Here is a 144,179-nt window from a genome sequence, read left to right as displayed (position 1 = left end):
TGGTGCTTCCGCCGCAGAAACCCTGGCGGAAAACCGACTCATTATACCACCGGCGGTCTTCAGTGGACTGCCGGGTCGGAGATGCTGATCTCAGGTCTGGCTGCCCAACTTCCCTAGCAGAACAGGCGGGAATGTGGCGGTTTGGCAGAGGCCAAACCACCACACTCATAATAAGGTAGTCTTCACTGCCAGCCTGTTAGCTGTGAGACCGCCACTGGGGCGCTGGCAGTCCTCAGACCACCAGGGTCATAATGAGGGCCTAAGTGTTTTCTTTCATGTGTGTAAGTGTGACTACAGTGGTATTGCATGAGCTTTGCATGTCTCCTAGATAAGCCTTGGCTGCTCATCCACAGCTACCTCCAGATAGCCTGGCTTCTAGACACTGACTACAGTACACTAATAAGGGATACCGGGACCTGGTATAGGTACCCACCACACACCAAGCCAGCCTCCTACAGCCTCAAAGGGCTTTGCAGGATTAGCGTCAAATTGTTTTACACTAATGCTGCAAAGCTCCAAACTAGCGTCAAAAAGTTGACGTTAATCCTGCAAAGCTCCAAACTAGCATCATAAATTTTGACGCTAGTTCCCTAACTACCACCATGGTGTGCCATATCTTAGATACAGTGCACACATGATGGCGTTAGGCTGGTGCTAAGGGGTGTAAGAAAAGTGTCATGCCATTCTCAATATGGGCCACTACTGACTCATAATTTCAGGATTTACTCTCATCTCTGTTGACATGTGTGTAGTTTTGGGCAACACACATTATAGCATTGTTAAAATTATACAAAATGTATCAGAAGTAGAACATGTAGCAGTCTCTTCATGACTAAAATAGATGATCTCAATACATTCACACGACTTGCAAATATCAACAAGGAGTGCTGCATTTACCCAAGCCAACTCACAGTGTACCAGTGCCATTCGAATCTAAAAATGTTACCTCTATGACATTGCAATTAAACGTTTTATATTCTACCGTTCACACAATGCAGTAGATTAACCTGAATGTGTTGTTTTAGCAGTCTACATGATATTTGCATTTTCGAATGTCAAATTATGCTCGTTCAGATAGACATATGTACAGATCATGTTGAGTAGGTACATAACTGCTTGAGCTGCAATTTAAATTTTTTTAAAATAACTTACCTTTCTATCAAATTATATGCTTCATGTGTCCTTTCCAACATAAACATATGAAGCACTCAATTAAAGAAGTAATTTTTTTTATTAAAAACACGGCACACTACAAAAAAAACTAAAACTTAAACTACTCTACTTATTCTAATATAAAATCTACTCTAAATCATAAAACTATGTATCTATGGCTAACACAGCAATACCTATCTATGCCTAACACAATATATCAATGATTCTAACTACTTGTCTGAATCATGGATTCATTATTTATTTTCCTGATCGTTCACATTATTAAGAGTAATTCTGTTTCAGTGGATGCATTTTCCGATGATGGTGGATCATCAACATTTAAACAGAATATGTGATAGTGCTCTGATGACATTTGGTGAGGAGACTTTGAAGTAATGATGGGCATCATCAACAAAGACATGGTAATATGGGTAAGATTTACTCAAAAGTGGCGCAACACAGTGATGTGCCAAAATTTGCAGCACTGCGCTGCATCACTTTAGAGACCCATGTGTTTTGCCCTGCACCAGTGTTAAATATAGCTGCCAGTGCCAACTCCATAGGGCAAGGGTGTCTGCGTTGATGGGATTGATTGTTTATGTACAGGAAGGTGTCCCTTCTTGCACATAAACAATTTACAATGGTGATTAACAGTCAGGTTAATATGCTGCATTGTTTGAACGGTAGGGTAGAAAACATTTCACAACAATGTCATAAGGGTAGCTTTTTTAGATTGGAATGCATAATGTATTACATGTAGAAGTAGCAAATCGCAATTTTTGAATGATTGTTTATGTGCAGCGACACCTTCCTGCACATAACCAATAATTCATGGCCTTTTTCTCTTTCTATGTGAAGCACACATGGAAAGAGTAAAAACAAGGAGGAGTAAAAGTATTCCTCCTTGTTGTGCCATGCTAATGCCACCCCTGGGGTGACGTTAGTTTTTAGTGCTGCCACAGATTTACGTCTTCTTGTAAATTTGGGGCAGCATCAAAAGCAATAGGTGTTGCAGTGGAACACCCTCAGCAACACCCATTAAATGCCTCTCTGACACAGAAAACTGTGTCGGAGGTGTTCATATTTACAAGGTGGCATTAAGCCACAAAAAGTGACTTAGTACCTGTGAGAAATCTGGGCTGATTGCAGAAGCCCCCTCACTTTTTGCCCCCATTTTCCACTTTGTGTTGGTGTTTTCGAGACTATGATTGTGCCCTGGGTACTGCTAACCAACTTACCTATAAGTCCCTAGTATATGGTATGGCATGTAGGTCTAGGGACCTCAGCATAGGTGGTGCACCCATAGGTGCACTGCTTAGGTGCCCAGTATAATTTTAAAGGCAGGCCTGCCCTGCTGGCTGCTTTCAAACTAAAGCCACATGCAAATTTGACTTAGAAATAAAAAGTACTTCTTAAATGACCTTATTTTTACACACAAGTCACCCCTAAGGTGTGCCCTAGGTGCTCCCAGGGTTGGGTGCAGTATAAATATGTTTTTTAAGCCCTGGTGAGGAAAAATAGCCACATTCGGTTTTCCTTCATTGTAGTGAATAGGCTGCATAGGCTAAAATGGGGAGACTTTATGTAAAGGAGCTGGACCTTTCACGTTTGCTATCAAACTCAATGTTATTATAAATACAACAACTTGCCACTGTTGAATTCAATATAACGTACACCCAGAAAGAGTTTTAGAACTCTTCCTAAAAGTTACCAGTTTCAGCACTGTAGTGCCCTTCTCTGATTGGTCAGCCTCTGGAAGCTTGGCCAGGCTGCCTTGATGAGGCATGAAGTGGCCTGGGCTGAACACAAAAGAAGTGCCTGGGGGAAGAGATCTGCTTCAGCATATGGTGAAACAGACTGGGGGGAGAGCAGTCAAACTGGTCTTCAAAGGAGCAAAAGACATTTGGAGCAGCTCAGGACATCCCCCATTTGCTGGAAAACCAGACAACCAGGTGCCCACTCAATTAGATTAGGATAGGGCAGGAAAGGGGTGTGTTGAGGATTTTTAGCTTAGCTTAGCCAGACCTAACCTCCAAAATTCAGTTTCTGCCATTTTGGAAGGTATGTTGCTACCTGGGATTAATTTTTGTCATACTTCCCAGGAAGTGGTCATCCTAAAGGGTGGTGGGCTGCATGTGATTTGACAGTCACCTCCCTCTGCTTTTCACCCCATGAGCAAGGATACATTTGAAAGAGCCACACTCACACCTAAGATCCCTATAAGAAACAACAACATAAGAAGAAGGACTGCCCTGCTGGACCCCTGACCTGCACCTGGACACTGCACTCTGAAGACTGCACCAACTGTACACTTGGGCTTCACCACACAAAGTACTTTGCCTGGCTTCATTTGGTTCAAGAAGGGACTCCTTGCTTTGTACAGATGAACAATAGCTAATCAGAGTCCTCTGCAGCAAATCCTGAAGTGCCCAGTGGCCAGTTTTGGATTTGGACCAGGTGCATTCTGGGAGTTGGAGTCCTAACCCTCAAGGAGCAACTAAGATCTTCTGGAACCTTGGGGTGAGTTGTGGACTCCTTGAGGACCTTATAAGACCTTTTGGAAGAAGATTCAGAAGTTTGGGGATGTTTGGAGAACTTTTTGAAAAAAGCTCCATAAAGGGACCGATTCACCTCAACCGGGAGCCGGCCTGACTTGCAGGTTTGACCAGATAAAAAGCTACGGAGCACCAGACTTCCAGGATTTCACCTGGGGCTCCTGGAAAGGTTATCTGACAAACTTGCTTCAAAATCGGCCTGCGGTAGAGGTTCGACTCCTGTTGGAAGGAAAAAGCTCCAAAAAAGTGACAAAGTCCTAAACATAAAAAGTTGACAGGGACTTCCCGCCCAGAGTATCTGAGGAGGGCTCGAGGGATGTTGGATTAAGATTCATCTTTGGCCCGGACGAGGATTTCCATCCTGAAAAATCGTCTAAGTCTGAAGGTAGAATTCTTCACCAAGGTCTCCTGCGATGCGAGGGAGGTCGGATACTAGTGACTTCGTCTCGCTGAAGAAAATCTTAATGAAAAAGACGAAGCCCGAAAGTAAACTTTTGATCGAAGCCTCCCCCTTGCTGTAGATGAGCAGGGCTCTATCGCAGTCAACCTCCAACTTGACTTTGCCGTTGTTTTGTACCACCAGATGACCAGATTGGCACTTTTAGTTTCTATGCGCTAGCTTTGCCGTTGTTTTGTACCACCAGATGACCAGATTGGCACTTTTAGTTTCTATGCGCTAGAAAACATGAATTCCTTAAAAATTCATATCTCTGGTACCCCTTCTCCAATTCGAATCATTTTGGTGTCATTTTAAGGATAACAATATACTCTATTTTTAAAAATTGGTGTTGGATTTTTTATTGTGTTTTGTGTTTTACTTATTTACTGTTTGGTGATTTTTAAATGCTTTACACACCTGTCTCCTAAGTTAAGCCTTGGTGTGCCAGGCTACCAACGGTTGAGCGGGGATTAATTTATTGAGACCTGACTGGACCTAGTCGGGTTTACTGGCCTATTTCTAAGTGTATGTACTTACCTGCCCTTACAATAATCCACTTTCTAACAGCACCACCTTGTAAATGTGGCACACTGCACAGCGCCACCGGAGCATCACAAAAAGAGACGCTCCGGTGGTGCTAGGGGCTTGCAAATCTGACCCCCTTTGTTTGGGTGGTTCATTGTGGGGCTCCTTTGGCTGCATCAAGCACTGGAGCTCTCACAGAAGGATCAGCATGTTCTGAAGGGATCAGAAACCACAGTCTGTCACAAGCCACTATTTAGCCACTTACACTAGCAGGTATCTAAAAATCCACTCAAGAATAGAAAATCATTCAAGGTTATCCTGTTCAAAGATTATGGCCCATATTTATACTTTTTTAGTGCCGCATTTGCGTCATTTTTTGACGCAAAATCGGCGCAAACTTACAAAATACAATTGTATTTTGTAAGTTTGCGCTGATTTTGCGTCAAAAAACGACGCAAATGCGGCACTAAAAAAGTATAAATATGGGTCTACATTCGGTTTGTTTATTCTGAAATCTTGCTTTGTGCCATTACCCCAGATTTAGTTCAGTTTTAGAATTGTGATTTTTTTTGTATTGTTCCGACAGTAACTCCAATTACTTGTTACCACAAACTAGGTAAAATATGTTATTGAGTATGACTTTTCTGAGGGGTATTTTATCCCTCAGTTTTTCTATGTTTTCTTTGAAAATGAAAAGCTGGTGTAGGAGACGTGAACCAATGAGGCCACAACGTATTTATAGGATGCCCTGTAGCATATTAGTTATCAAGCTGTCAGGGCAGATTTCCCCCATAGGTAGGATGGGAATTAGCTTGGGGAAAGGGCGAGTGCTGGAGGTGAAATAAAAGAATGCGTGAATAGAAAAGTGGGTTAGCATTTAAAAGGTAAATCAGTAGAAATGACAGCCATATTTTTCTGATGGCCAAGTACTATGCCGGTGTACTAGGAATTGTAACCATTGATGTGTAAGTCCCAAATGTGCATTCTAAACAGGCATATGTAAAAAGTTAAGGTAGTGCATTTTAAATGCTGACAAAGAGACAAAAGTGCTGTAAAATAATTGGACATATTTTCCAAGCTTGGACTATGGTCCGCATCTTTTTGCCAACTAACAAATCTCTTGTATAAAAGGTGTGGAAATATTGATACTTCAGCCACATAAAATCAAGGTGCATATTTATGACAAGCGGTGCTGCACCTAGTGCAGCGCCACTTTTCTTGCGCCTCTTAGCTCCCCCTTAAGCCACCATGTATGCGCATATTTAATAAATGGCGCACCATGGTGGTAGTTAGGGAACTAGTGTCAGAATTGTTTATGCTATTTCAGCGCTTTGCAGGATTAGCATAAAAAATGTTGACGGTAATCCTGCCCAGCACCCAGGGGCCCATTGAAACCAATGGGAGCCTCCTTTTAACGGCTGCTCTCAGCAGGCATTAAAAATCCCTGAAAAAATGACACAAAGAAATCTCTTAGAGTTCTTTGTGCCATTTTTTCGGCCCGCCAATGGAGGAATGCCCCCTTTGCATACATTTTGCCTGGAGCAGGCATAATGTACGCCAAGAGTTACAAAGAGGTGCAATGCACAAATATGGTGCAGCGATTTTGGCCTCGTTGGGCCACTTTAACCAAAAAAAGATTCTAATGTGGCACAAGTAGGCACTAGGGGCTTTTAAATATGCCCCCAATTATTTTGGACCCATGTGGCCATTGGGTGCCGTTAAAATAAAAATTGGATTCAATTCAGATTAATCTATACTCTATTCAAAATCCCAATAAGGACTGTTCTGAAATATATGAAGATGTGTGGGCCAAGCTGATATTTGTTATTGTGACCATGGATGATTGAGTCCATCAAATAGCTGCAAAAAGATGCCAATAAAACACAATGACACTTACAGAGGTGCTAGGACTGAAGGACTATAATCTCCTTGCCCAACTCTCTACCCTTGGTTGGAACTTGGCAATACTCACATTAATTGAAAAAAGCTCACATGTCTTTTCTCTGTTCAATCTCAATACTACAGATTAAAATGTTGTTAGGAAAATATTGGTGGAGGTCTCTGAGGAGACTTTTCATCTAATTGTAGCCTCTAGCCATGCTCTGCTCACTTTGAATCTTACCATATCAAAGATCCCAAACAAATGTCCAACAATAATATTTTGGCCCCTTTGCTCATGGATGATTTCTTTTGTGGAGCAGAAAAAGGTAATGAGTTTTGCACATTAACTCTTGTGAGAAAATCCCTCTTGTTGCATGATCACCTCATTTCTTGCTGACTGCTGTTGTTTTTTTACTTAGCACACTGAGGCGTTGCTATCCAATCCTCAGTGTATGTGCTTTGACCCCTAAATCATGGTAAAATTGCTGATTTCCCAATCAGAATACTTACCTTACCTTTAAGGCCAAAGTATATTGTGCAGGAAAAAAATCAATAGCATGTGAAGTTAAATATCAATGTGGACTTCAGCACATGTTGTAGCATATGCTGTGCCATCCGGTAGCCTGACAAGTAGGCTGACAAGCAACAAAAACATGACTTCACACCTGTATGTGTAGCCTGACTGCTGTAGCTTTCAAACACGCAAACAAAAGTGTCAAACACACAAACAATAGTGTCAACCCATTTTGACAGGAAAGTATCCTACTTTTAAACATTAACTAAATCATAAGATAACCCTAAATAGGCCTTGTAGTCCACATGGTAGGTTCCCTATTACTTAAAACTGGTATATGCGATAACCTAGTGCTGGCATGTACCTACAGTGAGTAGCCGCCAAAGGCTATTTTCACAGTGCCAGATGGTATCTGCTTCTATGAGGAAAACTATAGATCAGATAAAATAATATTTTCTGCTATCTTTGGTTTGGGACCAGTTACTGGAATGACTCAACAATATTTTCAATAATTATTAAAACCTAATACACATCTGAAGCAAGACTTTTAATACGCATTTAGAAATAGTGACTTTGAAAAAGTTACATTTTGTCTACCTGAACATCCAGTGGGCTAATTAGCATTAGCAGCCCAGCAGCTAAGCTATATTAATGCTTTCCCTTATTGATGAAATGGCTTAAATCTTATGGCATGAAGACCTAAGAGAGAGGTTTATTACTCCTTTCTGCTCAGTGAGGGAAGTTAGGGAGGGTTCAAGAGCTTCATTAACTTGATGTCCTAGGCTGAAGCTTGCCCTTCATAGAGTTAATAATAAAAAGAGACGTATTTCTCCTCTGGGCCATCTATAGCCAGCTTGGCATCTTACTATTTGGAGGATGGGCTTGTACCAGAAACAGTTTGGTGCAGTGGAAGAGAATGAGATTGCCTATTTACATAAATACAACCGTGGCTCATATACAAGCAGCCCCCAGAGGAAGAAGGATACTGTCATAATGGAATTTCCTTAAACGTATTCACTGGGAAACAGATTGCATAAGCCAAATAAGATGTTTTGAAATGTGTGAAGGGCTGCCCCTGGTACAACTTTCTCACTGTCTAGGGAGTATCTAGGGATCACTCCTAACCAATTGCTAGAAAAGTGTCAAGTGAATTGTACTCCTGGGCAGACCTCAGCTGTAGCTACAGAGTTACCGAACAATATTTAAGTGGCAAGCTGACTGGTAGCATATGGACATGGATTAGACCTTGCTGATGGCCTCTGCTGGAAAATGTACTGGCTCCTAATTGCTGAATCGTAAGTCCTGAGATCCTTCAAAGTGGTCAAGAGATGCTGATTTAGAGATTTTGAACAGCTGGGACTTAAAAAATCATCATCAAGATGACATTGTCTGATACAGATTCAATTTTTGCCCCACTGGAAGATTGTGAGCTCTAAAAAAATGCCTGCTTTAGAGATTAGCAGAAGAATACTGCCTGCTTTAGAGATTAGCAGAAGAATACTCCATCACAAATGTGATGGATTTCCTATACACCGACCCTTGACCCTAGGGTAGGTCGCTTCCCCTGCCGCTGCAGCTCCACCTGCCCAGGCTCCTGACACCTCCCAGCAAAACCAGCTAAACCGTAAGTACCCCCCCCCACCCAGCCCCTCGCCCAGCCCCGCGCTACTCACCTCTCTTTCCCTGAACTTCTGTCTTCTGCCTTCTGCTCTCTCCTCCATCCTTTCTCCGCACCTATGCTGTCCATTTCCCATCGCCTTCTGCTCCTCCTTCTGGTAGCCATCTTCCTCCGCTCTCTGCTCCTCTTCTGCAGCCCACTTGCTGCGTGTTCTGCTCTTCCTCTGTGCCCCGCTTCTCTTCCTCACCGCGTTCTCTTCCTGCTTTGCTCTTCATCTGTGTTCTTCATTTCTCCTCTTCCTCACCGCGTTCCTTGCTCTTCATCTGTGTTCTTCATTTCTCCTCTTCCTCACCACGTTCCTTGCTCTTCATCTGTGTTCTTAATTTCTCCTCTTCCTCACGCGTTCTCTTCCAGCTTTGCTCTTCATCTGTGTTCTTCTCCTCCTCTGCACCCCGTCCTGCGTGTTCTTTCTTCTTCTGTGTTCTTCTGTGTTCTTCTCCTCCTCTGCACCCCGTCCTGCGTGTTCTTTCTTCTTCTGTGTTCTTCTGTGTTCTTCTCCTCCTCTGCACCCCGTCCTGCGTGTTCTTTTCTTCTTCTGTACTCTTCGCTGCGTGCTCCTTTTCTTCTTCTGTAGCCTTCTCCTCATCTTCTGGACTCTTCCCTCCTCTGCTGCTCTGGTCTTCTTCTTGACTCTTCTCTCCTCCTCTTCTGTGGACCCTCCTCTTCTTCTTGACTCTTCTCTCCTCCTCTTCTGTGGACTCTCCTCTTCTTCTTGACTCTTCTCTCCTCCTCTTCTTTGGACTCTCCTCTTCTTCTTGACTCTTTTCTCCTCCTCTTCTGTGGACTCTCCTCTTCCTACTGACTCTTCTCTCCTTCCTCATCTACTCCTCTCTTCTTTTCTTCCTGACTCCTCTCCTCCTCTGTAATCCCCCCTTCCCTATCCCTTTTCTCCCTTCCCCTTTACCTGACCCCCCCGCCCTCTGCTCTCCCGCAGCCACCTCCCGCTCGGCCCCCGCCCCCGCTCCCATTTGTCGCCTGCCTCCCGCCCCCAGCTGACCCCTCTCCCCCCCCCTCTTATGGTGGCCGCTGCGCTGCAGAGTCAGCGACCCTTGACCCTAGGGTAGGTTGCTTCCCCTGCCGCTGCAGCTCCACCTGCCCAGGCTCCTGACACCTCCCAGCAAGACCAGCTAAACCGTAAGTACACCCCCCCGCCCAGCCCCTCGCCCAGCCCCGCGCTACTCACCTCTCTTTCCCTGAACTTCTATCTTCTGCCTTCTGCTCTCTCCTCCATCCTTTCTCCGCACCTCTGCTGTCCATTTCCCATCGCCTTCTGTTCCTCCTTCTGGTAGCCATCTTCCTCCGCTCTCTGCTCCTCTTCTGCAGCCCACTTGCTGCGTGTTCTGCTCTTCCTCAGTGCCCCGCTCCTCTTCCTCACCGCGTTCTCTTCCTGCTTTGCTCCTCATCTGTGTTCTTAATTTCTCCTCTTCCTCACCGCGTTCCTTGCTCTTCATCTGTGTTCTTCATTTCTCCTCTTCCTCACCGCGTTCCTTGCTCTCCATCTGTGTTCTTCATTTCTCCTCTTCCTCACTGCGTTCTCTTCCTGCTTTGCTCTTCATCTGTGTTCTTCTCCTCCTCTGTACCCCGTCCTGCGTGTTCTTTCTTCTTCTGTGTTCTTCTGTGTTCTTCTCATCCTCTGCACCCCGTCCTGCATGTTCTTTCTTCTTCTGTGTTCTTCTGTGTTATTCACCTCCTCTGCACCCCGTCCTGCGTGTTCTTTTCTTCTTCTGTACTCTTCGCTGCGTGCTCCTTTTCTTCTTCTCTAGCCTTCTTCTCATCTTCTGGACTCTTCCCTCCTCTGCTGCTCTGGTCTCTCCTCTTCTTCTTGACTCTTCTCTCCTCCTCTTCTGTGGACTCTCCTCTTCTTCTTGACTCTTCTCTCCTCCTCTTCTGTGGACTCTCCTCTTCTTTTTCACTCTTCTCTCCTCCTCTTCTTTGGACTCTCCTCTTCTTCTTGACTCTTCTCTCCTCCTCTTCTGTGGACTCTCCTCTTCCTCCTGACTCTTCTCTCCTTCCTCATCTACTCCTCTCTTCTTTTCTTCCTGACTCCTCTCCTCCTCTGTAATCCCCCCTTCCCTATCCTTTTTCTCCCTTCCCCTCTACCTGACCCCCCCGCACTCTGCTCTCCCGCCGCCACCTCCCGCTCGGCCCCGCCCCCCCTGCTCCAATTCGCCGCCCCCCCTCCCGCCTCCCGCTCCCAGCTGACCCCTCCTCCCCACCTCCTCCCTCTTATGGCAGCCACTGCACGGCCGTGCCGCTGGCGCGCCAAAGGCGCACCAAAGGCAAGCCCGTCTGCGCCCGTCCACGTCTCGACTGCACCCAGCGCCACGACCCCTGGCCCCCAGCACTCCCAAACCCCGCAGCACCGCTACGACCCCACATCCCTCCACGCTCTCAACCCGGGACGTTCCAGAACCTGCTTCCAAGCCAACCCTAAACGCACCCATGGACCCTTCGCATGCCTCACTTGCAAACGCACCATCCACCGCGACTGCACCCCGCACGCCAGCCCACGCGCCAATAACCACCTCAAATGCATCCTCATCAACGCACGCTCTGTCCACAAGCACGCCATTGAACTATGGGATCTCCTGGACTCAACCGCAACGGACGTCGCCTTCATCACTGAGACCTGGATGAACACCTCCTCGGCCCCTGACATCGCCATAGCCATCCCCGACGGCTACAAGATCACCAGGAGAGACCGCACCAACCAAGTCGGTGGAGGAATCGCCATCGTTTTCAAGGACTCCATCAACATCACCACCTCCACCGAAGACACCCCCTTCGCCGCCGAACACATGCACTTCCAGATCCACACCGACCCCAGGACCACCCTCAGAGGAACTCTCATCTACAGACCCCCTGGACCACACGCCCTCTTCAGCGAATCCATCGCTGACTTCATCTCCCCGCACGCCCTTGCCTCGCAGGACTACATCCTCCTCGGTGACCTCAACTTCCACCTGGAGCAGAACAACGACCACAACACCACCACCCTGCTCGACAACCTCGCCAACCTCGGTCTCAAGCAACTGGTGAACATCCCCACCCACATCGACGGACACAAGCTCGACCCCATCTTCTCCGCCAGCAACCACGTATCCTTCAGCCACTCCTCCTTAATACAATGGACCGACCACAGATGTGTCCACTTCACCTTCAGACGCAAGACTCTCCACCTCCGCACTCAAGCCATCCCACGCAGACATTGGAACAAAATCCCAACGGAACAGCTTCTCTCCACTCTCAGCGACAACCAATCCACCTTCTCCACCGACCCCAACGACGCAGCCCTCAGCCTCACTCATTGGATCACCAACTGCGCGGACAACCTCGCACCCCTCAGACGCCTCCCAAGACAGACCAGCACCAGGAAACCTCAATGGTTCACAGACACCCTCAAGGAATAAAAGAAAAACTGCCGTACCCTCGAGAAAGCCTGGCGCAAGGACCACGCCGCAGAAAACATGTCTGCTCTCAAAAACGCCACCCGCGAACACCATCAGCTGATCTGCCCCACCAAAAGAACTTCCTTCACAGACAGACTGGACAAGAACACTCACAACAGCAAAGAACTCTTCAACATCGTCAAAGAGCTCTCCAATCCTAATGCCAACTCCAACTCCATAACGCCATCACAAGACCTCTGCAACTCCCTCGCTACCTTCTTCCATCGTAAGATCACCGACCTACACGACAGCTTCGGACACCAGACCCAGCCAACCACCACAGAACCAACAACCCCAGCCATCACCCTCAACGCCTGGACTCACATCAGCGCGGAGGAGACCAAAGCTACCATGAACTCCATCCACTCCGGTGCCCCCTCGGACCCCTGCCCACACTTCATCTTCAACAAAGCCAACGACATCATCGCCCCGCATCTCCAGACCATCATCAACAGCTCGTTTGCTTCCCCGAGAGCTGGAAACATGCGGAAGTCAACGCCCTACTGAAGAAACCTACGGCGGACCCCAGTGACCTGAAAAACGTCCGCCCCATCTCGCTCTCCCCTTCCCTGCCAAAGTAATCGAGAAGATCATCAACAAGCAACTGACCAACTTCCTTGAAGACAACAACCTACTCGACCCCTCTCAGTCCGGATTCCGAGCCAACCACAGCACACAAACAGCCCTCATCTCAGTCACAGACGACATCAGAACTCTGATGGACAACGGAGAAACAGTCGCCCTCATCCTCCTCGACCTCTCGGCTGCCTTCGACACCGTCTGCCACCGAACCCTAACATCCTGCCTGCACTCCACCGGTATCCAAGGACTGGCCCTGGACTGGATCACCTCTGTCCTCTCCAACCGCTCCCAAAGAGTCTACCTCCCTCCATTCCCCTCAGACCCCACCGAGATCATCTGCGGCGTCCCACAAGGCTCCTCGCTCAGCCTGACTCTCTTTAATGTCTACATGAGCCCCCTCGCCGACATCATACGCAAACACAACATCATCATCACCTCCTACGCCGACGACACTCAGCTGATACTTTACCTCACCAAGGACCCCACTGGCGCCAAGACCAACCTGCAAGATGGTATGAAAGACATCGCAGAATGGTTGAAACTCAGCCGTCTGAAATTGAACTCAGAAAAAACGGAAGTCCTCATCCTTGGAAACACCCCGTCCGCCTGGGACGACTCTTGGTGGCCCACGGCCCTAGGCACCGCACCAACCCCCTCAGACCACGCACGCAACCTCGGATTCATCCTGGACCCGCTTCTCACCATGACCAAACAAGTCAACGCCGTATCAACTTTCTGCTTCCTCACTCTCCGCATGCTCCGTAAGATCTTCTGCTGGATCCCCGCCGACACCAGAAAAACTGTGACCCACGCCCTCGTCACAAGCCGCCTGGACTACGGAAACACCCTATACGCAGGAACCACCGCTAAACTCCAGAAACGTCTGCAGCGAATACAAAACACCTCCGCCCGCCTCGTCCTCGACATACCCCGCAACAGCCACATCTCCGCCCACCTGAGACACCTGCACTGGCTTCCCATCTACAAAAGGATCACCTTCCGGCTCCTCACCCACGCACACAAAGCCCTCCACAACAAGGGACCCGAATACCTCAACCGCCGCCTCAGTTTCTACACGCCCACCCGTCAACTTCGCTCCGCCAACCTCGCACTCGCCGCCGTCCCTCGCATCCACCGCACCACAGCAGGTGGGAAATCGTTCTCCTACCTGGCAGCCAAGATATGGAACTCCCTCCCCGCCAACCTCAGGACCACCCAGGACCACCCTGCATTCCGGAGGCAGCTCAAAACCTGGCTCTTCGAGCAGCAGTAACCCCCTCCCCCTAGCGCCTTGAGACCCTCACGGGTGAGTAGCGCGCTTTATAAATGTTTTTTGATTTGATTTGATTTGATACACATTTGTTACAAGTGCCATAGGACCTTGGGCAGAATATACCATTCCGCTAGCAGAATTTGTGGCTTTTGGACAAGAGTAATGCGTAGTTCAGGAAAAGTACTTTCAATCACAACATAGTAGAATTCTTTCTCACATGAAACTCTAGAACAATAGGTTGCAAGCACGAGTGAGATCTGGCATCCCATTGCCTGATTTCTGGTTGTTAGGAGGACACCAGTGAGATTTTCTAAGACAGGTGGTTACATGCAGTCGTGACCATTCACAGTCAGAAGGCTAATGCTCGAGTACAAAATCTACTTGAGCGGCAGCAAAATCGACTCAAGTAGCAGCACCCGCTGCTGCACCACATGCTGATATTCACAGAGAGCAGCACAATGTGCATATTACCACCCATTGGTGTAACTCCGCGGAATTCAACTGAGCCAAATTCCACAAGTTACACCCACACCTAGATGCTGTTCACTGATACTCTGCCAAGCTCTAAATCAGGTATTAAGTCTAAAGGTGTAAATCTTAACCGGGCAAAGGTGCAAAAAATTGCACTTCAGCAGCTGTGAAATTTGAATTTATTGACTCAAACCAACAGCTTCCATGGTACCTCACCCAACTGCTATCTGGCCTCTGAGGTGGCGTTGGGTTTTGGCGCTGTCTCAGGTTTACTAAAACTCTTAAATCTGTGAAGGGGCCATATTTATAAGGTGGCATTAAGCCACAAAAAGTGGCTTAACACCACCTTGTAAATACAGCGCAGAGCATTGAGCCACCAGAGTCTCACTAAATATGCTCATAAATATGCCCCTAAGGGCCTGATTTAGATATTGGCGGATAAGTTGGTGGATAGGTTACTTCATCACAACAAATATCCTGTCTGCCCAAAATCTAACTCCCTTTATGTCCTATGGGATTTAGATTTAGTCGTACAGGATATTTGTCCCAGTTGAGATGGAGTAACCTCTCCGCCAATATCTAAATCAGTCCTCAATGTAGCATTTTTGACCCCGACAATGCGCTTGGGGCATCCAACATCCTCTCTACAGCGGCGTCAGCCTGATCAATTGCCAACATTGACTTTAGATTTTCTTGACAGCTTCTGCTCTGAAAAATATTTAAAATATCATATCTCTAGTTCCTCTCATTGGAGTTCAATAATTTTGGTGTCATTTCTATTATCAAATGTTTCACTATTTAAAAAACAATGTTAGGGGGTTGTTATTGTGCTTTGTTTTGACTATTTAATTGTTTTGGTACTTCTAAATACTTTACAAAGTTTTCTTTCAGTTAAATCCACCTGCTCTGTGGAATAGCGAACATGGGCTGAGCCCAGGTTTACTGACTGAACTTATATATTGCACCTGATAAGACTTTGAACTTGCTACTTGGGAAGCGCTCACGTCCTTTACAATTAATAACCCATTTTCCTACAAATTATGTGGGATAACAGAAAAACCACAAAGTGGGATTTTACTGTTCATTATTGGTTTTGTCAATAGAAGACAGGCAGGGCAGTAGAAATGCACAGTCAATTGAGACAGGCAGAGATGAGACAACATTTTCTAGTTCAGGTTAGGGATCCAGGCTAGAAAATGATGTGACCAGAATTACTGATCCTTCAGGCTCAGAGAACATAAATGCATTTAAAACAGAGCTCAACAGTTTCAAGTGTACCATTAGATTTAGTGAAGGTTCAAAGATGGATCGGTTTCTGCAGCACTTGCATGGGATGCCTATGATTAAGTGATAAATTATGAGCTTCAAGATCAGGCTGAAAGTATTTGTTCTACAACTCTGGAAAATACTTAGGTAGTTAATCAGCAATATTAACATCTATACAGATCACAGATTAGTAGAGAGTCAAATACTTTAGAAAGAAAACATTTTAGATCAGATTTCAATGCTGATGTCATCATCTTTGCAAATATCCAATGTAATTGCATTATCTACAATGGAAAAAAATCATTTCCAGCTGTTCAAAATGCCCCCTTAGGCAAGGCCACCAGATCTGATGCTCTTTAGTGTAAAAAGTAATTCCACTAGCACTAATAGTAATTTCTTTCTTCTGTGATGCTTTTTCTAGAACTTCCCAACATATGTTCATAGGGTTGCAGTCAGGACGTCTATAAGATGCAATCAACAATGCTTATGATATGTGTTCATTCTTCAGACTCATTTTATATCACACAGGACACTCCTCAAGGTTGCTAACTTAAGTTTGTTTGTATTTTCTTTATATTTTTGACCTTTTTTTTAACCCTACTTAAGGTGGTTTCCTGTAAAAGTTTCCCATGGGGACATCAAAGGATTGGTATACATGGACAATGCCCTGATTTCCACTTCCAGCCCCTTCAAAGCTGTAATCATTATAGAATCAGTTGCCCCTGAATTCTGGAAATTTCTGCTACAAAAAGAAAAAGAAAAATTAAGTTTGAAACACCCGGTTTGCTTATGAAGAATTATGATTAATTAAAAAATCTCAATTTCTAGGAAATAGAAATATCTGCCCCTGTCTGTACTGGATTTTTCAAAGTTATTTAAGATGGTGGTTTTCTTGGCCAAAATTCAGCACTCCTGCTGAGACACATGTGTCTATATTATCTTTGCTGTGGGGCCACTGAAATTTACTGCACATTCTTCAGCTGCCCTTAGTGAGAAGAGATTTGGCACTCCTAAATTTCTAATTCTATTACTCACTAGCTCTGTGGAAGCAACATAAGATTCCAATTCCTTAGATATGCTCAGATATATACTAATCTGGTATTACTTGAAATCATACTGACTCTAAAGGATCTGCCATGGTCATCTCTAATTTATTGTTTGTGCACTTTTAATGTTTGCAACTATGCAAATAATTTAATTCTTAGGGCTAATAGCTGCAGCCACATCTCTATTTGGTAATCATCTCGACTTTACGTACTACCACTATTCACACATTTCGACTTGAGACCATGTTTTTCTTCTCATATTGAAAATCAGGTGGCATTTTACAGACCATTGGATTGTCTGGCTTCTGATATTGAGCAAGATAGTTTTACTAAATTACTTACACAGAGCTGCCTAATTTCAGCCACTTCTACATTTCTAATACAGCCTTGGTGCTTTTAGTTGGACTTTTGTGTAACCCTGGAGATGATGATTTCAAAGTAGAATCTGAATCCAAATCAATATACCAGGTGTCCCTGTTGTTAGTGGCAGTCTGTTGACCTTATTCAAAAGCTCCCTTCATGTCCTACTCTCAAAGCATTCTGTGAGGCCGTACTTAGTAGACTATCCTTTGGAATAGAGACCCACACGGACTATGATCTCGAAGTAATAATGCAGGAGGCTACCTCCGATCACTCACAGTGATATTTTCTTGCACTATTGAACAGTCATCTGCAATGCATTCACCAGTGGTGTGGTGCCAGCTCATGGAGTTGCATCAATGGGTTTAGGAAGAGATAGGCATTGTAAAAGGAATATCATCAATTTAAGCTTGGTTGGAGATAGGTTAATAAGGAATGTTTTATAACATGGGAAATGAAATAAGAGAGATGACTGATTTGCATTCAGATTGACTACATTTGAGCTTAAAAGATAACTGGATGCACATTTGTCCAATTGATAACAGATTTTATATTTGATTAGTATGCAAATTTAAGACAAAATCATTGTATAGCTATGAATATATTGCTCAATGAAATAATCAACCAGAAGGGTCCTTGATTACACGTGATTCTATTATTTTTAATGATATGCACATGGACTTTCAGAAACCCAGCAACAGCTAACAGTCGCCCCATGAGGCATTTAGAAGGAACATAATTTCATAGACATTCCATTTTATTGTGACATCTGCTTCTATTGACAACATCTGGGTGCTGTGTGCCATCACATAGGGATTTCAGGCCTCGATAAAAGATAAATGAATCTCAATATAGAATTGGTAGCGCAGCTTGGCGATCTGAAGGGATTCATCCCCGTGTGACCTGTCAGTGATGAAAAGGGCTCTCAACTCAATGAAGCAATGTGCTACACAAGTGCACTGTGAAGAGGCATCACCAGTGCCCCTCTGTCTCCCTTCGCCTACAGTCTCACACTCTAATGTTTTCTAATTTTGTCATTTTAATAATTCCTCTACATCTTGACAGTTTTCAGTCCAAATACTATTGTTCTTTCTCTGCATGCAACATGCCTTATAACTTCTACTAATAAATGTGACCTACAAGTATGAAATTGCCTCATTGTTTTCTCAAAGGTAAGTGATATATTTATCACTTTGTGATGCTTGATTATCTGTAATTTGTCTTTTAAGTGTTCTGCAGATTATATTTTTGTAAAGTTTTGTGGTAACCATATGAGAAATATAGATTTGGAAGAGTGAATGGATGAATAAAACCACAATAGATAATTATGTGTTATATTAATAAATCTGTTACTAAGAACTGTATCAAGAAAGTCACAGTACCCAGACAACAGAGTTTGTCCCATAATCCTATAACCTTCACTATGACTCACTAAGAGAAATTGTTTTATCAAACTCTGAAAGAAAACACACAAACCTGGCCCCACCAGGACACAATCTATGCCCTCGGCTTGTGCACAGCACTGTTCATCATCATCAGGTGTAGTAAGTCAGTGGCTTCCTTAATTGGCATAGGCATCTTTACAGTTTTATTTTCTTGCATTTGAAGTAGGAAAATGCGCATCTTGAGTAATATGAATGTTAAAGATAAAGTACTCTAAACATTAGGGACTAGATATATCAAGGGATTGCATTGCCCATGTGTCATGCAGTGTGTCGCAAGGGCAACACAATCTCTAAGTCAGATTTGCCAAACAATGCAGACCACTTTCTGTGGGTCTGTGTTGCTTTGTAAATGTAGGGTAACACAAGGGAGCACAACTCACTGCCCTGTGAATGCCATAACCTCATAAAGTTCACAGGGCTATTGCATCATTCGAAAAACCTAGATCAACATGGAGTAAGCTGTTTATTTTGAATTCAGAGAGCGCAGCCTCACATCTAGGAAAATATGTCAGCACCAATGACTTGCAGTTCTTAACAAAATTGGGTTAGTTTCATTATGTGAAAGACCTTGAATGGCCAGTTTAAAAGTAAGTTTAAGAATCTGGTTGGGTATAGACATCCTTACTTTACTCTGGTTTATGCATTGCAAGACGGGGTTTTCATTTCTGCCCAGGTCCACAGACAAATGTATCTTGAAACTTGTATACAGAAGAGTGAAGGGTCTTTAGGTTGTAGTTTTGCTATACCGATTGTTCCAAAAAGTTAGACAACCTAAACCTTCTTGTCAAGCTCACTGCATTACATACCTAAAGCAGAAAGTACAGAGGGCTATACTATATATAGTTTATCTGAACAGGCCATCTGGTATGAATTCTGGACTGGGAACTGTTTTGTTTGTGGCAGTTATAAAGTGCTTAATTTGTGGGCACTCCGAATTCGAAAGCTACCAAGTCTTGATTCCATCTCATGCATCCTTCATCCACCACAGACATATCCTGCCTTTTTATCTCAATCAGGGATACTATTACATTATTGCTTTCTTCCTTTGTCACAGTTTTTCTTACTTTCTTTCCTTTTTTGTGTTTTTCTCTCTCTTGTTCTTGGTCAAAGTCTATTGAGGAAAAATACTGCTGGCCCTCCAAAATGAATGCCATTGGGCCCCATCTGCAATGACCTGCACAAATTAAGCATTGAAGTTATCACTTTGAAAGATTTCCAGGTTCCCCCAGGTTCCCACACTGGGTTGAAATAGTCTCAACCCAAATGGATGTGGACCTCTCCACCAAGCACTGTTCTCCACTTGTAATAATTATTGTTCTCCCATTGTAGGAACTATTGGCGCTATTGGTTTAATGTTAATTGGAGTCCTTATTACTTCCAGATTACAGCCCAAACATAGACTTGTCCTGGACAGCTCTGTTTTTTACAGCTATTAAAACCTTTTAGGTGCCTGAATTCTGTGTCATACCAGGAAACGTTTTACAGCACATGCTAGCCGTCAAGTGTTTCAGGAAGACAAAAACTTCTACAAAGTCATCAAAAGTTCTGGTGCATTAGCACTAGTCCAAGTCCTTTAGACTGGTTCAAGAACAGTAAATATGGACTTAGAATTAAGCTCTACAACCGCATTCTTTGACTTTTAGCTCTCCAATTGTGATCACTTCAGTATTAAATTTATTGACTGAATCTAAATAGCTGTCTCTTAGTTGAAAAGGATTGTGGTGTCAACACTGGCAGAATATCATTGTTTTAGCCAAAGGGCAGATCCCCGGGTCTATTTTTCCGCAGCAGTCTCTTAATTGTGCCAGGACAAAATCTATCTGATACCATTTTTCATCTGGACGAATGTAGGAGCTGCGGGTAAGTCTGAAAATAGCACACCATTACTTGTGTCACTATATACTTTATTATGTAGTCCTTTTGTTTTACTATGAGTTTCCTCACCTCACCCACCAACTCCATGTTAACCATATTATGTTTACTTTCCCATTTCCATCTCCTACCTTAGTAATTGTATATATTTCATTTTGAAGCCTAAAAGTGCATTCACAGTATTGGTAAATATTATTATTCTTCACTTTACTTTTTATGGTACAGTTTGCCATTGTCAGTTAGTTTGGGTGTCAGGGTTTCTAATGTGGCTAAATGCTACACACTGGCTATGGCATTGCAGCATTATACCTGAGAAAATGCTGAGGTACCTAGAATGGAAAATGGGAATAGATAGAATTCCATTTTCCAAAATCTAATTGGTGGTTGTGATGTTAGTGTTTTGATTTAGGAATTTATCGAGCTCAAGGTCACCCAAAGGTATCAAGGTACCATGGTGCTGATATTCAAAAGATGAAAAGGACATGTACTGGGAGAGCTATGCATTTAAGCCAAAGCCTTCCTAAATAGCCACGTTTTCAATGAGCACTTAAAATTAGCTAAAGATGACAGTGAATGAATGAGCAAAGGAAGAGTTCCATACTATGGGGGCCAGAACTGAGAAATTGCATCCATCCCTCCTGGATTTAGAGAACAGAGAAACAACCAACAGATAGACATTAGGTAAATGCAGAGCCCTCTTAGGGGTGTATCTGTTTAAATGTTTAGCAAGAAAATCCAGTACTAAACCATGGCTAGACTTGAATACTAGGCAACACACTTTAAACTGAATACATTGGGCAACTGGGAGCCAATGAAGTTGCTTTAATAACAAGTGAGTGTGTGTGTGTCCTTAAGGGAGCCTTATACATCATCCTTTCTGCCACACTCTGGAGCAACTGAAGATGCCTTAAGTCACCTTCAGGCAAATCTTAGTAGATGCTGTTGAGATAATCTAATCGGCCCCAAATAGCCACTGTCATCATTGTTTTCATGACATCAACACAAAGATAAAGTGAGTTTCTTTAACATACAAAGCAGGAAAACTCCTTTACCGGCCACACTGTTAATCTGTGGTTTCAGTGACAGATGGTGGTCTACTAAAATGCCCAAATGTTTTACTGGCCCTTTTTTTATAGGAAGAGGAGCAAATTCAGTGGTCATTAAGGGTTTGATGAGGCTATGGGATTCCCATTGCAGTCCTCCAATTCAGTCCAGCCGTATATAAAATGTATCAACTCCTGGAACAAAACATGAGACCTATAATGGTACTCCAAGCAGAGGAGAATCTGGGAGTCATCAGCCAAATTGAATATCTGATGTCTTCTGCTGACTAGCCCCTTAATCAGAGGTTACAGATAGATGTTTAACAGATTGAGGCAAAAAGGCAGAACTTTTAGGGACTCCACAATCCACATTTACTTCAGCCGCTTTGAAAGGAGGTAGGCGAACCGCTTGTGTTCTACCTTCTAGGAAACAGCTGATCTATTTATTTGTTGTTCTCCTTTCACATGCTTTAGAAGATGCCCATGATCTCCCATGTCAAAAGCAGCAGATAGATCAAACAGTATCAGGGCCATAGTTCAGCCTGCATCCAGTTCCATTTTCAAATCATTAATGGCCAATGCAAGAACAATCTCAGTGTTGTGCTTTGGCCTGAACTAAGCTTGTTTGCGGATCTAGAAATGTTAATGTGTGAAGATGATTAAATATCTCCTTTGCAGCACATATTGTCAGCAATTTAATACAAAATGGAGTAATGAAATAGAACTATAGTTCTTTAACATAGTCAGATCATTATTTAATTTTTTTAATACGGGGACTGCAACCACAGTTTTAAAAGTTATCGGAACCATACCTATCTGAAGTGAGGTGTTAAGCAATTCACTGAGAGGCTTTATATAGTAGGAGCTAAAGATTTCATCACTCTTGGAGGAATGGTGTCATTAGGGGAACCTGATTTAATTTTGTCCAGGAGCCTTAAAAGTGTATAGTCTCTCAGCAGGGTAAAATCTTCATGAGTAGACTCTGCTTCTGCCACGTCATCTAGTTCTAGCCACTCCATTGTAGCGCAGTGATTTATTGATTAACTAATCAAACATATCTTATCCACAAAGAAATCATTACATGTATTACAGTTGTCGTGATTGGCCACTACTGATTGGCTAACTCTATCAGAAGATGATAGGCGACCTAAAAAAAGTTCTCTGATGATTCCATGCATCACTAATCCTATCAGAATATTAGAAATGCTTGGTTCGAACAAACAGTTTTTTATAATTAATCAGTGCTGTCTTAAAATTTACCTTGAGTTCCAGGTTATAACTATTTCACCATTTCCATTCAAGGTGGGTCAATTCTAATTTCACCATTCTGAGCTGCTGGGAAAACCAAGGTGTGGAGCGCCTGTTCCCTAATTCATATTTATTTACTGGAGATGCCTAAGATATCCCAACCTTATCTAGCTAGAGATGAAAGCGCTGCACTGCTTTATTCATATCATTATTAGGGTTATGTCTAGAGGCCTTGATGTTAAAAGCATTTGTTTCTGTACCTTGCACCACATTGCAGACAGTTCTCCTGTGGGCAAAGGTGATGTGTGCTTATTTTTTCTCAACTTTGGGCACAATTATATTACAGGAGACTAATATGCTTGTGTAATACCTTCTCTAATACTGATAGAATGGCACACAAATAGCAAGAGTGCTGTGTCGAGAGGAAGTTCCTTCTCCTCTGCCACCTGCCACTTCTCCTGCACATCCACCTGTGTGCACTGCCCAGCTACCACCTCCCACTCACCACCTGACACACATGACCATACACCCCACACCATCTCCCACACAACTCTTTGTCCTCTGTGACCTGCGTCTTCCTGAACATCTCCTCGATCATCAGACATACCATTGAAGTCTAGAACATTACCAGATGCACTCTGTCAGTCAACCTGGAACATATACTCCTCTGCCTCTGTACCCCAAAGATCATTTTTCAGTCCTCTGCTGTTCACCTCCTACATGGCACCACTTGCCAACATCATCTGATCCTATAGAATGATCAGCATTCCTTATGCTCACAACACTCACTGCATCATTCACCTCCCCTACAAAACATCCAACACTTGAACCAACTTTACCTCATGCGTGTCCAGAGCTGCAAGCTGGATGAAGATCAACTGCCTGAAAACTCATCAGAGACAAAACAGAAATGGTACTATCCTGCAAGAACCATTCTCTATACGGTTATCTACCTGGTGAACACAAGACTCAAACCAACATGCTGCTCCATTAATTAAGTCAAGAACCTGGGCATAGTGATAGACATTCAACTCTTGATAGCCAGCCAAGTTAACACGGCCACCTCATCCTGCTTCTACACTATCAAGCTCCACAGAAAAACTTCACATGTCTCCCAATCAACACAGGAAAACTAACATTCAGACCATCTTCACCAGCAAACTGGACTACAGCAATGCCTGATTGACCAGGAGAATTTAGGTTATAGAACACACAGAGGTCAGTCTCATATTCAGGCTTCCACCTCTCCACATATTACTTCGCAACTTATAAAGCTCCATTGGCTCTCCGACTGCAAACATGCATACTTTAAGCTCCACCGCTATGCGTACAAAACCTTGCACAAACTATGCCCTTTTTACTTCAATGGTTGCATCAATTTGTTATTAGCCACTGTCCTGCTTGTCACATTTTTCCACATCTAAGAGCAAGAACTAGCAACAGCAACTTCATGTAACTCTCACTCAAAGACAACCTGCCTCTGCACATCAGAGCCACCTCTTTAGTCCTTGATTTCCACAAGAAGCTGAGACCTGGTTCTTTACTTACATCTCAGTCTTGACCAGCTCAGTCTCCTTTTTTCTACCAACTAGATAACCTCTTGGTTGAGATGTAACCTATAAAAAAAGACATAACATAACATAACATAAGAACATAACATAACATAGTATATCATAGGATGACATGACAAGAAATGATATGACATAACATGAAATAACATAAGAATGAGAAGGCCCCTCTTCTATGATGGTGGGGCATGCAGCAAAGAGCTAAACAGCATGCACGGGTGTTCTTTGCCTATGCAAACATAAATAACTTTACTAAGCTCTACCCTTGACTAACATCTGGAAATGAATGTGACAATGGCTGTGACTCATTTACTTTGGAGTAGCATTTTTTTAGGATGGGCGTGACTCATGTAATCTGCTGTAGCATAATTATGCAAAATTACAGCAAAATTACACAAGATTACACAGAATTACATGAGGAATGTGACCCTGCATTGAGATATATAGTATTTCTACTCCATCTTAGATAAAAGTAGGAAAAGCATTGTACTTTGGAGGGGTCAGATTTATTTTTTCACTACTCTCCAACCTAGGAAACAGTAAGGACATTTTTGGACTTTGACAGTAGGGAAACGTTAGACTTTCAGGGACGATCAGATTTACTTTTTCCACTCCAACCAATTCAAATTTGGAGACATTTGTGCACTTTGTAGGCGTCATATTTACTACTCTCACTCCAACCTCAGTAATATGTTAGACTGAACTTTGGAAGGGTGTGAGTTCCTTTTTATACTCTAATCTAAGCAACAGTTGAGAAAGCGCTGGAGTTTGGAGAGAGCAGATTTAATATTTCCACTATAAGCCAAGCAACAGTTCTGTAATCAATGGACTTTGGAGGTATTAAATTTACTATTACAACTTCACCCTAAGCAATGGTAAGGAAAGCATTTAATTTTCGAGAAGTCATATTTATTATTCTCACTCCAAAATAAGCAACAGTAAAGGATTTGTTGGAAAAATGCATAATAGTTATAATAAAGTATACTATAAAATCACAAAACAAAATATAAAAAAAATAATTTAGAAATGTGTAAAATAGCAAATGAAAAACTACACCAATTTCTACAAACAAGCAGAAATTCTTAAATATGTTGTACTCAAATACATTTAAAGATGTACATATTGAAATAAATAACCAAATACAACCACATAATCATTATTTGCCTACTATAAACTCTAAAACACTTTTTAGTAAAATCACATGTCACCTACTCTCTTACAAAATAAAAGCCTGTAAATAAATTTGAAATAATTCTAAAAAAAATAAATCACAACAAATAGAAAATTACAAAACATGAAGGGTCAGATTTATCAAAATGTCAATCAATGCAGCACAGCAAGTCACCTTGCTTCACCTCATTGTGTGACAAGGAAAGAGCAGGAAGGTGCATTTAAAATTATATCTAACAATCACAAGCACCATGCTACGTTTTACTTGTGAAACATGCCTGTGTGATGATTTTTCTGCTTTGAATATTGAAATATATTTTCTTATGATTAAGTGGTGTGTTTCTTGAATGAACAGCTCATTACTTGTCAAGGGAACCCATAACCAGCTGTGTTCTTTGCGGTGGTGAACTTGAGGACAGTTGTGGCCTTTTAGAAGGTTAGGTCCTCCACCACCTAACAAACTTAGGGGCGTATTTAAGAGCCCCCAACACCATTGGAGTATCACTTTTTTTTACACTCCGGTGGCGCTATGCTCCACACCCTATTTATAAGGTGAAGTTAAGCCACTTTTTGTGGCTTAACGCCACCTTGTAAATACAACCCCTTTACATGCAGCACTTTGTGTGGAAGGGGCATGCAGTGGGTGTTGCTGTAGGTGTGCCAAAGCAACATACATTGCATTTTGGCGCTGCCCCAGAGCTTTTGTATACCTGAGGCAGTGCCAAAATCTAACACCACCCAGAGGGGCGTAACAAGGTAAAATCATTTTAATTCTCCTTGTTGTTTGCTCTTTCTGTGTGTGCTGCAGAATGCAGCACACACAGAAAGAGCAAATCATCTTTGAAGATTGATTTTGTTTAAGAAGCTGTCCCTTTCTGCACAAAAACAATCTCCCCCTCAACTCAGACATCCTTGCACCATGGCACAAGGGTGGCTGCATTGGTGCTTGGCTTCAAATTTAGGTCCGGCACAGGGGGCAACACAGGGGTGCGCTGTATTCAATTAAATACGGGACATCCCTGCATTGTGAAAATGACGGAGCGCGATGCTGCCAATTTTGGTGCATCATTGTGCCCTGTCATTTTGACATAAATATGGGCCTCAGGGTCTTACAGCTTTGTGTAAGCTTACTACTTTTTGGATTTTCAAACTAGAAGTTAACAGTAAGTTTACAATTTACAGTCAGGGTAGATTACTCTGCACATAAAAGGATAGACCTATCCTAAACTGTGCAAAGAAGTCGTAAGACTCACTACTGAATCACTCTTTAGGTCTTCACTTTTCACTTTGGAACTTCATGCTGGGAACATGTTGGGCATCTCTTACTGCATAAACTATTGACCTGCAAGGTTGGGAAAACTCCTCCCATCTCTAAGGGGCTCGTTACGACTGTGGTGGTCTGGCTTCTGTCAGCACAGCAGCGGAGGCCAGACCTCTACAGTCCTAGTGGACTATTGGTCCTGACTGGCTGGAGGTGGTCCTTCTCCTAACCAGCTGCAGTGGTGGTGCTTAGGAATTGCTGATTAGGAATTGCTTTTCTGCCAGCCTTTATTTGTCTGGTTTCCCCCATGGAAAGGCTGGTGGAAAAGCAGAAAGAGGGGTCACTGGGGGAACCCTGCACTGTCCATGACCATGTCGTGGACAGTGCAGGGGGGCCCATGCAGAACCCATGAAATGCACACTGTGTACATAAGCAGACAGTGCACCTTTTGTGGGTGCTGCATGGCCCCCTTGTGCAACTGCATTGGCCTCAGCTCCATTATGAGCTGAGTCCAGTGGATCCAAATTCATAATATGGCCCTAAGTGTTGATTACAAGTAATATCCCCTCACTCATGCGAGAATGGCCATCAGACTGGCACCATCCTTCATTTCTCTGCAGCTAATTTACAACTCTTGAAGGATTTCTTTTCTTGGCCAAAAAGCACTTGGAACTGGGAATGGGGTGGTTTAGATTCCACAATATATTCATTAGGTATGGATCAACTTTATAAGGCTTCAGACTTATTTGGGTTGCTTTCCTTTTAAATTTAATTTCAAAGCTGCTGTCTAGACACATCCCGCTGTGATGTATTTTACAGCAGGTGGCAATGGTGCTGCCTCCAAGCAGTGGAACCCAGATATTTAGCATAAATCTAAGTGAATTTTGTGCACCCAGGTGTTATAACCCTCCCTTAAGCAGTAATTAGGGACAGACAAATGGACAGGCATGGTCTAGGATCTTCCCAATCATGAACAGTAGATATTATAGTTCAATCACACACCTCTACCATCCACCAAATAGCAGTGCTCATGAAAAACTAATGAGCAGTTCTTTGTTAACCCACCCCCTCATGCAATTGCAAAATGTGGCTGTGTCTTTGTTCTCCACCTCACAGGTAGTACATTTCCATTCTCATAGAAAACTATCATCATCCTCAATTTAGTGCATTACTAAAGCCAGGGGTATCCAGGATGAATACATTGCCTCAGCAAACAACATGCAGCGTCCTACTACCATGCATTTGCTACACACACACTGCATACATGTACTAGACAGACACAGAATATCAGCACAAATGTCTCTGTTTCACATACAAGCAGAACTTTACATGAGAGGGGTGAATAGACTACCGTTTGTATAACTTGTAGAAACGTGTCTACTCATGCTATAGATTGAAAAAAAAGTTCACTGCCTCCACAGGTTTATAGGATGCACCCACTGCAATCAAAGTAATCCATTGCCTATATGTAGGACACAGTGGATGGGCCGCTCCAGGTTAGCAAACAGGTCTTGGACCTTGTGTTATGAGGAATAGACCTAGGCACAGATAAGTGTGATGCCAGGACCAAATCACAAATAAATATATAACTTTGACATGAGCAGTTGTGCACTCAAGGCAGACCAACACAACACACATTTACCATGCAGGAGACATTCCTGGCCAACATGATGGAGCCACAAGTTAGGGAAAATGTGACAATATTCCAGATAAGGCTCTAATTATAAACTGTACTATTATTGATACAAAATTACAATTATTCTTTTCAAAATATGATAGGTTTAATCTTTTAGTGATTCACTAGAACCCAAAACCAACTTTTCCTGATCACAGCCTTTAAAGCCCAACATGTGGAATTTGATTGGATTCCGATGGAAACTTCTTCCACTAAGTCGAAATGATTAGCCTCTGATTTCATAGATGTATAACTTTTGATACACTGCCAGAATCTTTCAAATATGTCATTTAATTAATGATAGTGTTCTTTTCTCATGCTTGTATTTCCCTAAATTTTGTTGTTTTTAAATAAGTAGCTGAAGAATGAATGATGATTTGAAATCAAGAATAGTTTAATGATACCAAAATGTCTGTGGCAATGTTCTCTGTCAAATGGTATGATTTGATTAGTTTGCATAAACATATATAGTTTACATTAACTGACTTGTTGACTGCTCATAAATGATTTTTGTATTTTTTCCTAATTTGTTGTCTCACTTTTAGATGGTTTGCTTTTTATGTTATTTTTTTATTCTAACAGGTTATGGTAGATGGAAAAATGAAAAGAAAGAACGAAACTACTGTTACAGAATTCATAATTTTGGGTCTCTCGGATAATCCAAAGCTTCAATTTCCTCTTTTTATTATATTTCTATTTATCTACTCAATAACGCTAGTTGGAAACACTTCAATCATCACATTAGTGTACGTTAATTTTCACCTCCATAACCCAATGTATGCTTTTCTCTGCAACCTCTCCACCATAGATATCTGTTATACGTCGGTCACCCTACCCAAACTATTACAAATTCATTTAACACAGCACAAAGTTATTTCATTTTCTGGGTGCATGACACAGCAATATCTGTTTGGTGCATTTGCAAGTGCAGAATACAATACTCTAGCCATCATGGCATTTGACCGCTACGTGGCAATCTGCAGGCCCTTGCATTACACTGCCATAATGACAAAGGAACTCTGTATCTTCTTGTTAGCAATCTCATGGACTGTTGGATTCTTGAATTTGCTACCACTTACATGGTTGTTATCTGGACTCTCCTTCTGCCATTCCAATGTGATCAACCACTTGTTGTGTGATGTGAAGGCACTCATACAGCTTTCTTGCAGCAGCACCCACACCCTTGATATCATGATCCCCTTAGTTACAATACTTGGTGGATTCTGCCCATTCACATTAATATGCATATCCTATATTTACATAATATCAGACATCCTTAAAATCCACTCGCAGGAAGGGAGGCAGCGAGCCTTCTCCACATGTTCCTCCCATCTTATCATTGTTTGTTTATTCTGTGGAACCATGATATGTACCTATGTGGGATCTACCTCTGTGAATTCTCTTGAAAAAGATAAAGTGCTGGCTGTCTTGTATGCTGGAGGGCTTCCGATGCTAAACCCCATCATTTATAGTTTCCGGAACAGAGAAGTAAAACAAGCCCTGAAGAAGATCAGAGGAGATGTTATGTCATTTATCCAGCAATCATGTAGAAATGACTTTCCTGCTCAAAAAGCAATTGTCTGATTATCTTGATCTTAATCCGTTGGTGTGTAAATTCAAAGAAAAGTAGAAAAGTATGTTTTTCTCTTTTAATCAAGTAAATAGACTGTACAGCTCTATGTACATGCAGGGTATAACAAGAACAACTAACATTTTGTCCAAGCATTGGTCCATCTAGAGAGGAGATAGTGCTCTGACAGCAAGTATGAAACTGAGAATACTGTTCTAATCACAGAATTCAATTTATGAGTGAGCAAGGTCTGGAGGACATTAAGGGACAGATTTAAGAAAAGTGATGCTGCACCCAGTGCCTCTTAGTGTCCATCTAACACCAGCATGTGGGCGCACCATGGTGGTAGTTAGGGAGCTAGCATCAACAATGTTGGCGCTAATCATGCAAAACCTATTGAAGCCCATTCTAAACAATGATGTGCCTCCTTTTAATGCCTGCTCTGTGCAGGCATTAATAGTGGCAAAACAAATGATGCAAAAAAATCTCTTCAATTTCTTTGTGCCATTTTTTGGGCCCCCGAAATGGGGGAATGCCCCCTTTGCATACATTATGCCTGGAGCAGGCATAATGTAGCGCAAAGGGCTACAAAGTGGCGCAATGCATGAATTAAGCCACTTTGTAAATTTGGTGCAGCGATTTTGGCCTCGTTGGGCCACATTAGTGTAAAGCAATTACTATAATTTTGTGCAAGGAGACACTAGTGGCTCTTAAATCTGCCCTTAAGGACCTGATTTAGACATTGGTGGACGAGTTCCTCCATCACAATGGTGATGTATATCCCGCCTGCCAATATCTAAATCCCATCATCTCCTATGGGATTTAGATATTGGTGGACAGGATATCCATCACCATCTCCATTGTGATAGAGAAACTCATCTGACAATATCTAAATCAGGCCCTAAGTTTTGTGTTATCTAAGGAATATCAGTAAGTATGTATTTAGACTCTCCATTACAGACGTCCATCAGACTGACATGCTGAAACATATGCGATATTCAAGAATTCTGCAGTTACGAGTTGTGCGAATAAGAAAAGGATCATACCCTCCCTGCCTTGAAAAAGTCCCAGGCTTGCAAGACCATCTGGGGAGAAACAAGTTGGCTGTCTCTAGTCTAAACAAATGTTATCTAGAAGTGAGCTTTGCATGCAACCGCTATGTATACATATGAAAATCAATAAGCGCTTTTTTTTATTAAACATTTTTAAGTTTACTTTTTAATGACTGCCTATAAACATGATTATCTATTAACATCAGTGATTATTACCATGATTCCTGACTTCTGGTACATATATTCTGATTTATTTACAAATAAAAAGAACTAGGGATGGATCTCCTACTATTTTTTAATTAAAAGTACAAATAATCACATTTTATCAATGTGTTCTCTATGTATATAATCACCCTGGTCACGTGAAGTGGAAAGGCAGGCTCAGCTATCTTCCTGTCTTCCAAAAATGAGATTGAAATGTAGAAGTTTACGTCGTTTGGGAGAGACTTCTGTCCCTCCCTTCACCTTTCTTGCAAAATACCACTCCTAAAAATAAGACTTTAGATCTAAGCGGTTCAGAACTTTGATACCCGAGAGCTGGAGCTCAAATGTGAGAAAACCATACAGCATGTCTGTGATCTGGAGATGCACAGATTGTTGGGTGGATGGATAATATTTTTAAAACCAGTCTGATTTGGGTATTGGTCACAAACCAATCGTTTTTGCTCTAAAGTTTCTTTTGCCTTGTGTGGGTCATAGTTCATCTATTTAGTAGATGCAGGAGCCAATGTGGATTACATTATTTGTGGGATTTTGCCTAATTTAAAGTGAGCTCCAGGTTTTAGGCCAAGCCAATGAATATCATTTCAGGGGATGGGGAATTGCCTGACGTCTTTGCTACTCTAATGAGTTTGAGGAACATAAATACTTCTTATGAAGTAAAACCAATTCTTATTTCTGAGGGGAATAATATTGCCATTCTGCACATAAATATACATTTAGGGCAAGAGTATGTTTTTTTCGTGGAAAGGAGAGGCCAGGATGAGAATGATGTGGAGAACAAGGCTTCTGTTTTAGTGGTAAGAAGATTGTTGTGGGTAACCCTGGGTGAACATTTAAGTTAATGTATTCAAAATATGTTGCCGTCCCTGTGTTTACCTTTGAATCTGGTGCAATAACTTTGCAATGACATTTTACGTTTCACCTTGAATGCCTCCTGCTCCAGAAGTGAGCATGTATCATCAAAGAAAATGTGAAAACATGCATTTTGAAAGACCAGCATGCAAACAAAAGAGATAAGCTGCCATGATCCATCTGCCACCACGTGTCTAGGTCTTCTTTACATGTTTCCATGTCTGTTGTCTTGGGGTGGGTGTAGTAGAGGAAATAGGGAGGGTGACCTCTTCAGATGCTTCTTAGACCATTTTTGGACTCAGCACAAAGGACTGACCAGTACCCTGTTTGCATGCCACTAAATAGCAAGTCACCAAATCCTGTTTGCAAGCTGTACCACTGATGGGAACAACTACAACAAGGAGAAGAAAAGAGGCAAGTTCTAGGGGGAGGCAAAGAGGCCCAGGCCCTTGTTCTCATGCCTTTAGAAATATTTGGCTACAACATCTGTATTTGGGCTTAAGGTGGTTATTCTATATAACTCATCAGTCAACATGTCCAGATTGGCAAGCTGAAAACAGCATCACCTTTGCATTCAGTTGATTACTATTTAAGCTGTTGTTTATTCATATGTGGCATTCTTGTATAGGTAAATATACTTCTTAGCTTTATATCTTCTCAATTAGGCTCCAAAAAAGTATTGAACCTTCTTGAAACACATAGGGGCAGATTGTCTAAGGGGCAGAGCAAATCTAAACCTAGCATTAACTTTACCAAGCCACGCACAACCACATTGCGTGGCCCTGCATGGCTTGGTAAATCTGGGGTAATGCTAGGTAGTGCAAGTTACTTCCATGTGTTACTCTGCCCCAGGGAGCTATTGCATGAGTTAAGCTTGGATATTCCCACGCATCCAACCATATATATTAGTGCATTCCCAGATTTACCATGAGTAGTAGACTTGTAATGCGTCAAAATGCTATGCCTTTCAAGGGGTGGCATAACAAGAAAAAATGTGTTTATTTCTCCCTGTTTTTTCCACTTTCTCTGTGTACTGCATTCCTCACGCCACATAGAAAAAGGAAAAAGCCTCAGAGAATTTAGTAAATCTGCCCCAGTGTTTCTTATCTCACTTACCTGCAACTACAGGTAAAAGCTGAGAAAGATTTGTGCATGTTCGACTAATTTTTTGGAAGTATTTGCCTAAATGAATGCAGCAAACGTGGGCAGCACACTACTCAACAGGCAGGGTGGGTGCATCCATTTATTGGCCCATGATGCAGAAAGTTAGTCACCTCCACCCTGAGGTGTCTCTTTGACATCTATAACCCACTGAAAAGCCTATCATGCTGTGCCTGAGTGGGAATTATATTCAAGGTTTGAGTCTGATTGGTGTCTGTAGCCTGTGGAAAAGCCTTTGTGATGTCTTCCGCATCCTTCCCTATGAAAATACTTCCTGCTGACCTTCAAGAGAGCTTACCTGTAACACCAGAAACACCAGGATCACAGTAGGCACAAATACCATGACATTAAGGAGGTTTGTGACTATGCAAACATCTGATACTAATAACAAAAATTCAACCCAAAACAGAATATGCATGCTACAACCTGGAAACCACAGCGCCAGAGGTGTAGGTGCACCAGACGTGCTAAAACAGAGAATACTTCACAGGCAATTACACTGCCTACTGCATCAGTTGCAACGCTCTGTTGCTTATACCACTAACCTCAAACTGGACTGAAGGACAGAAGGAGTTGCATCAAGTATGGGAGAAGCACTTGTTTGTGGTCTCTCTTCTCCATGCCTCCACCTGGGTCTTTCTCATCAATTGGAAATTGTTCAGAATTAATGACATCTTTACTATTTACTGCAATATGAAACATATGAATATGCACTATACCGCAGAAGATATAACAAACTTTTAGATAATATTAACAAAAAGGTATTTGATTTAAAACACTTTAATGCATTAAATTGGCAAACTAAAAATAGCACTTTTAACCCATTCTGTGCCGAGGACGTAACGGTTACATCCACCGGCACAGTGCTCCTGTGCCGAGGGCGTAACCATTACGTCCTCTGCACTGAGCTCAGAGGGAGTGCTAGCTCTCCCTCTGTGGACTTCCCTCCCACCCCCCCAATGACGTCAGCGCACGATTAGGTGCTGACATCATCACAGGGTGCCGGTTGCACTGGAAGCCATTTGCTTCCAGTGCAACCTAGGAGAAACAGGAGAGTTTCTCCTCCGGTGGCTGGGGGGGTTTCAATTAAAGAGGCACTGGGGGAAAGGAAATGATTTTCCTTTCCCCCGTGTCTCTTTGAGCATTCCTGCTGCCCGATCGCATTGAGATCGGACAGCAGGAATGCCCACTAGATGCCAGGGATTTTATTTTGTTTGTTTTCGATGTATTTTGTGTCGGGGAGCGGCCCCTCGCTCCCATTTGGGGGGCATGTTTGCTGTGGCCATTTCTGCCCCCCTTGGGGCAAATCAGCCTATTATTTTTAGGCTGATCTGCCCCATGGGGGGCAGAAACCACTACAACACCAGGGAGTTTTGTTTATATGTTTATTTATGTGTGTGGGGGGGTACCCCCCCAACAGGGGCATTGAACTGTTGCCCCCTTGGGGGCAGATGCGCCTATTTTTTTAGGCCCATCCAGAAGCCACTTAGACACAAGGGGTAGTGTGTGTGTGTGTGCTTGGTGGATGGGGGGTGGCCCCTTGGGCAAGGGTCACCCCCCTTTGGGGGCACGTGTACTATGGCCATTTCTGCCCCCCTTGGGGGCAGATCGGCTTATTATTTTTAGGCTGATCTGCCCCCAAGGGGGCCAGAAACCACTAGAACGCTAGGGATTTTTTTTAATGTTTATTTATGTGAGAGGCGTTCCCTTGGGCAAGGGGCACCCCCACCAAGGGGGGCATAGCACTGTTGGCCATTTCTGCTCCCCTTGGTGACAGATCCGCCTATTGTTTTTTAGGCCCATTGCCCCCAAGGGAAGCAGAGGATACTTAGGCACCAGGGATAGTCTGTGTGTGTGCGTTTAGTGGATGGGGGGGCGGCCCCTTCGGCAAGGGTCGCTCCCCTTTGGGGGGGCATGTGTTTTATGGCCATTTCTGCTCCCGGGGGATAGATCTGCTTAATATGTTTAGGCTGATCTGCCTCCAAGGGGGGCAGAAAACACTGGAACACCAGGGATTTTTTTTATTTGTTCATTTATGTGGGGGGGGGCGCCCTCTTGGGCAAGGGACAACCCCCAAGGGGGCATAGAACTGTTGGCCATTTCTGCCCCCCTTGAGGGCAGATCGGCCTATTGTTTTTTAGGCCCATTGCCCCCAAGGGGAGCTGAGGCCACTTAGGCACCAGGGATAGTGTGTGTTTTTTTTGTTTGGGGGGTGGCCCCTTGGGCAAGGGTCGCTCCCCATGGGGACACACTCCTAAAGGTATTTTCTAGCCCCCCTTGGGGCAGAGAGGCCTATTTTTTAGTAGGAACATCCGCCCCTATGGGGGACAGAATCCACTTAGGCACCAATTTCGAAATGCTTGATGGTGGGGTGTTTGTCAACTGGCGAAGTATTTGCATTTGTGATTAAAGAAAATTCTCCTTTTTGTTCTAGTTCAAAGCTTTTGCTTTCTTTGCTGTGGCTCCTTGCGGTTTTGGTGGTGGTTGACCTACGGTTTGCATAGTTGCATGTTTTAGGTAAGTATTGTTGCCATGCATGAAAGACATGTTTGTAGGTGGTGTACTAAATGCAGGATTGCATGTGAAATTGTCCTTAGATGTGTGCACAATGATATTTGTGTTGTCTAATTTCTAATTTGCTTTTCTTTCTTTCTTGTTAGTGGGATGTCATTAGTGATTGCTGTGTCTGTGCAGAGTAGTTGCTGGTGAGTCAAGCTTTTTCAGGCAAGTGAGCGGTATAGTTTTGGAGTTTATAACTCTTACTGATAAAGCTACACTTTATTACTTATCTTACACAGTGCTGGTTGTTGGTGGTGCACTTGTCCAGTTACCTTTCGTAGGAAAGATTATGGCTAGTCACAGTATGACTACTCAGCAGGTAGTTGGTATGCTTTTTGAGTCATTGTCTGATCATGATTATGAGACGGACTGTGCATCTGAGGCAGAGGAGGAAGTGAGATATTCTGGCAGTGAAGTTTCTGTCGGAGAGGAATCTTCTGATGAGGAAGCCACGCTCAGTGCAGATGAAGGGCCTGTTTTAGAGGAGGACACTGATGTGCCATTAGTGCAGCAACCTGGGGCTGAAAGGTTTCCCGTTAGAAGACCTGAACTCTGGGTTGCCCCAAACATGGAGCAGCCAGAGTTGCCTGCCTTTACTGGTCTCCCGGGGTTTAGAGTCAATACAGAGAACTTTTTGCCTGTCAATTTCTTTGAGTTATTTGTGGATGATGTGTTTTTGGAAGAGATTGTTGAGCAGACTAATTTGTATGCGGAGCAGTATTTGAGGGACAACGCTGCTAGACTTAAGCCACATTCTAGAGCTACCCAGTGGATTTCCACAAATTTGGAGAAGATGAAAAGGTTTTTTGTGTTTGACTCTTTTGATGGGGTTGATAAGGAAGCCGTCAGTGGCTTTTTATTGGTCTACTAGTCCCTTGATGGCAACAGCTATATTTACTGCAACCATGAGTCGTAATCGGTATTTGCTTCTTCTTAGGATGCTGCATTTTATTGACAATGCATTAGCCTTGCCACAAGATCACCCTGATTCGGACCGTCTTTTTAAAATTAGGCCTGTCCTTGATCATGTTGTAGATCGGTTTTCAGAGGTCTATGTTCCCGGCAAAGGAATTGCTGTGGACGAGTCTTTGGTCCTCTTCAAGGGTCATTTAGTTTTTAGGCAGTACATTCCTAGCAAGATGACACGATATGGAATTACATTGTATATGCTATCTTAAAGTAGTACAGGATAGTTTCTGTGTCTACACTGGTAGGGATTCCAATATTGCCCCCCTCCCCTGTTGTCCTCCCACTTTTGGAGTTACTGAGAAAATTGTGTGGGAACTTGGTAGGCGACTGTTCAACAAAGGTCACCATTTGTATGTAGATAACTTCTACACTGAAGTGCAATTGTTCAAGAAATAGTTTAGAGTGGATACTGTTGCTTGTGGCACAATTCATTGTAACCGGAAAAGCTATCCAATGGAGCTTTCCTGTAAAAAACTTGAGACGAGACAGTGCAGTACATTGCGGAATGATGAGCTGCTAGCTTTGAAATTTTCAGACAAGAGGGATGTCTACATGCTAAGTACCATCCACAATGAGATTACTTCCCCCTGTGACATTTTGGGTCCAAGTTGCTGAAGTGCGCAAACCTGTGTGCATTTTAGATTATAATAAGCACATGGAAGGTGTAGAAAAAGTTGATCAGAGGTTGGAACCCTTTACTGCTATTCGGAAGTCTTATGTTTGGTATATGAAGTTAGCAATTCACCTCTTCCACTTGGCAACTTTTAATGTTTTTTTGGGGGGTTTAAGGATAGGTCTCCAGAGTCAAAGATGACATATGTGAAATTTCAGAAGTCAGTGATATAGAGTCTTATTGTGGTGGAACAGGCAAGGATTCCTAGAGAAGCAGTGGTGGAGGATGTGGCTAGATTGAAAGATCGCCACTTTGCTGAGCATATTCCTCCCATGCCCAAAAAATACTTTCCAGCTAAGAAATTTAGGGCCAGATGTATCAAATGATTTTGCACTCGCAAACTGCGAAATCTGCCGTTTGCGAGTGCAAAATCGTGGTCTGTAATGCATCAAAGGCATTCGCAGACCACAAAATGAAAATTGCAAAATTTGCGATTTTCTGCGTTGCGACCTGGATTTTGCAAATCGCAATTTGCGATTCGCAAAATCCAGGTCGCAAGGCAATTCTGCAAAAAATCGCAAATTGCGATTTTTCGCAGAATGGTATTTTGCACATGCAAAATACCATTGTCTGCAACCAGGTGGTAACCTGGTGCAAAATTTAAAAATGCAGTAAAACTGCATTTTTGTAATTTTATATGTAAAGCACACATGCCCTTTTGGCATATGTGTACTTTACATGGAAAAATAAAAAAAATGGGGGTGCAGGAGAGGGGGCCTTAGGCCCCCAGCATCCTGCCCTTTTGCATTTCCCAAATTGCAATTTCTGTTTCAGAAATCGCAATTTAGGAAATGCAAAAAATTCGCAGCTATGGGCCAACAGGCCCATAGCTGCGAATGGGGCCAGTATCGCAATTTGCGATTCGGTAATTACATTTGCGATTTTTAAGAAATCGCAATTACCGAATCGCAAATGTGATACTTGGCCCTTTGCGAGTCGGTAATTGCGATTTCTTAAAAATTGCAATTACCGAATTGCAATGGGCCAGATTCATACATCTGGCCCTTAGAGTCTGTGCTCGAAGAGGTATCCAAAGGGAGACTCAAATGTACTGCCCAGATTGTCGTTCAAAGCCTGGGCTGTGGGTGGGTGGTTGTTTCAAGAATTACCACACCCAGAAGAATTACTGGGAACTACCATGAGTGTAAACTGCCTGTTTCATATTTTCATGTGTTCAGTTTCATGGTTGACATTTCTGTCATGTACTTAGTTAGAGCCTTTGTGTTTGTAGTTTTGTAATTATTTCTAATTAGTTAGTGGTTCCTTTGTTTTTAAAACAAAAAAAAGTGATGCCATTGTGTGTGGAGTGACGCTTGGCTGACGGTGTACATATTGACTTGCTGTTGGCTACTGCAACACAATGCCAGCCAAACGCCAGTCCACACACTCCAATCAGCTGGTCTGATTGCTGTATCAGGCAGGTGGGTGTATGTAGGTGATGGGCCCTTCAGTGGTGCTCTCTGTCGATGCGAGTGTTGTAATGTGCTGGGCCCGTTGCTAGCGGCGTGAATGGCGGCATGAATGGTCTTGTGCATGTCATGTATGAAAGGTGTGTGAATGGACTGTAAAGCGGTTGGTGCCTTGCCGTGGCTTTACAGCTCACACGCTTGTTCATTGGCTTGTTCATTGGTTCAGTTTTTTGGCCTTTCAGTTTTTAACAGTGCATTTCATTTTTGTGAAATCTCTTGTTAATAAAATTTGATCCACTGAACCATCACTCACCCTCGTGCCAAATCCATCCAGTATGTGTGGTAAAAATTACAAAACCTGCTCCGCTGTTATCAGGCGTAGCAGCACACCTGTGACACGCTAGGTGCCTCGGGTGGGACCCCGATAATGAAGCATGCGGTGGTAAGGGGTATTTTTAACATAGCCTAAGTGCGTTTCTTTTCACAATTTTAGTGTTTGGAACATCGCATAAGTATGTGGACACGCCAAAATGATCTACTGCAAAACTACCTGTGTTTGGGGGGGGGCACCTATGGTTTTGGTCCCGGGTGCAGCCTTCACCTAGGGAAACGTACCAAACCCAGACATGTTTTAAAAATAGACACACCAAGGAGTCCAAGGAGGTGTGGCTTGCCTGGATCCTCAAATCTTTTCTTACCCAGACTCCTCGGCAAACCTCAACATTTGCTTAAAAAATCATATTTTCCTCACTTTTCTTCGTAGGATCACCGCTGCGACACAAATTTCCTACCACCCAGCGTTCCCCTCAGTCTCCCAAGTAAAATGATACCTCACTTGCGTGGGTCCCCAAAGCAGAGTCTGCCTAAAAGATGTATAAAAGAAAAATATATGCTTATCAACTCACTGTGCTATCCCTTCAATCTGCACAGTTTGTTGGCATTTTTCTGTTGCAGGCACCTGGGCCACCCACACAAGTGCAGTATCATTTTTATCGGGAGACTTGGGGAACGCTGGGTGGAAGGAAATTTGTGGCTCCTCTCAGATTCCAGAACTTTCTGTCACCGAAATGAGAGGAAAAAGTGTTTTGTGGGCCAAATTTTGAGGTTTGCAAAGGATTCTGGGTAACAGAACCTTGTCAGAGCCCGACAAGTCACCCCATCTTGGATTCCCCTTGGTGTCTAGTTTTCAAAACTGTGCAGGTTTGATAGGTTTCCCCAGGTGCCGGCTGAGCTAGAGGCCAGAATCCACAGCTAGGCACTTTGTGAAAAATAGCTATGGTTTCTTTGAGAAAATTTGATTTGTCCACGTTGTGTTTTGGGGTATTTCCTCTCGCTGGCCCTAGGCCTACCTACACAAGTGAGGTACCATTTTTATCGAGAAACTTGGGGGAACGCTGGGTGGAAGGAAATTTGTGGCTCCACTCAGATTCCAGAACTTTCTGTCACCGAAATGAGAGGAAAAAATAGTTTTTTGCCAAATTTTGAGGTTTGCAAAGGGTTCTGGGTAACAGAACATGGTGAGAGCCCCACAAGTCACCCCATCTTGGATTCCCCTAGGTGTCTAGTTTTCAAAAATGTGCAGGTTTGCTAGGTTTCCCAGGTGCTGGCTGAGCTAGATGCCAAAATCCACAGCTAGGCACTTTGTAAAAAACAGCTCTGTTTTCTTTCTGAAAATGTGATGTGTCCACGTTGTGTTTTGGAGCATTTCTTGTTGCGGGCGCTAGTGCTACCCACACAAGTGAGGTACAATTTTTATCGGGAGACTTGGGGGAATGCTGGGTGGAAGGAAATTTGTGGCTCCTCTCAGATTCCAGTACTTTCTGTATCCGAAATGAGCGAAAAAAGTGTTTTTTGGCCAAATGTTGAGGTTTGCAAAGGATTCTTGGTAACAACCTGGTCAGAGCCCCACAAGTCACCATATCTCGGTTTCCCATAGGTGTCTAGTTTCCAAAAATGTGCAGGTTTGCTAGGTTCCCCAGGTGCCGACAGAGCTAGAGGTCAAAATCCACAGCTAGGCATTTTGTAAAAAACAGCTATGTTTTCTTTCTGAAAATGTGGTGTGTCCACGTTGTGTTTTGGGGCATTTTCTGTTGCAGCGCTGGGCCTACCCACACAAGTGAGGTACCATTTTTATCGGGAGACTTTGGGGAACGCTAGGTGGAAGGAAATTTGTGGCTCCTCTCAGATTCCTGAACTTCTTGTCAACGAAATGGGAGGAAAAAGTTTTTGGCCAAATGTTGAGGTTTGCAAAGGATTCTGGGTAACATAACCTGGTCAGAGCCCCACAAGTTACCCCATCTTTGATTTCCCAAGGTGTCTAGTTTTCAGAAATGTGCAGGTTTGCTAGGTTTCCCCAGGTGCTGGCTGAGCTAGTGGCCAAAATCCACAGCTAGGCATTTTGTAAAAAACAGCTATGGTTTTTTTTCTGAAAATGTGATGTGTCCACGTTGTGTTTTGGGGCATTTCCTGTCACGGGCGCTAGGCCTACCCACACAAGTGAGGTACCATTTGTATCGGGAGACTTTGGAGAACACTAGGTGGAAGGAAATTTGTGGCTCCTCTCAGATTCCAGAACTTTCTTTCACCAAAATGGAGAAAAAAGTGTTTTTTTGGCCAAATGTTGAGGTTTGCAAAGGATTCTGGGTAACAGAACCTGGTCAGAGCCCGACAAGTCACCCCATCTTGGATTCCCCTAGGTGTCTAGTTTTCAAAACTGAGCAGGTTTACTAGGTTTCCCCAAGGTGCCGGCTGAGCTAGAGGCCAAAATCCATGGCTAGGCACTTTGTAAAAAACAGCTCTGTTTTCTTTCTGAAAATGTGATGTGTCCATTTTGTGTTTCCTGTCGGGGGCGCTAGGCCTACCCATGCAAGTGAAGTACCAATTTTATCGGGAGACTTAGGGGAACACAGAATAGCAAAACAAGTGTTATTGCCGCTTGTCTTTCTCTACATTTTTTCCTTCCAGATGTAAGACAGTGTGTAAAAAAGACATCTATTTGAGAAATGTCCTGTAATTCACATGCTAGTATGGGCACCCCGGAATTCAGAGATGTGCAAATAACCACTCCTTTTCAACACCTTATCTTGTGGCCATTTTGGAAATACAAAGGTTTTCTTGATACATGTTTTTCACTTTTTACATTTCAGCAAATTAATTGCTGTGTGCCCGGTATAGAATGAAAACCCATTGCAAGGTGCAGCTCATTTATTGGCTCTGGGTACCTAGGGTTCTTCATGAACCTACAAGCCCTATATATTCCCGCAACCAGAAGAGTCCAGCTGACATAATGGTATATTGCTTTAAAAAATCTGACATCGCAGTAAAATGTTACAGAGTAAAACATGGAGAAAAATGGCTGTTTTTTCACCTCAATTTCAATATTGTTTTATTTCAGCTGTTATTTTCTGTAGGAAACACTTGTAGGATCTACACAGATGAACCCTTTGTGAATTTAGAATTTTGTCTATGTTTCAGAAATGTTTAGCTTTCTGGGATCCAGCATTGGTTTCTCACCCATTTCTGTCACTAACTCTAAGGAGGCTGAAAGCACAAAAAATAGTAAAAATGGGGTATGTCCTAGTAAAATTACAAAATTGTGTTAAAAAATTGGGTTTTCTAATTCAAGTCTGCCTGTTCCTGAAAGCTGGGAAGATGGTGATTTTACCACCACAAGCCCTTTTGTTGATGCCATTTTCAGGGGAAAAACCACAAGCCTTCTTCTGCAACCCTTTTTTCCAATTTTTTTGAAAAAAATGTATTTTTTGCTGTATTTTGGCTACTTTCTTGGTGTCCTTCAGGGGAACCCACAAAGTCTGGGTACCTCTAGAATCCTTAGGATGTTGGAAAAAAAGGATGCAAATTTGGTGTGGGTAGCTTATGTGAACAAAAGGTTATGAGGGCCTAAGCGCGAACTGCCCCAAATAGCCAAAAAAAGGCTTGGCAAAGGAGGAGAAAAGGCCTGGCATCTGGCTGTGCTGCTCTGTGTGACAGGAACTGGGCAGGAATGTGCTGTATTTAAGGCAATACAGGGCATCTCTGACTTTTCCACTGCACTGGTGCCCTTTTGGCACCCTAAGACGAACCCAGGCACCCTTGTACTACCGGGCAAGAGTTCTTACTTTGGGTGCAGGATTGTTTTTGTGCAACAAGGTACACCTCCCTTCAGAAACACAACCCTGGCAAGCATATTCCTCTTACTATGTGTGCTGTAGAATGCATCACACATAGAAAGAGGAAGTAGCAAGAAGAAATAAAGATATTGCTCCATGTTACGCCTCGCTTGAGAAGGCGTATATTTTTGAGGCATTACCAGGTCTACCACTTCTGGTAAACGTGGGAATGAGTGGAAAACCATGGAAGTCACGTGGGAACACCCAGACAATGACCATGGAATGCCTTCCCAGGTCATATTAAAGCAACAGTAATTCACAGTGCGCTGCCTTACTCCAGATTTATGAAGCCCCTCATAGCAGGCAAAGTGGCCTTGCATGGCATCATAAATCACATGCACCATACAGGTCCTTAGGCCACTAGATGTGTACATCAATCCAGAATACTATCAGCCCCAACAACAAAAATGGCAGAAAATAGATTTATAACTTTCTGTGTGTCTTCATTATCAATCAGGATCTGGAGGGGAATGTCCTGCTCAACCAAATAATTCCACCCAGGTTGGAGGCTCCTGTTTTACAGGTCACAAAAAATTATTTTACAGGTGAGCAATATATAAAAAAATATGCTGCTTAATATCACCAGGAAAATACTACCACATTTTAAAAGCAGAGGTTTACATCAATCAATCTAAAAACAGCCCAAAATATTATAAACAAAGGAAATATATAACGTTCTCTGAACTTTGTCATTATACACTGGTGACAAATGACCTACATAACCAGGCATATTCTCAGCTGGGCTGAGGAAAAATGTTAACATTTAACAGCCTCAAATATTGGGTGTCCAATGAATGCCATACATATTGTTTGGGTTCCTTACAAACCCCCTGACTATTCAAAGGGACCTTTACAAACATTTGTGTTAATAAATTTGTTTCCTGATGGGCGGTCATGCACTGCTGTGATGTGTATCCCATCCCACACAGGCCTTGTTCTCCTAACCACTCTTACTGACTAACTAATGTAGACCACTCACATTTTAGGAAATAGCACAAATCTGCCAGGCCAGGTCCTCCCTGGAGCAGAAACCAGTACTCTGGGAATGGTTTTGGGATATCACCCCTCATCAGCCTGTCTAGCTTGAATCTGGTGGCATAGCTAGTCTGGGGCCCACATCTGGGCATTCCCTTCTCAGAACCTTGCCTGGCAGTTAAGGCTGGACTGTTCCCATGGTGGCATGGTGAGCAACAAAAAGATGAATTAAACCCAGATCTGTGGGTGAACATTTCACAATGTTCAGCATTCTGTCCATCATCTTTTTATGTTGCTATGGTTGCCTTCAGTGGGGGTCCCATGTTCACTGTGCCCTTCAATTCAAACTAGCCTGATGAGGGGTGATAGCACAAAAATTTCCCAGGATGCTTGTTTCTGGTCCAGAGAGGACCTGGCCTGGCAGTTTAGGCTGTATTATTCCCATGGGAAGCAATGTCAAAACTGATGTACATATTGCTGATTCCTAACTGGGTGGTGTGGTGAGCAAAACAATCATGAAATAAACCTACATATGTTACTGGGGTGAATAATTAACAATGCTCAGCATTCCACTATCACCTTTTTGTGTTGCCACATCAGGAATATGGTGTTGGTGCAGAGACAAAGTGATTCCTTTATTTGCATGTGACATTAGCGAAAGCTTTCTCATGGTAGTGCTGGTGCTACATGTGTGCCATTGCTATCATTATTACTGAAGGGGTGCGCAAGCATCTTCAATGTTTCTGTAATACCATCGTGTCCTGGGTCACACAAAGCAGGCACACATGCCTGTTGCACCCCCGTGGGACAATGTATAATATCGCCCAAGGTTTACTCACCCAGCGGATTTCAAATTACTCTCCATAAAGTTTGTGAGTAACATTTACTATTTAAACATATAGGCCCTCATTCTGACCCTGGCGGTCTTTGACCGCCAGGGCGGAGGACCGCGGGAGCACCGCCGACAAGCCGGCGGTGCTTCAATGGGGATTCCGACCGCGGCGGTAAAGCCGCGGTCGGACCGGCACCACTGGCGGGGTCCCGCCAGTGTACCGCGGCCCCATTGAATCCTCCGCGGCGGCGCAGCTTGCTGCACCGCCGCGGGGATTCTGACCCCCCCTACCGCCATCCAGATCCCGGCGGTCGGACCGCCGAGATCCGGATGGCGGTAGGGGGGGGTCGCGGGGCCCCTGGGGGCCCCTGCAGTGCCCATGCCACTGGCATGGGCATTGCAGGGGCCCCCGTAAGAGGTCCCCTAAATGTATTTCACTGTCTGCTGCGCAGACAGTGAAATACGCGACGGGTGCAACTGCACCCGTCGCACAGCTTCCACTCCGCCGGCTCGATTCCGAGCCGGCTTCATCGTGGAAGCCTCTTTCCCGCTGGGCTGGCTGGCGGTCTGAAGGAGACCGCCCGCCAGCCCAGCGGGAAAGTCAGAATTACCGCCGCGGTCTTTCGACCGCGGAACGGTAACCTGACGGCGGGACTTTGGCGGGCGGCCTCCGCCGCCCGCCAAGGTCAGAATGAGGGCCATAATCTCACATAGATCCTGATTATCCAAGTAGCCATAGTTTGCCTATAAGATCCTTTTTTGAGGTTTACACCATTAGCATACTTTTCTCTATATTAAGGGTTTGTTTAAGCAAAAATGTTTTGCCACAATGGGCAGTCCTAATGTAAAGATATGTGGAACCATTAAATGCATGAATAAAAGTATTAGTTTGATCACTTAAAATACACAAATCCATGAAACCAACAAAAATGAGATAGCAAAAATATTACACTCCGAATAAATGAATAAATATAAAAAGGGTCTATAAAGTGCCAAGAAGGTATTACACAGTAACGTAAGTTATTGATCCTATGATTACAAAATTCCTGCTCCATATTAGTTCCAGTGGGATGCACCAAACTGATGGTATTTTGTGAATAAATCTGTCATTGTAACTGAGAGATAAAATATGAAGTGCCTTGTGCTGTATGCGTTTGGTACAATATGTACATAGTTGTGCTTATTACCATCAGAAAGTTTATATCAGCATTTCCTACAATCCATTAAATCAATCATTCATCTGAGATAGCATAAACAGAGTGTTAAAATGGAAAGTAATACTTAAAAATCTAAACTCATACAATCCTTAAAACAATGAGATGGTGGTTAAAGCTAAGAAGGTATGCCACTAGATGTTATGAACTGGCTCAACAAAAAAAAACAATTTGACCCACTGAGACCTACAATGAACTGCTATCCAAGAAGACCAGGGAGATTTAAAAAAAATGGCCTGTAGAGTTCAGTAATGATCCTAATATTCAAACAGTGTATTGATGCTTTCTTACATGTACCTACGTTGTTACAAAGCATGATCAGTTTAATATAAAGATTCTGTTCACTCTCACTACCAGACATCAGTCCAAAAGATGAATAAAAGATTCCTGTTTATAGGAAACAAACCTGCAGCCTGAGGAGGAATATGAGACTGAGGACCACAGCAGTCTGTGCTCTTTAATTGGAAACAGCAAAAATCTCATTCTCACAAATGATAACCTCATACAGCTGTTCATCTTTGCTTCCAAATGGTATTGCGGTAGCAGAGAATCGTAGACATACAGGTGCAAAGGCGCAAACTTATGATCTGACATTGAATTGCTACATTTAAATAGCTCTCCCAGAGTTTACCAGGAACACATTTTTCCCAGACCAGGAATCAACCAATAATGGACTTGAGGCTCCCTTCTTTTGCTCTAAACATGAGATGTCAATATTTTAAAAAGTCAGCCAAATTTTAGGCCAAACTCTAGGCACACCAGGGGCCTCAGAGGAGCTGCTATGGAGGCAGAATAGCTGTGGCCAGAACACAGCTTTGTTTCAGGACTATGGGGGTCATTCCGACCCCGGCGGTCAAGGACCGCCGGGGATGCGGGAGCACCACCAACAGGCTGGCGGTGCCCCGCCGGGCATTCTGACCGCGGCGGTTTGGCCGCGGTCAGACAAGGAAAACCGCCGGTCTCCCGCCGGTTTTCCGCTGCCCTTGGAATCCCCCATGGCGGCGCAGCTTGCTGCGCCGCCATGGGGGATTCTGACACCCCCTACCGCCATCCTGTTCCTGGCGGTTCGCCCGCCAGGAACAGGATGGCGGTAGGGGGTGCCGCGGGGCCCCTGGGGGCACCTGCAGTGCCCATGCCAATGGCATGGGCACTGCAGGGGCCCCCGTAAGAGGGCCCCACTGGGTATTTCAGTGTCTGCAATGCAGACACTGAAATACGCGACGGGTGCAAACTGCACCCGTCGCACATACCCACTCCGCCGGCTCCATTCAGAGCCGGCTTCCTCGTGGGGAGGGGTTTCCCGCTGGGCTGGCGGGCGGCCTCCTGGCGGTCGCCCGCCAGCCCAGCGGGAAAGCCTGAATGGCCTCCGCGGTCTTTCGACCGCGGAGCGGCCATTTGGCGGTTCCCGCGGGGCGGGCGGCTACCGCCGCCCGCCCCAGTCGGAATCACCCCCTATATTTGTGTAAATCTTTGCCGACACCCTTGGCAGAGGACAATAGATGGCTGAAGTTAGGATCTTGCAACAAAAAGTACAGAGAAAGTGTTGGTTTTCTACCTAATGGCCTGCCTGCATCGCATAGCAAGCATAAAGCCTTTAGTTCTCAATAAAAGTAGAGAGGGGCATGGGGCCACTGCATTATTATGTGTCAAATAAAACATTTACATTGTTTTTGTGTGACTCATATGACTTTTGATCAGAGACACTGCTCTCCAAACAGAAGCTTAAACATGACAAGAAAGGTAGTATGATGGAGCAGTGAGTGGGGGAACACAATGGCATGAAAGAGAGAGGGTAATGGCGAGAGGTATGGTTAGAATAATGGATGGAGGCAAGGCTGAAAGGTGAGAAAGATAACCGGATGGATGTAGTGAAAACTGCCAAAGAGATGGATGGATGGATGAATTTGTTTATGAAAAGATACATGGAAATGGATGGATAGAGAAAACGAAGTATATATGAAGGGAACAAAAGGAAAGAAAAGATTGATCATTATAGACATGGATGGATGGATAGGTTGGTGATAAGGGTGGGTGGAGAGATGGATGGATGGAAGGAAGCTAGATAGAAGACTTTATACAATTATTGTTGGGTCTAAAAGGAATAAATTATCAAGAGACATATGGGAAAAGATAGAATGTAGGACAGACAAAAGGAATGAAAGACCAAGAAAAAAATCAAAACAAATGGAAAGAAGGAGGAATTCAGGAAAAAAGATCGAAAGATCAAAGGAGAGAAGGAAGTAAGGTAATTAAACAAAAGTTAGAAATAATGATAGAGAAAATTAATGATAGATGATGGAAAAAAAGAAATTAGGAGAGGGAGTGACCCCTTAAGCATCTGTGAGAAAGGGAATTCCTTGGGGAATCTAATTGCTTCATGATGGACTAAAATAACTGTGATGAAAGCGTCTACCTTTTTGCCCGAATATTTTGAGAACTAATGTGTGAGATGCACCTTTTTCCATCATCCCTGAACGGAGTGCCAAGCTCACTTGTCTTCCCTCTCAATGAGTGCCATTTGTAATAAGTTTCAGAGGGCAAATAATAGGATTGTGAGAAATTTAAATTGTGCATTATACCTACCCTACGAACATGTTTTCTGTAGAACATAAGCACACTAAATATAACTTTTGCTAAAACTTCGAAGAGAGAATAAGATAATGTGTTTCAGTTACACATTTTGACTGGTGAAGTAACGTTCTCCATTTGTAATTAAAAGTTCCATTGTAGAGTATTCACGGAGCAACAGAGACAATGACTGATGTAAAGTGAACAATTACCAGATGCAGCTGACTGTCAATATTGGAAGAAGAGAGAGAGACCAATGACACAACAGAATGAGCCCACAGTCTCTCCAAGTATATATGAGGATATATATTAATATATATGAATGTATGCATTATTTAATTATTCTTTCATTAGAAGAACCAGGCAAACATCTAAGAGAAGAATCTAACAAGATTTATTACAGTGCAAATTTTCTCCCCCTAGATTTTGTTAGATGGGGTAACCAAAATGAAAGTCACTCCCAAGAAATGCAATTTAACACTAAGGGGGTCATTACAACCCTGGCGGACATTGTTAAAGTGGCGGTAAGACCGCAAACAGGCCGGTGAAAAAAAAAAGAGAATTATGACCGTGGCGGAAACCGCCAACAAAGACAGCCACTTTAACACTCCGACCGCCACGGCGGTACAGACAAGCAGCGCAGCGGGCACCGCAAACAGACAGGTGGGAGACAAAGTACCGCCCACAGTATCACAACCTACCAATCCACCACCTTTTCTGGGGCGGATTCTCCGTGGATAAAAACACAGCAGAAACAGCCTTTTCAATGGGAAAATGCTCACCTCTACACACTCCACGAGGAACTAGGGCACCATAGAGCCGGAACTCCATATTCTTCCTGCACTAGTCTTCCTGCTCCTGTACGATCATCAGCAACGCCGGCGCCGAAGGCAACGGTGAGTACTGCACCTACGACATAGGGGAGGGGGGAGGCAAAAGTCAGGGACAAACACACGCAACACCCCCACCCCCACCCCCACCCCGACCCTCACCCATTACAACACACACACCAATGCATATCCAAACATAACAGTAACAACTCCAAAACCCCCCGGAAGAATGCAAAGACAAAAGGAAATGAGTCCAACCATTGTAATGTACCAAAATACAGTAACCAAATATATACAGATATATATACACATCCAACAAAAGATACATCACGATTAGTAGTGCAGGTATGCACCATTCAATGTCCGTGGACCACTGGGCCCAAAATGCATGAGCGAGGCCCACACACGATACCTGAGCAAAACGGAGAGAACACTGCTGGGGCATCAGATCGAAATACAACAGGCACCTCAGGGGGAAGGGAAGGGGGGGTACCTCAGCCGGATGACAGCACCACGCCGGATCCACGAGGGGGCTCCATGCCCATTGATGTATCCTGGGGAGTGCAAAGCCACAGTCTCTCAAGTCTCACAAGTGGGTGGGTTGCCCACTGCCATATCCGGGGGAGTGCAAAGCCACAGTCTCAGAAGTCTCTACAGTGGGTGAGTTGGCCACTGTACCATCCTGGGGAGTGCAAAGCCACAGTCTCTCAAGTCTCACAAGTGGGTGGGTTGCCCACTGCCATATCCTGCGGAGTGCAAAGCCACAGTCCCACAAGTCTCAACAGTGGGTGAGTTGGCCACTGTACCATCCTGGGGAGTGCAAAGCCACAGTCTCTCAAGTCTCTACAGTGGGTGGGTTGCCCACTGTACCATCCTGGGGAGTGCAAAGCCACAGTCTTTCAAGTCTCTACAGTGGGTGGGTTGCCCACTGCCATATCCTGGGGAGTGCAAACCACAGTCTCACAAGTCTCTACAGGGGGTGGGTTGCCCACTGTACCATCCTGGGGAGTGCAAAGCCACAGTCTCTGAAGTCGCTACAGTGGGTGGGTTGCCCACTGTACCATCCTGGGGACTGCAAAGCCACAGTCTCTCAAGTCCCTACAGTTGGTGGGTTGCCCACTGTACCATCCTGGGGAGTGCAAAGCCACAGTATCACAAGTCTATACAGTGGCTGAGTTGGCCACTGTACCATCCTGGGGAGTGCAAAGCCACAGTCTCTCAAGTCTCTACAGTGAGTGGGTTGCCCACTGTACCATCCTGGGGAGTGCAAAGCCACAGTATCACAAGTATATACAGTGGCTGAGGTGGCCACTGTACCATCCTGGGGAGTGCAAAGCCACAGTCTCTCAAGTGGATGACAGTCTCCACTGGTTCTGGAGGGGGACTGGTGCCCAGACCGCTTCATCCTGCCAAGGACTGAGGTAGTGGATGCATGTCTTCACTGGTTCTGGAGGGGGACTGGTGCCCACAGTGCATCACTCTCACTGTGACGGTCCCAGTTCCGTCACTGCCCCTGCCGCACATGGGCTAGCGGTGCTTGAGTTGGCGGTGCTTGCCCTGTTCAGCAGTGCTTGCCCTGTTCAGCGGTGCTTGCCATGGCGGTCTTTGCCCTGTTCAGCGGTGCCTGCCATGGCGGTCTTTGCCCTGTTCAGCGGTGCTTGCCCTGTTCAGTGGTGCTTGCCATGGCGGTCTTTGCCCTGTTCAGTGGTGCCTGCCAAGGCGGTCTTTGCCCTGTTCAGCCGTGCTTGCCCTGTTCAGCGGTGCTTGACTTTGCTGTCTCTGACCTGTGCAGCGGTGTTTGCCATGGCGGTCCCTTATTGCCCAGCGGGGCTGTGGCTGCCGGGGCCCTCCTGGGCACTGACTCTGGTTGTGGTCTCCTGAGCAGTGACGATCGGGCTGGCGGTGGCCTCCTGGGCAGCGGGGATGATGGCGGCCTTCTCCGCCGTGCTGCTCTTCCCAGACTTTGGCGCTTTCTTCTGCCCCTTCCCCACCTTGGGAGGAGTCACAGCTGACTCAACACTCCCCCGGGACCCTTGTGAGCGGCTTTGCCGGCTGGAGTCTTCCTCCTATCCCGTCAGTCACTGTCCAACTTCTGGTGCTTCACAGGGGGGGACTGGCTGTGCTTTGGCTCTGTGTCACACTGGCTGCCCTGGAGCCCGGTGCACTCCACATACCTCTAACAGGCACCACTGGTACCGGAGATTTTTTGGCTGAGGTGCTAGTACGGGACCTATGAATAGGAGGTTAATTATTACAGCGCAAATCTTCTCCCCCTAGATTTTGTTAGATGGGGTAACCAACATGAAAGTCACTCCCAAGAAATGCAATTTAACACTAAGGGGGTCATTACAACCCTGGCGGACGGTGTTAAAGCAGCGGTAAGACCGCAAACAGGCCGGTGGAAAAAAAAAGGGAATTATGACCGTGGCGGAAACTGCCAACAAAGACAGCCACTTTAACACTCCGACCGCCACGGCGGTACAGACAAGGCGCGCGGCGGTCACCGCCAACACACAGGCGGGAGACAAAGTACCGCCCACAGTATCACAACCTACCAATCCGCCACCTTTTCCGAGGCGGATTCTCCATGGATAAAAACACTGCGGAAACAGCCTTTTCAATGGAAAAATGCTCACCTCTACACACTCCACGAGGAACGAGGGCACCATGGAGCCGGAACTCCATATTCTTCCTGCACTAGTCTTCCTGCTACTGTACGATCATCAGCAACGCCGGCGCCGAAGGCAACGATGAGTACTGCACCTACGACATAGGGGAGGCAAAAGTAAGGGACAAACACACGCAACACCCCCACCCCCACCCCGACCCTCACCCATTACAACACACACACCAATGCATATCCAAACATAACAGTAACAACTCCAAAACCCCCCGGAAGAATGCAAAGACAAAAGGAAATGAGTCCAACCATTGTAATGTACCAAAATACAGTAACCAAATATATACAGATATATATACACATCCAACAAAAGATACATCACGATTAGTAGTGCAGGTATGCACCATTCAATGTCCGTGGACCACTGGGCCCAAAATGCATGGGCGAGGCCCACACACAACACCTGAGCAAAACGGAGAGAACACTGCTGGGGCATCAGATCGAAATACAACAGGCACCTCAGGGGGAAGGGAAGGGGGGCACCTCAGCCGGATGACAGCACCACGCCAGATCCACGAGGGGGCTCCATGCCCATTGATGTATCCTGGGGAGTGCAAAGCCACAGGCTCTCAAGTCTCACAAGTGGGTGGGTTGCCCACTGCCATATCCTGGGGAGTGCAAAGCCACAGTCTCAGAAGTCTCTACAGTGGGTGAGTTGGCCACTGTACCATCCTGGGGAGTGCAAAGCCACAGTCTCTCAAGTCTCACAAGTGGGTGGGTTGCCCACTGCCATATCCTGGGGAGTGCAAAGCCACAGTCTCACAAGTCTCTACAGTGGGTGAGTTGGCCACTGTACCATCCTGGGGAGTGCAAAGCCACAGTCTCTCAAGTCTCTGCAGTGGGTGGGTTGCCCACTGTATCATCCTGGGGAGTGCAAAGCCAGTCTTTCAAGTCTCTACAGTGGGTGGGTTGCCCACTGCCATATCCTGGGGAGTGCAAATCCACAGTCTCACAAGTCTCTACAGTGGGTGGGTTGCCCACTGTACCATCCTGGGGAGTGCAAAGCCACAGTCTCTGAAGTCGCTACAGTGGGTGGGTTGCCCACTGTACCATCCTGGGGAGTGCAAAGCCACAGTCTCTCAAGTCCCTACAGTGGGTGGGTTGCCCACTGTACCATCCTGGGGAGTGCAAAGCCACAGTATCACAAGTCTATACATTGGCTGAGTTGGCCACTGTACCATCCAGGGGAGTGCAAAGCCACAGTCTCTCAAGTGGATGACAGTCTCCACTGGTTCTGGAGGGGGACTGGTGCCCAGAGTGCTTCATCCTGCCAAGGACTGAGGTAGTGGATGCATGTCTTCACTGGTTCTGGAGGGGGACTGGTGCCCACAGTGCATCACTCTCACCGTGACGGTCCCAGTTCCGCCACTGCCCCTGCTGCACATGGGCTAGCGGTGCTTGAGTTGGCGGCGCTTGCCCTGTTCAGCAGTGCTTGCCCTGTTCAGCGGTGCTTGCCATGGCGGTCTTTGCCCTGTTCAGCGGTGCCTGCCATGGCGGTCTTTGCCCTGTTCAGCGATGCTTGCCCTGTTCAGTGGTGCTTGCCATGGTGGTCTTTGCCCTGTTCAGCGGTGCCTGCCAAGGCGGTCTTTGCCCTGTTCAGCCGTGCTTGCCCTGTTCAGCAGTGCTTGACTTTGCTGTCTTTGACCTGTGCAGCGGTGTTTGCCATGGCGGTCCCTTATTGCCCAGCGCGTCTGTGGCTGCCGGGGCCCTCCTGGGCACTGACTCTGGAGGTGGTCTCCTGACCAGTGACAATGGGACTGCCCTCCTGGCCACTGACTCTGGCGATGGGCTCCTGACCAGTGACGATGGGACTGCCGTCCTGGGCACTGACTCTGGTGGTGGTCTCCTGACCAGTGACGATCAGGCTGGCGGTGGCCTCCTGGGCAGCGGGGATGATGGCGGCCTTCTCCGCCGTGCTGCTCTTCCCAGACTTTGGCGCTTTCTTCTGCCCCTTCCCCACCTTGGGAGGAGTCACAGCTGACTCGACACTCCCCCCGGGACCCTTGTGAGCGGCCTTTCTGGCTGGAGTCTTCTTCCTATCCCGTCGGGCACTGTCCAACTTCTGGTGCTTCACAGGTGGGGGACTGGCTGTGCTTTGGCTCCGTGTCACACTGGCTGCCCTGGTGCCCTGTGCACTCCACATACCTCTAACAGGCACCACTGGTACCGGAGATTTTTTGGCTGAGGTGCTAGTACGGGACCTATGAATTGGAGGGGGGGTGGTGGGAAAGAGGTCAAGGTTGTTTAGGAAAAGTTTCTTACAAACACTGGGACGGGTAGCTGGAGGGGGTCTGGGAGTGGAGGAAGAGGAGGTGGTTGTAGGAGGTGTAACTTTTGTTGATTTGGGTGCAGGTGCATGCGCTGGAGGCTGTCATGAGGTGGATGGCTGTTGGGTGGGTGTGTGCCTGCGTTTGTGTACTCTGGGAGGGGGCGTCACAGACACAATGTGAGAGAACACAGGGGACGTGTAAATGCTAGTGGGGGTGGTGAGTGCAGGTGAGCGGGGTGTGGTGGTGGGTCTGCTGGTGCGGGTCCTAGTGGCTGTAGTGGTAGTGCATGCAGGTGAGAGTGTAGACGACACTGGGAGGGAGGAGGGAGACGATGAGGAGGGGGACACAGTGGAGGCAGTGGATGTTGCTGTGTCTGTATGTGGGTGATGCTTGCGTGAGTACCTGTGGGTTCTGTGGTGCTTATGTTTGCCTGAGCTTCCCTTGTGTGTTGAGGTGTGTGCAGGCTGGTCTGATGGTGTGCTTGGGATAGGCTGGGGTACAGGGGATTGGGTCAGGGTGGAGGAAGTTGGAGGATTTTACAGAGTGCTCAGTGCTGCACTTCTCTGTCATACCTGCTGTGTTACTTCAGGTGGTAATGCAGCTAGAGACGATGTAACGATTAAACTACCATTGTCTTTCATTTATTTTTTTATGTGAATGTTGTATGAGAGTCATTTATTTTGGATCAAAATAAGACATCACACATGAGAAATGGGATGGCGTCACATAGATTGTTTGCAGTAATATTATTGAGCTGCTTTTGTGTTACATACTAAAAGCACAAGTCACTTTCACCACATAGAATTTGGTCTAGTGTGCCTGTGCGCTGTCAGTGACCTGGCCAAAGAGGGCATTAAAGTGTTGAAATTGGGTCATGAATTCAAACCTGTTGTGGAGAGTGCCCCCCCAAAATCCGTTTTGCCTAGGGACCCCAAAATCCTTAAGATGTCCCTGGATTCAGCTCATTTACAGTTAACTTCTATTCACTGCATGGACGTTAATTCACCAAAATGCTAGGGGCAGAGAAAGTGAAATCACACGCCATTTCATCTTTATGTTTCCTTATACAGACACATGCTTACATAAAGACACACTCATACACACACTTTATTTTACATAAGCACATTCTCACCCGCAAGCATGCACACAACATACATTTAAAAGTGTTTTTTACTTACCTCAATTACCAAAAAAGGATCATATTCTAGCTGACTATACTCAATTTATTATTCACTATTAGCGTAACTTTAAAAAAACTGATTGAAAACAAGGCAGTGGAGCCCCAAGCAACGTCCATAATGACGAGCTACCCCTGTGTTCCTGGCACTTCATTTTGTCACCTCTGAGGTCAGGGGTCGCAGAGGTGGTACTGGGGATCACAAGGAGGAAGCTGGGGGGGGGTGCGCAGCTGCGACCCCTGGCGACCCCTAAATCATGTCCATGACTCCACTGTGGTGGTAAATGTGTGAATGCAAAACATTCATCTGAGGGCCACCTTCACATTTGCACCGGCCCTCGTACTCAGTCGCACAATGGATGGAGGATAGCTCTGCAGATGTGCTGTGTTGCCCCCTTATGGAGGACGGCAGTAGTAAAGAGGAGAGAGATTATGGTGGTGGGAGACCCTCGGCCAGAACCCAGGATCAGGAGCCCTTGTCTGGTCTTTATCACAGCACAGGAGAAGGGGTAGCAATAGGGGCAAGTGTTATTTAATAATATAAAAAGTTTACCTCTGACAGCCTTTAAATATCTTTTACCATTTAAACAGCTCTATTGATAATGAAAAGTGACCCTGAAAGTTTCTGTTTTTTCTTCTTAAATGCATAGGGAATGATTTAATGAGATCTCCCCTTACCACTGTCACCCCACAGACAAATGTGCTGCTTGCCTGGGGGCAGATTTAAGAGCCCCTTGCACCATATATCGCCACATTAGCATTGTGTTTTATGCTAATGTGGTGATATATTGGCAAAAATGCCACGCCATATTTTCAAAGTGGTGCAATACATGAATGTAAAGGGGCGTCCCCCCTTTGGGGGACCCAAACAATGGCTCAAAAAAATCCGAAAGATTTCTTTGCACCATTTTTTTCGGTATTTTTAACACCTGCTCAGAACAGGTGTTAAAAATGGGCACACCATTGGTTACAATGGGCCCTTATCTACTGTTGGCACTAACCCTGAACAGTACATCAATAGCGTCAAAAATTCTGACACTATTGCCCCCTGCCCTGCGCCATGGTGCGCTGCATTGTAAATACAGCACACAAATGGTGGCGTTAAGGGGGCAGTAATGGGCGCAATGAAATTTGTGCCGCACTGGGTGCAGCTCCACTTTTCTTCAATCTGCCCCTTTGTGTTTTCCTTTGGTCTACAGCAACTGTGACTTTGTTGTTATCAATAGTAGTTGCAATGTAGCCCTGTCACTGCATGTAAGATACATGTTGGTCACCTGTGGCACAATTGATCACTTTGCCTTCAGAGAGGACAGCTGTTTTTTGTGAACTATTCATGACAAGTAACAACCATCATTATTGATAAAGATAGTAGAATGCAGACAGCAGAACACACTTGGCATCTTCATATTAATAAATGCAGGGTCTGCATGTTAATGAAGACACTATTCCTAGTCGGGCAGAAACAACATAATTGCTTGTGTGAGAAATCTCCAGCGCAGAAGGGACATGTGCCCTGGAGGAATCAGGTAAATATTCTCTGCTGTGCATTCAACGAATATAAATAGCAGCTGCAACGTCCATGTCACACAGTGTGTGGCATCCGGGCACATTTTATCCTCAGTCTGTATGGTGAGTATCATACCACCCTCCTTGCACTCCAGTCACTTCCTGAAACAAATCTATACCCAATAGATTCTGTGTGACGAGCTCTGTAATGCCATATAAAGGTAGTTAGTATCGACTTACACAAACATTGCAACATCTAAATTGCCTACTGTTACATCCTCAAGGTAAGTACATTTTTACTATTCCCAACTCCAGGACCAGTTGCATACAATGTAGAGATTTCACTCTGTGATTATCATATTTTGTAGAGATGGCACTCTCTTATTGTCAGATAATGTAGAGCTTTCACCGTATGATTATCATGCAATGCAGAGATTTCCCTTTTTCACTCTGTGATTATCATAGAATATTAGAGATTTCACTCTGTGACTGTCATACAATGTAGAGATTTCACTCTGATTTCACTCTCTGATTATCATACCCTGCAGAGTTTAGGTTGATTGACTGGATACGATATTTTGTGTAGTGATATCAAACATGTGATAAAGGAATTGAGTACAACCATCCTGCCTGCCCATTCTTCTAACTTCTATTCAAGGCACTCCCTAACTGTGGTAGTAATATACCAAAGGGAGAATTATAAACCAGGTTACAGTCTCTCATTTGATCACTTCATTAATAATGATCTAAGAACCCAGGCAGACTCAACAGTGAAGGAACCTTTCCACCATGCTTTACTTCAGAACAGCATCTTTGCTCTAGATATTTCCAAACGTCTAGTTGGTAAATCTATTGTTTTCACTTAGTACAAATCAAGAAGCATATCCGGATTTGCCAAGTATCTATGTAAAGGGCCAATTCTGAAATCCAAGTAACCTTCGGATACCTGATCTTCTCCCATGACATGGAACTATAGCCAGATAGTAACTTTCCTTAAAATTGTCTGGTATTTTTTAATGGACCAGAGCTACTTATGTGGGCATAGAAATTCTATAGAGGGCCAAGAGAGATTGAAAGTGCTATCTTGATGAAACACTTATAAGAAATTTGGAATGCTGAGAGCTCCATAAAACACAACGGAGTAGCTCCAGGCATCTAATGGCTGGTAGAAGCCCAGAGTGGCAACATGCCTCGTGGAGCCCTCAGGCTCTGTGAGGCCTTTGTTTTACTATTTACAAAATTCTGCCCTCTGGGCTATACCTGCCATTAAAGGCCTACTCCCTTATTAAAGGCTCTTGCCAAACGTTGGAACGGGCCTTTAATGGCTGGTATAGCCCACTACGGTAGGCTATAAGGCTAAATTACAAAATTAACATATTGGGAGCACCGTTGAAGACAATGAAGTGGATCTGGGCTTATAACAGTTGATACAAGCCTTCTGCTCCGCCATTCCAGTGTTCGTCTTTCTGTTTCTCCCTTTTTAATTTAGAACATTCTAGTCTCAGTGGGTGGAATGCAGACCTCTGACTTTGGCTTTAGTGGCTGTGATAGGCCCGCACCTGACCCTCATATGCGGTTTAGGTTTATAATTCGGGTTCTGGGCCTTTAACAATATGCATAGCCCTCGGCATGGACTATAAGTCTACATTATGATGATGTACAACGGAATCATGACCACAGTCCTAACAATTTCAGGTGTTCTTCCTTAAGATACAGCAGTTTATTTTAGGGTGATAAAAATGAAAAACAACTATTAGAATAGATCCTCTTCTTCTGGCTGATTTCTGTGGTGGTGGAAGGCAACTAAAATGTTTGCATTTACACTACTTTCTAACCACTTTGACCGTTTACTATCTAGAAAATACCTGAATACATGACGGTCTTTCCTGTAATTCAGACTTGGGTTTTCTTTAAAATATCCAATAACTTGTGACTCTCCCAAACCTTTGGTAGAACACCTTGCAATCTAGCATTTCTTACCTAAGAGCCTGTGAGTGCAAAGACTATCATTTGCATGAGATGCATTTTATTCATATACACCATCTTTTGCATGTGACTTTTTTACCAAGGTTCCTATTTACAGTGCACGTAGCTTAGCGGACATTTGAAGCTTCTTTGTAATTCTCTCTAGGGGGTGTGCTTATTCGTACATCTACAGCTAAATTTGGTCAATCACTTGTGCAGATACATGGATTTTTTCATAGATCATATGCACAATCACCTGTTGTGAATATGCAAATGTGGCTCAATAAGGACCAATTATTTTAGCCAAAGAAAGCCTCTCTGTATCATTAACGTTGCTACACAATAACATATTTGTGTTGTAACAGTAATAAACTGTATGAGAATGATCAGTATACGCATCTGAAGGATGCAACAATTAATATCACAGTGGGTAATTGGCCCACTGTACCCCAATCATGCAAGCCATTCCCTACCCAACTATTCCACACATTTTGTGATGATAGGTCCTGCCTTGGCACATGCTTTATAGTTTTCACAGCTTTGCAACAGCCAATAGCTGTGTGTGCTTCGGCATGAGGAAAAAGTGAATTGATTCTCCTTGTGTTTTCAATTAAGTACTGTTCGTGTGCTGTATAAATACTTTACATATTGCCTCTGAGTAAGTTAGAAGCCAGAAAAATAAAATACTCCCATTTTTAAGCCACAATAATTTCTAGAGTATTTACCAGCATTGGTTTCTTTCATTCTGTTCCCTTTTCTCTCCATCTTGTTTTCCATTATCTATTTTTCTTTCTTTCCTCCTTTTCCATTCTTCTTTCATTCCTTCTTTCATCATTCTTTTCCTATGACCATTCTTTTAATCTAATCTGTGCTTCTTTCTAGCTCTAGCTTTTTGCACTCCTTTGTATTCCTTCTTACTTTTCTTACTTTTTTCTGTCTTTCCTCCTTCTTATTATTCTTTTTTCATTATCTCATTGTCTTTGTTCCCTTCTTTACTTCTAACCATCCTCTTGTCCTTCCTTTGCCCCTTCTTTCCATCCTTCTTTTTATCCTTCCATTCATTAATCTTCTCTTCTCCATCACATTTTCTCTTTTTGATTTCTTCTTTCCATTATTTAATTGGACTTTTCTTCTCTTTTTTGTTTTTTCTTCCTTCTTTTCTTCTTGCTACCCTTCTTTCCAAACCTATGTTTTTCTTTCATTCCTTCTCCTTTCCATCCTTTTTTCCTTCCTTCTATTCTTTGTTGTTCCTTGCTTTCTTTTAACTTTTATTTGTGCTTTCCTTATTTGCAAACATCCTTCCATCCTTTGAGCTTCCTCACTGCATTTGTATCTTCCCTAACTTTTTCTTTCTCATTTAAAAACTTCAATCTGTCAACATTTTAAGCTTCTTTGGCCACCATCCGTGAGTTGTGCCACAGTAATTCATTCTTTCAATATTTATTAGTTTGATGGCCTGTGAGCCAGAGGTGAAAATTATGAAGGGACATTTAACTATTTAGTCTGTCCCATGAACCCCATGCTAAATATGGTATAGTGGGTACTTCACTATAACCTTGCCTCTGAGGTAAGTCTGACTGTTTTTGTGCCAAGCTATTAGAGTTAAGCACAGGTTTGTTTAGTGACTTTTTGTGATTCACCCTGCAAGGGATTGTGGCTGTTGCTTCACCAGGGCTCACATCCCAGTCAACCAGCAACCCAATTTCTCACAACCATCATCATCCTCATCATAACATTATAGTGAATTGATTGCATTAAGGAAAACGATTATGTTTTGTTTTGTTGGTTCTATTTGAATGTATTGAAATTCAAACTTTGATTGTTGAACTGTGTTTGCTTCAGGGCCCTATGGGGGGGCTCTCCTTGGGATTAGGGGGCCACTCTTGTAACTGCTACTAAGATATGTGGATCATTATCACAACCCTGACAGGTTAATTGAAGGGCTAGGTGGCGTCAATGGTGACACCAGCTTGTTTTACTTCACAATCTGACTCATCCAGACACACTAGCATGTGACCTATGTAATATCCTGTTTGATTAGTGGGTCGGGAGCCAGTGGGATGTCAGTTCTAGAGCATACATTTTCCAGCACACCACATTTGTCTTATCAGTGCCTTTGAGATATCACCCATTAGCAGTAGACAGTTACGTGAAAGGGTTAACTAGCTTAGGCAGTTTTGATGAGTGGAAATGCCTGCAGAAAATCCATACACACTGTTAACATGAGAAGCGTACTTTTGACATTCCACTGTGTTTTTGAAAATATTCAGTTTATATCAATAAGCTGCACGGAGCACATGCCACTAGTTTTAGAACATTGCTATCTTATTTAGCGCGTACCATTGAGGCTGTGCTGACACCAAGAGAACTCAGGAGTAAGACTAATGAGTACCAGAAACAATGGAATGATAAACAGTGATAACAATGCCAGAACCTGAGAGAAGTGGATGGACTATTGTAGAATATTGCATAAATCAGCATTTAGTTTATAAAAAGGCTCTGGTGCAAAGTGCGGTTAAGTCCTTCAGAACTGCAGGTCCCCTGTAAGCCGCCCCTTGTCACTGTATCCGAGGGAGAGAGAGCAGAATAATCGGAAAGGAGCTTCCTGGTTTTCAGGGGCAAAGGGACAAATTCTTGTGCTGTATCATGATCTGTATAATTTTGATGCTGTTTTAGATTCATTGCATTGTGATTGATTATTGTTTCTTTCTCACGTTATCATTGTGCTAGCACTGCACTATATATACATTTGCCACTGTTCTGCCTTCATTTTTAAATCTAATGCTGTTTATCCAACCATTTTGCTGTATTATTATTTCAGTCATATTCTCTCTTGCCTCCCTGATTAACTTCATTAGAATTTATTTCAGGCCGTGGGCCTGATTTAAGAAAAGTGGTGCTGCACCCACTGCAGTGCCACTTTTTTTCACCCATTAGTACCCCACTAATTCCACCATGTGTGCGCCGTATCTAAGATACGGTGCACCATGGGAGTAGTTAGGGAAAATAACGTCAACATTTTTTATGCTAGTTCGGAGCTTTGTAGGACTAGCATCAACAATTTTGCAGCTAACCCTGCAAAGCCCATTGAGCACCCGCTCTAAGCAGGCATTAAAAGTGGCAAAAGAATTGATGCAAAGAAATCTCTTAGATTCCTTCATGCCAATTTTCTGGTCCCCCTAATGGGGGAACACCCCCTTTGCATACATTATGCCTGGCACAGGCATAATGTAGCGCAAAGTGTTACAAAGTGGTGCAATGCATGCATTGCTCCACTTTGTAAATTTGGTGTGGTGATTTTGGCTTAGTTGGGCCACATTAGTGTGAAAAAAAATGCCACTAATGTCACTTGAGGAGGCATTAGGGGTTCTTAAATCAGCCCCTGTGTGTTTTACTATCATTAAATTGGGAATGTACTGTACACTTCATTGTGACAATTGGGTTCAGTATCTAGGGAAAAAGGTTGGGTTCTCTTTTGGTGGGCTAAGTGGCAGATTTACTTTTGTGTCTTAATTCACTGCATCATGTCAAATTATAGCATCTACCTCTAACAATGCTTCTAATGTATATGTGTACGTATATGGATAGATTCATGGAACTAGTCTGCTGTTTGATCATCATTGCCAATAGATATGCCCATGCTAGTGTTAATTTAAGTTACATTGCATTAGCTATGTGTGTGTGTTGCTCCTCACTGTGTGTCCTTGTTGATTTGTATCTGAAATTATAACACTCGGATTGGTTACCAGTAGCCAATCAAAGACAGACAGAGCTGCCATCCTTATCAGGAAAAGACTTCTAGTCAAAGTACACAAACAATGGATTTACCCAGCTGGCTACGACATCATACTTCACTTGAATATACAAACACACAGCCTTCTCTAGGGTTCCATGTATGGCTCCCTAAACATAGGAGACACACTTTCAGGGATTTGACTCCATTTTGCTGCAATGCCTACACATAACAGTGTTGCTAGGTTGGGACTCAAACATACCTTCTGAATCTGCATATGGATAAGTCCCACACTCCCAGTTCAATTACCATGTCGGAATGTGGTCTCCTTCGAGACTTTATGACAGACTCTTCACTCCATGACCCCTGGATACTATGCAATCATACTAACCAAAAATGCACTTTCACATCACTCCGCCACAGCACAACTATTGTATAAATTATGTCCTGACCCCATATCCCTGCTGAGCAATAGAGCTGACAACACCATCAGTCCTGATGGGGTGATGGATCATGAAAAAAGATCCAGAGGACAATAGCCCTGGGGCTTCTACATCCCCCAGTATTTCAGTGGCAGCTCAACATGTCCTATTACCAACAGTCCCCGACAAATGCAGACTCATTCTCATGCTACACACTGACTTACAGAAGAATACCCATATGTTTACATTAGTGCAAATGGTTTGGTTGGCAGGTAAAGCCAGTGAGTAGGGGGAATTAATGAGGGACAAGGTAACACGAAAGCCCTACATGACCTACTCTCAGCAAAGCAGGAATTGAATCAAGTCTTCACCTCTTAGGCTGTAAAGCTTTATGTCGATTATTCCAACACGATTATGGGGGCGAGCAGTGTGGCTATTAGCACTTCAACTTACCAGACATAACTCAACAGACCATTCCTGTGATCAGACATGAGACAAGTCAGGTGACTTCCCACCCTGGGAGATAGTGGAATCATTCAGTGCTTTTAACCAAGAACTCTTTACAGCTCGTTAAGGCAGGCAGTCAGGGCTCTCATCAAGCTGCGACAAACTTCCTGTCAACACTTCCTATAGTGACTCTGACTGCTGACCAGTGGCAGAGCCTTAACAAAGATGTAACTGGGGGTGGGGTAGAGCAGGACATTAAGCACCTCCCTTACAATAAGGTGTCAGGACTGGGTGGCTATCCAGTAGACAACTACTGACTGAAAAAACACCCTTTTGTACTCTTCCTGTACACCACATTCCAATTTATTTCCTGCCCTCAGACCAAAGGATTTCTCCTGCGTGGACATCAATTCACTGCAATGCTAGGAGTAGCAGAAATGACATCACACCCAATTTGTCCTTTACTTTGACTCACATAGACACATGCTTACATATGCACACAAATTCACACTCTCTCACTTAAAAATACACTCTCACCCACAAGCATGTGTACAACATACATTTAAAAGCATTGTTATTTTCCTTAGCTGCCATATAATGTCATATTCCAGCAAAGTGTACTCAAATATTTATTACACTAATAGTAAATAATATTATTTACTATTTGTGCAATAAAGAAAAGACAGAAAACCGGGGAAGTAGAACCTCAAACTATGTCCATTGGGATGAGCTGACCCTGTATTTTAGGCACAGATTTTGCCACCTCTGAGGCCAGGGGTAGCAAAGACAGTGGCAGGGGTCACAAGGGGTAAGCCAACCCCCGAATGACGTCCCTGCACTTCTGCCAAATAACTTTACAGTTCTTAGCTTGACCCTGTCATGCGGATTGACATGTACAATCCACTTGTGCCTCAAAGAATAGAACCTCTCCTGTGACTTTTCTTTTGTTTTTTTAAACTTTAATACAAAATATTACCATAATAAACACATTATTGCTGTGTTAAGTAATACAGTTGGAAAGGTAGGGTACGTCAAATGGATAATTTTATTCCTGACTTTCCAAGTAACACAAGTCTGTTTTTCTCTGGGGTTTAAATGTTAGAATTAATACTCCATCTATTTTAACCCTACTCCTTCAAAATTGTTCTTCTAGGAGCAACAAACTTTTATTAACTGAACCTCCTTGCCACCATTGACTCTTGTTTCTTCCAAGTTTATTACCTATTTTCATTTAACATACCTAATCATTGTGTTCTATTCAGTTAGACAGCTGCTTTATTTTGTTGCATAACTCATGGATTGGTTTCATTTTTTATTTTCTTTAATGAAACTAGGAAATCTTCACAAAACCCAGCAATTACCCTACCCCAACCCATCAATGAACGTCCTGCATCATATGGATTTTTACCCAATGTAAGTGCAAACTGTCCTGTGAAATGTACTATTTTATCACATTTTTTAAAATGTTCTTTCAGGGCACCTGCTTTCCAAGCCATTGAGCCATTACTTGAACTCACTTGCTGTACTTCAAATTTTGCATTGTATGCACAGAACTGGATGGGGTTAGCAGGGGAAGTGAAGAGTCAACTGAAGGATATGGAGGTTTGAGTGGGGAATACATAGCGCTCCCTTGAGGAAAATCTTGGGCACCTCACCCTACTTTCTGTTCATAGTTTGTTTTTGTTTTTTTACTAACACCACACACAATATTATATTAGAACACTGAAATATTGTTTTGTGTGCAGGACCATAAGTGAGAGATATCTTGCTGACCCCAAAAGTGCTGCACTGCTCTTGGATATTAGGTTGACACTTGTTTAAATATGTAACATAAGGTACAAATAAATACAAGTTAACACTTTCAAGCAGACCCAGACACATACACATGTGCACACACACTATTGCAACACATGCAGAAAAATATCAAGCAAACTATCCACCCTTAAAATGATGTTAATAGTCAACCACATTTGGCTGACATATCTATTGTCCTCAAAGTGACAGCCTTGGGGCATGATTTAGGATTTCACAGCAGATTTCCCATCAGCCTGTGTGGTAGGTATTCCTCCTCCGTGAAGTTGTTTAATAAAATGTGATGCAGTAGGAATACTCTGTAAATGTGCTAGAGCTCTCCTTGTGAGACTACGAAATGGGTAGATATGCCAACATATGCAATGCTTGTAAACGTTGCAGAGTCCCTGTAAATCCCTCCAATAAATCAGAATTAAAACTACAAAAAAACATAGTTTCAATACAGCAAAGTGGCAGAGGGTATAACATTTATGTCAGTCATCTACTATCAGGGGTATTTTTTTCATTTTGAACATTTTTGTTAGATTTCTGAAGAAGGAATACAGGTTTGAGAATTATCACAGAAAGTAATACTATATACAGCAAGGAGTTACAGAGAATCATACAAAAAATGTATTGCTCGGTTGTTGGACATAGCTGAGCCCAGTAAGGAAGATAGAGAGAAGTAGAGACAAGAGGAGGAAAAAGAAATAGAAAGAAAGAGAAATGTAGATGAAAGGAGAGAATAGTAATATCAATATCAGAGAAAGCAAGGACTTTACGGAACAATTTCCAGTTTCCATAGAAATCTATGTTGAGATTGTAAAAATGTCACAGTCATCTCTCTCTAGGTCAGATGTTGGCTAAATTCACTCTACTTCATGAAGATTGAATTCATAACCTTCTCAAAAGCAAAAGATCAAAATGTCTTTAAGACAAGGTGCCCACCAAATAGCTACAGGAAAGAATTAGAGTATGCATTTCATTCCCCATGAATTGGAAAGCAGACAAGACCAATCCATCTAGAAGAAAAGCTACAATCTATGTGTATTATGAACCATTCACTGACATAACCCCAATATCAAATTTTACTAATCCGTAGGCTACACTGGGATTGAAGTGACTGATACATTGTGACATAGTGTCCAATTTACAAAGAGCCTCTGCATTCATGGTGGCATCTCTTCAATGAGAATTCTCATTGCAGAAGGACTGCCACAACTGTGGAGGCCCTTTATGAATCAAGCACATAGGTTTATGTAGCAATGTGATTGGCTGTTTTCCTATTCTACATGATTTGAGTTCCTGGTTGGATGATGGCCGAGTTGGGGTCCTGGCTGTATTAGATCTGTAAGTGGTATTCAATTCCATCTGCTGTGATACTATTATGCAAAAAACCCAACATACTTTAAACCACATACCAGACTCTCCTTAGGTCTGTATACTTGGTAACTGTCCATGTTTGTATTTTTCTCTATACTGATCTTCAACCCAGATCCTACTTGAAATGGTGGCAGTCGCATAAAAGGGAAAAAATATTATTAAAGCACCATATTTACTTATACATGGTCCATTCCTGCTCACTGCCTGCACTGGTGCAGAATCTGCTTCCTAATGCCAATGCAGTTGCTCTTGCAGTGAGAAACTGCATGATTGAAATAAAGTGGGATTGTGTTAGTGCAGGAAGAGACATTCTGTAGCACACTTAAAAAGAGGAATGAACAAGGAAAAATAAATATATTTCTCCCAGTTGCACCTTCCCAGGAATACATAGCACTTTAACACATTCCTAGGTTTACCAGTCTGGGAATACACCAAAAACGGTAGGTGAATACGTGGGAACACCCATACTCTCATACTTGACTAATGAAATGCCTTCCCAGGGCAGAGTAACTCATGGCAGCAACTTGCACTGCCTTGTGTTGATACAGATTTAACAAGCAACACAGAGCCACAGAAGATGGGAAATCTGACTTAAGTATTGAAATGCTCTTGAAATATCATGCATGATGCAAGGGAAATATAATACAATGATAAAGCGGGTCCATAGAAGGTGTTCCTTTGGGGTTAATTTTTATGTTTACCTGGACAGTACACTTCTGCTACTTAAGCCAAATTCTCCAAAAATATCTTGTAAGCATCTGCAGCTATCCATGTGAGATTATCTATAAAACACCCTTAAAATGAACCTGCATAATGGGAAGGTATTGATGACAACGATCTCACCAGAGTAACTGTGGCCCTTGCATCTGGACGCATGCTGAGTATTGAAGGTCAAAATCAAGGGCCATAAAGCCTGGGCCAAAAATCCTGTTTGAACTGGAGACAAGTTTATAGGAAATCATGTGCACTGGCTAAAACTACTGTCAGACTCTTACAATCTGATTCAACCTTACTTATTAATTGACAGGCCTAATCCTCTCTGTTTTTTACTTACATGTAAAGGTTGTGAGAAACTGGGGCTGATTGCAGAGGCCCCCTAACTTTTTTCCCCCATTTTCCACTTTATGCTGGTGTTTTCCTGACTCTGATGGTGCCCTGGGTACTGCTAACCAGTCCCAGGGCCTGTGCTCTGTGTAAAATGGATATGCAAATTAGGCTAATTATAATTGGCTAAGTTAACCTACCTATAAGTCCCTAGTATATGGTAGGGCATGTAGGTTTAGGGACCACAGCATAGGTGGTGCACACCTAGGTGCATTGCTGAGGTGCCCAGTGTCATTTTAAAAGCAAGCCTGCCTTGCTGGCTGCTTTTAAATTAAAGTTATATGCAAATTCGACTTTGGAATTAAAGGTACTTCCAAAGTCTTAAACTACCTTATTTTTACATATAAGTCACCCCTAAGGTGTGCCCTATGTGCCCCTAGGGCTGGGTGCCATGTAACTATAAGCAGGGACTTTATAAAAGTAGATTTATAAGCCCTGGTGAGGTAAAAACAGCCAAATTCGTTTTTCCCTCATTGAAGTAAATGGCCTTCATAGGCTAGAATGGGCAGACTTTATTTAAAATTTTAAAGTCTCCTTAAATGTTACATACCAAGAATTTGGTATCAAATTGATTGTTATAATAAATCCCACAACTTCCAGTTGTTGGATTTAATATAACTAGTGCAGGTAAAAAGTTTAGACTTTACCTAAAAAGTTGCCAATTTCAGCTCTGCATTGTTTTTGCTGCTGTGCTCTGATTGGCCAGCCTGCAGCAGCTTCTGCCAGGCTACTTTAATGAGGTGTGAAGTGGCCTGACTTCACACAAAGGAATGTGCTTGGGGGAGAGAATCTCCCCTCAGCAGATGGGGAAGCAGGAAGGGGGAGGGCTGCCAAACTGGTCTTCAAAGGCAGAGAAGGACATCTGGAGCACCCAGCAACACCCCCACATCCTGCAACCCCAGACAGCTAGGTGCCCCCTTGATTAGATTAGGAGAGGGCAGGAGAGGGGTGTGTTTATGATTTTTAGCCACACCAGTGGGTGGGCTCAGCCAGATCTCTCCTCTAAAAATCAGATTCATCCATTTTGGATTTTTAGAGACTGTTGCCTTCTGGGATGGATTTTTGCCACACTTCCCAGGAAGTGGTCATCACAGGGGGGCGACCCTGTCCCTGATTGGAGGACCAGGGCCCCCCTGCTTTTCACCCAGGAGCAAGGATAAAACTGGCAGACCTGCACCCACGCCTCAGATCCCCACCAAATTTCAAGAAGAAAGAACTACAAGGAGAAGAAGGACTGCCCTGCTGGACCCCTGGCCTGCACCTGGACCCTGCACTCAGAAAGACTGCACCAGCTGCACACTTGGGCTTCACCACAAGAAGGACTTTGCCTGGCTTCCACTGGTTCAAGGAGGGACTCCCTGTTTGCTACAGGTGAAAAACTGCTAACCAGAGTCCCCTGCACCAACTCCTGAAAAAGTGACCAGCTGACCACTGCCCAGTGGCCAAAAAGGAGTTTGCGCCAGGTGCACTCTGGGAGTTGAAGTCCGCACTTCCCAAGGACCATCACAGAACTTCTGGACCCTTGGGGTGAGCTGTGGACCCCAAAAGAACCTTAAAAGAACATCTGGGTGAAGCCCCAGAAGTTTGGAAAAGATTGGAGAAATTTTAGAAAAAAGCTCCATAAAGTGACCGACTCGACGCGGAAATTCTAGCCGGCTTGCCTCAACCGCGACCCGGCCTGACTTCGTGGTTCGTCCCGGTCAAGAAAAACATCCGAAAAAAAGACTAAGTCCGAACGTAAAAAGTTGACCGGGACCTTCCAGCCATCGTATCCGAGAAGGGCTCCACGGACGTCGGATCAAGATCCAGGTTTACCCCGGTCGAAGGATTTTCATCTCGAAAAAACGACTAAGTCCGAAGGTAAAAATCACCACCGAGGAAACCGACTTCGCGTATCCGGACAAGGGCTCCAGGAGGTCGGATCCAACTGGCAGGTTCGTCCCGGTGAAGAAAAACATCGAAAAAGAGACTAAGTCAGAAGGTAACTTTTTAACCGAGGCCTCCCGCGACCTGTAGCCGAGCAGGGCTCCATCGCGGTCGGCCTGAAAGTTTGACTTTGTCCCGGTCCTGGTGCAACCAGATGACCCGATTGGCGCTTTTCGTTTCTGGGCGCTAGAAAATAATAATACTTTAAAAATTCATATCTCCGGTTCCCCTGAACCGATTTTAATCGTTTTTGTGTCATTTTAAAGATAAAAATATAAGCTATTTTTATAGATTGGTTTTGGATTTTTAAACTGTTTCCTGTGTTTTATTTAATTACTGTTTTGTGATATTTGAATGCTTTACACTTTGTCTCCTAAGTTAAGCCTTGACGCTCGATGCTAAGCTACCAAGGGTAGAGCTGGGATTAATTTACTGAGACCTAACTGTACTTTTGTGGAGGTTTGTGGCTTGTTGCTAGGTGTAGGTACCTACCTGCCCTATCAATAACCCATTTTCCAACATAATTGGAAGCAGCGACGGGATCCTGTACTTGTGTTCAATATCACGTTACAGTTTTAGATAAAACAAATTAAAAATCCTTTAAATTGTCCTAGTGCAAAAATTGTTTTTAATTTTTAATTTTAAATTTTTTTAAAAAAAAAAATTAATTTGGATTAATTTCAATTATTGAATTTTTGTAATTTTTCTAAATTCTTGTTTCCAATTTTTGCAAAAAGTTTTTGTTGACACAAAACTAGGGAACCATGGAGCTTGATCTGGCTAGCCTACCCACACTGACAGTAGTCCAGCTTAGGGGGTTGTGTATTGAGAGGGGGTTGCCTGCAACCACTAATCTCAGGAAGGAAATCCTGATTAAATCCCTGAAAGCATGGGCTGAGGCCCAAGAGGTAGAGACAGAGGAAGCTCCAGAGGGGGAAGAAAAAGAGGAAGATGCTAACTCTAACCATTCAGGGGAGGGAAGGCATCAGACCCCAAGTGAGGAAGAGGAGGAACGGTCCTCACTGGATACAGTCACTAGGGGCAGACCCAAAGCTAGTGGTAGGAAGAGGGTCCTTTCAGGAGGAGAGAACCCATCCATCAGGGAAAGAGAGCTGGAAGCCCAGCTAGCCTACATAGCTTTGGAAGCAGATAAGCTGGCCCTAGAAAAGCAAAAGTGGGCATACAAAGAAAAAAGAGATGGAAGCAGCGATAAAGAAGCTGAGGTGTCCATGGGTGGGGGAGTTTGCCCCAGATTACCCAAGGGGGTGGTTCCTGCTTATGTAGAGGGGGATGACATAGATAAGTGGCTAGGGGCCTTTGAGAGGGCACTCCAAATGAGAAGGGTTAGGCCTCAATACTGGGGTTCCCTTTTGTGGGAGTTGGTCCCCAACTCAGGGAGGGATAGGCTTCTGACCTTAAGGGGGGAGGAGGCAGATTCATACCCTAGTATGAAGAGGTGCTTAGTCAAGAAGTTTGGTCTGACCCCAGAGCAATATAGAATGAAGTTCAGGGACACCCAGAAGGTCAGTACCCAGTCTTGGGTTGACTTTGTGGACACCTCACTAAAGGCACTAGAGGGCTGGATTATTGGCAACAAAGTAAATACTTATGAGGGGTTATACAATCTGATCATGAGAGAGCACATCTTGACCAATTGTATCCAAGAAAGGTTACGCCAGCATCTAGTGGACTCTAAGCAGACCAACCCTAGAGAGCTAGGGGAGGCAGCTGATGAGTGGTTGAGAACCAGGGTGGTTGTCAAGTCCCAGGGGGGAGACTCCAAGAAGGGGGGGACAGGTCCCCAAAAACCTAAGGAGGGAGGTGGTAAGCCCACCACAGAGACTCCCTCTGTACCCCAGAACCCTAAGAAGGAGGAGAGTAAATCCCACTCCCACTCCGACATGCAGAGACAGGGAGACCCAGGGTTAAAAAAGCTCTTGGACAGTAGGGCTTGCTTTGACTGTCAGCAGACAGGTCACTTCAGAGGAGATGCAGCCTGTCCAAAGAAGGTGGTTAGCACTGGGCTGTCCAGTGTAGCCATAGAGGAGGATTCCTCAGATGATGAAGTCCTCCTAGCATTGTGCTGGGAGACAGGACCAGATGGTAAGCTGGTGATCCCTGAGGGTGGGAGTAGGCACTTCCACCACATTCAAGTGAATGGGATCCCTACCACTGGCCTGAGAGACACCTGTGCCAGTCACACTGTAGTGAGTGACCGGTTAGTGACCCCAGACATGTATGTCCCAGGAAAGACAAAGAAAGTCAGGATAGCCACAGGGGAGGTCACCTCCAAACCTGTAGCCATAGTGCCCCTAGAGAGGGAGGGTATCCTTGACTGGATTAGGGTGGTAGTCAGTGCTGACCTTCCCCTAGATTGTATCCTGGGCAATGACCTCCCAGAGGTGAGTCTGGTCACAGATGGGGTGGTCGCCCAGGGCGCCCCCCCAACCCAAAGTCCTGGGGAGTCAGTCCCTACAGTTAGGAGACAGGGGTCCCCAAGAAAAGGAAAGAAGAAAAGGAAGGGTAGGCCACTCTTAAAGAGAGTTCCAGGGAGCCAAAGGCCTTCTGCCCCAGTAGGGGGGGAGCCCAGAGTTGGCACTGGTGAGGCCTCACCTGACCCCAAGGAAGTCCTGAGTAGTCAGACAGCTGTCCAGATGCAAGGTGTTGCCCCTGCACTGACAGAAGGGAGAGTGGAAGGAGGGTGTCTGCCACAGGAGGTGGTAGCCCCCCACTCTAGACAGCAAGAGGGGTGCCAGGACCCCAAAGATGCCCGTAAAGCAGCTCAGCCACCTGTCAGTGGAGAGCTTAGGGTGTGGTTCTGGGTACTGACAGCTGTCAGTAGCCTCTGCTGGGTGCTAGCCTTCCAGGCAGCACTGTACTTGGCCTGGGAGGCAGACCCCAAGGCCAATAGCAAAGTAGGCCCCCTGACCCTGTTGGTCATGGTGGGGTTGCTCAAGTGTTGGGTGACCTCTTTGGGTAAGCTAGGTGTTGCCCTAGCAAAGTTTGGAGTAGGGGAGGTGGGCACCTCACTACCCAAGTTGGGTTGGGTCCTTTTACTGTTGGGATGGCTTCACTACCCAGAGGGAGTGACCCTGACAGGAGGATATAAGGCAGAGTAGGCCCTGCAAAGGGACAGCCAGTTTTCTTCACTGTCTTCCTCGCCTAACAAGCCAGGAAGACTCTCCCAGGGTTGGGCTGAGTCTCCTGGGCGTGTGGGCTGGGGGGGGGTTGTGTGAGAAACTGGGGCTGATTGCAGAGGCCCCCTAACTTTTTTCCCCCATTTTCCACTTTATGCTGGTGTTTTCCTGACTCTGATGGTGCCCTGGGTACTGCTAACCAGTCCCAGGGCCTGTGCTCTGTGTAAAATGGATATGCAAATTAGGCTAATTATAATTGGCTAAGTTAACCTACCTATAAGTCCCTAGTATATGGTAGGGCATGTAGGTTTAGGGACCACAGCATAGGTGGTGCACACCTAGGTGCATTGCTGAGGTGCCCAGTGTCATTTTAAAAGCAAGCCTGCCTTGCTGGCTGCTTTTAAATTAAAGTTATATGCAAATTCGACTTTGGAATTAAAGGTACTTCCAAAGTCTTAAACTACCTTATTTTTACATATAAGTCACCCCTAAGGTGTGCCCTATGTGCCCCTAGGGCTGGGTGCCATGTAACTATAAGCAGGGACTTTATAAAAGTAGATTTATAAGCCCTGGTGAGGTAAAAACAGCCAAATTCGTTTTTCCCTCATTGAAGTAAATGGCCTTCATAGGCTAGAATGGGCAGACTTTATTTAAAATTTTAAAGTCTCCTTAAATGTTACATACCAAGAATTTGGTATCAAATTGATTGTTATAATAAATCCCACAACTTCCAGTTGTTGGATTTAATATAACTAGTGCAGGTAAAAAGTTTAGACTTTACCTAAAAAGTTGCCAATTTCAGCTCTGCATTGTTTTTGCTGCTGTGCTCTGATTGGCCAGCCTGCAGCAGCTTCTGCCAGGCTACTTTAATGAGGTGTGAAGTGGCCTGACTTCACACAAAGGAATGTGCTTGGGGGAGAGAATCTCCCCTCAGCAGATGGGGAAGCAGGAAGGGGGAGGGCTGCCAAACTGGTCTTCAAAGGCAGAGAAGGACATCTGGAGCACCCAGCAACACCCCCACATCCTGCAACCCCAGACAGCTAGGTGCCCCCTTGATTAGATTAGGAGAGGGCAGGAGAGGGGTGTGTTTATGATTTTTAGCCACACCAGTGGGTGGGCTCAGCCAGATCTCTCCTCTAAAAATCAGATTCATCCATTTTGGATTTTTAGAGACTGTTGCCTTCTGGGATGGATTTTTGCCACACTTCCCAGGAAGTGGTCATCACAGGGGGGCGACCCTGTCCCTGATTGGAGGACCAGGGCCCCCCTGCTTTTCACCCAGGAGCAAGGATAAAACTGGCAGACCTGCACCCACGCCTCAGATCCCCACCAAATTTCAAGAAGAAAGAACTACAAGGAGAAGAAGGACTGCCCTGCTGGACCCCTGGCCTGCACCTGGACCCTGCACTCAGAAAGACTGCACCAGCTGCACACTTGGGCTTCACCACAAGAAGGACTTTGCCTGGCTTCCACTGGTTCAAGGAGGGACTCCCTGTTTGCTACAGGTGAAAAACTGCTAACCAGAGTCCCCTGCACCAACTCATGAAAAAGTGACCAGCTGACCACTGCCCAGTGGCCAAAAAGGAGTTTGCGCCAGGTGCACTCTGGGAGTTGAAGTCCGCACTTCCCAAGGACCATCACAGAACTTCTGGACCCTTGGGGTGAGCGGTGGACCCCAAAAGAACCTTAAAAGAACATCTGGGTGAAGCCCCAGAAGTTTGGAAAAGATTGGAGAAATTTTAGAAAAAAGCTCCATAAAGTGACCGACTCGACGCGGAAATTCTAGCCGGCTTGCCTCAACCGCGACCCGGCCTGACTTCGTGGTTCGTCCCGGTCAAGAAAAACATCCGAAAAAAAGACTAAGTCCGAACGTAAAAAGTTGACCGGGACCTTCCAGCCATCGTATCCGAGAAGGGCTCCACGGACGTCGGATCAAGATCCAGGTTTACCCCGGTCGAAGGATTTTCATCTCGAAAAAACGACTAAGTCCGAAGGTAAAAATCACCACCGAGGAAACCGACTTCGCGTATCCGGACAAGGGCTCCAGGAGGTCGGATCCAACTGGCAGGTTCGTCCCGGTGAAGAAAAACATCGAAAAAGAGACTAAGTCAGAAGGTAACTTTTTAACCGAGGCCTCCCGCGACCTGTAGCCGAGCAGGGCTCCATCGCGGTCGGCCTGAAAGTTTGACTTTGTCCCGGTCCTGGTGCAACCAGATGACCCGATTGGCGCTTTTCGTTTCTGGGCGCTAGAAAATAATAATACTTTAAAAATTCATATCTCCGGTTCCCCCAAACCGATTTTAATCGTTTTTGTGTCATTTTAAAGATAAAAATATAAGCTATTTTTATAAATTGGTTTTGGATTTTTAAACTGTTTCCTGTGTTTTATTTAATTACTGTTTTGTGATATTTGAATGCTTTACACTTTGTCTCCTAAGTTAAGCCTTGACGCTCGATGCTAAGCTACCAAGGGTAGAGCTGGGATTAATTTACTGAGACCTAACTGTACTTTTGTGGAGGTTTGTGGCTTGTTGCTAGGTGTAGGTACCTACCTGCCCTATCAATAACCCATTTTCCAACAAAGGTACAACATGGTTCATCAATTGTTAGCTGTTCCCAAGGTTTGAACCAGGGATTCTGATCTTGCTTCTTTCTTACTCCATCACTACGGTGACGGATATCCCATCAGCCAAAAACTAAATCCCATAGGACATAACGAGATTTAGATTCTAGCAGATGGTATATCCATCACTGTTGTGAAGGTGTAACCTGCCCGCTGAGTTCTAAATCAGGCCCTCAGTGATTTGCTCAGAACCACAGAATGTTGAGCTGACACCGAGGTATGAACCTGGATTCCCAGCACCAAAGTTGGCAGCTCTGGCTTTCACAACACATCTCTTTTAGTGCCCTACAAAGGACAGTTCCCTGCCTTTTTATTGTGACCATATAATAGGATTTGTCTCAACACATGCTGGTTGCTAAGGAGAGTCAGTTTAAAAGAGGGTGAGAAATGTATTCATGTGTTTCAGTCCAACACTTTCCCAACTCGTGTGTACATTGGACTGAAAATAGTGAATCTGATGCTATGCAAACTCCACCTCGTTTTTTACTGTTGCTCAGATTGAATGAAAATTAGTAAATCTTACCCATCCAAAATTGAGTACTTTCTCTATTGTTACTCAGATTGGAGTGGGAATAATAAATGAGAACCCCATCCATTTCTAACCTTTACCTTAGTGTTGCTATGTTTGCTGTGCGGATAGTCAATCTTGCCCCTCTACAGTCCAACTTTTTCCTTATGCTTCCTAAGATTAGAGTGGGAATATTAAATCTAACCCCTACAGAGTCCAACACTTTCCAGACGTTTACTTTTTTGGAGAATGGAATAGTAAAAAAGGCTCTTCTAAAATGCAATACTTTCCCTACTGCTGCTCAATTTGGAATGGAAATGGTGAGCCTGACCCCTGCAAAACTGATCTATTTCTTTTATTTTGCTTTTTGTGGCATTGGAACAGTAAATTTGACCACTCAAAGACCAACAGTTTCACTAATTCTGCTTCAATTGGGGTGAGAATGGTAAATGTGATATCCTAGAAAGTCCTTCACTTTCTCTACTGTTACTCAAATTGGAGTGAGAATAATAACTCTTACTCCTTTGAAGTCCAACACTTTCCCTAATTCTGCTGGATTGGAGTGTGAATGTTAATTCTAAACCTTCCAAAGTCCAACATTTTTCCTACTTTTGCTTATGTTGGATTGGGAATATTACATTTGACAACTCTAATGTCATTCACTTTCCCTATTGTTGCATATGTTGGACTATGAATAGTGTACCTGTCCTCTCTAAAGTCCAATATGTCCAGCACTTACTCTACTGTTGCTAAGATTGAAGTTTGAATAGAAAATCTAAACCCTCCATAGTCCAACACTTTCCTTACTGTTCCTAAAATTGGAGTGGGAATATTTAACATAATCCCTGTACACTTTAACACTTTCCCTGCTTTTCTTTAAGTTGGAGAATGACATTTTGAATCCCTCTATAGTCCAATACATCCTTTCTGTTGTTCAGATTGGAAAGGGAATTGTAAAAGCTCCAATGGCCATCACTTTCCTTAATGTAGCTTACGACGAAGAGGAAATATTAAGTCTGGCACCTTCAAAGTCCACCACTTTCTCTACTGTTGCCAAGATTGGACTGGAAATAGTACAACTAACTCCTCCAAGTCTATCACTTTCTCTAGGTTTGCTTATACTACCATAGATATTTTACACTTGACCCCCTACAAAGTACAAAACTTTCCCCACTGTGTCTCATATTTGAGTTGTAATAGCATCTGGTTCATTTAACGGTCATCACTTTCCCTAACTTTGCTTACATGGAATTGAGAATTGAAAATCTGATACCTCTAAAGTCCACCTCCTCACCACCTTTGCCCATATTGGACTGGGAATATCACATCTGGCGTTTCAAAAAATCCACCACATTCTCAACTACTGTTAAGATTGGAGTCGGAATAGTAAGTCAAACCCCTCCAAAGTCCAACAGTTTCCCAACTTGTGCTTATTTTGGAGTTTGAACAGTAAAGTTGACCCCCCCAACATGCAACACTTTCCCTATGGTTGCAAAGATTGGATTGGTATTAGCAACTCTGACCCTTCCAAAAAGCAAAACATTCCCTTCTATCGCTAAGATCGGAGCAATAAAAGTAAACCTGAACACTCCAAAGAATTACATTTTACCTTCTACTGCATAACTGGAAGTGATAATATATTTTGTATTTTACATTTTGTTAAGTAATTTATGAAATTGAGTAATCTTCCATTTGTTATTTTACATTTCTTTTTAATGTTTAAATAGTATTTTGAAGTTTAATAACTATAATTGCTATATTTAATCTCATTTTAAATTTTTCCAATCATTATTCATTCATGTTTGTATTAATATTATAATTTTTTATTCATAAACTAAATTAAATACAATGCTACATGTATATGTAGTAAAATCACTTTATGTAACTCTTCTCCAGAACATTTTTGTCACAATATCGTAAGTTGCGTGCAAGGTATAGAGACACAATTTTTTGGTTCCCAATATTTATTTATCAATATCTGTGTTTAACAATATTTTTGTTCTCCATATTATGTCATTCAATTGCTATAACACCTTGGGATTATTCTCATTTAAACATCAAGAGCACAAATTTTAAAATGACATTACTTAACATTTACAGTTCTGTTTGTCTAATCCATTTAGTATATTGTAACTTTTCTGATGTCTTCTATTTCACTAAATGTTTTCCTCTTCCAACAGTTCATATTTTGAAGGTGACAAGTATGGAATGCCAGAATCATACAAGATTTGGAGAATTCCTCATTATGGGTTTTTCTGACCATCCACAGCTGCAAATCCCTTTGTTTCTTATGTTTCTGCTGATGTACTTACTAGCTGTAATAGGAAACACTTCAATCATTGTGTTAGTGTACTCTGATTTTCACCTTCACACCCCTATGTATGCTTTCCTCTGCAATCTGTCATTTTTAGATGTGTGTTACACCTCAGTTACCCTTCCCAAACTTTTGGACATACACTGGAATCAGCACAAAACTATATTATTTGTTGAATGTATGACACAACTCTATTTCTTCTCCTCAATTGCAATTGCAGAATATTACCTTTTAGCTGCCATGGCTTTTGACCGCTATGTGGCAATCTGCAAGCCCTTGCATTACACTCTAATCATGACTAAAACGCTGTGCAGTCAACTTTTAATGACATCTTGGACTTCAGGCTTCCTGAGTTCAGTGGCACATACCATCTTGACATGTAGACTCTCCTTCTCAGACTCCAATGTTATCAACCACTTGCTGTGTGACGGGAAGGCAATCATACAACTTTCTTGCTCTGACACCAGCAAACTTGAAACTGTGATTTTTATAGAAGCCATAATCTTTGGTTTTTTCCCCTTCATGTTAATATGTATATCATACATTTACATAATATCAGCCGTCCTCAATATCCGCTCAGAGGATGGGCGCAAGCGTGCCTTCTCTACATGCTCCTCCCACCTGATAGTGGTTTCTTTGTTCTGTGGAGTCATGATATGTACCTATATTGGTCCTGCATCAATGAAGTACTTGGAGAAAGACAAGATACTGGCTGTGCTGTACACAGCTGTCATTCCAATGCTGAACCCTGTTATTTACAGTCTCAGAAACCGCGAGGTAAAATGTGCCTTAAACAAGATCAGGGAACAAGTGAAGTCCAATTTTAAGCAAACATGTTGCAAGATAAGTATTCCAATTTCACATGTTGCCATCTAACAACTCTCACAGGACTGGAGATTTTCCTGCTGGATTTACAGATTAGGATGTGCTTAGAAGTGTCCAATTGAAGTATTAAACAATAGTAAACTAATTGTTCATTTATTTAGTATAACTGTAAAGCATCTTTGTCTCCCAAAGGCAGAGGTGTAGCTGCTAAAAGAACAGCAGATGCAGTGGTACAGGGGCTAAAGAGTCATAGAGGTTTACTGTATTTCAGTTAAGGCTCTTTCTCACCATGGTGGGAGACAGGGTGCTCATTTAACTTGCCTGCAATAGGCTTTTTGTTACATTTACTATCCCATTCACCAAAGGTCCCAGAGACCTAGAATAAAATATGTTTGCCACTGGTGTAAAAAATCTATAAGGGAGAGCAAATAAAACAAGACCATTACCTTCTCGTGCCCACCATTACTGATTACATTTCCTATATAATGATTACTACATAGGTCACCTTACATGCCAGGAACTCAATATCTCAATTATTTCAAATTTCCTACTTGTTTCACTAGATATGGCCAAGCCTGCAGAGGTTTGGCTAGGCTTTTGGTAATAATCAACTAGCCCCAGTAATTCTAATCAAATTTGTGCTCTTTAGGGCAGTCTGGTTTTATCTAATGTGTCTTGTGGTCACTCTAGCAAAACAGGCATTTCACTACTCTGTCTATTTTACCGCTACATTAAAGATCTGTTGTTGTGTTGGTTGTGCTCTCATGAAGGGTTTCCAAGAAATCGATGAGAACTCTAAAAACAATGAAAAATGAATAGAGCTATCTCAGTTCATTCAATCATTATAGTTCTGAACTCCTCCTGGTAAATCCAGTTTAATTTGATGAATGACTATGAGGAACAGAACGGTCTCTATAACGGAGAGATAATTGTTTCTTTTCAGATAAACCATCTTAAATCATTTAAAATTGCTCTAGGGTATAATTATTCTGTTGAGGTTTGTCAATCAGATAATGTTCTACATTTATTCTAATGAGCAGACAATGGACCTCAACCAAACTCAAGCGCACTTACATGACTTGTTATTTAGCCTACCTTTTCCACATATTTTACTTTTGCAACGCACAACAGTGTAGCCAAGAACCTAAAGGCCAACAGTAAGGGATGTCATCAGGTGTGCCTTTTGCCATACTCCTGCTGTGCAGACAGAGGACAATCAGGAACAGAAAAGCTAATTGGCTACTCTATGAAGATGTATGTATGAATGTATGTATGTACTATGTACATGGTATTTCTATAATGCAAATGTAGCCAAAAGGCAGTTGAGTACTTTACCTGGTCAAGCACTAGTATAAAGTTAATAATTAAGAGAAAAGGAATAGGATAGTAAAGCATGTTGATTATGTGTTATATGTGTATATGAATTGTCTATAGCACTATAGAATCTTGGCAAGAACTACAAATTCTCACAAAAAGCTCTAGAACTCAAAATCCATCAATTGTGAGACAAAAATCAAAATGCTCTAAGTGAATACAAAGATTTGTCCCAGGGCCAAAGTTCAGTTGAAAACTTTTCTGGGAAATCTCCAATTGTGGGTGAGAGATTTCCTTTTCTAATAATCTGTCCCCTGAACTGGAAAATTCACAAGACAAAAAAGCTGAGAAAACAAAGGTGATGGCCTAACACGTTGCAAAGCTACCACACCATTTTAGTGTAGACTCAGTTAAAAAAAATCCTGGAATCCTGCCAGCAAAACTGATTATCATTCTATACAACAGTGAAATCTGAGCAGCACAAGCTTTGTGAGTGACACAGAGAGCACTATGGAAAAAGATAAAACACCTTCCCAAGCCTATCCTCTAGCAGGCGTAACTGCTGATCGCACACATAGGAATATGGAACATCAGGAACTCATGAGCATCTTGAATATGGTTGTGAGAAGCTAGTAATTTATTTTCCACAGACGTTTACAAAATTACATACACATTTCATGAAATTGCTTGACATTTTGCTTCCAGCTCAAAATGTGTTTTACCAGTAACTTGAGTGATGTTGTGTGAACTTATGCAAGAGCAGACATTGCTTAAAAAGTCTTCAGTGATACTGTCAGGATACGTGTTCCCACAGCAAATGTTTCCTGGAGAATCTTTTTTCAGCATGCACAAATATCCAGGACTCAAATAATTTACCACATTTTTGTGGAAATGTCACTTTTCAAATTTCAGAAGATGCAAAATTCAGGCATGTCACCAATTTAGATGGAGTCATTCCAGTTACACCCAGGCTTAATCATGAACTTTGCAGAAAAGAGACGTACTGAAAGAAGCAGGCTATCTAATTGATGAATCCTGCAAGGAGAGGACCATTGTTACATATAACTCTGAGATCATCTGAGGATCTGGGATCATCTGAAAACTCTGCGGCCCACAAGGGGTGATTTTGGACCATGAATTGTTGAAGATGAATGTTTTGCAAATGGGCTTCTGAAGCACATGTCCCAATATAAAGCATGTGCTGAATGACAGAAGACAATAACCCACAATTAAGGCATTCCCTGGCCATAGTCCTTGACCCAGGTAATGCACCACAAACATTCATGTTATCTTAGAAGAGTGTAGGGAAGAGATATCTGTTTACTGTGACCAAAGGAAACTTACACAAACCCATGCCTAAAAACAGGAAGTGACAAAAATGATGCCGGCTAGTGGAACAGAATGTCTCTACCATGTCTTGTACCAGCCATGTACCAGTACCCAATCTAAAATGGAAAAAAGGGAAGACCCAAGTAAAGACTCCATAATCCAGACTATGGAAGATCTAGAAGACATGACCTGCAATATATGGGTATCAATTCCCAGATGTGAACCAGCAATTTACATCATTCCTGCTTCAGAGCAATGGGATGAGAAATACAGGGCATGGACTACATGACAGAGCACGTCAAATCACAAGCTCACAAGATTGACAGTAGCACCACCAAATTGGATGAAAAGCTTTAATTCTCCTTACATGTGTCCTATACAGCCTGTGCATATTTCTTTCACCACATAGGGAAGAAAACTGTCTGGACACTAATAGCTCAACTATGTTACAGAAACAGACTGTCCCCATATTCTTGGGACACATGCCATGCTATCTATTTTTGCATGTTGCTTTATCTTTTAAACAATGTCAAATACTGTGAGTTTTGTTGTGTTTGTTACAATGTATTTAACAGTATATGGGTTCTGGGAATTTATTTTCTGATTTATTGTTTTTCAAACTCACAGGAACTATCAAAATAATAGATATTTATTTTTAATATATATTAGCCTGGCAGAAGTACTTAGATGTTAGTTTCACTGTTTTTGAAGAAGTAGTAGATCTCTTTCCCCACAGACTTTCACACTGACATTTGAATGCTTACTGTAGCTAAATCTCCATGTGAATGTAAAGAGGTTGTTACAAAAAAGAACGCATGCAATGGGTTCCTATGTAGATGCATTACCTTGGCATTTTTGTACGCTGCTGTTCCATGACCTCTTAATCTTACTCAAAGAAAATGCTCACCACTGCCAAAAAGCCTTATACTCTACTACTTTCTACTAGCATACAACATCCTTCCATGTCCTATTCTCCTCTCCATAGTAGATATAAAAATTCCTCCACACCTATTAGTTTTTGCAGTACATGGAAGGGTGCTATTACTTATCGGATCCTCCTTGTTGTCGTCTACTTTCTTGGAAGACTCCAGAAAACTTAATAGACAAGTTGAATAACAATATTGTTACAAACCCAGGATCTAAGACCATGTCAGGTCTGATAACATCTTTAACTGCTCAGCAAAAGCTATAAATCAAAGGCACCAGCTGTAATTCACTCACTATTTCTACACAAAGCTACAAGTTCAACATGACAAGTGCAATGCACAACTCTATTAATACTCATTCCTCTGTGACCACAAACTCTTTCAGAACCTACAAATCACTGCCAAACCTCTGAACTGGGTCACTGGTTTAGGGACATGGACCGGCCACTTCAGATTTCCTCTAGACTATTATGTCTCTCTACATTTCAGTAACAAGCCATCCTCTGATCAGTACCACGTGATGGAGCTGGAGTTTCTAATCCTTAGGGGCATATTTATACTTGTTTTGCACCAAATTTGCGTCATTCTTTTAACATGAATTCAGTACAAAACTAACTCCATATCTATACATTGTCGCTAGACCTGTCTAACACCAAATTTATGGAGTTTTTTTACATGTTTTGGACATGGAAACCTGCTTTGCGTCAATGAGATGCAAAGTAGGCGTACCCGTGCAAAAAATGACCCTATGGCCTTAGTGCCATATTTAACCCCGTGCTAAAATCATGCATGGGGGGACGAGTCAAATACTGGTGCAAAGCTTGCTTTGCACCATTATTTAACACCTGGGTCAAGGCAGACATTAGGGGACCTGTGGGCCTATTTCCATGGTGGAACACCATGGACTAAGCCCACAGGTGCCCTCCCTAGGCCCCAGGGGCACCCCACCCACACCAGAGGGACAGCGGAGAATGGGGGACTTCATCCCAGGTAAATATATTGACATTGACACCTCAGGGACACCCAGTACCAGCAAAGGTAAGGGCAGTAATGTCCCATCACATCCATATTTTGCTCCCACTTTCCAGAGCTAATTCTATAGCGGTATTTGCTGGGAGCTAGCAACCACCTAAATGCCTATCCCAATGCAAATAGATACCCACCTTCTCATTCTTGAGATTTGCATCTTCCTAGTATGCCGGGTACAGGAGACTCCTTTAATTGTCATTTCTCTGTACCTTTTGTCCTCCAGCCTCATTATCAGTCTAGTGCAACACATCAAACCTTTGTAGAACTAACAAGGGGCTCATAATGCACCTGCAGGGAAGAAATAAACAGCATACTAATGGTTTTGAAATGTGCAGCACTTGGCAAATGCCTTGTGTCAAACTGAGTTTGCTCAGGAATCAAAATGGAAGTACATTAAAACATTGTTGATAAGAAAGCAAGCTATCAACAGGTTATTTATCCACTCTAATAAAACTACACATGATTTCTAAACGTGCAGAGCAATGTTTATCTTCTATAAAGCATGAAAGTGAACTACGCAAGTTAATGTATATGGATTACATCTCCTAACATATTAATACAATATATGTAGAGGGTCTACCAGTTTGTATTGTGTTTCTCATTCAAGTAAGCATTTGCAGTTTATTTGATCATACTCCGAGCATTTATTAAATTATTACAATACACCAATTTACGTTGTTAAATATGTCAAGCAAGCATTCACTGAAGGCTCCAATGTATGTCTGTTATAAACCTTCTTCAGGGTCCCACATTAAATTGATCATGGTGAATACCTTCAATGGAACCACATAGTAAATATAATGTAGGAAAAAACATAAACATGGTGTCTTAAAGAAACATCAACTAGAAACCAAGACCCATATTTATGAAAAGTAAGCGGAGCCTTAGCGTCATTCTTTTATGCTAAAGTGGCGCTAACTTAACTCCATATTTCTATTTTGATGCTAGACCAATCTAGCATCAAAATATCTGAGTTGGCGTCATTTTTAGGAAGTGCCAACCCACCATGTGTCACATTGCAGCAATTATATGCCTTATAAATGAAGCTAGCCCTCCAGCTCCATGTTTACATCCTGGTGCTAAAATGATGCACACCTAGAGGGTGGACCCAAATAATTATGTTAAGGCCGATTATCGTCAAATATTAATGCCTGGTCAGACCAGGCATTAAAGTGAGTTTAGGTACATTTCCCACTGACAAAACTATGAAGTCCACCACAGTGTCCCTATTTTGGGCACATAGATGCCCACCCCAACCCCAGCATCACCACCACCCATACTGCAGGGACACTATAGGTGGAGGGAGCACATCACAGATAAGTTGATGTGAGTAACTGTTGTGTGCCAGTGGGGGCCCCATATATGGGGCCCCCTGACTGGCACTGGGACTGTCGGGGTTGTCCTGGGCACACTGGTCCCCTGTCTATACTTAGACAGGAGTCATTGCATGGCTGCTTGTGCATCCAAAAATGACACTAGGCTGAGTAGCGGCAGATTTTCTGCTGCTAATTAGTACAGCTGCATTTTTGGCCCTCTTGTGCCATTTTTCCTAATGCCTTCCAGGCCTGGCTAGCATAATTTTCTATGACGTTAACCATTCCTTAGCTCCATTGTGTGTTTTTTCTTAAATATGGTGCACAGATGTTGCTATGGAATGCCGTTAGCTCGCAGTAAATGTTTTGACTCACAACTGCGCTAGGGCAGTTGTGTATCATTTTTCATAAATATGGGCCCCAGCTCAGGTCCCTGGAAGTGGCCCACATTGAGTGTAACAGGCATAGACACAGCTCCAATAGAATCTAAATAGCTTATAGGTAAAATCCAGAAGACACTGGAAGGGAGGAGCAGTAAGGCATTGATGTGTTTATGGTGGGGAAAATCACATCACAAAGTTATTAATGTGTGGGATGAGTAGAACACCTGTGGTACTACTTCATGTATTCATAAATTGTAATTCAGAAAGGTTGTTGAGTAAGTCCTACAGCTCAGATTCAGCCACCTCTCATGAATAATGATACTTGGCATGGTGCAGATCCTTGCTTTTGTGCATCGAGCTCACAATCTTTTTAAGTTTACAGAAGCAGTTTTTTTTAGCACATTATGACCCTGCTTGTGGGTAGGTCAAATAAGTATGATACTTGCATAAACCCATTTTGAAACAGAGATTTTGTTTGAAAAAAACTTTTAATAGTCTACTTCTTTTTTACAATCTTTGGGTCCAGAGTACCATGCTATTCGCACATACTTTCCATGCCTCATCCGGGGTAGTAAGTAATATGTAAGTGTTATATAAATACAATTTACAGTTACAATTTATATGTGGTGCAGAGTTTGATGCATATGTTTCCCAACCCTACAGATTTTACCAGATATATTTCAGCAGGTCAAACATGCATAAAATATGCTGGATTTTATACTACCAAAGGCAAGGGAAGCCCAAGGATATCTAGATACATAGGTCCCTATAACCAGCAATCACAGATTGAACAATTCAGCAAGTTTATACATGACACATCGTCTATTAAAGCAACATGAAATCACATTTATTAACAGTTAAATCAAGGTGTGGGTGAGGTCAGGGGATACAAAGATAAGCACATCAACATACAAATTGACTCAGGCACTTACAAGTAACATAAATCAAAATTATACTGTTATTGAGAATAAGCATGGACCTTTAACACAACCCTATACAAAAATATATATGCAGGGGGTGAGTGCTCAAGAGTCAACTGCATTTTGATTCTACAGCAATACAAGGATCATCATCAGGACATTACAATATGACACCTGAGAATGTGCTGAATAGTCAATATGACATGAGACAATACAATGGAAAATGAAGAAGGGTGTGGGAAAAGATACAAGAAAAAGAAAATTAAGAATTCAACGTTCATTATGTGAAAGAGGAGACCACACATGTCCAGACATTGCAGAATATCACCCTGAGTCTAAAAGGCCAGAGGTGGAGGGAGATATGTGTCAGAGCCTATATGTATTAGGGAGGGCCCAAATCATAGTCCAAACCATACCTGAGAGGGTAAATCAGTAAGAGGATAGTTACATAAAATAGTTGCCTGCTTACCCTGAGCAAAATGCAAAGGGCTGCTCCGGGAACCTTCACAAAGGTAATAATGCAATCCAATCAACACTCATCCAGGAAGAATTTACCATTGCTGTGGGGGAAAAGTCCTGAAAACAAGGACACAAATAAAGGTAGACATAAAACCAGCAAAGAAAAATGAACTAATCTTCTCAGCATGCAGCTGTTTCCTGGGCCAAAATTTGGAACACATACCCAAATGAGGAATAAAGGGAAAGTTACCAGCATGTAAGTAGGTACCCTTGTTGCAGGCTGTCAGCTTTATAGAAGACATTTCAGAATCATCTGCATGTTCAAACGAATATGCATGGTCTCAGAATGAAACAGTCTACTAGTGGCTATAGGAAGGGAGGCGTATACGAAGGGAAAGAGGACTAAGGAAAGAACCAATCAAGAAGCCAAGAGATGCCAATAATGGCAGCAATCTTGGGAAGGGGCCACAACCAGGGCACCAGAAGCAGGGTTTTCCTATTAATTGCCATCAAGAGAATACAAAATCTACATAACGACCAAAATGGAAAAGGAGGGAAGTAACATATTTTTATAAAATGTTAACACACAAAAGTAAGAACAGCATTTTCCTGATCCAGTAGAAGGTGTTACAATATTAGCCCATGTCAATCATTTGAATTTTTATAGCAAGGATGCCCTGTCCTCCAGTTTATTGAGTGCAGTATATAAGCTGTCAGTTCATAAAAACTATTTCAATTCTTCCTTGTTCAGTATGGCCAACAAGCTGCTCCTCTAACCAGCGGCTTCACCACAGTGATGGATTGCCAGCATGGGTTGTTCTCATTATGGTTTAACTCAACAAAACCCAAAGGGCCAATCATGACCTTACTCCTAAGGCAGCTTCTATGTTGGCATATTCTCATTCCAATTGTTTGTGTCATCTATCCAGTGTATACCAAATTGAATTAACAGGTAATAGTGTGGACCACCACACCATTTGCAGTGTTAAAGTTGAAGACTTTTTTCCATGTGATTTTACCATTCCTGTAGATTAATTCTTTGATTTCAACTGTGAATTCACAAACACTGCAGTTACCACATTTAAAGTGGTCTACCACAAGGGATAGTCCCCACAGATCACTGGGCGTGTGCTCACTCTTGGTTAGTGGCAAACTATCTGTAATTGATCTGTAATTATTTTGTTTTAACAAAATGCTACAATAGGTTACTCAAGTGCAAGGCCACCTGCATTCAATACATTCCAATGTTTCAGAATACTTTTTTCAACTGATTGGAGATAGAGGAGAATGTAGTAACATATACTAATGTGTCATGTCCATTTTCTCTGGGAGTGAGTAGTAGTTCCCTAGATAGCCTGCAGAAACCCCCCATGCAGCTAACCCCAAGCTGCACACAGCATTTGGCCATGTGTGGTGCAAGGGTTGGCCACAGGGCCTGATTTGGGCCCAGGTCAGAAAGAGGAAAATGCCTCTCATGATTGCTTTTATGCAGGAAGGTGTCCCTTCCTGCACAAAAACACTTATCCCTACAGTGCAGATACCCTTGCACCCTGGTGCAAGGGTGCCTGCTTTGGTGCATCGGAGCCCATTGTATGCCAGCTCAGGTAAAAAGGACAGGAATTTGCTGTATCTGATAGATACAGTGGATTCCTCCCCTTTTCTTTCAATGCAGGGGGGTGCAGCAAGAATCCTTGTGGCACTGCCTTGTGGCAAAATCTTGTAAATGAGGCCCATTGTTTTGTGCATTGTTTTGTGCAGGAAAGGACACTTTCCTGCACAAAAACAATCACAAGATGTGTTTTCTTCTTTATATGTGTTCCCCAGAATGCAGCACACAGAAAAAGAAAAAAACAAGGAGAAATAATGTTATTTCTCCTTGTTACACCTCCCTTACTCCTCCCCTGAGGAGGGTTAGGCTTTTGACAAATCCCCAGGTTTACGAAATAACGTAAAGCTGGGAATGTGTAAAACCACATGTGTTACATTGGAACACCCACTGTAACACCCATGACACACCCTCCTATCACAGGGTATGGCAATGCAGTGACTTGTTCTGTGTTGCCTCAGTCCATATTTACAAGGCCATGAAAAGCCACAAAGGATGGCTTTACATGGCCTGTTAGATAGGGCCCAACAGTGTGCGCTGCCAGGCTATCACTAAAAGTGACGTTTCAGCAGTACACAGGGGCTTGTAAATAAGCCTCTAGGCCCTCAATATAATTTCCTACTAGCAACCGCCACATTTTTTTTTCCTCCAGGCATGGCCCTCCTTTTGGGCCATTGAGACGGCAGCACAGCACAACTATATATACATGCTCTTCTAATTACAAATATTGCATCACTCATGACATCATTGATAATATCACTGCAAAATGTGCAATTACTGGGCATGGCAGGTTATAGTTACCTTAGGGAAAAACCAAAGAAATTCATCTGTTAGAGTTATCTTCAATAAATATAACTCGTGCCATAGTATAGCTATAACCAGTGCATCCGTCATTCAGTTTTTTCGTAATAATTTTTACTTCAAATATTACATTGATTGAAATTATCAATTATGTTATCGAAGATGTCATGAGTGCTTTTACTTTGTGAGGTAAATAGCACTGCATGGTGAGGGCAAGAGTTAAAGTTACCTTAGGGCCCAAGTTATAGTTACTTAAGATATCTTTAACTATAACAGGTGAATTTCAATGGTTTTTTTTTATGTTTAAAATGTGAGCCTAACTATAACGTCCCTGTAATCTTTGTTTTTTTAAGTCAATTTCATTTTATTCTATTTCCTAGCTATAAAATCCCAGTAGCCTTTGGTGTTTTCAGTGAACTTTTATGTTTTTTTAATGGATATTAATTATATTTACTATATGTTAATTTAATCACCGCCTTCGGTCATGTGTGGCGGTGTTGGGTTAGAGCAGCAGTTGACAAGAAAGAACCCATTTGTCACAGTGAGTACATGCAGCTAGCATCCAGCTACCAGATGGCCCATTCAAGCACACCTACTCTCATGGTTGTGTGACTGTCTGGGAGGAATTTACAAAGTCTAGCTGTCAGTTCCACCCAATCATGTGACCCAGAGAGACTTCAGGCAACTAATGGGTAAGGGCAGGAAAATGACAACTTTGTAAAAGGGATATTTTTTACATTGTCATTTAAAATCATAAAGAGGATTTTAATTGTGATTTCATAAATACCAAACATGAACTTCTTCTCTGTCCCCAATCTATAATTTGCACCCAATACATGTAATAAGGCAAACCAGGACTTGTACCCTGAGGCGGAACAGGGATCAGGGAAGAGTCCTGTCTCCTGCTACCCCTCCATCTGATCCTGTGTACCCTCCATTCAAGAGTGGTCCCTTCAGAATTCCGAGCTTTCAGGGTGCCCTGAACAGACACACCTCCTAGCTCTTTCACCCTCAGTGCAACTCTGTACCCACAATACTGTCAACTAGCTATGACCTTTCTCTGGGTCACGCTCCACATCAATACTGGGACACCAGGCTGGGGCCATGGGGCAAAGAATGCATCATAGAGAGCCCAACTGTCCCACTCATGTTTAGCAATAAACCTAAAAGTATCCATTTCCATGAAACAAGGGTGCACTCACAGAGCTGTGCTCAAAAAGTGTGGTTTTATTAAGGTAGATACTCACCTGGCTTTGATCACGGGAAGAAGCCAATTTCCAAAGTTCTCAATATGATCAGGGGGGCACTTGATCGAAGAGTGCAAGGTTTTTACAAAACCTGTTCGTATGACTTGCCAATAAGCTTGTATATGCAACAATAGAACTTGAATAATTCCCTAGTTTGCTTCAAAGTTCCATTTTCAATTTAAATTATAGTCACCATTTTCCTTATAATACATAAAATGAAGTTCTACCCCAATGGGCTAGTTCCATATATTGTTGCCAGTTTAATCTTAGAAAATCTTGAAAATGTTATCCAACATCTTAAAAACCTGTATGTAAAAAAAAAAATGTTTTTGAAATAAAAACAAAATAAAAAACGATAAAAGTTAAAAAGAAGTTAATAATCATCATAGACAGACAGGTTCATACAGATTCAAGGTGACAATGATCTTACTGCATGGTTTACAAATGTACATGCAATTCTTCACTTGTATTTAAACTCCAAAAAACTAAATATTGGGTTTATTTTAGAGAACAAATGTTATTAAAAAAAAAAAACTAAACTACAAAATGTTTGTACAACTCTGATTGTTTATTTCACACTTTAAAGCCTGAAACAGTTAGATTCAGTCATTCTAAAGCTTTTCTCAGAAAGTCCCACTGGCTTCCTAATCAGGCTTACATTATTTCAGAAAAAAATGCACTATTAATGGGGGTGGTTATAGGCCTGTATAGATCAGTACCTCAATCATTGTTGTATCATCACCTAATAGCTGAAGAATAGTGAAACTATAAGTGTTGGTTGTTGATTGTGAAGTCGATGTATGAGCAAGTCAATATTATTGACCTCAATGTTATGATATACAACTACTCAGATACCTTCACAAGTGTATGCATCCGTTGGAAATACCTTATTAAATGATATAACAAATAGATAGATGTGCTGGTTGGAACAAACATGTGATTGGTAAGGAGAAAGAAGAATTATTCCCTTTGTGACTGATAAATGCTCAAATTTGTAGAGTTATAGTGGGTGAATATAATTACATTATAGGTACTTTATACATTTCACATATATAATGTGTCATACGTGACATGTTATATATATCAAAGAAAGTGTAACATTTGTATGGAGCAAACACTGAAATCACTATGCATTTTCCAAGGAGCAAAACCAGTATTTGTAACATGACACACAATACAGCATGTCTCTTGTTACAAACTGCAAGTGGTTGTTCAACAGCGCTGGTGATTATAACTTTGGTACAAAAGAAAGCTTGAGTGAATGTACAAAAATAGGTAATGAGCACACCACTTAGAATGCGTTCCCAAACAGCATAAGCAGTACACCTTTTCAATTATATTTCATTCAGGGAGTCAAGAATACAGAAGGGAGCTACTCCCTGAGGAAAAGAGGTGAATATTCGTTGAAATGATCTCCACAATATCAGTATAAATATTACTCAATGCCTCCATATGACACTTTCTGTAGTTTCAGCACAGATGTTTTCAGTGGATTTCCAGGTGAGTGTGTCACTACAAAGGATTGGTAGGGACTGCGTATATGTAAAAAAAATCTGATCTGTGCCCTATGACCCTAACTCAATGTGCTGTTTTATTACCAGTACTTTGTAAGTCACTGCTCTTCATGACAAAGTGTTTTCATTTCCATACAAAATTCACATATAGTGTGCATGTGCATTGCTCCTGGGTACCAGGAAACAGCAATATATCTGTATTTTATATTTTTTATGTAAGATAGGAGCACGGGTATTTCACACAACAATTCTCACACATTGTGTTGTTAAGTACACCATGGGTAACAAAAATCATAATCATGCCTTTTACCTGCACTAGAGTAGAAGGCCTTAACCACCAGGAAATAGAAGATTTGTTATGTTTAAGGGATATCCTGTAGACACCTAGAGCTTTGCAGAGAAGGGCTGTTTTCAGATTGGTACATATTGCCTGGTGGCCCCTTGATGCCTTTTTATTTGGAGCTAAATACCAAGTCCAAATCAGGTATTATTGTTCTATGTCCCATAGCGCATTTGGTTTCATTAAGTAAAAATCGTCATGTTGTACCTTATCTTTGATCAAAGCTAGGGGAAATGGTCCCCAATGGTGCTCAAAAACTGCCTCGCAGATCTGGGATGTCTTGATCTGTGGACCCAAAGAAATTGATGCAATCAGTAAGGGATCCTGGTTGCAGAACCTTGAAAAAGCAGTTAATGCAGTCAAGTTGGGCTTACCAAGAGTAAACTTTATATTAATTGGTTTCAACCTGAGGCACACACACTTTACACTTAAAATGTAAACTTTGCTCCCTGCATACTGCACTCAACTGGTAGTGCTGTAGCCTGAAAAACAGCCCCGGTAGAATGTGAACACCTTCCCCCACCAAGTCTCCCAGGAAGGTTAAAACCTTTCTTTTAAATATTTATCACACACCCCTAAGTGGGCTTTATTATCAAGACTGGCTGTTCTATAGGAAAATATTAGATAACATTATTACACTTATTAATACCACATTCTGTTAGTTAACATCTAGAAATATATTTTAAAGACTCTTTTTCAGAGTTATTCAAAATCTAATGTAATGGAAACACATTTAATAGCTATTAAGGAAACAGTAGTTTTAGGACGCTACCTTTTCCCTTCTGAGAGTCTCTGGAGGCCCATTTGCATGAGCTCCAGCTGTCAGGATAACTATCTGGGCTGTGGCAACGAACTTGATTCATTTGAAAGAGGCCTACCCTTTCAAAAACAATTTTGGAATATGACTGATATTCATTGGCCTTGGGGTGAATGTGGCCCCCTCAAGGGTTTGGGCCAACCAGTACTACACGGGCTGTATGGGCCTGGGTTACACCCTCGTCTACAGGAAAAAGTGGGAGGGGACATGCTTAAGAAAAGATCTTCGTGATGTAATGGGCCATGATACTGTATTACATTTCATGTTTTTTTTGTACTGTCAGTGGTTGCACTTTGCAAAAGGCTATTCATATCATTGACAATCATTGATGTAAAAATTATGTTGAGGTGTTTACTCTTTGCTGCATAACAGATGCTTTCTCCTATTTATTTTTCTGCAGCATCCTGCTTATAAACATCGGAGTCACAGCTGGCTCTAGGGCAGTGTGACCAGTGCATCAGCACCTGACACTGAACTCAGAAGGCGGAGCTGTGCATAGAAATAGGATGAACTTTTCACATGTCTAGGCATGGATTGTGTGCTGGAAGGATATGCTTCCTACAGAGAACAACCATATTTATAATGTGTATCCCTAGATTTTTGCATTGACTCTTTTTGCTGGCTGTAGAGCTCTGTATTTTATCCATGCTACCCAGTGGTCACGTTCCTGTATTCCCACTTTAAACATCTTGAAATTTGCAAACAACATTTGGCAAATGTAAATTACAGATAAGTTCCTAATATATTATTCAAAGTGTACTCAGGGCATTAAAGTTAAGTGCTACCAGTGGTCTGCAACAGCCGCTATTGTGGCAGTGGAAACGTAACTGTGGTACTACCATTTGTAGACTGGTTGTTGTGGTTTTAACAGCAAATTCAACCTGTCAAAATAGCTCAGTTTGACAAGCTAAAGATTTTCGTTTACATAATTATCAGTCATCCCTAAGCATGCTTTATTGCACATAAGCGAGGATGCATGATATTTTCAACTAGGCCATGTATATGTTCCATGTCAAACATGTCCCTACAGGGAAGAAAGAAGCCCCAAAACCTATTTTCACTGTGCCAAGGCTGGCCTTCACATAGGAAAGCACTAGGGGCCAGATGTAGCAAAGTTTTGCGAGTCGCAAATGGCCCGAATCGCTATTTGTGACTGTGCAAAATCGGAAATGGGATGCAAAAACCGATGCGAGCCGTTACCGACTCGCAAAAATTGCAACCCTATTTTGCGACCCGCAAATAGGAAGTCGCAATTTGCGAGTCGCAAACCATATGCAATTGCAACTCGCAAATTGCGACTAGTCGCAAAAAGCCTAGTTTGCATGTCCCATTTACCACTAACTCAGAGCAGGTGGTAATCATTACCAAAGTATAAAAGGAGACCCAGAAGGCATCTGGGTTATTCAAGATGGCGGAGATATACCTGATATCAGTGAGGAGGAGAGTCCACGCAGCCCAGCAGAGGAGGAGGAGGAGGAGCCACAGACAGGAGAAGATCTATAGAACAAGGCAGACTCTTTTTCAGCAAACTGAGGAAGAGATATATGACAAATACCGCCTTAGTAGCGCAGCCATACTAGAATTAATTGAATTACTAAAACCACAGCTAGAACGCCAGACTCTGCGCGGCTGCGCCATCCCTACGCATGTGCAAGTGCTATGCTCACTGCACCTCTTGGCCTCCGGGAGCTATCAGGGGGTCATTGCTGTGGCAGGTGGGGTATCTCAAAGTGCACTGTCAAGGTTCCTCAGGACCTTCCTAGATGCCATACTCACACACATGTCTCACTTCATATACCTACCCAGGAATGAGGCAGAAATTAACAGCACCAAGCTGGACTTTTACTGGATTGCAAACTTTCCCCATGTCATAGGATGTGTAGATGGGACACATATTCAAATATGCCCCCCTGCAAACCTGGAACATCTGTTCCGCAACAGAAAGTGTACCCACTCACTCAATATTCAGGTTGTTTGTGACGCCCATTATGTCATCACCGACATTGTTGCAAAATTTCCAGGCAGTACCCATGACTCATACATTTTTAGGCACAGTGGGATACACCAACGCCTGGAACGTGGGGAGTTTGGAGACGGATACCTCCTAGGTAGAGCTGCATACACCTTGCAGACATACACACAGGTCACTGTGCACACCAACAAGGACTTTCTAACAGTGTAATGTTTGTGCCCAACAGGTGACAGTGCATATGCTCTACGGCCATGGATAATGATTCAGTTCTTCAGACCCAGCAATGATTCAGAGAGGCGATACAACAGTGCACATAAGAGGACCAGGAACATCATCGAACGCTCCTTCGGATTACTGAAATCAAGGTTCAGATGCATCCACCGCAGTGGAGGTGCCCTCCAGTATACCGCCATTACAGCATTCAAAATTGTTGTTGCATGCGCCATCCTGCACAATATTGCCACCCGACGTGGGCTACCTCTCACCCCTGCAGTCCTAGATTCTGAGGATGAAGAACAAGAGCAACCACATCACCATCATGGGGATCGGAGTATAGCAAATCAAGGCAGACTGAGACGGGAACACATCGCAACCCAATACTTTGGAAGGTACGTGTCAACTTCAACCATACTCACCTATTGACCAAGTAGTCCATTTGTTAAGTGGAACAAAAAAACTATTTAATATGTGCAGAAATACAACTATTTACAATTACTAACTGTTCATGAACATCAAAAAGCAAACCATGCATGGGGCACATTTGTGTCATGTGCCCCTACATCAGGGACAGGGTCCAGTCTATGTCCTACGGCGGCCTCTGCCAGCCTGGCTGGTCCCTGGTGGTTCTGCAGTGCTCTGCCTGGTACTCCCACTCCGGAGCACCCTAGTGTCACTGGCAGAGACACTGCTCACTGTAGAGCCCTCTTCGCTGTCCTGGGGTGTGTCCCCTCTGCCCCTGGACAGATGCCGTGCCTCCATTAAATCAATCACATGTGTGATCCAGCCCAGGCCTCTTGCCACAACCCCTGCAAAATGGCCCATTTCTACTTGGAGGACAACTGTCCTTCTCGACAGGCCAGTGGTGTTAACTGCCATTCTGCCTATTGATGTGGCCATCCTGTCAAGCCTCTGTAGTAGCTGATGGTCCTTGCTCCGCCCACCCTTCCCCTGTGCCAGTAGTCCTGCCACCAGATCCCTCATGGACAGGGCCAGGTCCCCATTGTTTGTGCCAATCACGTCCAATTTGGAATTGAGCTGCTGCATGCTGGCCTCATTCCTTCTCACAAAGCGGTGCAGCACCCCACTAATACGCCCTAATATATTGTTCTGCAGGCGCTGACCACAGAGCAGCTGTGCCTCACTGTTGGTGGTAGATGGACGGCCGGACGCAGCCTGCAGCCCTGCTTTCCTGAACCTGCGTCGCCTGCGCATCGGTGGATGCCCTGTGTGCTCTACTGTGGCACTCCTGCCTGTTGCTGGCGCAGCCTCCTGAAACACAGTTGCAGCAGGTGTGGACATCACAGGGATGGTGTTGGTTGTGCAGGTGGGAGTGGTGGCAGCTCCTGTGCTGTCCTCATGGGGCTGGCTGCTGTGGCTTGTGGTGGTGTCTTGTGGGAGACCTGTGGGACATGGGGAACAGACTATCAGTGTCTACTATCTGTTGCACACTTCCTAATAAACATTTGCCTATGAACTGCCTATTTGACTACATTTCCCATAATGCATCATTCTGGTGTGTGTTACCCTGAAATGGAGCTATCTTGGTTGTGCATGCCCCTGTGTACATGGTGGGTGGGGGTATGGCATTGATGGGGGTACAGGCATATCACATGGTACTCACCGGTTGATGTAGTGGGCTCAGAGGTGTCCAGTTCTCCTATTCCTGTCACTGCCTCCTGCTCCAGGGTCTCCTCCACCCTTTCTTCCAGGGGCGTGGGTGGTGGTACGGATGATGGTCCCCCTCCTGTGCCTCTCCTCTCCCGGAGCCTTTCTGCCACCCTCTCCTTGGTCCGGGAGCGGAGGTCATGCCACCGTTTTTTTATTTCATCCACACTCCTGTGGCTCACCCCCAGGGAGTTCACTTTTTCTTGGATCTCCAGCCAGAGTTGTTTTTTGGTTGCTTCTGGCACATTGAGGGCTGCCTTTCCGAAGAGTTCATCATAGTGCTGACAGCATTCTTCTTTCAACACCTCAAGCTCCTTCTCAGAGAATTTGAGTTTTCGTTTTCTAGGTGTTTCAGCCATTGTAGCTGCTGTTCCTCCTGTTTGCAGTTCAGCAGTTTAAAATGGGTGTGGTCCTCCCTCCTTCCAGGTGTATTTGTAAACTTCCTGGCTGTGATGTTATCATCATGTGCCAGGAAGTGTTTCCAGAGTGTTCTGGAGTGGTTTCTGGAGTGTACTGCAGCACCTGCAATCAATTTACATGGTACTCACAATTTGCGACACCCACTCGCAAATTGCGAGTTCGTTTTTTGCGCGGTCGCTAAAAGCGACCTTGCAGACAGCGGACTCGCTATCTGCGTTGCGACTCTGTGTGCGAGTCGCAAATTGTACACCTACATTGTACCTGAATTCCTATTAGCGACACGCAATTTGCGAGTCGCACATACTCGCAAATTGCGAGTCGCTAATTATTTTGTACCTACATCTGGCCCTAGGTTACATTATTACATTTATTAATGCCACTTTCCATTAGGAAACAGCTAGAAAGTTATGTAAAATTGTTCTCCCAGTCAGGCACTCATCAATCCCAGTAGGAGAGGAGCTGCCTCAGAACCCGTTTTGAGTGATCACAGAGGAGGTATTGCTCATTTCCCTGGCCCAACCTCTAGGGTGAGCACACACAGACTCTTTATGTGGGAAGAAAGGTTTTAAAATCTTGATTTTAGGTAGAGAGGGACACTGAAGGACTGTTTGTAGTGGCACACACAGGAAATGCTGCAACATGTGAGTAAGGCTACTCCTAGGATCTTTGACCCTTTCGGTTAAGAAGGGCCAAGGAGTCTTCTCAACCCTCGGTATGGTGCCAGGCATGTATGTGGCACCCACAGTGCCCCCCTTGGAACACTATTGGAGATTTGGAATGAGCAGAAAATGACTAAATCTTCTGTCTGAACTCAGATGGAGCTTAGAAGATGGGAACTTCTCTCCCTCTGGTACCCAGGACTCCAAGGGTCATAAGGCTGACCATGGAAGGGGATAGTGCACTTTAGAAATACAGATTACAGTGCATATGACAACAGGCTAGAGGGTGTCAGCGATGATCCTCCTCAGGATGAGAGCAAAGCTGAAATTAGCCCTCCTCTAGGCAGCAATAAATGTTTAATGTGACTTGGTGAGGGAAAAGCTATGTGGAAGAACAGTTGGGAAGGAGACCTGAAATGAAGACAAACATTGTTACACTTTAGTCTCTCATGCACTTCCACTATGGTGGTCATTATGAACATGGCAGATCCGGATCACCAAATAATGAAGCCAATGAAAAGCAAGTAGCGGTCCATCCAGACACCACCATCTTTTTAGTCCCGATGAGGACGGAGGAGGCCGCCCATAGGCCGGTGGAAAGGTCCTACCCACCCACCAAATAATGAAACACAAGACAGCAATCAGGAACCAATGCCAGGCAAAGCGTGGTGGAAACGAACAATATAAATGGACACACACACTGGAGGCACACACAACACACCGACGCAGACATGGAGAGAGAGTTGGAAATAATGCCAATGCTGCTCCTTGCCATATACCTCCAGGACTGTGACCATCGACGAAGACAACAATGGGAAGTACTGCAACCTAGTACACATGGGAAAAAAGGGCACAGCTAAACACCCACCCCGCCCACCATGCAATGCACCCCCAACCCCTCTCACATCCCAAGCCAAACATACCATAACAAAATGTACTTACCAGACACAAGGCAACATAGACCTGCACCAAAGTACACACATGTGCACATCACCCCTCCATAGTGAAACACTATACAACATCACCATATTGTGCCAACAGCACTACTGGGCACTGAAACTTTATTTGCAAAGACATTACATCATGTCCAAATTAGGCCATTGGCTAGTCCATTACAAATAGCCTAAAGGGTCAAAACAGGCCAAACGTGAATCCCACATGTGCAAAGGGTACTCTATTCGAAAGGAGCATCAATGGGGCAGCCAGGCACCTCAGGGAACAGGGGCAAGGGGTGGCGGGGATGGGGACTTACGTCTGGAAGGTGGGGCTTGGGCTTCGTTTGGGAGGTGGAGGGGGTTTGGGCTTGCCCATTGAAGGAGGAAGAGTAGGCTTGGACCAGGGGGTGGCAGAGGGACCTGGGTCAACACTGGGCTTCTTCCTCCCTGGGGACGGGGCATGGGAATAGGAGAGGCAGACTGGGGCGGACTTGGACATAGAAGGAGTGGACTTGGCAAGGAGATGGGCACATTTAGGGACAAGACGAGGTGGGCCAGTGGGTTTGAACAGGTCAACATGGGAGAGCAGAGGCTTCTTAGTGGCAGTTGGAGAGGATTTGGAGGCAGGTCTGAGAGTGGAGGTTGAGGGAGTGCTGGTACCAGGTGTAGATGTGCCAGATGTGGATGCAGGTACCTGTAAAGTATGCTGATATGTGCTGAATGTGTGTGGTTTGGATGTCTGCAAATGTTTGAGTGTTTTGGGAGGAAGGGGTGGACACAGTGGGACAAGGCAGGCTGCCAGTGTACATGGGTGTTGTCTGGGTATCTGCAGGTCTGGTGAGTGTGCTGCAAGTGTCTGTCAATGTAGTTGTGGTGAGTGCAGGTGTGGTGTCTGGGGTGCATGTCTGGATGTCAGATGTGGTGACTGCATGAATGGGGCAGGAGCAGTAACTGAGGGTGCAGTGTGTGTGGGTGTGCATGGTGAGGTGACAGACAGGGTGGCGGGGGAGGTTGACACACTGGGGGAAGTGGATGTGCTTTGGTATGTTGGGTGTGTGTCTGACTGTGGTGGGAAGTGAGGTGCTTGTGTTTTTCTGTGTGCTTCTTGTGTGTTGATCTGTGTGCATGGCTGTCTGTACGTGTGCTTTGGGATGGGTGAAGGGAGTGGGGTGCTGGAAGGGGTAGAGGTGGTTAGAGGGGGGATGGAAAGACCGGGGACACTGGCTGCCGTGAAAGAGGAGGCCAGAGCCTGAAACGATCTCTGTAGGCCAAACATGGCACAGTGAATGCTTTCCAGTAATTTATTGCATTGCTGCATCTGGGATGCTAGCCTCTGGATGGCATTCATGATGGTTGTCTGCCCTACAGAGATGGTCCTCAGGTGGTCAGTAGTCTCCTCCGTGAGGGCTGACTGGGGCAGGGGATGAGGTGCCTGGGGTGATGGAGATGCCCACCCTCCTGGGTGAGCGGGCACGAGCAACTGGGAGAGTGGTAATGGCATGGGTAGTGGCAGAAGATGCATAGAATGGGTGTGCCTAGTAGGGTCCGCCACCACCAGGGAGCTGCCATCAGAGGAGGTATCAGAGTCACTACCTCCAGAGGTAGTTGCCTCCCCCATGGTACTCCCCTCACCCTCCTACCCACTGGTTCCCTTGGCATCGCTCTACTCTGCCTCCTTGGAACCGTGGGCTGCTGCATCCCCACTTGCCTGTGCCACAGCTCCCTCCCCATATGATGCTGATGCACACAAAGGACACAAGAGCACAGGGGTGGAGAGACAAAACAAGGGAGAAATTTGTCAAAACCTGAATATATGTACATCTCTGGTTCACACACACTCCCACCAAGGTCACACACTTATAGGCAGCACATACAACATACATCATGACTGTGCCCCTGACTAGTGGCCATTACCCCAGAATATACCACATAACCCACATAAAACACGGACCTGATACACTGTGTGAAGTACATCCAGGAGAGACCATGGCCAGCCAATGCACATACAAGTCCATGAGGCCACAAAGCATACCAGGTTACAGAAAGGGGACCCCCCCATGAGCCTATTGAGACTGCCCAAACTAGCCCTCACACCATGCCAGGGACTTTGAAGGGACATGACTGCAGGAACACACCTGTCCAACTGCCTGGCACTAGAATGCATACATAACACAACACCAACATACATACATCTCAGCAGTATCACAACAGTGTAGGTACTCACCTCCTTGTGGCTACTGTTCTGCCTTCAAACGCCCATCCAAATCTGGATAGTCCACCGCCAGAATGCGGACCATTAAGGGGGTCAGGGTCCAACGGGCACCGCTTCCTCATTGGGAGGCCCTCCCCAGCTGGGCCTCTACGGTCTTCCTGGCCCAGCGCCTCAGGTCCTCCCACTGCTTCCTGCAGTGCGTGATCTGCTGGTTGTAGACCCCCAAGGTCCGCACCTCCTTGGCGATGGCTTGCCACAGGCCTTTCTTTTGATGGACGCTGACCTGCATGTGACACACAGAGCAAAAAAAACAGACAGCAGTATGTGTGCACCGAATACAGATTATATGTTGTTCCCTATGGAATGGCCGTTGTTGAAAGGCATGGTATCAACTCACATACAGTACATGCCCCTCCACAGCTGGGCCTCTACGGTCTTACTGGCCCAGCGCCTCAGGTCCTCCCACTGCTTCCTGCAGTGGGTGATCTGCTGGTTGTAGGCCCCCAAGGTCCGCACCTCCTTGGCGATGGCTTGCCACAGGCCTTTCTTTTGATGGGCGCTGACCTGCATGGGACACACAGAGCAAAAAAAACAGACAGCAGTATGTGTGCACCGAATACAGATTATATGTTGTTCCCTATGGAATGGCCGTTGTTGAAAGGCATGGTATCAACTCACATACAGTACATGCCAGACAGTCTACAGCTGGGTAGTTACACATCAAACCCACATGTCTACAGGGATCCGTCACAATCACACACATCTAAGGATGACAGAGGCCAACTCACCTGCTCCTCTGGTCACTATACAACGTGGCATAGAGGGGTAGGACCCCGTCTACCAGCTTCTCCAGCTCCTCCGCGGTAAAGGCTGGGGCCCGTTCCCCTGTAACCCGCGCTATCTCAGGGACCAGAGTCAGGAAACAGCAGCACATGCAGTGGAGTTCAAGCCTGCATGGGAATCGGGAGTCAAGTGTCTGACAAAATGATGTAGGTACCACAGCGGTGTGCTCCATCTCTGCCGGCGGCGATCATCATTGGCCCAGGTTCCCAACTGGTGAACACTGCCTTCTGCTATGATGACTAACGCCAGCGTAATAAAGTCACTTCCTCTCTCTCACACCTGGATGGCAGGAGGCTGCCATTTTGCCATCACCACGTTACCAAAGCCTGGCCAGGGGCCTCATGCAGGGCCTCAAAATCTCCACCCTTAGTCGCTTGCTGACATGAGTCTAGGATCCTCACATGTACCCATCTTTGGAAGTGTGTCCATGCTGGGATGCCATTATGACAGAGTTAACTCAGCACACATATGCCTAACAGTATACTTCAATACTTAGCATCTGTGTGCTTTATCTACGTGTCGCACTTACAAAGATACAGTGGCATCATGGGATGCAAGTGTGAGTTAACACTTAGATTGTATTCTTTCCTCCACCATAGGGACAGACCCATGTGGCGTGTGAGGGCCCCATTTGTTTACAGACCCCTGGTTGATCGGGAAACTATGGAGGAATGTCACATCACGTCACCTACAGACTCAATAGAGCTAATAGCCATAACATCTGTGCACTAATGGATCATGTACTGAAACCGGCAAATCGAAATCAGCATGCCATCTCTACAACTGTGCAAGTGCTATGTGTACTCCATGTTTTGCCTACACGCTCATTTCAGGTGACAGTGGGCATGGGAGCAGGGGTCTCACAGCCAATGTTCAACCTCATCCTGTCAAAATTCTTTGATGCATTCATCCAACACCTGCATACATACATCGAGTTTCCCCAAAGGGCTAAACGTCCTGCCATCAAATCTGGATTTTATGCCTTTGCTAACATCTCCCATGTGATAGGTGCCATTGATGGAACCCACATAGCTCTCATACCCCCAAGAGTGAATGAAGAGTTGTAGAGGAATCAAAAGAACTATCACTCCTTGAATGTACAATTGGTATGTACTGCTGACCAGTACATATCACATGTCAATGTCAGGTTCCCAGGCTCAGTCCATGACTCTTTTGTCCTGAGAAACAGCAGTGTACCATGCAGTGAAGACAGCAGTGTACCACATGATGAAACAACTACAAAGGGACAGAGGATGGCTCATAGGTGAGTGTGTATTACACTGGATATGTACCTAGTTGAAAGCCAGGCTATATGCATGTAAAGTCAGTTTATTTAGCCCACTTTTGCAGGTGATTCTGACTACCCCAACTTGCAATGGCTCCTGACACCTGTGACACCTGTGACAGGACAGATGCAGAGAGGAACTATAATGAGTCCCATGAAGGCTAGATTTTGTTGCCTCCATCTCTCTAGGGGATCCCTGTGCTATGTAACTGACAAGGTGTGTAAGATAGCGGTGGCCTGCTGCATGCTGCACAACTTGGCTGTTAGGAAAGCTATCCCCCTTCTGGAACAGGAGGTTGCTGTCCAACCAGCCCAGTAACCTAAGAGAGTGATGGTGAGGAAGAAGAGGGGGAAGATCTCAACTCTAGGACCCAGCTTAACCGGCTATACTTCCAGTGACTCTAAGATACTGTTCAATGATGCTGATGTCTTCACTGCATAGTTTCAGTCTGGCTCATGTAAATGGTGATGTGGTATCTATAGTCGGTGACACTGTTGATTGATGACTGACGTGGCATGTGCCAGGAAACCCAATATTATGTACAGTGTGACATTACTTCAGGCACTACAGTCCATAGGATCCCTTCCTGCAATAAAGGTATGAATATGTAATTGATTGGCTAATGCATACACAATCACAATTGATATCTCATATTGACAAGGGACATATGATTTGAGTGCACTGGTGTATTTATTGAATGGCAAAATATACATAATTCGTGGGAGGGTGATGGGAGGGGGCACATGGTGCAAATCCATACACAGGTACATTTGTTCAGCTGTTGGTAGCACTGGGTTTTGGCCCATGTGGCCATTGGAAGATGGTGTGATGGCAGTGGCATGTCAACAAGGGATATTATGGGCCATGAATGTAACAGTCCAGACGGTATTACTAATCCTTTTTTCTACGCATATTTTCCTGCAGGTCAGCACCCATCAGAAAAAGGGTATTTGGCGAGCCATCGCCAAGGAGGTGCGGACCCTGGGGGTCTTTGACATGCGGAGCACCCACTGCCGCAAACGGTCGGAGGACCTGCACCGCTGGGCAAGGAAGAATGGCCACAGAGGAAGGTAAGCATCTATCAGGAGGGGTCTCTGACGTCACCTGCTGGCACTGGCAACTCAGGGCTGTCCATTGTGTCCTCACACCTCTGCATCAAAGATGGCAGAGGTCTGGTACACACTGGAGGAGCTCAGGGCACCTCCCCTGGGAGGTGCGGGTCAGGGGAGTGGTCACTCCCCTTTCCTTTGTCCAGTTTCACGCAAGAGCAGGGCTGGGGGATCCCTGAACCGGTGTAGACTGGCTTATGCAAGGAGGGCACCATCTGTGCCCTTCAAAGCATTTCCAGAGGCCAGGAGAGGCTACTCCTCTCAGGCCTTTCACATCTATTTCCAAAGGGAGAGGGTGTAACACCTCTCTCAGAGGAAATCCTTTGTTCTGCCTTCCTGGGACTGGACTGCCCAGGCCCTAGGGGGGCAGAAACCTGTCTGAGGGTTGGCAGCAGCGGTAGATGCAGAGAAAACCCTGGAAAGTTAGTTTGGCAGTACCCGGGCTCTATGCTGGAGACCTGGGGATGCATGGAATTGTCACCCCAATACCAGAACGGTATTGGGGGGACAATTCCATGATGATAGACATGTTACATGGCCATGTTCGGAGTTACCATTGTGACGCTACATATAGGTACTGACCTATATGTAGTACTCGCTTGTAATGGTGTCCCCACACTCACAAAGTCTGGGGAAATTGCCCTGAATAATGTGGGGGCACCTTGGCTAGTGCCAGGGTGCCCTCACACCAAGTAACGTTGCACCTAACCTTCACTAAGGGAGGGTTAAACATATAGGTGACTTATAAGTTAATTAGGTGCAGTGAAAAATGGCTGTGGAATAACGTGGACGTTATTTCACTCAGGCTGCAGTGGCAGTCCAGTGTAAGAATTGTCTGAACTCTCTATGGGTGGCAAAAGAAATGCTGCAGCCCATAGGGATCTCCTGGAACCCCAATACCCTGGGTCCCTATGTACCATATACTAGGGAATTATAAGGGTGTTCCAGTGTGCCAATCAGTATTGGTAAAATTATTCACTAGCATGCAGTGACAATTTTAAAAGGAGAGAGAGCATAAACACTGAGGTTCTGGTTAGCAGAGCCTCAGTGATACAGTTAGGAACCACACAGGGAACACATACAGGGCATACTTTATGAGCACTGGGGTCCTGGCTAGCAGGATCCCAGTGACACAGGCAAAAAAATACATGCATACAGTAAAAATAGGGTAACCTGCCAGGCAACATGGTACTTTCCTACAGGGTCCATTTGTGGTTCTCATTCCACTTTTGGAGTATATGGTTTGTGTTCCCAATACCTATTGTCTCCTATTGCATTATATTGTGTTCTACAGTGTTTGCACTACTTTTCTAAGTGTTTTACTTACCTGATTTTGGTTTATGTGTATATTTTGTGTATTTTACTTACCTCCTAAGGGAGTATATCCTCTGAAATACTTTTGGCATATTGTCACTAAAATAAAGTACCTTGTATTGTGATTCTTATGATATAGTGCTATATGATATAAGTGGTACAGTAGGAGCTTTGCTTGTCTCCTAGGTCAGCCTAAGCTGCTCTGCTATAGCTACCTCTATCAGCCTAAGCTGCTAGAACACTACTAAACTACTAATAAGGGATAGCTGGACCTGGCACAAGGTGTAAGTACCACAAGGTACCCAATATAAGCCAGGCCAGCCTCCTACATTGGTGGCAGCGGTGGGATAAGTACTTGTATCTGCTTTACCACTTTGTCATTGGTGCTTTTCATAAGAAAAACATATACCAAATACTTCAGAATATACACAGTAACCTAAACAGTTTAACTTTTCTTCTCTAAAAACTTTCTAAAAAGGTTCCGAAAAGTTTCTGAAAACTTTCAAAAGTTTGAAAGTTTGAAAAAGTTTTTTCCTTTCTTTAAAAAGTTTCAAAACATTTTTCTCTCTCTGTCCCATACCCTTTCTGTCGTGTCTGCAGTAGAACGTACTCCCATAGTTGTCCAGGCAACATATGGGAATCTAAACTTTAAATGTTTGAGGGGTCTCTGCATCGAAAGAGGTTTAGCAATTGGTAAGAATCCTACCAAAGATCTTCTCCTTAGCCTTCTCCTAGAAAGTGACGAGAACCAGTCTGGCCTAACCCAGGATTAGGAGGTGGGATACCCAGCAAGTGTACTGGTGGCATAGGCCTTGCCACACTGGCTGCTTGTCCCCTTACAATGGATAAGTATAGGCAGACAGTTTTAATAAATGGTGTTGAGGCTCAGGCCTACAGAGACACAGGTGCCAGTATCACTTTGGTGACTTAAAACCTAGTGTCTCCTGCACAACACATCATTCGACAACAGAACAAGATTATTGATGTCCATAACTCCACTAAGTTCCTCCTCTTAGCTATAATTCAGTTTAGTTGGAGTGGAGTTACTGGCCCTAAGCAGGTGGTAGTATCACCTAGCTTACCTGTAGACTGTCTCGGAGGTAATGACCTAGAGACCTCAGGTTGGGCTGAGGTAGAGTTTAAAACCCATGTAGCCATGCTGGGTATCCCTGAGGAATTGCTTCCTCTCATTTCAGCTGAAATGAAAAAGCAAAGGAGAGAGAAAGTCCTGAAAATTCAGGATCCTTCTCCAACAACAGGTAAAAAGTACATCAAAGTATCCCCTACCCACCCTGCCATTCGGGATACCATTCCTGTGGTGGGATAAACCTTTCCTAGGGTGGCACCTGTACCAAGGGAATCATCAGCTAGCACAGCTTTACTCCCTGAGGTAGAAGTACCGTTCTGTGAGATAACATAATATTGGTAAGAAAAAGTGTGCCATTTTAGTTAACATGGAGCATCTCTCCAACCCTCCCAGAGAAACTTTAGTGCAGCAACCCTGCACTGCCTCACAACACTTAGGACAGCAATCCTGCACTAGTGTGGAGCTTATAGGACAGCAGCCCTGCCCTGTTCCAACTGAAGAGAAACAGCAAGCCTGTTCTCTCTTACAGCCATATGGACAAAGTTTTTGCCCAGCTATGGCTTTATTGAGACAGCATCCCTGTCTGGCATTCTCATCACTTGATATAGCCCCAGTGGACAATTCCTACTGATCTAAACTTAAACATAATAAGAGGAACTCTGAGAATATAACTTCACATTGTTAGCTAGCTAAAAAACTTCAAACTGGGGGGTTCACATCCCACATGGAAATAACCATACAGTGGATGATAAAGGGAGTAACCAATCCATTGCAGAGCTACTCTCCACTTATCACCACTTCGACAATAAAGACTCAACTGGCCAAGGTTAGCCTTGTTGTCCTTTGTTTGGGGGGGGATTGTGTAGGAAGGTAGTCTATTTCTAGCCTTGTTACCCCCACTTTTGGCCTGTTTGTGAGTATATGTCAGGGTATTTTCCTGTCTCACTGGGATCCTGCTAGCCAGGACCCCAGTGCTCATAGTGGAAACCCTATTTTTCAGTGTGTTTGAGATTTGTCACTGGGATCCTGCTGGCCAGGACCCCAGTGCTCATAGTTTGTGGCCTATATGTGTTCCCTGTGTGGTGCCTAACTGTATCACTGAGGCTCTGCTAACCAGAACCTCCGTCTTTATGCTCTCTCTGCTTTTAAAATTGTCACTGCAGGCTAGTGACCATTTTCACCAATTCTGATTGGCACACTGGAATACCCTTATAATTCCCTAGTATATGGTACCTAGGTACCCAGGGTATTGGGGTTCCAGGAGATCCCTATGGGCTGCAGCATTTCTTTTGCCACCTATAGGGAGCTCAGACAAACCTTTACACTTGACTGCCACTGCAGCCTGAGTGAAATAAAGCACACGTTATTTCACATCGATTTCCACTGCACTTAAGTAACTTATAAGTCACCTACATGTCTAACCTTCACTTGCTGAAGGTTAGGTGCAAAGTTACTAAGTGTGAGGGCACCCTTGCACTAGAAAAGGTGCCCCCACACAGCTCAGGGCAATTTCCCCGGACTTTGTGAGTGCAGGGACACCATTACACATGTGCACTACATATAGGTCAATACCTATATGTAGCTTCACAATAGTAACTCCGAACATGGCCATGTAACATGTCTAAGATCATGGAATTGTCCCCCCATGCCAAATCTCTTATGGGGGACACAATTCCATGCATCCCCGGGGCTCCACTATGGACCATGGGTACTGCCAAACCAGCTGTCTGGGGTTTTCTCTGCAGCTACAGCTGCAGCCACCCCACAGACATGGTTCTGCCCTCCTGGGGTCTGGGCATCCCAGTCCCAGAAAGGCAGAACAAAGAAATTCCTCTGAGAGGGGGTGTTACACCCTCTCCTTTTGGAAATAGGTGTTAAAGGCTGGGGAAGGGTAGCCTCTCCCAGCCTCTGGAAATGCTTTGAAGGGCACAGATGGTGCCCTCGTTGCATAAGCCAGTTTACACCAAGCTCTGGCTTGAAACTGGACAAACTGGACAAAGGAAAGGGGAGTGACTGCTCCTCTGTCCATCACCACCCCAAAGGTGGTGTCCAGAGCTCCTCCATTGTGTCCCAGACCTCTGCCATCTTGTTTCCATAGGTTTGAGGGCACCCTGGAGGCCTCTGAGAGGCCAGGGCCAGCAGGTGACATCAGAAACCCCTCCTGATAGGTGCTTACCTGACTAGGTGGCCAATCCTCCTCTGAGGCCTATTTAGGGTCTCTTCAGTGGGCTTTTCCCCATTATTATGACTTGCAAGAATTTACCAGGGTTCCTCTGCACCTCTCTCTTCGACTTCTGCCAAGTATTGACCGCTGACTGCTCCAGGACACCTGCAAAACTGCAACAAAGTAGCAAGAAGTCTACCAGTGACATTGTAGTGCATAATCCTGCTGGCTTTCCCGACTGTTTCCTTGTGGTGCATGCTTTGGGGGCTGCCTGCCTTCATCCTGCACTGGAAGCCACGAAGAATCTCCAGTGGGTCGACGGAATCTTCCCCCTGCTTCAGCAGGCACCAAACTTCAGTGTCACCTGTAGTCTGGGACCCCTCTCACCCTGACGAGCGTGGCCCCTGGAACACAGGTGGTAGATCCAAGTGACCCAGACTGTCCAGTGGTACAACTGTCCAAGTTTGGAGGAGGTAAGTCCTTGCCTCCCCTCTCCAGACAGTAATCCTGTGCACCGCATGAACTGCAGCTACAAGGGCTTCTTTCCACATTTCCAAGAAATCCTGCATGCACAGTCGAGCCTAGTTCCCCAGCACTCTTTCCTGTGATGCTCAGCTCCCTGAGTTGATCTCTGGTGTCATGGGACCTCCTTTTGCAGTGTTGAGATGACTGCTGTGTTCAGACTTCTTGAACCTGTGTTCAAGGACTTCTGTGGGCGCTTCCTTCTTGTGCATTGGTTCTCTACATTGCTGAGGGCCCCCTCTGTCTCCTCTCCCAAGTGGCGACATCCTGATCCTTCCTGGGCCCAAGCAGCACCCTTTTTCTCCAACCGTGACTCTTGCAGCTAGCAAGGCTTGTTTGTGGTATTTTGCCAAGGAAACAACTCTGCATCCTCTAGCACTCTGTGGGACATCTTCTGCACGAAGGAGAAGTTCCTAGCACCTTTCGTTGTTTCAGAATCTTCAGCTTCTTCCATCCAGAGGCCATTTTGCACCTTCATCTGGGGTTTAGTGGACACTTTCACAACTCTTGGACTTGGTCCCCTTCCTTTGCAGGTCCTCAGGTCCAGGAATCCGTCTTCGGTACTTTGCAGTCTGTTGTGGTCTTTGCAAATTCCTTTATCACAAAGTTAGTGTGTTTCTGGGGAAATAGTAGTACTTTACTCCTACTTTCCAGGGTCTTGGGGTGTGGTATCTTTGACACCCTTAGTGTTTTCTTACACTCCCAGCGACCCTCTACAGACTACACTAGCCAAGTGGTCCACTTGTGGTTCACATTCCACTTTCTTAGTATATGGTTTTTGTTGCCCATAGGTCTATTGCATGCTATTGTATTTTACAGTGTTTGCACTACTTTTTGACTGTGTTACTTACCTGATTTGGTTTTCTGTGTATATTTTTTGCATTTTACTTACCTCCTATGGGAGTATATTCTCTGAGATATTTTTGGCACATTGCCACTAAAATAAAGTACCTTTATTTTTAGTAACTCTGAGTATTGTCTTTCTTATGATATAGTACCTATATGATATAAGTGGTATGGTAGGAGCTTTGCATGTATCCTAGTTCAGCCTCAGCTGCTCTGCTATAGCTACCTCTATCAGCCTAAGCTGCTAGAACACTACTACTCTACTAATAAGGGACAACTGGACCTGGCACATGGTGTAAGTACCATTGGTACCCACTGTAAGCCAGGCCAGCCTCCTACAGAGTGTATGTTTAAACTCAGATCATATTAGCCAGTAGTATTGCCAAAATCGTAAAATCTATATTGATTAAAGAGATGGGTCTGTAATTGCCGCATGAATATTAGGTTTAGATGTCAAGGAAATCCTTGCCTTGCCTTGTGAAAGTCTGGAAGCAAGATCTACGGGTCTTTAAGTTCTTTAAAGAGATTGGCCAGATCTGGAAGTATCAGATGTTTAATCATTTTATAAATTTCTATAGAGAAGCCGTTTTACCCATATTGAAAAATTGATCTGTCATGTGGTTGATGACCAGGAGCCACTGATCTGTCAAGGGAGGTCCCAGTCACCAGTCAGAAACACATTGAAATTCAGAAGTTCAGTAATTGAGATTTGTTAGTCAGAAAATCCCAAACAGAGCTGACTATCAATATCTCAGACTAGATTTTGAACTTGGCAAAAAAGTGGCAACCCTCATCATCTCTCGAAGTACAGAAAAACATGGGTTCCAAGGGATTTGTGAAGTAAAGCTGCTACTCAACCTTTTCTAGGCACCAATGGAGTGTCAGGGGGAACTGTGGTCTAACCTTCAGTGTTAGCAATCATCACTGTGCCCACTCAGTCTCTTTTAAGCTTTTCGTGTTCTTGCCATCAAGTGTATTTCTTGGAGTAATTCCATGTCAGGTTTATGGGATCTCAGATAGGTAAGTATCTTTTTTCATTTCATAGACTAAAAGACTCTGGCCCTCATTCCGACCCTGGCGGTCATAGACCACCAGGGCCGCGGGTGACGGAAGCACCGCCAACAGGCTGGCGGTGCTTCCCTGCCCATTCTGACCGTGGCGGTAAAGCTGCGGTCAGAAAACCGGGTCCGGCGGTTTCCCGCCGGATTTCCCCCGGCTGGGCGAATCCGCCATGGCGGCGCTGGGGATTCTGACCCCCTTCCCGCCAGCCTGTTTCTGGCGGTTTTTACTGCCAGGAACAGGATGGCAGGAACGGGTGTCCTGGGGCCCCTGGGGGCCCCTGCACTGCCCATGCCAATGGCATGTGCAGTGCAGGGGCCCCCTAACAGAGTCCCAGCCTGCTTTTCACTGTCTGCCCAGCAGACAGTGAAAAGCGCGACAGGTGCAACTGCACCCGTCGCACACCTGCAACACCGCCGGCTCCATTCGGAGCCAGCTTCAGTGTTGCAGGACCCTTTCCCGCTGGTCCGGCGGGAAAGTTGGAATGGCCCCAGCGGTCATTTGACCGCGGGGCGGCCAAATGGCGGTTCCCTCCAGGCGGGCAGCAACCGCCGCCCACCGGGGTCAGAATGACCCCCTCTGTGTTGGAAAGTGGATTATTGGTAAGGGCAGGTAAGTACCTTCACTTAGCAATAGGTCACAAACCCCCACTAGGTCTAGTCAGGGTCTCAATAAATTAATCCCAGCTCAACCCTTGGTAGCTTGGCAACAAACAGTTAGGCTCAACTTAGGAGACAGGTGAGTAAAGCATTTAAAAATCACAAAACAGTAAATAAGTAAATGACAAAACACAATAAAAATGCCACACCCATTTATAAAAACAGATTGTATTTGTATCCTTAGAATTACACTAAAATGAAAAAAATCCAATAAAGGGAACCAGAGATATGAATGTTTAAAGGATAAATGTTTTCTAGTGCACAGACTGAGCCCTGCTCGGCTACAGTGACCTGGGGGCCTTGGTTAATGTCTTACCTTCAGACTTTGGGGGTTGTTATGACCCTGGCAGTCTCCTGACCATCAGGGCAAAGGTAGCGGTTCCATTGCAATCAGGCTTGTGGTGAAGATCTCCACATTATGAGTGTGGCGGGTTGGCCTCTGTCAACCCGCCACATCTCTACTCATACCGCCATGGCAGTCGGACCTGCTGGGCCGGAGATGAGCATCTCCGACCCGGAAGTTCACAGAAGACCGCCAGTGGTATTAGGAGCCGCCTGTCCACCGGGGTTTCCACTGTTGTAGCACCGCCACAAAAACACTGGCAGAAAGCCTATTGTGACAGGGAATTTCTTCCCTGCCACTGGCAGATGACTCCCCCAACCCTCCAGCAAGCACTAAAACTCCCCAACCCCCTCCAGACACAGTGTCCCCTTCCCCACCCCCCCTTCCAGACACAGCACCCCTGCATATATGCCCATGCTCATAGATACCCACACAGACCACTCATACACTCATTCACCTACACTTACATACATGCATACACTCACACACATCCATACTCACATTCACCTCAGCATTCAACCATGCATACTCACACGCATCCAACCATGCATACTCACATGCATACAAACAGGCATTCACCACAACACTCATACTTGCATACACACATGCAAACACACTTACATGTGTACCTGCACTCACTTCTACATTCAGATACTCATACACACAAGCATACACATTTAAATGCATACACGCACTCACTTCTACATTCAGACACGAATACACACATGCATACACACATATATGCATACACGCACTCACTTCTACATTCAGACACACATAGACACATGCATACACACTTACATGCACACACTCAGCCAACACACACACTCACACACAACACCCCCCCACCCTCCCAGCCCCCTACCCTGTCAGACACCTGACATACCTTGGCCGGAGAAGAGGTCGTCCAGCAGGGAATGACCAGGGGCGCTTTCACTGCCGGCAGCACCCTGCCATCAGGACACCGCCAGGCCGCATCATTGCACATAATACAGTGGACAGAGTCCTACTGGTGAGGCGGGGCCAGTGGTAGAAGTGTCCCAGTGCCTCCTCCGGCCAGTACGACTACTGCTGGATTTCCACCCAATGTGTGGCAGAAATGCAGCAGTACCCATAATGTGGTTGGCGGAAGACTGCCAGCACTGGTGGTCTTCTGGCTCCCACGGCTTTGTTGGCCTTGTGAAAAAACCCGCCAAAGTCATAATGAGGGCCTTTGTCTTTTTCTTAAAGAATTTCTGGACTGGTAATATGTCACAAGTTGAATGCGGCCTCCCTGGAGTCCTCTTCAGATATGCATCACAGGAGACCTCACTCAAGGATTCTACATTTAGACTTAGACAATTTTTTGTGCCAGAAATCTTCACCCGGGAACAAGTTGAAATTGAAGCCAACCTCACTGGAGCCCTACTCAGATTCACTGCGCAGGAAGCCTCGGTCAACTTTTTACTATCGGACGTAGACATTTTTAAAAATCTTTTTCTCCCCAACACGAGCGACCCTCCACAACAAGCCAATTTTTATTCAACATCGTTTGATTGCCTTTCCATGAGCCCCCGGTGAAATCCTGGAAGTCTGGGGCTATTGAGCTTTTCAGAGGAGCGAACCTCCAAGCCGGGCATGTTTGTGGTCTGCGTGAGCCAACTTGACTGACTACTTTAGGTCAGTGCACTTATGGAGCTTTTTTCCAAAGTTGCTGCAAACTTCTCCAAACGTCTGCATCTTCTTTCAGAAGGTCTTTGAAGGTTCTTTAGGAGTCCACAACTCACCTCAAGATTCCATAAGCTCTGAGTTGCTCCTTGGGGTTAGAACTCTAACAAACGGTCACTAGTCAGCTGGTCAGCTTCCTCAGGGTTTGATGCAAGGGTCTGGTCCTCTATTTTCTACCTGTAGCGGACAGGGTGTCCCTTTTTGTTAGGCAGGAAAAGACAGGCAAAGTCCTTTTCTTTGTGAAGCCCAAAGTGTGCAGCTGGTGCAGTGCTTCTGAGTGCAGTGTCTAGGTGCAGGCCTGGGGTCCAGCAGGGTAATCCTTCTTCTTCTTGTCATGTTCCTGTAGAGATCTGAGGTGGGCAGCAGCTCTGCCGATTTTATCCTTGCTCCTGGTCTGGAAAGTGGGGGTGGGCTCTGTCCAATCACATGCGGGCCACCATCCTCTTGAGGGACCACTTCCTTTGAAGTGTGGCAAAAATCAATCCCAAGGTAGGTAGCAACATTTCCCCAACATCCATGCGAGCAAAAATTCAATCCTAGAGTTTAGGTATGGCTGAGTCCACTCACTGCTGTGGCTATGTTTCCCTTAAAACACCCTTTCCTTAATCTAATCAAGGGACACCTGGCTGTCTGGGGTTGCAGGAAATAAGGAAAGTGCAGTTACTGTCCAGGATGTCCTTCCCTCCTTTGAAGACCAGTTTGGCTGCTCACCCCCTCATCATTTTCTATCATCTGCTGAGGCAGATCTCATCCCACCACATGCTTCCAATGTGTCAGCCAAAGCCACTTCACACCTTATCAAGGCAGCCTGACTCAGGCTGCCACAGGCTGACCAATCAGAGCAGGACAATGCAGGGCTGAAATTCGTAACCTTTAGTAAGAGTTTTAAATCTCTTTCTAGGTGCAAGTTTATTACATTCAACAGTGTCACATTGTTGGATTTATTATAACTTTTAAATATGATACTAAACATGCCATATATAGATCCTTCTTATGGAAAATAAGACTTTCGTATTTTAAAATAAAGTCTCCATGTTAGCCTATGGAGCATATTCACTACAATGGGGAAAAATGAATTTAGCTATTTGTTTCCTCACCTGGGCTTTTAAAACATCTTTCATAAATCCTTGCTTATAGTTAAACAACACCCAACACTGGGGGCACGTAGGGAACACCCTAGGGGTGAAATATAAAAAAGTAAGGTAACTTAGCACTTTATAAGTACCCTAAATTCCAAAGATGAATTTAGGGTTAACTTTAACTTAAAAGCAGTCAGCATGGTAGGCCTGCCTTTACAATGACACACAATACCACAGCAAGGCACCTATGGGTGAACTACCTATGTTGGAGCCCCTAAACCTACATGCCCTACCATAAACCAGGGACATACAGCAAGGTTGACACCAGAGTCAGACAAATACCAGTATAAGTGAAAAATCAGAGCAAAAAGATTGGGGGCTTCTGCAATCAACCCTGTTTTACCACAGTTGGTCACACAGTTAACATTCAGGGACATGGTACATATCTGTATGGCAGTAGGAGAATGGTGGGATGGCCTGAGAACAAGGTGGTTAGACATTTACAGGATAAAGGTAGGGGCATATATATGGCAGGGTAGTCTGGGGGAGACTATGAGGGAGTGGGGAAGAAACAGTAAAACAGAATTTTCTATCCCCTGCTCTGCAAACACAACTCCACTGTAGTTTTTTGGGGGTGAACAGCCCAGGTACCATGGACCCTAGGCTCCTACCCATCCCAGTAATAAGTAGCCATGTATCTTTCATAGCAACAGTGACCCTTGAGGTAGGCCATGAATAGATTGACGAGGGGCCCCAGGATCTCATTCCAGACTTCAGAGGGATGCAACTGAAGAAAGTAGCTGCCTAGCAGTAAAGGATATGGTCAAAATAGTAAAAAGAGCATGCAACAATACATTGGAAAGCTGAATAACTAGAAGCAAAAAAATCACATAGGTTTGAGGTAGCAAACAACAGGAGGGCACCAGAGGGAACTATCTATGGCCACCACAGCATTACCAGAGGGAGTGGGTCAGTGAGTTGGATGTCGATCCCACCCCACCCATTTCTCAGTCACTTGGTCCAGATAATGATGGTCTTCCTGGTCGTCTTGAAATATAGGGGGTGCTCTGAATTGTGGGTGGCAATGACACGCGAGCATGGCTTTTGTCCATTGGGAAAGAGTCCAATATGTCCAGCCATTGTACAAGAAGTTCTGGGTCGTCATTTTCCTTGGTGTGGCCATTGATGTGATGCACAGGATCGCTGGTTCCAAAAGCCCATAGCTGATCTCTCTTTGGTGAATTCTGGGTCTAAGAGCCAGGAATTTCTTCTGTTGATGCAGATGTAGCATGAGAATGATATGAAGTTTATGTTTATCATACATGTATGGGCCCTTTTTTATCACCGCATTTATGACTTGACAGGCTTGTTGATTGAAGAGGAAACCTACCAGGAAGCACAGGAGAACAGAGCAAGGGGGACAGGGTGCTCTGAGGCCTGTGATGATCTAGACTTGACCCTATGAGCCCTCTGAGATTCTAATGGGGGATCATAGGATTGCTTCAAGAAATCAGTGAAAAAGCAGTGAAGAAACACAGACTTATATTTGCCCTCCACCATCGCCTGCCATCCTGTGATGTGCATGCTATTCCTTCTGCTCTTGTCATCCATATCAACCTGCTTGAGCTTAATGTTACATAGTTCTGAGTTTGTGTCATTCACATGATCATTAAAGGAGGCAATGCCTGCCCATAATGAACATACCGCCTCAGTTGTAGGTTTTAAGGCATAACAACATATGTAAAAAATGAATTAATAGATTACTTTTAAAAATCAACATTAAATGAATTAGAAATTGTAGATATCCATGTGGTTGTTTTCACTGTGTTTTAGCATATACATTTCTTTAATAGTGATAATATGAAACAATGAGTGGTTATGTGATTGAAGGTGAGTAGTGAAACTTTTTTACCTAGGGGAATATCTTAGTTTTATGAACAAACACACATTATACGCATGCATAAAAAGGATTTTGGTCAATGCTCTTCCTCCATTGATCTGTTAAATTGTCACTTGCAGTTTATTTCCACTCTCTGCAACACACAATGTTGAGCAATAGGTCAGGCCACTTCAGCTATTCAGCATTCCTGAATGATGAAGTTTGTTATTTCAATTGTGTTTGTTTTCTGTTTTCAGTCCTTTGCATTTCCTCTAATGTTTCTCTCCACTTGTCATTTAAAACATGTTTTTTTGTCTGCATATGAAGAATGTTTGGACCAATTTAAAAACTGACAGGGAGGGTGCTACATTGGATTGGCAACAGAGTACTATCACCTACAAACTCTTCAATAATGGCTGGTATGTCCAATAGTATGTCAACAACTGACCCCACTCCAGCTCTGTCACCTATATTCTCTTCCCATGGATTGAAGGAGTACGGGTCATAGAATGTAAGCCATCTGATGACTGCTCAATTGTGTAGGCCATTAGATTTACATTTTGTTAAACAAACTGCCACATTAGAAATTTGTTTTTGAAATCTGTAAAGCTTTGTGAAAGTTGAACAATCCGACTTTGTATTTCTATCCATCAAACCTTTTCATCATTGACAATAAGTGCTATGGTGGCTGTTCCTGCCAATGTATAGAGAAACTTCTCTCAATTTGGTGGGCATATTAAAGGCATGGTGGTGAACATAAAGTTCTCAGCTATCATATCCGCCTTTAGCCTATCTGCAAAACTGTAAATGAGGTAATTTGTCCATGAAACTGATGCATTCTATTTCCTGAACATAGAAGACATGGAACTATATATTTTAATAGCCTACTTTTTTACACTTTCTGTTATAAATATTAACATATTTCAGCACCTGATCTTTCAAGTCTCAAAAAACGTTTGCTTTGGTGCACTTGTGCTTTGACACAGATCTTTAGATATGTTGATATGTTTTGCTGATGCTAACTTCACTTACTACGTAAAGTAGTTGAATTAGCTGAGCTGTGTGCTTTCTTTATTATCAGACTTTAACTTTTGACTGTTCCTTAAGAAGTTATTATCGCCAGTATTACCTCCAAGAATTATAAACTGACTATAGATTCTTTGGTACATCCTTTGATTCATGTAAAAAAAAGACAGGCAGTTACCAGAGCAATTGACATGCAATAAACCTTTCACATTTTGTTTGTTCATCCTTTTCTGCAAATGTCATCAGTATGAGGACTGCAAATATAAATCAACTATTTCTTGACTTGTAATTAAAACATTTATACAATTATGATATACTACACTTTTGAAAACAATAGCATTGCAAAGAACGTGTGACATTGTGTTTGCCCTATGCTTTGTGTCCTTACCACCTGGCTTTAAACCCCTCATTTGAGCTCCTGTTATACACTATTTTTTGCTGTTATGTTTGTTACCTATGGCAATACATCCATAGCCTTCAACACAGCCTTTATTTCTATCACTCAATTGTAGCTTATACTATTTTAATTTCTGCTAAACTATTTCTTTTTTTCATTCCTCTTTGCTTCCTACTCCAGACTGCAAACTGTTTTCTTGCCCTACACAATTTGTGTGCTCTTGGTTGATGGACAATTTTTAATTCCCAAATCCCACTGCATAACAAATACATGTTTTAGTACTGTGTTTTTCTCCTATCTATAGTTATTACCTTTTGAATAAACAAGTATTTTTTGTATTGTATATACTGTATATGTTCCTATGCCCTCCTCTTTTCCTTCAACCTTTTCTCTCTCATCTGATTTCCATCCTTTCCTGTCTATTTGCTACTCGTTTCTCTCTCTCACAATCCTTTTATCTCTGTATTCTCGGTCTCTCTCCTTTTGTTTCCCCTTCTGTTCCCTTTTTCTTAGTCTTACAGGCGTTCTTATTTCCCTCCTTCATTCTGGTATATTTCTGACCCTTGATCTTTTGGTGATTTGCACTAATATATTTGAAAGGCCAATGTGGAGGATGGGGCCATGTGAGTCCAAAGAGCTAGAGCCCTTAAAGAAATAAAGGAAACCTTGACAGGACAATATTCAAAGTCAAAAACATAAAGATTTTAAAGAGAGTGTCTGTTCCCACTTGGTTTGTTTGGCCATTGGGGGTGAGTGGTGGTAAGTGGATGGAGGCACAGAGGCATGGAGGCATGAAGGTGGAGTTTCTCAATATGGAGCACAGCACTCAAATTGAGCCTGCAGGGCTGAACTGCGGAATTGCTTGACCCTGACATGTTCAGAGATGCCCTGAGCCTCCTTAAGCCACTAGTGTGCTTTTATGGATTTAGGCCTGGAACACGGTTTTGCATTGACTTGTACTTAATTGCTTCAAATTGAAGTTTGGATTCTAGCAGCCCTGAAATGAGGGTTTGGCAGGGTGGCTATTAATGTAGCCATAATGGTTTGAGCCCTGCCTCACATATATAGCCTCAGTAGGTAGCGGTGTGGTTTGTGAGCTTGGTGTCTGATAAACCCCTGACATATTATCTCATACTGTCAGCATGCAATATAACAGAGGAATATGCCAAACGCAATCTGGACTCTTGATGCTGTTGACATTGCAACAGAAATCTGATCTGAACCAGGCAGCCTTGAGAAAATGAGATCTATCAGCTTAGACAACAGGCTGTGCAGAAACAATTGAGTCAAATAATGACCACAAGGAAAGCCAAGACAGACAGTGAGCCAGGAAACACAGCTAAAGCAGGTGAAGTCCAGGTCAGCCTATTGATAGCAACAGTACAGCCATTATTTGGGAAAATGAACCATAGTTGTAAATTTACATTTTTAAAAGACCCATCAGATGTCATTTACTAAACAACAGAACATTTTGTGGGACTGACCATGCCACTCTAGCCTCAAAACTCAGATACATTATTAAATCCAGATCAACAGTTCAGTTTAAGTCCAACCGCAAATATAAAAGCAATAGTGTTTGGAAATGGAGAGTTGCCAGCAGGTAAACTCTTCAAGGTACTGGCCCAGGTCCATGTGCTGAGACTTTCTAATTCAATGCCAAGACCTGATCCAATCCAGTGCTGTCTGAAGACAAACATCCATTTCAATAGTAACTGCGTCGCGTAGGTCGACAACTCCTGGCTGTGTTCAATTTTCCCAGTGAACAACATGGATCGAATGCAGGCAATGGAAGGCAAGACCATCAATCTAATTGTTGATTATGAGTGGCAATAGCAGCAATTAATCCAAGAAGAGATAACACACATACAGTGGTGCTAACTCGATCTCACTCAGAGGACATAGACCCAAACCCGTCTGATGGCTCTGTTTTGAAATCTACTAGGAATAAAAAGGCATCATACATTGTACCAGAAAATGGCGAGATTTTAGATTAAGAAAATTAGAATATTTCTAATTTACATACTTCATTAATTGTAGTACTAAAACTGCAGGCAGATAAGCTAGATATTCAGATTGATTTGATGAATGTAATAGCCTCCCACACCACTGGCATAGATTGTAAACTAGACAAACTGACACATTTGAGAAAAATAATGCAACAAAATAAACCCTTGGCACAATCAATCTGTGCGTGGGACTCCAATTTTTGATAAGTGAGATACTTTACCTTTTTATTCTAATGACTATTTTGAATGAACGGGTAAATTATAAGCCGCAAGCTTTGTCTGGTACACTTATGACATTTTTTAGTAGCAACCCCTAAGTTTTCGTGGCAGAACATAAACAACATCACATTGTGTAGATGAACAGTCCACCTAGTAGTACAGGAGTAAACCTTGCAAGCCTGGAGCCAATAGAGCTCCCATCCCAGCCAATTGATCAGATAACAATGTGGAGTTGACTGATCCTATGATCCTTGTTCAAACTAAGCAGCAGAAAAAAAAAACATGCTAGGAAGGCTAGGAAGAACCATCATTGCACAGCGAAAGAAGTGCCTAGCAACAATAGACTATATCCAATCTTTGAGGCTAAGCATGAAGAAAGAGAGGAGGCAACTGCAAACACATTAATAAACTTTCACAAGGACATTGTTACTATGGAGAAGCTGCTATTTTCAGACTGACTAGCCATCCCACAAACAACAGTGGATACTACTGATAATATCCATAAGACACCTGACAACATCCCTGCTCAAGTAGGGCCTCATAAAAGAATGCAACATGCAAAGAAGGTGAACTACTCTTGGCAAAATATCCATGGATTAGGACTAGAAGGCTAGTGCCCCTTGTAAAAAGCAAAGAACAGTAAAGTGAATTTAATTCCATGCAGAATCATCCTTCCTGATTACCACATAATTTAACAGATAAGGAAGGGATAGCAGAAGAGAACTCGCTCAAGAACAATCAAACTGTGAGAGAGTAATCATGTTAACAAACAATAGTTATGATAAGAAATCATACAATGTCACCTGGATAGGCAAGCAGAATTGCTACCCACAAAACCAAAGGAAAAGGGTAGTCATTGACATAAAAATGCAAAAAACAAAACAGTACTAGAAATGGATTAGTTCTAAAAACACTTTTTATTAACAACAACATGCTTACGGCAAAAGGAGAGGATGAATTAGCAAATTCTGCTAAAACCACAATATGTCTCACAAGGCCAGCCGGATATCCTGAATAGAGGAAACATAATGTGATTGTTTGCTGAAATTCCTATTCTGAAGCACCTTATATCATCAGTTTCATTGTCAGTTAGATTTCTTCCTAATGAGGATTTCAAGCAACCTGAACAAATTCTGACTGCATGGAGAACTGAAGAAATTGCTCTTTCAATTATGAATGTTATTTGAAACATGTGGCATAATACTAGCAAAACCCTCAAAGCCATGTTAAACTATTCCTCGTTTGAACCCAGCAAGAAGACTAAGCAAAGAATTGGGAACATCTCCTGTATATTCAGTCCTGCAGTGAGCCTGTGGTACAATGGAAACAATGGGAAAAATGGAGCAAACAAACTGTAAACACTGAATTAATTTGAGACACGACCTGTGGAATTGGTTTGCATCAGACATAAGTGTACCAAGAAAAGGGTGTCTCACCAAACAATGGTTAATGGAGTCCCTGAATGTCTTACTGAACCTCCTTTCTTGGAGCATAGCAGGAGCAAAAACTGTACTTCAAGATGATGTGCCCCAACCCAACTGGGAACACATGAGACCATTGCTCTAGAAGAGTACTGGATAACTGAATCTGTGCATTTGGCAGGCTACACATTACACCTTGTCAATGCCACAAGATCACACTGATTGGGGACACCAAAGGGTAGCAATTGCAGTTTACCTATCAATAGCATTAAATATCACTTCAGAGTAGCTTTCTTTCTCGTTACCGGTATAAAAATAATTACGTTTAGCACCTGGCATAGACAACTGACAACAACAGTAGTGCTCTTCAATATATGTGCACACCCCAAATGTATAGGAAAATTCACAAAATTAATATCAGTGATAACAGAAGTAAGGTTTACAAACCCAACATGGAAATAATTGTGACAGGAGAATTAAAAATAAATCTAGTTAACACTTCAGATGAAAATTACTGCACAGCTGCAGAAAATGCAATTTGGGCAATTTAGCCACAGTGCAACCTTCCAGCAAAATGGTCTGATCTCAATGAGCGAAGGCTAGTCGCTTCCCTGGAATAACTAAGTATGAGAGTAGCAAATGGTAGATCCCAGGATAAAATTCCCCTGAGGTGTACACAGCATGGGGCTAGCTCAGTAATAGATTATACAATCCTTTCTTCACACTATTTCCATTTTTGAGAATATATGCAGTTAAACACACCACGTTAAGTGAGTATTGCTATCAGCAACATGGGTGGAGCATAGTGCCTCCGAGACATATAAGTGCCCCAGTTGGAGTTGCTTCATTAAAAACAACCAATTTTAAATACATAAGGTGGATGCACAACTCTTTACCTGGCATTGCCATGAGGCGAAAGTGGAAGAGTCTAGTACTAGGCCAGAAATTAGTCGAATGGACATATGGACAGAATTTACAACTAGATTGCTACTCCATGTTCCTCCTGGAAATAGCACTGAGCATCAAGATGATAAGAGGTCTGAAGGCTGTTCTAACAAATGCTGAGCCTTAAAAAGGGAATTCAGACAGGCATTCAGGATCTCAAAAAAGGCCAATGCCCATTCACCTTGATGGGGGCACATAATAACCTTGAGAATTGTTTTTAAAAATCAACGTTGGGAAAACTGGAAATCAATACAGATGCATTTTGGACAAAGCTACTATTTAATAATAAGCAACCCAAGTCTAGAGAATTCTGGGAGACCATCAATAGTATTGGCAGGTCTACTAGTAACATGAATACCTCAAGTGTTTCAGTGGAAACTTAGGTCAATCATCTGATATGGCATTCACTGTTGTTAGGTGCTTTGAGAATCCTGTGCAGGCCGAAGTTATATATGCCATCCCATTAAAGAAAATGCAGTGCATCTGACTGCTATTTGCACTGCTTGATCACATGTCGAGAGCCTAGTCTGGGTTGAACATTTGCACCAATTTACTAACAAAGGGGTCCTCTCTACACTAAGATCAGTGTCCACTCACAGCAATGTGGTTGAGTCAATGAATAAATGAAGCCACTGTAACATCAAGGAAACTGCTAGAGACAATATTAGAAATAGCAATAGAAAGGGTAACCTTTGTATCACTTAAGGCTGCCCATCTAGACATGAAGTTCAGCACTATTCACCTGAAAGGTAGGAAAAGTCATAATGGCTGGGTGAAGAGATGGAGCACCTGGGCAAAACAGCATCCTGTAGGCCATTTTCAAACTAAATCCGGAATATTGGGAATATGTGTTGTCAGCACTCTACAAAGAGGTTGAACTAACAGGATCGATTCTGAAGAGCTGAAGAGGGTTGATAATAAACCTGATCTTTAAGGGGGAGATCAATCCAATCCTGACAATTATAGGCTTATAGCACTAATAGACTCTGAAGCAAAGTACCACACATCAATAATTCTTCAGGAGCTAATAAAATTGTCAAATGTGAATAGTCTGCTCCTAGCTAACCAGACAGGGTTTTGAAGAGGATATTGAGCAACTACAAATACCCTAGCTGTTACCCTAATTATAAATACATGCAAACATCTCCGGAGAAAGCTGCTTCTTTGTTTTATAGACTTTAAAGCAGCATTCCACTGTTTAGTTTGGGGGGCTGTTGAGGAGAAAACTAAGGGAGTAGGGCCTGCCAGCTAGAATACTATGGCCCTCATTACGACCCTGGTGGACAGTGTTATTTTGGTGAAAGGTGCTGCCAAAAGGCTGGCGTTACCTTTCCCCAAAGTATGACCAAACCGCCAATGTATCACTCCGAACGACCAGGGCTGTAGCAGCCGCCGTGCTGGAGACTTCAGTCTCCAGCCAGGCGACCGTCACAATCACACCCTCTGGATTATGACCCCGCCTACGGCCATGGTTTTCATGACAATCTTATTGCCACGAAAACCATGGCGGTAGGCACTATCAGTGCCAGGGAATTCCTTCCCTGGCACTGATAGGGGTCTCCCCTCCCCCACCCCCCTCAGACCCCCTGACTTACACACCTACACGTGCACAATTACACACTCATACACACACGCATACCCTCATGGGCCCACGCATGCATACATTCATACACACACAGCAACACACACTAACATACATAAAGGCACACACGCATTCACATGACACAACATACATGTACACTCACACCGATTCATGCACACACGCATTCCACACACCTCACACACGCATCCACGCATACAAAAACAATCACACACACCCCACACACACACACAACACCCTCTCCCCTGTTGGAGAACCCGAATTACCTGCTTGCAGGGGATCCTCCGGCAGGAGACAGGATGCGACGCTGCTGCCAGTAACAGCGTCTGCCAGCGGAAGACTGCCAGGCTGTATCATGTGTCATGATATGGTCGGCGGGGTTCTACTGGAGTGGTGCTGCTGCTGGCAACAGCTCCACCTTACCGCCGTCCTCTGCCATGACCGTATCCGGAATTCCGCCAGCCTTCTAGCAGAATTCCAGCTACAGTCATAATATGGTGGATGGTAGGTAGCCACAGCGACAGAGATTTGGAGGCCGTCGCCATGGTGGTAGGTGGGATTTACCGCCAATGCTCTAATGAGGGCCTATGTGGTATTTAACAACCGTACACAGGTACTTGGATCTAAGTTAAAGTGCCTGATAGTACCAAATTATCAAGGGCAGTTCCTACAGAAATAGGACTCAATTAAGGTTGTGTGTTAGTCCATTACCTGTTTAATCTGTTCATGGTCAATTTATCTACAAGACTCAACCAGATGATTTTCTCATCCTAGGTGCCTGTGTCCATTAAGATTGACACATCCTTCCTATGTGAATGACATAGTACTGCTCAGCTTAAAATGAGTGGGACTTTAAAGATTGGTCATCAAATTAAAAAAATATATGTTACAGTTAACAAATTTGAAATCAATATCACAAAAACTAAAATAGTGACCATTAGAAACCAACCAGGGCCACCCCTCGAAATTAATGAAGTCCTAGAGGAGGTCAATAGCTACAAATACCTAGGTGACCATATAGATAGCAGACTAACACCCCAAGAGAACAAGCAAGGTATTAACAGGAAAGGAAATGCTCTGATTCAGGCATTTTATACATTGTCCAATAAACTGGATGACCCCTACTTCAAGCCATTGGTGGTGATCGTAGTGGCCAATTTGTTACCAGTCGTGGCTGTGCGAGTGTTGTCATGCAATGGGAAGATGTATCGCTCTTGGAAAGATTGCAAGTGAATGCATTTAAGACCCAGACTCCTCCCCCTAAACCCACAACCGCCCTACCACCCCACAAGGGTGGTAGGACACCCCTCCCCACACCCCCCAACATTGACATACACACACCCCTACACTCACACAACAACTACACATACACATACACATACCCACAGACATACTCACAGAGATCCGCCAGCTTCCCATCACCAGAACACTGCCACACTGAATCCTGGGACGTGATTCGGTGGCCGGTGTCCTGATGACGTGGAGGTGGAGCAGCCTCCACTTCACCGCCAACTGCTAGTATGGCTGCTGGAGGCTCTCCGTCGGGGAAAAGGTCGGAGGGCTGCCAGCACTCATAATACGCTGTGCGGAAAACCGCCTGCACTGGTGGTCTTCAGCACAGCGGTACCTCAGCGGTCTTGCGAAAAGACCGCAGAAGTCCAAATGATGCCCTAAGTCCTAAGGAGAAACACGGGCATAGCAAAGCCTACTATCCTGGTGGACGTGAGCTAGAATGGCTCCATCCTAAGGTGGCACATACTTCAGGAATCCTTGAGGTTGGCAGCTCCATTGACTTTCCCCACCGCTTGACGGGGCTTCAGAGATGGTAGGGACACTACGGCCAAAAGAGCGGCACTGATGGAAAGCACCATCTCTCTTGGCATGTTACCCCCAATTTCTGCCTGATGTCAGTGTGTTTTTGACTGTGTCACTGGGATCCTGCTAACCAGGACCCAAGTGCTTATGGTTTACGGTTTATGTCCTGCTTGTCAGTGTGTTTCACTGTTTTCTAAATTGTCACTGGAGTCCTGCTAATCAGAACTCCAGTGCACATGCTCTCTCTGTTTCTAAATGTGTCTGCACATACTGGTAACCCAGTACGTCACTCCAAATTGGCTTACCTGTCCCCCTTATAAGTCCCTAGTATGTGATACTTAGGTACCCAGGGCATTGGGGTACCAGGGGATCCTTATGGGCTGCAGCATTTCTTTTTGCCATCCATAAGGAGCCCATATAATGGCTTCTACAGGAGTGCCATTGCACCCTGTGTGAAATAGGGGATGCACTATTTTACAGCTATTTTCACTGCCCCAGGTAACTTATAAGTCACCTATATGTCTGCCTTCCTACCCTGAAGGCTGGGTGCAAAGTACCTGTGTGTTAGGGCACCCCTGCACTAGAAGAGGTAACTCCACATCATCCAGGTCATTTTTCCCAGACTTCGTGAGTGCGGGAACACCATTTTATATGTGTACAAGACATACGTCACTACCTATGTGTAGCTACATAATGGTAACTCTGAATATGGACAAGTAAGGTGTCTATCAACTGGGGATTGTAACCCAATAGTGATTCCAATATTGGTTGCACAATCCCATGCACTCTGGGGCTCCACAGTGGACCCCCAGTACTGCCATACCAGCCTTTGAGGTTTTCACTGCAGTCCCAGCTGCTGCCACCTCACAGACAGGCTCCTGGGACTTGAGCAGCTCAATCCCAGGAAGGCAGAACAATGCCTTTCCTTTAGGAGGAGGGTGTTACACCCTCTCCCTTTGGAAATAGGTGTCACAAGCATGGGAGGGGTGTCCTCCCAGAGCCTCTGGAAATGATTTGAAGGGCACATTTGGTGCCCTCCTTGCATAATCCAGTCTACAACCATTCAGGGACTCCCAGTCTCTGCTCTGGCGTGAAACTTGACAAAGGAAAGGGGAGTGACTACTTCCCTGTCCATCGCCACCCCAGGGGTGTTGCTGAGACCTCCTCCAGAGTGTCCTTGGGCTCTGTCATCTTGTTTTCAGGATGGTCAGGGAACTCTGGGAGCATCTAAGTGGCCAGTGCCTGCAGGTGACGTTAGAACCCTCCCCTGATAGGGGCTTACCTGCTTAGGTGACCAATCTCCCTTTCAGGACTATTTAGAGTCTTTCCTCTGGTTGTTCAGATTCGGATTGCAAGACTCCAGCAGGAATCCTCTGCATCGTCTATTTCATCTTCTGCTGATGGATCAACCCCTGACTGCTCCAGGAACTCTGCAAAATTGTAACAAAGAAGCAAAGAAGCCTTCTGCTTCCAGATCCTGCCAGCAACTGCAACAGTTTCCAGGTTGAGCACCCTCTGAGGACTGAGGGGGTCATTCTGACCCCGGCGGTCCATGACCGCCGGGGCCAGGGTTGGCGGGAGCACCGCCAACAGGCTGGCAGTGCCCCGCAGGGCATTCTGACCGCGGCGGTTTTGCCGCGGTCAGAAGTGGAAAACCGGCGGTCTCCCGCCGGTTTTCCGCTGCCCTTAAGAATCCTCCATGGCGGCGCAGCTCGCTGCGCCGCCATGGGGATTCTGACAGCCCATACCGCCATCCTGTTCCTGGCGGTTCGCCCGCCAGGAACAGGATGGCGGTATGGGTTGTCGTGGGGCCCCTGGGGGCCCCTGCAGTGCCCATGCCAATGGCATGGGCACTGCAGGGGCCCCCGTAAGAGGGCCCCACTTTGTATTTCAGTGTCTGCTTTTCAGACACTGAAATATGTGACGGGTGCCACTGCACCCGTCGCACCTTCCCACTCCGCCGGCTCAATTCTGAGCCGGCGTCCTCGTGGGAAGGATGATTTGCACTGGGCTGGCGGGCGGCCTTTTGGCGGTCGCCCGCCAGCCCAGTGCAAATCCCAAAATACCCTCAGCGGTCTTTCGACCGCGGAGCGGTATTTTGGAGGGTGGAACTCTGGCGGGCGGCCTCCGCCGCCCGCCAGGGTGAGAATCACCCCCTGAATGTCTTCAGACTGCCCCAAAAAAACCAAAGGGATTACCTATTACAGGAATTAACCCATATGGCAGTTGGTAGATGTCTACTCACACACTTACCCTTTTTCACATGTTCTGATTCAGCGGGACACACAGTAGGGGTGCCCATTATCTCCCCTGCTGTTTGCACTGGCAGTGGAACCGGTGGCGATCTGCTTCCGAAAAGAGGGACAACACTAGAGCATTCCCCTGTTGGACCAAGTACTTGCAGTTTCCCTCTACGCAGATAACATGCTTGTGTATCTGAAAGATGTGTGGGTGACTCTCGCCCCACTACATAATACCTTAATGGAATTTGCAGAGGCTTTCGGCCTCAGAATCAATTGGGCCAAATCCGCAGTCTACCCCTTACAACCAGGAAGTCCACAGCATGACACAATGTTGGGTCAGGTTCAACCACAGTGGTGCCCAGAGGCAATCGGTTACCTGGGAATTCATCTCTTTCACTCATTGCTGGAATTGAAGTGATATGACGTTCTGGCAGTCACTCTCTCATGCCCCCATCAGGAGCATTGCACTTATAAAGATGATTATCCTCCCCAGCTGTTATATTATTTCACAAATCTCCCACTTGTACCCTGGTGCCTTCTTCAGAGAGCTGGACACACTGTTGTGCTCCCTGATTTGAGGCGCAAGTTGACACAGTGTAGCCCTCATGATATTCAGGCATGCTTAGAGGCATGCTTCCTAGTGGCACAGCTGCAATGGTTGTTGAATTGGATTGCAAGATGCCACATGGGATAAGCCAATGACTGATATGACACTATCAGCCCAACCATATTACGTAATCTGCTTTTCCCTATACCATTGCCCAATTCACCCTGGCACCTGCAGGTAGAGTTATCCCAGACATGCATGCTTTGCATACACCGGCTCTCATGAGGTAGACTGTGTTATTATCCTAACGTCCCGCTAGTGGGTCTCCCCTGCTTCCCAGGTCACTATACAGCATGCACACTAATGACCAGGACAACAAGCTCCCTCTGCAAAGTAGGAGACCTTTCCACCGATGGCTACTTCCTCTCATTTGATCAATTATCCACAGAAAATGAATTGTCATCTGGACAGTTAATTTTCTACCCGCAACTATGAAACACAATATAGATCTGTGGGGAACGGTCAATAAAGAATGGCCCTGCACCCGATTACTCAGGTCATATGCACAATGAGTACAGGACTGCACCTTATAACCTGGCTCTACAGAGCCATATGAGAAATTATGGACAACCTACTAGTATACCTCCAATGCAAATGGGTGGGGGAAATAGGCAGGGAGTTAAGGGATAAGGAAAGGGAGATTACGCTGCCTCTCCCTCAGCAGGTTTCCCACAACTTTCACTTTAACAATATTCGATTTTCCCTCCTCCATAGGATGTACATCTCAGTCCAACTGAATAGGTACTATCCCTCTGTGCAAAATACATGCCCAATCTATCCCCTTCTTATCACTTGTTATGGATAGCCCAGCACTACACCATTACTGGTCTTGAATCCATGAAACATTAAGAGAGGTGACAGAACTACCAGACTTCAAGACATGGCACACTTGCGCCCTGGGAATTTTTAAGTGTAAGAAGACTCAGAAAGTGTGCTCCCACATCGCAGCATTGACACACCTTTTAGCCATTTGCAGACTTACCTCACACTGGTGTTCAGCCTCCCCACCTCCAGTGGAGGCCCAGAAATGGGCCCTGAGCCAATGGGGTGTGGCAGAAAAGGAAACACTATGCAGTGAAGAATTCCATGGTCCTCTGACACCACCTCATCTCTACTCGGCAGTGATCCTCACCCATTTCCAGTAATACCCATTTGATGATACCTTGCAACCCTGACTCACTGTATGTTACACACCTGCTATAAAACCCTTTGGCAAGGCCACTACCCGACAAAGTTGGTGGCCTATGCGGCCTGCTTCAGCAGACACTTCTTCTATCCCTCCTGGCCCCACTGACTAGATCACTTAGTTTACACCAACCAGATATTTTACCCCTGTACTTTTAGTCACATGTGCTCTACCCTGCACCACCCACATACACTAAGCAAGACTGACGGCCTGATTTAGATCTTGATGGAGGTAATACTTTGTCACAAACATGATGGATATACCATTTGGCATAATATGATGCCAGTAGGATAGAATGGGATCGTAATACGGCAGATGGGATCTCCGTTATGATTGTGATGGAGTATTCCCCTCTGCGGACTTCTAAATCCGGCCCGCAGTCACAGCCTGTGATGATCAGATTCCTCCTACACCTATTTCTATTCTGTTACAATCCCCTAGGTGGATAGCATACTATTACATTACTAGCATTATTTCAATGATAGCTTCCACCTGCTCACTGCATGAATAACAACGTATACCTTATCATTGCAGGACAGTTGATTTAGGCATCATGATTGCATTGTATCCCTGACTGCCATTTGGCTCTTTTCTCTCAAGAAAGCAAAAATAATAATACAAAGTCCTAGGGAGAAGCTAATCCATGATAAAAATCTGGTACAAAATTTAGTCATATCAAGGAAGATTTTTAAATAACTCGTCATGGCTGAAATTGGAAGCGGATCGTCAGTCTACCCACCATGAATATTTGCATTCTTCAATGAAACCAACAAAGACAACAAAGCTCTGGATTATGAACCTGTCTTTTCTAGGCTTCCAGAGCAGGAGCAGCTCCTCCATTTGAACAGAGGACCATCACCCCCGGCCAGCAGTGGCTGCTGCAAAACCTTTAAAAGAAAAGGATAATAAACTTTTTTTTTTCCCCTTTCTTTTAAAGGGGTGGGTGCACTCCCCCTGACTGTGCATGTATGTTTGGTAGGTCGTCTCAGGCCGGCCAAACAAACATGCACAGTGGGCTTTCAGTTGCCCGCGCTGGAGAGAGCCTGCACAGGCTCCCAGTCTGCCTGGGAGTGCCCTGGGTGGGCGCTCCCAGCCAATCCTTACGGTGCTTTGAGCAGCATCAGGATTGGCACAGGGCAGGCTGGGAGCCTGTGCCTGCAGCAGGACGAAGGAGAGGAGCAGCGCAGGCGCAGAGAGGACCAAGGTACGTTTAAAAAAAAAATAATATATTTTATTTTTAAATCCCCCCCGCGTGCGCGCCCTGCCACTTCCATGCCCCGCGAGCCACTCCTGTTCCAGAGGCAATAAATACAACTGCCAAACTGCACTCTAATATTGATGATAGAAAGATGGATGGTTCTTCAATCTTCTTAAATCCTATAACAAATTGAAACTGGTTCCACAAAGAGAAAAGTGAAGGCAATTCGATTTAGCAATGTAGCATATTACCATCAATGGCAGACCCACCATCCTGGAAATATACTGGTTCTATATTTTGTACAATGTGTGGCTCTAAGCGGGAGGATTTTATCCACTTAATCAGTATATGCCCCTTTTTTTTTAGAAAAAACATGTGTTTTATCATTGAAAGACAGCAATAATAAAATGACTAGATCCAGCAGACACCCAGCTTAATTTCAGGATGATTAAATATTTTATTTTAGATGTAAAAGCAATTCACACTACATTTAAATGTGCAGGATGATTTTTACATGTTAATGGTTTAAGTACTAACAGCATAAACACACTTTATTGATGACTACCTATCGATAAGTAAAGGGGATTACACTGTTTTATAAACATTTTGAATTGTGATACTCTGATGCCTGTATTATTTATTATTGGCTTAAGAAGGGTTTAGTCTCCGCCACAGTGCCATGTAAGACTGTGATTCTATGAAATTGGTCTTTTAGACATCTTTTCTATGTTATATGTTTTTGCATTTGTAGTAAAATAGATGGAAAACATATTGCTGCACTTTTTTTCCTTATTTTTGGTGAAATATGCTTGCAATATAAAAGTAAATACACATAAATAAAAATAAATAAATGTACTAGCTGGCAATAGCCACACATATTGGCTTTTGCAGATATTTGTTGATGTGTGTCTATAATATTTTCATACAATGTTTTGTTATTTCAACAGAGTGCTGAGTGCTGGAAAAATGGAAAGCTGGAACCAGACCGCAATTAAAGAATTCTTTATACTGGGTGTTTCTAAAAATCCAAAGATCCAAGCTCTTCTTTTTATAGTCTTTCTGCTTGTTTACATGATAACTTTGACAGGAAATATAACAATCATCTTTTTGGTGTCCCTTGATTCTCACCTGCATACTCCTATGTATGGTTTCCTCTGCAACTTGTCTTTCTTAGATGTCTGTTACACTTCAGTCATAATTCCTAAACTGTTGGATATCCATTTAACACAAAACAAAGCTATTTCTTTTGTGGGCTGCATGACGCAGCAATACTTGTATGGCTCCATTACACTCACAGAATTCAATGTCCTTGCCATCATGGCATTTGACCGCTATGTAGCCATCTGCAAGCCTATGCATTACACTATAGTAATGTCGGGGAGACTCTGCGCAATGCTTTCATCTGTCTCATGGACCATTGGCTTTCTTGCTGTGTTACCTCTTACTGTGCTGCTTTCTGGACTCTCCTTCTGCCACTTCAATGTGATCAACCACTTGTTGTGTGATGTGAAGCCACTTGTGCAACTCTCTTGCAGTGACACCCACATTGTTGAGATAAATGTCTATTTACTGACTGTACTCTATGGATTCATCCCATTCACATTAATATGCACATCGTATGTTTACATTATATCAGCCATCCTTAAAATACGTTCTCAGGAAGGGAGGAATCGAGCCTTCTCCACATGTTCCGCCCACCTCACAATTGTGAGTTTATTCACCGGAACAATGGTTTTTTCCTATGTGAGACCTCCCTCTTTGGATTCCCTGGAAAAAGATAAGATCATGACTGTGCTGTATGCCAATGTGATTCCAATGCTCAACCCCATTATTTATAGTCTCAGAAACAGAGAAGTGAAATGTGCCCTGAAAAAGACCAGACAACACGTTAGATCAACTTTTCAGCAATCCTGCTTCATTGGGAATTTCAGACACTAAACACTGGTGTATGGGGATTTAGTTTGCATAGAGCTAAAAGTTCTCCTTGAATGTTAGAGTTACTAAACACTTTAAATTTCAGTTCTTTGCTAAACATGTTTTTCTAACCTTCATGTCTAAATACTCAGAAATGAACAGCAAGCACAAACTTAAGAACACTAAACACTTCTCTGGCTCTCTACAGCTTCAGTTACATTTAGTTAAGTTATAGCAATTATTCCAAACCCCAGGGCAGCTCCTCAGTATCCGTTTTACTCAAGGTTTCTAAATGTATGTAAGGGCAATGTGTACTTATTTTATAAGTCAGGCAACAAGTACAAGGCATGCTTCATGAGACACTAAGCTTTCATATAATCTGAACTATTTTTCTCATTTAGGCAATGTCACAGATAATGGCATTCAACAAATGAAAATTCTAAAAGAACTGCAATAGAACTTATGTTCTAAATGCTTCTTTTATTTACAAGTGATACAAAACTTGTGCTTGTGAACCATGAATTATCTGTAGAAAGGGAGGTTCAGAAATCAGCTTTGTCATTAGGAAAAAGATAAACATACATTTACTAAATCATGCAGCAAGAATGAGAAAAATTGTAGTAATAAAGAAAAAATTAGGCAAATTTTGCAACTAAAGGTAAATTATGATGCACATTATCACTTAGCTATTAGACACTTTAACATACATCGATAAAAAAGAGGGTAAATCCTGAAAGATACACATGTCTTGAGACAAAGGTATGCATATTCAGCAGACCCTCCTCAAAACTTTATTCAGGAAACATTTGTAGTTTTGTCTTACATGAAAGCAGAAGAATAGCGTCCTTAAAGAGAGATGAACAGTGTTTTCAATTAATCTAAAGCATGAGTGCTCTCTTCAAATAACAGTTTTTTAATCTGGGTATAGCGAACGAATAAAGGCCCTCATTATAACACTGGAGGTAAATCCCACTTACCACCACGCTGACTGCCACCAACTTACACCAGTGGTGGCGGATATCCATTCACCATATTTTGACACATACAACAATCCGACAGAATACACCCACATACACAAATTCGCCAGACCAAAGGTCAGTGATAAAGTGGCGGTCCCAAAACCCATACCATTACGCCAACAAAACAATGCCCACCACATTAATACCCACGAATCACCACGGCGGTCTTTCAACGGCGGAAAACCATTGGCCGTACATACCGCCGCGCTCAGAATGGACACCCACATACAAAACAACAACACATTGGCCAAGACCAAAAACACACACCAGACACACATACACACACCACACCCACATCCCTACACTATAAAACATACACCCACATTACCCACAACCCTTTACCAGCAACATTCACTAACAGGAGTTGACACGAACAGCACAGAGACAACTAGACACACACACCACTTACACCCATACACCCTTCATGCACTCCACATCACACACCCCACCACATCACCCAACACACCCTCACCAACACACATCACACACCACCCATGGCACCACAAAGGCACCCCCCTTTCACTGAGGAGGAGTTAAGGGTCATGGTGGAGGAAATTGTCAGGGTAGAGCAACATCTCTTTGGAGCACAGGTACAGCAGATATCTATAGCAAGGAAGATGGAGCTAAGGTGGAGAATCGTGTACAGGGTGAACTCCGTGGGACAGCCCCCAAGAACAAGGGATGACATCACGAAGAAGAGGGAAGGTATATTCCATAGCACCAAGACACCAGCTCGCAATACTGAGGACTGGTGGTGGTCCCCCTCGTCCTCCTCCACAGCTCACAGCATGGGAGGAGCAAGTACTGGCAATACTGCATCCTGAGGGACTCGCTGGAGTAGCCGGAGGACTGGGCACTGGTAAGTCAACATTTACTACTTATCACCCCCATACCTGCATGTCATCTCACACCCTCACCCTCGCCCTCACTCCCATCACTCCACTACATCCCACACACTGCACCTACACATCTCACTAATCCCAATGCCAAGCTCTGCATGCCATACCAATGCATAACTCCCAGCCCTGCATGTACACCCATTACTAAAGCATGCACAGCATAGGGAAACTAACAATCCCACAGTACATCAAAATACAGAAGAAAAAGCTAGAAGGGCAACACCAACCATAGAGGGGAAGCTACGGAAGTACAAATGTCATATACTTGAAGCACAATACATCATTTACATCCTCTCCTCACAGGTACCCCATCCAATGTCAGTGGAGAGGAGGTGCCACCACTATCCAGCCCCCCAACAGAAGAGGCCCCCAGTAATAACAGTTACTCTGGACCTCTGGATCTGGAGGACCTACCTGGCCCATCAGGGACCACTGGACAGCCGGTCACCCAAGCCCACTCACAGACCACCACAGAGCCTCCCCCATCAGGAACCAACACCACAGAACCCACCCAGCATACCCACACCTCTGTCCCCAGGACACGTCAATCAGCAGTGTGCCCACCTGTAGAGGTACTCCAGGACACACCTCACCCACAAGACAATCAGGGACCTGGGGTCAGTGGCAGTGGGCACATTGTTCAGGGGCACAGGCCAACAGGGACACTGGGAGGACTACTGTGCACCAGGGGGAGGACAGGAGCAGGGAACCAACTCTCCAGGAGGCACTCTCCAAGATCCTGGGAGCCTACCAACATGCCCAGTGCATGATGGGCCAGATCCTGGACAATGTGCAAGAGAAAAGGCAGCTGCAGGAGGGACAGTATCAGGGGAACAAGAAGGACTTGCAGGCCATTAACACCACCCTGATCTCCATAGCAGGGGTGCTGGCAGACATGGCCAACATCATGAGGGAGGCAACAGCACAACAGCTGGCCCCTACCACTAGCCAGTCAACTGAACAGGCCTCCACGTCCGCTGCCGCTAGTGGCCAGGTGGCCCCGTCACAGGACCCACAGGCTACCAGCATCACTCCCCCTGCAGAAGGTGAACCACCCCACAAATGTTCCCTGCGACCCAGACAGAAGCCAGAGACACTTCCCAAGATCACCGCCAGGAAATGAGACTTTCCTGATTGTCCCCCTTGCATCCCACTCAGTCACCTTGTCCACCTTGAACTGCCATTGCTCCCCTTCCTATGTCCCCTTGGACACTGCACTTGTGCTACAAACAGACTGGAACATTACCCTGGACCTTCCTCCATCATCACCCCACTCCATTGCACTTTCTACTCTATTTTTTAGCACTACAATAAACACCCTTGGATAAAACTCAACTACTAGTATTTCATGTTTTTAAATTTTTTATTGATTGAAACAGCTACATCCATTGCAAATTAACTGTACATAGTGAGAGCATAGAATGAATTACCTGTTGCTGGCTGTAGTGATCACATCACAATACTGTTGTCATATCACCAACATATGTAAAATGATAATCCATAGGTGACAGTAAGTAGAGGTACCAAGTGGGTAATGCCAGCATGCCACTGCCACACAGAATACAACAATAGTCATAGAAATGTGAATTTGCACTGTCTCACCTGTGTGTCATTGGAAGTGCTAATGTTCTGTTGTCCACATCCTCATCCTCTGCCTCCTCATACTCACTGTCCTCAGGCTCCTCTCCAGTCACCTCCTCCTGCAGAAAAGGTACATAGGGGGTAATTCCGACCCTGGCGGTCCATGACCGCCAGGGCCGGGGACCACGGAAGCACCGCCAACAGGCTGGCGGTGCTTCCAGGGCCATTCTGACCGTGGCGGTAAAGCCGCGGTCAGAAAACGGGATCCGGTGGTTTCCCGGCGGTTTTCCCCTGGCCCAGGGAATCCTCCATGGCGGCGCTGCTTGCAGCGCCGCCTTGGGGATTCCGACCCCCTTCCCGCCATCCTGTTTCTGGCGGCTTTTACCGCCAGGAACAGGATGGTGGGAACGGGTGTCATGGGGCCCCTGGGGGCCCCTGCACTGCCAATGCGAGTGGCATGGGCAGTTCAGGGGCCCCCTAACAGGGGCCCACCATGATTTTCACTGTCTGCTTAGCAGACAGTGAAAATCGCGATGGGTGCTACTGCACCCGTTGCACCCCTGCAACACCGCCGGCTCCATTCGGAGCCGGCTTCTATGTTGCAGGGGCTTTCCCGCTGGGCCGGCTGGCGCCCTTTTGGCGGTCGCCCGCCGGCCCAGCGGGAAAGCCAGAATGGCATCCGCGGTCTTCTGACCGCGGAGCGGCCATTTGGCGGTGACCGCATTGCGGGCGGCGACAGCCGTCCGCCGCGGTCAGAATGACCGCCATAGTGTCTGAGGGCCAGGTTGTGCAACATGCAGCATGCCACTACTATATGGCAGACCTTCTCGGGTGAGTAGCACAGGAAGCACCCTGTCAGATGCAGGCACCTGAACCTGGCCTTCAAGAGGCCGCAGGTCCTCTCAATTATCCTTCTGGTTCGCACATGTGCCTCATTATAACGTTCTTCAGCCCTTGTCCTGCCATTCCTCACAGAGGTCAGCAGCCAAGATAGATTTGTGTAGCCAGAATCACCTCAAGTATCGAGGGACAACATTTAGCCACACACTATCTTATTTGGCTAACAGCAGAGGCATACACCAACATACACTGGGTGAGGACCAAGGCTCACCTATTAACCACACCCTGTGCCTCTCATATTTAGGATGCTGCTATTTCCCAAGACAAAGGCATCATGCACTGACCCAGGATATTTAGCATTGACATGGGAGATCAACTGGCCCACCATACACACCATCTGCACATTCACGGTGTAGAAACTCTTACTATTCCTGTACACCTGTTCATTCTGCCGGGGAGACAAACGCAATATGTGTTCTGTCAATCGCCCCAATAATATTGGGGATATGTCCCATTGTATAGAATCCGGCCTTCACAGTGGCCAAATCTTCCACCTGGGGGAAAGAAATGTAGCTGTACATGTGTTTTACCAAGGCAGAAAAGACTCTTGCCAGCACAATTGAGAATATTGGCTGTGACATTCCTGCTGCCAAGCCCTCTGTCACTTGGAAAGAAACTGTTGCCAGGAAATGGAGCACTGAAAGAACCTGCACAAGAGGGGGGATCTCAGTCGGATGACTGATAGCTGAGATGAGGTCAGGCTCCAATTGAGGCCCTGTTCAGTCTATAGGTCAGTATTATGTGCCTGTCCTCCAGTGTAGCTAAGTCCACCAGGGGTCTGTACACGGGGGATGTCTCCATCTCCTATTCATCTGCAGCTGTAGCTATCTAAGGGACACAAGAGTGAGTAGGCTGTCACAGTTTGAACAACTATACCACAACAGCAGTCCACATTGTGCAATCATGTTTCGGGACAGTCTAATTTAAAAGTATGTGCCTGTTTATCCTGTGATGCAGCAAGTATCGCTAGGCCTGTTCACCCCCCCTGAAATGGCAACCGCCGGATTTGTGTGGAGGGACAGGTGGAAGTGAGGTAATTACGCCGACGTTGTGCGCTGTGGCTGTAGGCAGTCGTGAACCACCGTGCAATTCCTCATTGGATAATATTGGTCCCTATGGGGTACAATGGCCAATGGGGATCTATGCCGGCAGTGACGGTGCACACCGCCGTGGATGTGCCTGACATTTTATAACTGATTCTTCACTTGTTTCCTGACCTTGCACAGGAGAAGTCCTTCAGTGCATGTGCTGGTGTGACCTGTGTCTGGATCCTACCACGACCCATACGACTGGGGAAAGGGGCCTTTGGAGGATTTGGAGAGGCTGGTTGATGGGGTCCTATCCCACTACAGACTGCTGTATGGGCCTCCAGACCAACAGGTGAGTACACCCTGGGCACGATGCATGTGGCATGGATGCATGGAGATGTGTGTGAAGGCATCGTATAAGGGTGGGTGAGGGGTGGAGGTATTGTCTGTTGACGGTGTACATGTTGTGAGCTGGCCTATGTGTGTGCCAATGGTGATATGTGTGACAGGCTGGCCTGTTTGTTTTGAATGCAGTTCTCCTGTATGTATTACCTCTGCAGGTCAGCGCAGACAAAAGAAGCGATTATGGTGTGCCATCGCCAAGGAGGTGGAGCACCCACTGTCAGAAACCGTGGGAGGACCTGAGACGCTGGGCACGGAAGCTGGGGGTGGCCTTCAACGAGGAAGGGGTGCCCGTCGGACCCTGACCCCCTAATGGCCTGCATACTGGCGGTGGCATACCCTGAGGTGGATGGGTGCTTGAGGGAATCACAGCAGCCACAAGGGGGTGAGTATAGTGTGTATCATTACAACTTATGGCTTGTGGGGTGGTATCTGTAGGAGGCTGGCCTGGTTTGTAATGGGTATATTGGGTACTTATACCTTATACAAGGTCCAGTTATCCCTTATTAGTGAAATGTAGTAGTGTTCTAGCAGCTTAAGATGATAGAGGTAGCTATAGCAGAACAGCTTAGGCTGAACTAGGAGACATGCAAAGCTCCTGCAATACCACTTATAGTTACACAGTACTTATACACAAGTAAAGACAATACTCAGTGTTACCAAAAATAAAGGTAGTTTATTTGGGTGACAGTACCAACAATATCTTAGAGGCAATACTCCTTCTGGAGGTAAGTATTATACACAATATATACACTAGACACCAAAATAAGGTAAGTAATTGGGCATAGGATAGTGCAAACAGTACGAAATGCTATAAAATGCAATGGGAGAAAATAGGTCTAGAGGCAACACAAACTATATACTAAGAAAGTGGAATGTGAATCACGAATTCCCCCCTTGACAAGTGTAGTGTGTTTAGAATCGCTGGGAGAATAAGAATACAGTAAAGGTAAGTAAATGACCCCACCCCAGAGCCCATAAAAGCAGGAGTAAAGTACTGCAAGTTTCCTTAGGACACACTACACCTCATGATTGGATTTATTGCAAGAACCAACCAAGTATGCAAACAACAAACAGTGGATTTCTGGACCTGAAGACCTGCAGAAGAAGGATATCAAGTCCAGAAGTCGAAAGAAGTTCCAGGAAGGACAGGAGTCATTACCAACCCGGAAGAGGGTACAAAAGAAGTCTCCCAGGTTAGACAAAGACTGCAGAAATGCAGCCTAGGAAGATGCCAGCAGGTTCCTGCATGATGCAAAAGATGTCCCACATCAAGAAGTTGGATGCAGGCGAGTTTTGGCTCTGGATTCCTTCACCAAGCCTTGGTTCCGGCAAAGTCGCATTTTGCGTCAACTAGATGCTATCTAGACCCAGGAGGGATATGAGGCTTTAACTCTGTGTGAGAGGGGCTCTCAACAGTTCAGAGAGCCCTCAGAGAACCAGATAACACCCACGGGAGTCCCAGGACACGGGGACAAAGGAGGTGCAAAATGCAGTTGGTGCAGCACTACAAAGGAAGGTCCCACGCCGCCGGAGATCAACTCAGTGAGTTGAGCATCGCGGGATAGAGTGCTGGGGACCTGGGACAGGCTGTGCATGAAGTAATCTTGTAAATAGTGCACAGAGGCCTCAGGAGGTGAAGAAGACGCGGTGCACAGGGGTACTGTTGTTCTGGGGAAGCAAGGTCTTACCTCCTCCAAATTGCGAAAGCAGGACCTCAGGACAGTCTGTGTTGATGGGGACCACCCTCTGAGTTCCAAGGAGCACGCCCGTTGCCAGGAGAGGAGTACAAGAGAACCAGTCGTCTACTTAGAAGGTGGCTGCGACAGCAGCAGAGTGACTCCGTCACCCCACAGAAGATTTCTTCAGTCCTTCTCGTGCAGGGTGAAGACAGGGAGTCCTCAGAGTGTGCAAACCATGGGAACTGTTGCAGTTGCTAGCTGTAGCTGAAGTTGCAGAAGAAAAGTATCCCTTGTGGATGCTTTGTTGCTGTTACAGCAGTTCCTGGAGCAGGATGCAGTTAATTCGAGGTCAGAGGATAAAGTAGTAGTTGCAGAGGGTTCCTGCTGGAAATTTGCAAGTAGAATCTGAAGAGAACCCACAGGAGAGATCCTAAATAGCCCTGAGAGAGGGATTCACTATCTTATCAGGTAAGGACCTATCAGGAAGGATCTCTGACATCACCTGCTGGCACTGGCCACTCAGAGCCCTCCAGAGTGCCCCCACACCTTGCAAAGAAAGATCGCTGAAGTCTGGGACACACTGGAGGAGCTCTGGGCACCACCCCTAGTGTGGTGATGGTCAGGGGATTGGTCACTCCCCGTTCATTTGTCCAGTTTCATGCCAGAGCAGGGGAGAAGGGGTCCCTGAAGCAGTGTAAACTGACTTATGCAAGGAGGGCACCATCATTTCCAGAGGCTGGGTGAGGCTACCCCTCCCCAGCCTGTAACACCTATTTCCAAAGGGAGAGGGTGTAACACTCTGCTCCCAAAGGAAATACTTTGTTCTGTCTTCCTGGGACTGAGCTGCTCAGACCCCAGGAGGGCAGAACCCTGTCTGTGAGGTGGCAGCAGCTGTAGCTGCAGTGCAAGCCTCAGAGAGCTGGTTTGGCAGTACTGGGGGTCCATAGTGGAGCCACCCAGGATGCATAGAATTGGCTCCCCAATACCAGATTTGCAATGGGGGGAATATTTCATGATCTTAGACAACTTACATGGCCATATTTGGAGTTACCCTTGTGAAGCTACATATAGGTATTGACCTATATGTAGTGCACACGTGTAATGGCGTCCCCGCACTCACAAAGTCCTGGGAAATGGCCCTGAACTATGTGGAGGCACCTTTACTAGTTACTTAAGTGCAGTGAAAATGGCTGTGAAATAATGTGTGCACTATTTCACTCAGGCTGCAGTGGCAGTCCTGTGAACGAGTTTGTCTGAGCTCCTTATGGGTGGCAAAAGAAATGCTGCAGCCCATAAGGATCTCCTGGAACCCCAATGCCCTGGGTACATATGTACCATATACTAGGGACTTATAAGGGGGGTCCAGTGTGCCAATTTAAATCAGTAAATAAAGTCACTAGCCTATAGTGACAAATTTAAAAGTAGAGAGAGCATAAGCACTGAGGTTATGATTAGCAGGGCCCCAGTGACACAGTTAAGCACTATACAGACACACACATTAAGCCATAGATTATGAGCACTGGGGACCTGACCAGCAGGATCCCAGTGAGACAGGCAAAAACATACTGACATATAGGTAAAAATGGGGGTAACACACCAAGAAATATTGTACTTTCCTACAATATCTGGGTGGTGGTTGTGTGTTAGTGGGTGCCGCTAAGGCCAGGCCAGACATTGCAGCGTGGCTCCTCTGAAGGGTAATGGTTACATGACAAATACAGGTAACCAAGCTTGTCAGTATTCACTTCTAGGCAGGGCTGCATGGGTCCCAGGTGTGATGCAGTTGGTGGTGTATGCTCCTCCTCATGCCTTGGTGACTAGCCATTTCACTGGTAGTGCAATGCATAGTGCGTAGGCCTGTTCCCTGTGTGTGAGGGTGCTGAGTACGCCAACGGTGGTGTCGTTGCAGTCATTGACCCAGTGTATCCTTTGTCTCTCCCCCCCTTTCTTGTTTTGTCATCCTGTCCTTGTGTGCATTAGCATCATCTGGCAGAGGAGCAGGCGCATCGGCGATAGAGGTAGCTGCATCCCACAGGACCCTGGAGGCAGAGTCCTCCGACGCCGAGGGAACAAGTGGGCCGGAGAGCAAGGGGAGCACCACGGCAGAGACTAGAGGGGACAACACAGACTCTGATACCTCCTCCAATGGGAGCTCCCTGGTGGTGGCAAACACCTCTGTGACCACCCCAGTTGCAGATACAGCCACCACCCCATAGCAGTACCGCCCTCCCAGTAGCCCCTCAGCGAGTTGCTTGTGCCCACTCACCTAGGAGGTTGGGCATCTCCTTCGCCCCTGGCACTACAGGCCCTACCCCAGTGAGCCCTGCTGCCCTGAGTGAGGAGGCTATTGACCTTCTGAGATCCATCTCTGTAGGGCAGTCAACCATTGTATATGCCATCCAGGGGCTGGTATCCCAGATGCAGCAATGCAAAACATATCCTGAGGGCATTCATGGTGGTTTGGTGGGCCCAACAGAGGTCGATTCATGCTCTAGCCTCCTCTCTGATGGCAGCCATTGTCCCTGTTTCTATCGTTCCCCCCTCCATCTTCAACTTCCCTGTCCCATTCTCCTCAACCCCAACCCATCCCAAGCACACAGACAGATGAGCATGCACACAAGGCAACACACAAGAGTGGCACAAACAAGCACAAACACCCCACTTCATCCCAAAGGCACTCACACAAACACCATACCGTCGGACACACAACAACATCCACTATCTCCATTGTCTCCCTCTCCTCCTCAACATCCCTCCCTGTCACGTCCACACTCA

Source organism: Pleurodeles waltl, unplaced genomic scaffold (assembly GCF_031143425.1).
Source record: "Pleurodeles waltl isolate 20211129_DDA unplaced genomic scaffold, aPleWal1.hap1.20221129 scaffold_126, whole genome shotgun sequence".
In the NCBI taxonomy this organism is placed as follows: domain Eukaryota; kingdom Metazoa; phylum Chordata; class Amphibia; order Caudata; family Salamandridae; genus Pleurodeles; species Pleurodeles waltl.
Note: the sequence above shows the minus strand (reverse complement) of the source record.